The 143811-nt window shown below is 48.8% G+C and overlaps 1 protein-coding gene across 1 annotated transcript; it reads right to left on the minus strand.

Annotated features, from left to right (window-relative positions):
• Nucleotides 1-24934: 24934 nt before the first annotated feature.
• LOC132320847 (hydrocephalus-inducing protein homolog) lies at nt 24935-82076 on the minus strand. Its single transcript, XM_059834471.1, has 27 exons — nt 81957-82076; nt 80671-80796; nt 78649-78768; nt 75558-75692; nt 68447-68646; nt 65685-65809; nt 62016-62217; nt 60038-60221; nt 58523-58622; nt 57223-57341; nt 54967-55190; nt 51000-51067; nt 48768-49003; nt 47825-47925; nt 46423-46558; nt 45780-45944; nt 44125-44277; nt 38614-38852; nt 34947-35202; nt 32826-32969; nt 31267-31410; nt 30098-30411; nt 29621-29813; nt 27545-27673; nt 26800-27009; nt 25789-25926; nt 24935-25000 (listed from the first exon to the last, which is right to left on the minus strand). The coding sequence occupies exons 1-27, from the start codon at nt 82074-82076 to the stop codon at nt 24935-24937; spliced, it is 4347 nt and encodes a 1448-aa protein (XP_059690454.1).
• Between the last annotated feature and the right edge of the window lie 61735 nt (nt 82077-143811).

Genomic DNA, 143811 nt, shown 5'->3' on the forward strand with positions numbered 1-143811 from the left:
ACTCTCTAAAAATTACACTTCTCTCTAAATGTATACTCTCTCTGTGTGCTTTCTCCGTTAGGTTCCCATCTTGTTCGCAGTCAAATTTGTGCCTTTCAGGCAATTTGTCAGTATTTAGGGAGAGGCAAAACTGCCGAATGCCTCTCAGCATCCCCTAACAGCACAAAACAGTCTGCTCAAACTTTCAGAAGATGTAATGTGGGGCCCTTTCCTGCTCTCTGCAGATGATACTCTCCTGACCTGTTGCAGAAGGTCATCCTGTGGGGAGTACACGAGGGGTGTATTCCTTGCACTTTTAAGGTGCCTTTTCCTATCCCTTTTGTGTTTTGGTTAGGCAGCAGCAGTCTTGGGATCAGTTGCTGTAGCCCAGCATGCCTGCCCATGCTGTTCCCTAAGAAACAAAGCACTGAAATGGCTTTTAAAACAGTCCAGGTGTATACTTAGCATACCAAAAACCAGCATCTGGGCAAGACTCTAAGGACAGGACAGGAGGACATACCTGAAAAAACACCTGGTTGCTAGCTCTCTACAAATAACCCCCCTTATCAGAATCGAAAGGGGAGGCTCCGTCGTTCTTCCTTCCCTTCCCTTTAATATAAAGAATCCAATTCTGTAGGTGTTACTCAAATATGTGACTCAAAAAGCTCCAACACAGATTTAGTTGACCTTCTTCTGAAGGTTAGTTAAAGCTTCCGCAATGCATTTGTCCCTTCTGACACTAAAAATCAAGCCTGACTGCCGAGATGCCTATGTGAATGCCCTTTTAGACTTTTGGTACAGGATACAAATAGGATTCTAAGTTAAACCTGCAGAACATACGCAGTGGTATGAGCAATACGCAGACCTCAAGTCATGTTATGGTGGATCTATGTAACGATTGGCATCTGTTCTAAGCTTCAAAAACTAGGCATGTATCTTAGATATTGTTTGCAGACCGTAGAAGGTGATAAAAATGAGAAAATGACACAAGTCTATTGGTAGACATAATATTTGAGTTACTCACCAAACGGAGATACTTGCCAAACAACAGAATGTTACAGCATTCTCAAGTTAATGAAAATTCACTAGAAGGCAAAGATTGCCTAATTCAGTGCATCCACTGATGCCGAGAAGCACTCATGTGGTACAAGGGAAGAGTGAGCTTCAGAATATGCTGAGAAACTGCACCACACTGAGTAAATGCTAAGCAGGCAGATAGAGCTCTTAGATGAGTGATGATAGCGGCTTTTGGGAAACCTGTCAATGGGAGAAAAGCAAATAATTATAAATGTACTGCTTGCATTAATAATTTTGCTGCAAACCGAATTATGTTTGGAAGGTAGAGGGAGAATTGTCTTTTCTTCTGAGTCTTTGTCTGTCCCGTCCTTTAGTCTTTACCTCATGAGTACATCTCCTTAGTCTCTCAGCTTCTTTAGTCTTTCTGCCTGTAAGGCTATTAAATCCTCTCATCTGCTGTGTCTGTGGGAGAAAGTCCATACCCTTCACAGGCGAGTGCAGACCGACCGCGCACACAGTGTTCCCTCGCCACAAAGCGAGAATGGGAAAGCTTCTGAAGAGTCGCTGTGCTGCTCGGCTGCTATTTGCAATAGGAAAAACTTTTACAAAGTTGATTGGCTTGACAAGAGGAAGGATTCCCCTTTGCTTCCCAGGGAAGTAAGGTGAAGCTTCATTATTCAGGTCAGTCTCAGAGGAACACTTTTCTCCCAAGGCCCAAGCACTTGTACTGCCCATATTTCTTTTTAGTATAGACCTGTGAAATTCTGTCACTATGGAATCTGAGCAGCTGTTAGAGACTGACTTTATTGGCCTTATGTTTAAGAAATAAAGTTCAGCCATGGAATAGCTATGTGAAAGGTCACTAACTGGAATTACGCCCTTGTTATGCCAAGACAAAAATGGTTTAAAGTGTACTATGCTTTTAACTAAATGAATTTCTCCCTATCTTGGCTTAAAAATTCAAGTTCTGTCTTTTTGTGCGCCTGTTTTGTTGCTAAATTTATACCAGCTAAATTTTCAGAGAGCTGCAGTTGTACTTTGTTAGTACACATCCTCACCTGTACTTCCCGATGTGAAGATACATGAAGCAGTGTTTCTTGTGTTACTGAAAACTTTACGGTGAGATGGAACGGGGTGATCTGGCACCTTGTCTAATTTGTCTGGCGTAGTGTGAAGATGCTGGAAAGGAGAGCTAGTGCTCATCAGCCAGACAGCAACATTATTTTCCAAGAGATGAAAAAGAAAGTCTTTCTCTGTTGATCCCAAACAATCTGCCAAGTTAAAGAATTTATATGCTTATTATTAAAATAAGAACAACTACAGACCCGATAAGCTGCATTGGAATGATAGACACTACTGCTGCGTACAGTGAACCTGCGTACAGCAGAACTAACCCATCTATTCGACAGCGGAAAAAAAAAATCATGGCTTAATCTCCCTCTATTTATCTTGTGGATTTAATTGTAGTAAGTAAAACTCCCTGTTCTAAAACAGACAAAAGACTAAAGCAGGCTACATGAAAGAGTTTTGGTCTTCAGAGTTGTTTCAGGATTAATTTAGGTTCGCCCTTTTCACACTTGAATGTGCACAGGAAGGCCCACCAATTCCTTGTTTCAGAATTGTTTGAGCGAGGTACTGTCTATGGGGCAGAAACATTAAATACAAGCTAAAGAGAGGAGATGAAAGGAAAAACGTAGGATATATAGATGGAGAAGAAAAGGAGGGAATATTAGGAAAGAGTGACTCCTAAGAAAGAGTATGCGTCTCTCTGAGTGAGACTACAGGCATACAGTCAGCTGCAGTCCAGAAGCCATACTGCCATGACCTCCCCTATGCCTGGAATGACAAGCTTGATACCTGCTTTTGGCTGCAGTATCCTGGCGGTACCACCTCGCTTGCTTCTGATTACTGGACTTCAGGATTCTCCAAAACATTCACAAAGGCTACGTGCCCAGGAATTTATAACACACTCCATAAGAAGGAGCTGCTCAGGACAGCGAAGCATTTTCTTAAATCTAGACAAACTCAAGGCACGCTGGAGAAAATAATTATTCATACACTGATGAATAACTTGGGATTTAGCTGTAAATGCATACAACTCAGTTGTTCCCCATCTTACCCAGTGCATGCTTAATTGGCAGTCTCAGCAAAGCCTTTGTATTCTTCTTACAGTATCGACTAACGGTGAAGTTTTGGCATGGTTTGGTTTGGGGTTTTTTTGCCAAGGCCCTCTGTCAAAGTAAGAGGTAACTGCTTGCAATGTGACTGTGTTACTTCTCCTTTGCGTTCTTTTCACCAGGTTTCACAAAGGGGCATTTTGCTGCACGTGTATCCAGATTTGTATCTCTGCGTGGTCAGAAATAAACTTACTTGTTCCAATGAGTCGGTAGACTCTGGTGTACTTTCCCTGAAGGCAGGGAGGCAGGGGAAGTCCTGGAGAGAGAAAGAACACATGAAGCATTCAGTCAGTTAAAGAGCAGGTAAGACTCTCCAGAAATGTTCTGCAGTCCCAGGGAAATGTAAACAGCCCTGTGTGTGTTGGCCCCGACGTCAAGTTCATGTCCTACTTCTCTGAGGTACCTGAGATGTCCCTGAGATACCTGAGGTACATAGCCTTTAGGTAATTGCCCATGTAGTTAGTATTACAACGAGCCTAGAAGTGCGTACAAGAATAAGGATCTCTCATGCAGACTTTGAATAGTGATCCATCAGGCTGCCCAAATGTCCACTGTGGGAAAAAAAAAATTTCAGGATAGAGCTAGCCTTTTAATAGCCTTTTAATAGCCTTCGTGTTTTGAACAGGTGCTACATAACCTCTGCTCTGAAATTTGGAAAATTTGCAAATTGCAAGTTGCAAAATTTGCAAAATTGCAATTGAATTCAAGAAAATTGGTCACCAAACTCCCTGGCTTTGGTTTGTCGGGGTTTTTTGGTGCTATAGGGTCAGAAAGTGGGGAAACCCGGAGTTTTGTTTACTTACTCTCTCTGCTTTGCTCCTCTTTGTTTCTTTTCAGCTTTTCCTCTGCAGTCACAAGGATCAAAAACATTTCCTCGTAATGAAAACTGAGATTCTTAAGCATCTCTGGGTGTTCAGAGCCTGAGCTTGAAGTAAAACACAAAAGACTAAGACAGTAGTCAACAGCATCGAAATGCACAATTAACTGTCTTCCAGTATTTAGGCAACCACAGGACTAATGACAAACAGGAAGGCTTTCCAAACACAGTGAGCCCAAACATTCACTAAGAATTCAAGTGAAGATTCTGTTTTCCAAGTCATCTGCCAGCTTTTTCAGTTACACAACATACTACCCTTGCTAAAAGCAATCTAACCAGCAGGCATCAAAAGTTCCGTTTTGAAGCTCACCCTACTGTCTCGTTAATAGGAATAGGTTAAGAAGTTTATCTGATTGAGGCAGAGAGGCACAGAAGACAGCTTCAGAGAAGTGTAAGGCAAGCAAAGAAAGGAATGAATCTAATCTGACTTCAGCTACATACAGTGGACGTTGTTCTGTGTAAGTACTGAGAAATTACCTATAAAAGACATGAGGACATTATAATTTAGCTAAGTGTATAACCAGTGCTTTTTCCAGCATCTGAATGATAAGTAAACAGATATTTTCTTACCAACTTTTTGATTTTGTATTTTGATTAGTGTCCTGTGTTCGGTTAGATCCTTTTTGCCCCTGTGCATCACTCATAGGAAGGTTGCGTGGGTAATCTGAACATACTCAGTTTATCCAAGCAGATGCTCTCCTGAAGCTCCACACCCGTAGTGTTTCACTGGTGACTGCATGCCCACACATACAGCTGAAGCCTCCTTTCTGTCTCCTGGATGTCCCAGGTCTCCTGTTCTGTAGTTCCTCAGCTTTGCAGCTGTCTTCAAGCATCTGACTGAAAGGGAATCGGACGTGGCACCTTAGAACGCAGTGTGTTTGCTGACTGTATGGAGAGTGAATTGCCAACCTGTATGAAAGATGGGAAAAGAGGAGTAGAAAGGTTGAATAAATTGCCCAGTATTACCTAATACGCCAGTAAGAGGGCCAAAATTGCAGCTCAACATGCTGTACTCTTTGCTCCAAGCAGCGCTACCTTGGGACCACCACTTTAAAGGAGTTCTGAAGTAACCATAAATTTGTATGTGAAAATATTGAGCTGAAGGAAATCACCACTAACAAAGGGAATCTGAGTCTCCCTGTAGTCAGTGGAGTTGTAGCTACCTAAGCCAATAAATAGAAACGGCAATGAGATGATGCTGAAGCATCTGCCCAGGCTGTTCTCTTGCTGATGCATGATTGTTTCTGCTGGTACATTGGAGAGTTTTGGATCTGAGTCCTTTATTACACTAATTAATTCCACATATTTTTGGTGCTTATGCATTTGAAATTTAAACAAGACTATCGCTTTCCATCTTTTTTATCCGACATATGTGTATGTCTCTAGGAAGTGCTTGCAGCTTGGCATGGCTCTGATTTCCTGTTTTTGAGCAAAAGCATGAAGCAGTAGAAAGTCAGTAGTAAGTCAAACACAGTACAGAACTTACCTTCTCCTATCACCGCTGCTTTTGCTGCACGTGTATTAACGCAGTGCAGGAGAGATCTAGGGTGGATGCTGAAGCTGAGAAAAGCCACCACAAAGCCCAGCTTGGCCAGCCCGAAGCAGACGTAGCTGAGGTCAGGTCCATTACCCATCAGCAGGGCCACTGTGTCGCCTTTTTTCAGATTCCCAGAGTGTAGGAAGACCTGCGCTACCCTGCTGATCCTCCTGTCCACATCCTGGTAGGTGTTCACCTTCCCTTCGGAGATGAGGAACAGCTTGTGGGGAATCTTTCCCACTCTCTGCATGAACAGGTCAATTATGGAGAGAATTCCACTGCTTGCCCACTTCTTTGCTCTTGCTTTTAAGCTCTTGCGCCTCAAGAAGTAGATCAGATCTTCCCAGAAAGATGGGAAAAAGGTCTTCAGAGACACAAGCAGCAACACCAGTCCTCCAGCAACTGTCAAAAGCCACGTGCATAGCCCATATTATTTCCTGGGGGGGTGGGTGGTGGGGGGGTGGGTGGAGGGAAATAATAGATTAGCTATTTCAGAGGTATAAAAGACATTACTATAATTACTAATGAGTTTTAAGACAGAGACTGGGAGTTAATAAGCTAATTACAATTCCACCATTTAATTTGAGAACTTTTAAAAATACCATATTGGAGTTCACCAGAATACAAAGGCCCAGAACAATATAAAAAAGAAAAAGGCAGTAAAGAGTGAAAAAGATTGTGCAGTTTGTCAGGGCAGAGGAGTTCATCCAGAGTAAAGAATGTGGCCAGGGTGACAGTAGAATGAAAAAGACACTGGCAATTAAAAACAAGTTGGAAGTTTAGAAATGTAAAAAGGATCCAAAACCCAAATGAAACAAAACAAATTCAGGAAGCAATTTGACACTTTTTTTTTTTAAAACTTGGAGTCATAATTTTGTCTAGATTGTTTTTTGTACCCTGGCAAATCCCCAAAAAGTTGGAAACAAACAGTTAATTCGTATGGTATCGTATGTGTATTATGGATGTATGCTAAGTATTGTGCATCTGTAAGATGCGCCCAACATGCTCTTCTTCGCTGCCTGCATTGTTTTTGTGGTCCCATGGAATTTGAGACCATCATCTAATCCTCCACAGGTTTGAGCAGTCTGATGAACATGCACACGTTTCAGGCAATACACTGTGTACCTTCTCAGGTAGCCAGGTTTCACCTCAGGATTTTCTGGCATTTGCAATACATGGTGATTCATAACTTTGCATTATTTATCATCTTTTCAGTATTTAGAACAGCACCCTGAAGTCTCAAACAACATCATGCACAAGCACGTACTAAGATTTGGAAAAAAACCTTTCTAGCGTGGGTGTTATTAACTTTGTTAGCCTATTTCAGGCAACCAGTAATTGCCATCTTTTGAAACGGTCATCGAGGAGGACTTGTGAAGATCACACAAGATCCCTACAATCTGACGTGCATAACATCGACCGGTCTCCTTTTTGAAGTTTCAGCCGTGATTACTACAAATACTTGAAACACCTTGTGTGACAATCTAGGATTCAGGAACACTTGAGCAGTCTGGGAGCCTTTTCTAAATGATGTGGCCTCCACTCTGCAGTTTAGAAATATTTTACTGACAAGCTGGACTTTTGGTATGTTCATCAAGCTTGCTTACATTTTTAACAACATTCCGTGACTATACTAACTTGTGGATTTTTTTGCCGCAGGCAGGGTCTTGTATGTACCATAAAGCATAGGTAAAGTTGTGTGGGTAAAAGAGCAGGTAAGACTCTCCAGAAATGTTCTGCAGTCCCAGGGAAATGTAAACAGCCCTGTGTGTGTTGGCCCCGACGTCAAGTTCGTGTCCTACTTCTCTGAGGTACCTGAGATGTCCCTGAGATACCTGAGGTACATAGCCTTTAGGTAATTGCCCATGTAGTTAGTATTACAACGAGCCTAGAAGTGCGTACAAGACCAAGGATCTCTCATGCAGACTTTGAATAGTGATCCATCAGGCTGCCCAAATGTCCACTGTGGGAAAAAAAAATTTTCAGGATAGAGCTAGCCTTTTAATAGCCTTTTAATAGCCTTAGTGTTTTGAACAGGTGCTACATAACCTCTGCTCTGAAATTTGGAAAATTTGCAAATTGCAAGTTGCAAAATTTGCAAAATTGCAATTGAATTCAAGAAAATTGGTCACCAAACTCCCTGGCTTTGGTTTGTCGGGGTTTTTTGGTGCTATAGGGTCAGAAAGTGGGGAAACCCGGAGTTTTGTTTACTTACTCTCTCTGCTTTGCTCCTCTTTGTTTCTTTTCAGCTTTTCCTCTGCAGTCACAAGGATCAAAAACATTTCCTCGTAATGAAAACTGAGATTCTTAAGCATCTCTGGGTGTTCAGAGCTTGAGCTTGAAGTAAATCTTTTTACTTCCAAAAAAGTAGGTGCCCCCCAGGACCTCCAGGGCTGTTTCTGCTTTCCAGCCAGGCAGCCTGCCGCAGTGCTGGTGCCGGGGGTTGTCCCTCCCCAGGTGCAGGGCTTTGCGCTTCCCCGTGCTGCAGTTCTTGGGGCTGATGCCTTGGCAGGGTACGACCCCAGGTTGATGCAGAGAGCAGCACCATTGGTGACTCGGCGCAGGAGGAGGGTTTGGGTGCCGCCGTAGGGAGGCTGCACCGGGCAGCGCAGGCTGGTAGGAGAGCGGAGCCCCGCGACGTGGGGGCAGAGGGTGCGGTGAGGAGGAGGACGGGCCTGGGGTGATGAGCGATGGGGCACGGGCTGGCCCTGGAGACCCCCCGGCTGGAAACATCTGTCCGGGGACCAGCTGCAGAGATGCAGGCCTGGAGCTGGGCCGCACTTGCCTGCGGGCAGTTTATTGGGATTGATAGATCTGGGGCCTTCTGATGGACTTGCAGGCCGGCTGGCGCCCCAGCTGCTGGCCCGGCCCTGGTTTCGGCAGCTCCTGGGGCCTGGTCCTAGTTGGGCCGGTGGGGTGGCCTCTTGGGTGGCTGGCAAGAGTCCGGGGAGCTGCCGGCCCTCCTCTTCGGGGCTCGCCGAGGCCCTCCAGGGGAGCGGTCCCTGCCCCGGCTGGGAGTGGAGGGACCTGCCCCAGCCTCCCCCGCATCCTCCTGCGGCTCTTCCTGCTCCCCGTGGGTGGGAACGGGGGCGTCGGGGGGGCTGCTGGGACCCCCACGAAGAGCAGCGCTTGAGGTGCCGGGGCGCTCCTCTTCGCCGGCTCCCGCAGGGCTGCCGGAGGGGCCTGGGCCAGGGGCAGGAGACCCCCTTCGGGAGGCAGCAGGCCGAGGGGCAGCCGCAGGGCTGCCCTCCCGCTCCTCGACGGCATGGCCGTCCTCGAGGCCCAGCAGGCGGTGGGCCTCCCTGCTGCAGCGCTGCACGGCGACGTTGATCAGCTGGTGTACAAACGTCGCCGCGCGATCCTGGAGGCTGGCCTGCAGCAGCCGGACCAGGACCCCTTCGTCCAGCCCAAAGAAGCCCACAACGGAGAGGGTGAGGTCCTCCAGCACAGCTGCCGTTGAGGGCTCCTCCGCAAAGATCAGCCCCAGCTGCTGTTGCAGCCAGGGCAGAAAGCGCTGGAGGAGAGCTGGGTGCTCGTCGAAGAGGGAGGCCCAGGTGTCGGGCTGGAGGCCGCCCACTGGAGGCCTGGGCCCCGACTCCACCGCCCGCGGCTGGGGTGTGACAGGGCGCGGGGGGCTCTGGGTGGCTGGCTGCCTGGGCGCTCCTCCTGCCTGGCGGGTGCTAACCGATGGTGATGCCGACCCAGATGGTGTGATGATGACCTCTTTGAAGTCATCATCTGCCCGCACCGAGTGCACGATGGACTGCACTCTCCTCTTGCAGAGGGGGCACTCGGGCTTGCTCTGAGCCCACCGCAGGATGCACCCGTAACAGAACTGGTGGAGGCACGGCATCACGTAGGCAGCATCATCCCAGCTGTCCAGGCATACTGGACAGCGGTCGCCTACCTCCATGGCCATGCTCTCCACTCACTGCGGTGGGCGGGGGGAGCCGGGTGTTGTGCTGGAAAAGGAAGAGAGGCCACGGTCATTGGGTGGCCCGGCGAGGGGTGGAAGAAATGCCCAGGTCCCTCAAGAAGGAAACCCTCCCAGCTCCCCAGGGTGAGGTTTCCCCACCCAGCTCACCGCTGCTGCTTCGAGCGCGTCTCCTGGGTGCCCCGGCTGCCTAAAGCTGGCAGGGCCGGGGATAATCTGCTGACGGCTCTGGGGTCAGGCACAGAGAGCTGCAAGCAACAGCTCCCCAGTCAGGACACCAGCTCCAAGGCCTCGCTCAGCACTCCAGCCTCACAAGCTGCTCAGCTGGAGTGTGGGCATGAGCCAGCTCAGTGGGACTCAGTGCTCGCATAGGAGCAGCGAGGGTCGCCTGGTCACCATCGCTAGGTGACACAGCCCATCCGTCGCTGACAACAGAACCCATCGCTTGGGGACTCGGTGACATCAGGGTTTTCTGCTCTCTTTCTGCCCTAGCTGGAGGGCACAAGGGTGATCCCCTTTGCTCAGCACCCACCAGGCCTCATGCGGGCACTACGTCCCACGTGGGGTCCCGGAGACACGTTGACAGAGCAGAGGGGCTCAGGGGAGGCAAGGAGGGTCTGTGGGGCTGGGGCTGGTTCAGCATGGAGCAGAGGAGGCATCGGGGCACCTCACAGCACACCCCGGTGCCTATGGGGAAGGTATCAAGGGGATGGGGACAGGCTCTTCCCAGCACTGCCTGGTGGGAGGGTGAGAGATGGTGGCACCTCCTGAAACTAGAGAGGTTCAGGCTGGAGGTCAGGGATCAAAACCAAAATCCCTGTGAGGATCATGAAGCACTGGAGTGGGTTGCCCAGAGACGAGGTTGGATCCCTGAGCCTGCAAATCAGCCTTCAAGACCTGAGTGGCCACAACCCAGAGCATCCAGATCTATATTCGTTGTCGACCCTGCCCTGAGCCAGTGCAATTCTGTTCTCAGCATGGCGTCCGATGAAATGCCGAGAGACCAAGTACTGGTTTTTAATACTGTTCCTCCCTGGTTTCAGGGGAGCTGCCACAGGGCACTATACGTGCCAGCAACTCATCTGGGCCCCATGAAACTCTGGTGAGGGTGAATTTTGGCCTCTGAGTTTCCTATGATATCCGATAGTGGTCAGAACTTCAAAAGTGCAGATGTTCCCAAATGAAAAATCGCAAAGCTGACGTCCTTAAAGAATAAGACAGCCACTTAAATTGCATGGCATGTATTTCAGGAATGGCCTTGGGAAACACGGACACTTTCTTCTTCCCATCTCCCCTAGCAGCTAGTGCTGGAATATTTTGTGGAACATTTTAGGCAGCCACATGTCATCTACATATACGTTCCATAATGTAACGTCTCAATATTCCAGTGTAGTCTATAAGCATAGCAGCTCACGCCACGGTACAAAAGCAAACCAAACTGCTTGATGTTTTGGTTTAGCCTGACAACATCTGGCCACAAAACATCTTGTTCATGCTTTTGGAACTAGTCATTCTAACATGCCATAGAAGACCTTCTTAAGTGCCCACTTCATGAAGAAATGTAGCTAAGTGCAAGGTAGTATTTCTTTCTTGTAGGTCATATTAATAAATGATCACTGTAAGTGATCCAAACCATGCCACTGAAGTTGGCTCCTTTGCAAGTAAGCTTTTATACCAAGTCTACTCTAAAAATTCTGGGATGTAGATTCTGCTTTCACTTGCAACAGGGTACCTACCTAAGGACAGAATGCAGCATGTAACTCGCAATGTTACTTGCCAAAAAATCTTCCTTTATTTTTTTTTTTCCTTCTAGTGTGAAGAGTTTTGCATACACTTAAATTTATAGCATACAATTAAGAACTGTGTACATTAATACTAGATCATCTTGTTTTATGCATTCTGCACAAAAACGCACTGCAATTGACAGGTATTAAAATGTGACACAATTTGTACATTTTTAAATTTTGTTACGTACAAGTATTTTTACAATTCAACATTAATTAAAGAAATACAAATAAAATATTTCAGTACAAAAAGATTTGTGTTGTTCATACACTGAACGTATTTAAAAATGTTCTATACCAGAAGTATTTTACAATGCATTTGAAGGAATTACAGCATTTTAAAGAACTCTTTCACTTGTAAAACTGTGTCAAAATGGAAGTGGCATCCACGTCAGTCCACCATGGTGGAGAGAAAGCAACAGTTTCCTTAGATGGTGATTTCCATTTTGTTTGAGACGTGTGAAAGCTGAATGGAGTTGTGGGTTTTACCAGGATGGGAGCATAAGGATGACTTCCTCAGTTCTCTCCACGGGAGTCTCAAAGGGTCAAAAAAAGGAAGGGATGAACAAGAGCACTTTTCATCTCTGCAGCAGAAGTTGCAGGACGTGCGAGAAGGATTAGGCCTCATCTTGTGAAAGGGTAAAGCGATGTCCTGGACCCTCAGCTGTGCAGATGCTCAATGAAGGTTCAGATCCTGCTGTGCCCATCTTTCTCGTTAAAGGTCTGAAAAGCAATCAGATTTTCAGAGTGTGTGGTGACTTACAGCTGGAACAATGTTGTGTGCAACTCTGCGTGAGGAAGTTATCATAAAAACAGTCAAACTAATCAGACAAATGGTTCAGCGTGTACAAATTTCTGTATGAGCGCATCTTACTCATCTTATTTTTGAACCCTTTTCTGCATGTAGGTCTGCAAAATGCCTTACCTAGTGGCGAGTGTGCAAGTCAGTTTTGCCATTAAGGGAGGAATACTTCACTAAGGTGAGCACTGAAGGTACTAGAAGTGAGTCAGTGAGAGCTGCCAGGGGAGAATACCTAGGAAAGGGCATAAGACAGAGGCAAGCAAATGGTGGTAGTTTTGCAGCACGCTCACCCAGCAGTTTGCAGCTCAGAGACTTCCTGAATGTGTCTTTGTGTGTGAAAGCTCTCCAATGTGCTTTTCTTTTGGGGGCTTGGATTCCTTGGTTTTGAAGGTTTCAAAAGCTTAGTATCCACAAAACTGAGCAGCAAGAAGTTCCATTGCTTAATTACACCAAGAACCACCGCCTGCTTACTTTCAGGCATCCATCTGCTGCTTGCATTTCATGGCACCTTTCTTTTCATTACGCTATTATCCTAAAATACACCGGTACATTGCGTGTTGCTCTTATTCAGGCTACCCATATCTCTCGCTTTGATGGGGGTCACTGTATTTGCCACTCAGAAATTATGAAGGTTCCCCAATGAACAACCGCTGTAGAAGGTTCACCCAGTTGCCAAGCCGCATCTTTTGTCCCTTTATTCTTTCTTCAGATCTCTTTTCTTTCCTTGCAAGTGCAGCTACCTCTAGACCAAATTTAATACGAAGAGGGCAGTATTTCATCGATTTTGACAAATAGTTTCCCAACTTCTAGTACTCTGAAAAGTGCATGGTACAGCTTGTGGGGCCCTCAGAACATTCTCTGATGAGGGTTTACTTTTCAGCTCTGCATACTGCCTAGCTTCCAGAGCATGTTTTACAAGTAATGAACACATTCCTGCTTAAGCTAATTAAAAATAAGAACTTCAACCACAACACCTCACATTCAAAAAGATAGTATCCTGGAGGATTTTTACTAGATCCTGGGGGAACTTTACAATGTGTGCTGGTTTTGGCTGGGGTAGAGTTAACTTTCTTCATAGCAGCTAGTATGGGGCTGTGTTTTGGATTTGTGCTGGAAACAGTGTTGATAAAGCAGGGATGTTTTAGTTATTGCTGAGCAGTGCTTACACAGAGTCAAGGCTTTTTCTGCTTCTCACCACCAGCGAGTAGGCTGGGGGTGCACAAGAAGTTGGGAGGGGACACAGCTGGGACAGCTGACCCCAACTGACCAAAGGGATATTCCATACCATATGACATCATGCTCAGCATATAAAGCTGGGGGAAGAAGAAGGAAGGGGGGGGACATTTGGAGTAATGGCGTTTGTCTTCCCAAGTAACCGTTACGCGTGATGGAGCCCTGCTTTCCTGGAGATGGCTGAACACCTGCCTGCCGATGGGAAGTGGTGAATGAATTCCTTGTTTTGCTTTGCTTGCGTGTGCGGCTTTTGCTCTACCTATTAAACTGTCTTTATCTCAACCCACGAGCTTTCTCACTTTTACTCTTCCGATTCTCTTCCCCATCCCACCTGGGGGGAGTGAGCGAGCGGCTGTGTGGTGCTTAGTTGCCAGCTGGGCTTAAACCACGACACAATGTTACAGGGCATCGTGAGAAACAAGGGTTAAAAGTAAGAAAGAAAAATGTAGAGAAAATACTTTGTAACAATTGCACCCGGTACTTAGACATATTAGAGATAAAGATTGTCTTCACTGACTCTCTGCTAACTAGCAGTAATGATTAGCACAAGGATGAATAGTAGAAAAATAGAAAAGACTGCCAAAATAGTTCCCTACAGTTAACTTGTCTCATTATAATCTCATTTTAATACTAAAAAACACACCTCCCAGCTAGAGAAGCCCCAACCCAATTTAGCCCCCTACTCTCTGAGCATGCGTGGTGAATTAAAAGAGAACTGTAACTTTAAGATGAACTAAGAAAAGTATTAACCAAGAGTTAATTAAGGGGTAGCACCAGGAGGCATAACTAACTTTGTTAACTGCTTTAAATACCTGTCATGATTTTAACCCGGTGTGCATATTAGGAGGAGAAATCCCCTTGCACCCGGCGCCGCAATAAACATGCCTGCTTTATAACTCTGTGTGAGTTGTGAAGTTCGTTTCTGCATGTCACTTCTTTATTGCAATCTGTGATTATTGTAGTTACTGTAGTCACTGTTTTCTGTACGATATTGGCTTGTGTCAGATCTATGTTCACCCGGGTGTTAACTCATCAGGTGCCCATGATCTCTGGCTGTACAGAATTGAAGGTGAGCCCTGGAGTGAGGAAAAGTCGTCTAATGTGAGGGATATCCCCAAAAGCGATTTTATGCAAGTGTGATTTGGATTTTGATCTGAGTGACTATAGTCACGGGGTGGATAATGTGGAATTTGGATAATCCTCTGGGTGAAAGTTATCCCCAGGTTCTTGTATTACTATCAAGTTTGCTAGCAATATTAACCTTAATTAGTAGCACTACTGTAGTCAGTGAATCTATCAACAGCCATCTCGATTCTGGTTCTGTTGCTTTCAATAAAATAACTGATTTCGATTTCTGTGCATCTGCTCACTGCAAGTCCTTTTGCTGGGGCTCTGATAAACGAATCAGTGAAAGTCCTGGGGCTCCGACAGACAAATTTTGAAACTGCATTCCTTTTAACGCGCCACTGTATGTATTGAACACGATTGGACTTGTAATACAGGAAATTGGGCATCACTCAGAATGTAAGCCCAGCCGCCCCCAGCCCCTCTGATATCTGAGGACAAGCTGGAACGCAAGGGGGTTTATTTTCTGCCAAATTGCTCAGTCCTTTAACGCAACACAGAGACATCAATTTGTTTTGGAAAATGTGGCTTGGCAGTTGCATGTGTTGAGTCATTGGACCGGGTGTGCTTTTGGAGAACTGAATTTACAAGAAGTCCAACAAGTGTCTAAAATGACGGTACAAAATAGATTAGCATTGGATATGTTATTGTTAAAAGAACAGGGTGTTTGTGGAATGTTAAACCTGACCGATTGCAAATGTTGTATCACCATTCACAGTGCTACTACCTCTACTGAAGAAGCCCGTGCCAAAATGAAGGCAATCGCCAACCAGACTGCCGACCTATTCCAATCACAACAACCTAAAGATTGGTTTAATGGACTCACCCCTGGGTCATGGGTTATATCTGTGCTAAAACCTCTGGGACTCACAGGGTGGGGAAGACGGCTAGTACAAATTGGGCTAACATTGGTAGTCAGATTTACATTTTTACTGATAGGGGTAGCTATAGTGTGATGTCTCGTGTACTTGTATGATGTCTTCCATCTCTTCTCTCTTTTCTCCATCTGTCCCATACTGAGGATCACCACCCTAGAGGAAGAAATTGAGGCTCGAGATTTGACAAAACGTCTGTTAAAGTCACGGGGTGGTGTAACAAACAGGATGTGTGGCCTATTAGATATGCCTTAAACAAACCGGTTTTGCAAGTCAGTGGGAAAAAGGGAAGTGGCGAGCTTTGCGGAGGCAGGGCTGTGTCGTCTCGAGAATGTTCGAGAATGTTCCAAGTACTCCAAGTACATAGTGCGCCTGTGTGTCAAGACTCCGCCTGAAGGGAGGATCCCAGGAAGAAAGAGACTACAAAAGACACCAGGACAGACTGGGTGATGGCACTCCACCATCCAGGAACCACGAACCAGACACTAGGCAGGAGAAGACATCGCTGGAACCAAGGGTGGTGATATCTCTTTCTTTTCTATTTCTCGCTTTTTCTTGTCTATTCTTACTCTTCCTTCTTTTTCCTTTTACCCCTCCTTTGGGAATTTTATAACTATAAAGGTAGTAAGGGGTATTTTATCACTTTTGGCTGCAATCAATAAAGGATTTCTGTGGAATCTCCTGGTCGCTTGATGTTAAGCTCGCCTTTATTCCTCCGCAGGGGATCACAAAACCAAAACAGAACTTGTCCTTTAACCCAGGGCTTTAGGACTCAGCTTGCAATAGAAGGTGCAGGTTTTCCTCTTGCCGTTCATCATGGCACTGAAGTTGATGAGCGAGGCAGGGTAAGTGCTGGACTTGCTGAACAGGGCTTTCGCTGACACCCTTACTGGGATGATGGCAATGGTCTCGCCTTCTTCACAGACACTGGGCTCAATCACCTGCAACCGGAGGAGGGGTTGGTAAATACAGCAGAGGACAGCCTCTGTCTCTGTCCCCTGATGCCACCCCAAGTCCCCATCAGCTCACCCTCCCTGCTTAAACGCCTCCTCCAGAGCCAGAGCTTCAGCTCTGTTTAGGAAGCATCACAAGTGGTTTCTGAAAGACTTGATTGCATATGGATGAGAGAGGATTCCCCAACTAAAGCCTTCCTTCCCGAAGACACAGGTCCTGCTTACACTCCCAAGACACGGTGTGCTAACACCGCCTGGCAGGGCAGCTCACCTGGCACTGCAGGATGGGTTTGTCCTCAATGTTCATTTCCATCTTGGGGTGGAAGAGCAGCCGGACCTGCACGAGGCAGTCAGCACGCCCTTCTGCGGCTGGAGAGTGAAGCGGGATGCCAAGTCGCATATGTTGGTATCTGTGGTTTCCAGCTTGAAACTGAGGTGAAAAGGAAGGAACAGACCTCTGCAGTTAAAAATACCGGTGCCACCAGCACAGCTGGGACTTTGCATAGGACCATAAAAAATAATACAAGGGAAAGAGTACAGCTCTGCTTGGGGAATCCCAGATCTTGACACAGAGAGCAGACAATCAGCAGTGCTGTAAGCTAACTGACACCAAAGTTTTTCCTTCCCTCCTTTAAAGAGTCTCATAAAGAGAAATGAGCTGACCCTCAAAACAGGCAATAAATCTCTGCAGTGAGGGGCTTACATTTCAGGGTCTCTCCTTCTGGTTCCTGCTGAGCTGTGAACAACTGCTGGTGCGTGGCTGGATTCTCTATTAAAATATTTGAGATTAGAGAGCCCCAGTTTTCTATTTACTTGAACCATGAGGTAGCCAGCATGGGAACAGGTTCTAACCATGGACAGAAGGAGACTGCAGGCCTGGGCAGGTGGTGGCACCATGCATTCGTGGACCAGGCAGCTGGACCCGCCTGCACGCAATCTCCTACTTCCCTTTGTTCTTCAGAGCCAGCACTTGCTTTGCATCATCCAGGACCTTAAGCATCCCAAAATCCACGCTGCCGCCTGCACCTGCAGAAAACCCGCAGAGAGAGGTAAGAAATGGTGAGTATTTGAGAGCTGCTGCAGACTACACCAAGTGACAAGATACAGATTTGGAGTTCTCAGGTGGCACATAACCATTCTCAGCAAGTTTCCCTTCTGGGAAGTTTTCTCTAGCTACTTTGCTGCCCTCTCCCTTACTCGGAGAATATCTGAAGGTTTAACAGCTAAGGAGCTCGCTTTCCATCTCCTTGCTTCCAAGCACAGATCCAACCGACGGTCGTGCTAGCCTTGCAACTGAATGCAACTTGGAACAGCCCTAGCCAGGCGTATGAAACCGTACTTTAATGTTTTCTCTATGTCACAAGTCTGAGAGGTGAGGTCCTTGGGGGGCAGCTTGGTGTTACAAGTGTATCCAACAGAAGGGAGATAAGGAGGAGCAACTGGACTGCTCTGCAACCAGCAGACAAGATACAAGTGCATCGAGATGCCCATGGCACAGCATTGCTGGGGGGCTATGGAGCTCGTGGCTGTTATAGGATAGCGAAGCCAGCGAGGAATGGTGAGCAAGAGACTGGGAACTGCTGGGAGAAAAAGGGATGCTAGCCCAGCCAGCTGGGTAAAACCTCCCTGGCCTCTCCCTTGTCCCTGTCCCAAACTCTTCTCAGGATCCTACAGACTTCATATGCAAGAGTGCATTCAGGGCCCACAGGAGCGAAGATGGCACCAGGCTGCAGTGAAGTGATGGAGGTGACACTGAAGTCCTCCACTGAGGCCCTGTTGCCACAACAGACATAAAATAGGTGAAGGGCTTCGTGTTATTACCTGTCCCGTGTCTTTTCTCAGCGCCTTCCTCCTCCTCCCCTCCACATTCAACTTTAGAGTCCACCTTGCTGGACTGGCTTTCATCAAAAATGGAGGAGGGAACGACTGAGCTATGGGATGAGATGGTGTGAACAATCCCAGCAGAGTGCTTTCCTCCTTGATCTGACAGAGACTGGACATCTTCAAAGTCTGCTGAGGAGGAAGGACATGGGGAGGGAAGAAGAGGGTGAACATGGCCAGGCAATCTGCTCTTCGCCATTCGCCACTTTGCACGGCCACATGCAAAAGACAGAAAACTTCCCAGGAAGGGAAACTCCCAAGGCAGAGTTTCCCTGCCCAGGCTGTCTCTGCCCTCAGGAGAAATTTGAGCTTGTGCTTTTGTTGCTGGGAAGGAGCAAATGCAAAACAGCTAGTGATATTAGACCTGGGTCTACTGGCTGAAGAACTCATCCAGTCCTACTCTTTGTGGATGAGGGACACAAGGGGATAACCTGATTTTTTCCCCAGTCCATAGTAGGCAGATATGAGCTTGCTTAGACTGCACTCAGGGCTGGTAGAGGATGCGCATTCCAAACCACAGACTTTCACCTGGGAATTCCTCCACCAAGCTGGGGAACCGGTGGCTGCTAAAAGCATGGGCTTTCCATGGAGAATGAGGTCACGGAGAGCTCAGGGGAGGTGGGCTGGACTCCCCTGCTGTGTCCACACTCAGGACAGCCAATGCCAAACCCTCACTGTTGTCCTGGCCTGCTGGTTCCCCAGTCTTGCGCTTTGCCTGCTCATCCTGCAGTCTTTTCTGGTCCTGATAGTACTCCAGCACCTCTGGGGGTAGCTTCTCACCTGGGGTGTGCGGAGGCAGCCGGTGTTGTGGTAAACGTAGTCCTTGAGCATCCGCAGGATCTGTGTGTATAGGGAAAAGAAACCATGTATGGGATGTGTTTCTTGACCTCCATCCCATGAACAGACTCCCCAGCCAACCCATCTTCTCCCTCATTCCTTCCTCCCAACAACACGGACTATCCAAGCCCCTCCACAGCCTGACAGCCGAGCTGGCTAACCCTGAAATGCCACCAGGCTTTGCCCTGGGGACTGCCTCCGTCTCTCCAGCACAAGCCTGGGAACGCTGGAGCACTGTGGAGCTACAGGAGCATGCACATGGGGACCAGACCTGCCCTCTCACCTGCTCCTCAGCAAGTACTGCTGGTCGAACTCCAGCGAGTAAAACTCGATGGTGAACTCACATGGGTTCTTCACCACTACCGTCCCCTCCGCCCCACGGCTGTACGGCAGCACCGCTCCCAGCTCGAGCGCTGCCAGGCTCAACTCCAGCGGTGGCTCCAGCCCCTGCCCCAAGACCTGCAGCTGGAGGGGCTGGCTGCTCTGGCAAACGTTAATCTTCAGCTCACTTCTGTAGGACTTCTGGAAAGAGAGAAGTGCAGAGAGCTGCTGCATGAAGTCCCAGGTGACAGGGCCTCAAATTCAACCCTTGCCCCAAGGTCAGGGATGTTACCAGTACCTCTAAGGTGAATGGAAAACAGATAGTAACTTACAGCAGGGGCTACGGCACCTGCATGCTGGCTCTGAGTAATTGGGATGAATCCTACTGTGAAGTGGAACTGCATATTTGGGGATCAGATGGATCTAAAATGGACTACGACATGTTTCCACCTAGTCATGAGGGAGCGCAATGCTCCTAGGAAAGGGCCTCATGGGTGGACTCAGCTCCCACAGGACTCAGGGGCTGCTTCACCTCCTTCTTCAGGGTTGTGTTGCCCAGACACAGTCCTGGCACTGCTGCATCAGGGAAACGTCAGCTACATGAAGGAGGCAGATGAGCTCTCAGTGGTTAACGATAAGGGTCTTCCTCTCTGCTCAGTGCTTGGGTCTGGTTAAAGCCAGAGACAAGATGGTTACAGCCTGCAAACACGCCCATGCAAGGGGGAAGACGAGGGGAAACAGGCAGATTTCCCCACATGCGCCGAGAGGGAGCCACACCGCAGTGCCCTGATGCTCTCTGTGCCAGCTCCCCCCATTGGCATTTCAAAGGCCCTCTCAGAAGAGTGTGCTGCAGGGGAAACTGAGGCACCGTGGGTACAGGGCTTGCTGAAAGCTCCATGTGCAGGCAGACTTCATCTCCTCCCTGTGCTGGGTTCTAGTTACCACACTGCCCTGCCACACCTCCTGGGGGTGACACCTGCCGATCTCACCTCTTCTGGGGGTGAAAGCCTGACTCGCACGTTGCAGCACTGTCCTGGAGCCAGGGCTCCAGCCGAGGGCAGCACCTTGAAAACACAGAGCTTGGCCTTCAACTCCTGCAGCAGCTTCTGATGCACCCTCGCTGGCAAAGGTTTGTCCACCTGAGCACAAAAAACAATTGTGGGAGGTCTCCTTGGTCTGCGAGGACAGACCGTCGGGTCCTGCAGTGCTCTCAGATACTGTCACGGTGCTGAGAGCATCCACATCCAAACTGGCCATGGCCACCAGTGGTCTAGAACTGGAGGGAAGACACATAGGCAGGGCAGGCAGATGGGGAGGCACTGTCCTTGGAGGAGGAATAGGGGAAGATGGCAGAGAAGTGAAGCATCAGCTAGTGAACAGGTCCAGGCGAACCAGATTTGCTCTGTACTCTCTAAAGCTTCCTCACACGAGCTGTAGCCCAAGTGCTCAGGCAGCCACAGGGGCAGAAAAGGCAAGAGAGGTAAAGAAAACCCAACCAAGAAGTTAGGCGCAACACATTGTCTGTGCTTTACCTTCTTAACAGGCTCATTCATGGTGATGAGCCATTTACAGGGGACCTGGAGCTGGTTGTGGAGCTGGACGGTTTCTTCCTGGCACTGCCCACACTGTACAGCGGAGAACTCCAGTTCTGTCCCTGGAGAGGCAGAAGGATGGCACAGTCACGTTGGCAGGGAGGCAGACATGAAACTCTTGCTGCCTAGTGAAGGACAGAGCATGCAGCTGAGAGCCCAAGTGACATCTACTGCTGTCCCCAACCTGCTGCCTGCCCCAAAAGGTGGTGCGGGCACAGGGAGGTGAGGGACCATGAGGTACCTTGATGGGCAGGACCACATCCACTGCTCCCAGTGGCAGGTTGGCACTTGGTGGGTCGAAGTGCACTTCGAATGTCTTGGTCTTGCAGCAGGGCAGGTGCTTCACACGGTCCAGGTCCACGCTGAAACCTTGAACAGATGAAAATAAAGCAGCTGAGACACTCAAGCGACAGGAAATGTGTCGCAAGCACGTTAAGGCCATACGGGTGTCCTGGCTGGCAGCTCTGTGAAGAAGGCGGCAGCTCTTTGCCTCTCCAGAGAAGCCTGCCACTCTTTCTCCCTTGTCACCGCTCAAGGAGAAAGGCTTTTCACAGCCAGAATCCAAGGTCCGCACAGTCAAAAGGAAACATACTAGCTGAGAAGCACCGGTAATTCCTTATCAGGCATCCCAGGGAAGGATGCGCAGACCTCTCCAAAGGAGAACTTCCAACTACGATTCCCATGGGCTGTGGTGCTCCCTGGAAAACAACTTAGAGGAGACACCTGACCATCCCTCAGACACAGCCAGTCACCGTTTGATGGCACTGCAGCCTTACCTCAAGGCCTGTTTTGGAAGCCTATTTTGATACACCACAGGACCTCACAGGCTGGTTTCTCAATAAAGGCTGAACAGAAGTGCTGTGACATTATGAACTCCAAACCAAAGCACTTCCAAACTACCACGCGGCCATCTGTTTGCAACGCAAACCCACTGCGTGCACAAAAACTCAGATGATGCTCACGGTAGCCAAGAGCAGAAGATGCCGAGAGGTGACCACGGTGATCAGCACATCCAGCCCCTGCAATCACGTGTTAGGGCAGCCACAGGCAGGCCAGGTCTCTGGGCACTGCTGGCCAGGAGAACTCAGGCTCCAGGGCACCAAGCAGGGGGTACTAAGGAGGACAAAGCTATACAAACAAGCACTCAGAAAAACTCCCCATGTCCAGTGGCTTAAGTTAATCTGTCAGAGACAGCTCCTTCAAGCCCACGTGAAGTCTCCCCAGCACTGGTTACCTGTGTCACACAGCACACACCCATCGGTGTGAAAGGACACAGGGAACTGCCCGGTGTTGGTGATCTTCACGATGTGTGTGTGGATGTTCCCGAGAATGATGTAGCCAAAGTCCAGGACATACTCGGGCAGGTCAGCTCTGAAAGGGAGAATAAGGAGAGCCCTTAAACCACAGTCTGGCTACGTTTCCAAGTGGATGGAAGATGCAAATAAAACGGATATTTCTGTATTCACTGCTGTAAAAACTCAACTCTAGCCAGTAAAACCCAAGCCTCACCACCTGGTAATAAGTCTTTGGTAAGTCTCGGGGAGTCTAGGCCCTAGGTTTTATCAGCTACCAATGGGACCTTAAAAAAAATCAGTTTATACTGCTCTGCAACCAGATCTGTCCCCAGAGGAGCACCGGTAAATGCAGTAATCAACACCTACGAGATTCATGGGAAGGTCCTTTGCCAGAGCAACCCCACTCACGAAAACGCCTAAACAATCTGTTTTGCAGAGCCTCTTCCTCCTGAACTGGAGCCTACGGTGCCCATCCCTCCTCATGAAGGAGAAAAGGAAGGACAAGTTACCTAGGTAAGCCCTGCAGTCCCACCAGCACCCAAGCCACCTGATGTAGGGCTTGTCAAGGGTTTGTCAACCTGTGCCGTTCCCTGCTCTTTTTGCTTAGTGGGATCTGTTAGTTGGAACAAAGACGCCAGCTTTGAGTTGCCTCTTTCAGAGCTGGTCAGCAGGGATGCTGTCTGTGCTGTCTGGATGGGCTTGACGGTCGGCACTGGACCCCCTCAGCTCCAAGAACAGAACCCATCATCGGTGGGGAGCTGAGTCCCCAGCTATTCCCAGCTCTGCAGGCACAACGAGCTCTCAGGAGCAGGGGTGTGCTGCCGGGTGTTACCCTTGGGGTGCCTGGACATAGGGTATGGGAGTCCCCACTAACCTGAGAAGCCTCCGACGAGCACGCCAGTCAAAGGCAGTGTCCTCAGAGGGACCGGAGGCGAGAGCTTTCTGCTGCTGCTCCAGGGCATGTTCCTCTATCAGCACCTGCTCCATTTACATCTGCAGCTGGGTGTCGAACTGAGGAAAGCAAAGACGGTGGCTGGTTAGCAAAGGTCCTTCCCAAGGGAGAGGCTTGTCTATGAAAGAGGATCCCACCCTGCTTTGTTGAGAGGGGTGATGGGGTCCTCCTGTCTCTCTGCTCAGTCTCTGTGACACCTCCTGCTCTCTTAGCCAGGACCTTATCTGGAGGGAAATGAACTCCAGCATCTTTGCCTGTCCGGTCACTGTTATAAAAGCTGATCTGGCCAGACCAGACAGACAAGCTGGGAACCTTTCAGCGCTCCAAGTATTTGCCTACCCCCAGCCACTGCCAAAGCAGCTTGGACAAAAGCTCTCTCCAAAAGGGAACCACGACAAAGGTGGTGCCTCTTGGAGACGAACACTGACAGCACAGTCCCAGGGCGCAGTCAGGCTGCTGCTATGAAGCTCTGTAAACCTGGCAGGGCTTGGCGTGTGAGCCACAAACACCCCAGCAGTGACCTGCATCTCCATTCACAGAGTACCATAAATTCAATCACATGAGCATGGTCTTCAGGATCTCTCCCTGGGGTAGTCCAGAAGCTGGTGCATCTACAGGAGGGACAACTACCAGAGGTGGGCAGCCCCCGGGACAACGCTGAGCTGATGCATGATCATGGCCAGATGCGGGCAGGGAGGTCCCAAGTGCCAGCAGGGCACCGGGAAGCCTGCTGCAGGGCGCAAAGGGCCCAAGTGACACGGCGGGAGGGTGGCATGTGACAAACGGGGCAGCAGCCGTTCTCACCACGGTGCCCGAGTCGTCCATGGGTGGCTCCATGGCCGCAGCCTCCTCCAGAACCACTGCTTCGTCCCTCTGGCTGTCTTGTTCCATCTTTGCTTTTGCCTCTGAGGATCCTCTCATACTGTTTGTTTCCTGAAGGAAGAAAACATCCACAAAGAGAAGTGTGGGTGCAGCACCATGCCCACTTAAGCTGGAAAGTCCCACTCCCCCGATGCTGGCCTCTCCCAGAAACAAACTCCTCGAGCAATCTAGGCAAAATGGATGCTGCTACTCCTCTCTGAATCCTGATGTTCACTCCCACCCATCTTCCTCCCCACAGAGGAGCATCTCATCCCCTGCAATGCGATGCAAAGCCAACCCTGCCAAAATCCCTGCCAGCCCACATTACAGCTTTCCCAAGCTTTTCTGTCTAGGCATCATCTTTGCAGGCCACCAACAGATACGCTGGCAAGATCTGCAGGATGGTTCCCGGGGCAAAGCCCACATGGGCTCGTCTGCTAGACACTCAGGAAGCAACCAGAGGGTTGAGTGTTGGTCTGACAGCCCTGAAACCTCCAGGCTTGGTGGAGATGGGTGGGAGCTGCCCTATGGGCATATGACATGGGGGAAAAAGCCGGGGACCTTCCTGGGGAGCAGAAAGGCAGTGCTTACCTTTGGTGTTCTTGGGCAGGTCCAAGTAGGTCCTGGGAAAGATCCCCTCTCCTTTGAGGGAGATTTCTTTTGGCTCCAGGTGACCCACTTGGACCTGGAAAGTCCTGAAGAAGACTCCCGGCACTCCTGGCAGGTAGTAGACCTTCAGCACTTGCTCCTTGCCAGGTCCAATGTAACCCTGCAGGGCACAGGAGAAGAGGGAGGGAATGTAAACCAAAGAGGGTTTGGTGGAGGGATGGCTCAGACGATAGACAAGCTGAGAAGGGAAGGCAGGTTCTCAAAGATAAGAAAGCAGCAGACAACATCGCCTTCTAGCTCTCTTCTATCCAAAAGCTCAAGTCTCCTACACCAGGATGCACTATGTCCTTCAGAGGGACCTGTAGGGATGCATTCCCACAGCACAGACTGCCCTGCGCTCAGCATGAGCACAGCTCTTCTGCTAACGGTGTTTACCCTCCACTAGCAAGAGCCAGACCGAATAAATAAAACCTCTTTTACCAGTCGCTGTGGAAGATGAGTGAAGTGCCTGCGCTCTCAGCAGACCCAGCAGCTCCTTTCACAGCACATCAGTAGTTCCCAGACCTCACCCCTTATTAACGACCCCAGCCAAACATCTCCTGCCTCTGCGGTTACACCGGGGGTGCACGAGCCTATCTGGACTCACAATGACCTGCAAACACACATCTCTGGAAACGCAGGAGCTTAGACTAGGATGAGATCTCAGGAAAAGGTGGTGCCAGGAAGGTCACCTCCTCTCTGGGCTTCCAGAAGGACTGTCCGATCCCTGGGCTGGGCTCACACCAGCCAGGTCGAGAGCAAACTCAAGCAGATGGCAACACGGCTCGGGGTGACAGGACACAGCAGCAGCTTTCCTCGGCTCGCCCTCTGCACGCGGGGCTGGACCCTCAGCTCCCCGCTCCCCTCCACGCTGCAGGGACAAGCTACTGAGCGGGACAGATCCTGCCACTTGGTCCCCCGAGCCCTTATCCAGCGCACAACACAGCTGCAGCAAAAGCGAGCCCTGTCAAGCTGCCAGGGCCGACAACGCTGCTTACGGCAACAACTGCGCAGGTCTGAGCAGAACAGGAAAAGGGCATCTACAAACCTCTCCTAGGCAGCCTGACAAAGGGCCAGGGTTAATCACTTGTGCTACCTCTGTACTCACCGTGCTGGGCACGACCAGGGGCACGCCGGGCAGAGGGCTGTTGGCAGTGGCCGCACTGGGGCTGAGCACCGCATAGGTGAAGCCCACCTTGCCGCTGTTCTGCAGGGTGACCTCTGCTTTGGTGACTTTGTTAAACAGCTGAAGAGAGGACAGAGGAGCAGGAAGTTACAGACACAGGCCTGATGCTAGGAATCTCCTTCCTCTTTCATTGGCTTGAAAGGAAATGAACACAACACAGCAGCAGGGACCGCAGAGGACATATGGGCACTTGACTCTCCCGGGTTAACCCGGGGAACCCACAGCCACAGGGTACCTCTTAGCCCGACACAGGAACAGATATTTACGGCAGCACGCGGAGATGCAGTAACAACCATATAAAGAGTAGTAACAAAGAAACGAGGGGATACAAGCCCTCTGCACTTTAACATGTCATGAAACAGCTACCTGAAAAAGAAGGAGGCATCGAGGCATTTCAGAGGATAAGGCACCTGCATACAAGTACTTGCAAACAAAATACCAGTAAAAAGGGAGACAGACGGTGCAACACATGCAGGGCCAACAGCTGGAAATATCTGTGGGCTTTTTAACCAAAAAGAAGTAAAGTGGGGATTATTCTGGGACATTCTCTCCAGCTTCAGTGACAGGAAGCCCAAGTTAACTTCCTCCCTGGTTTATTCTGTTGATTAATCAAGAACACTGAAAAAGAGCATCGCCTTGCACCTCAGGCTTTAGGAGCGGATCAGTGGATGGATGTCTCAAGGCATGTCCCTCTGGAGATCACTGCTGGGATCCTGCCTGCCCCAGGAGGCAGCGTTAGGAACCCTGAAGAGGAGCAATTCCCAGCTTTGGGGGGGGGTGGAGATGGCCATTAAAAGGTGGATGCAGGATGTATCACTCAAAGGTTGTACAGCTGACAAAGTAGCTGGGAAGGGGAGAGACCCCTAGACCAAGGTCAGCAGCAACCCGCCGGTGATGGTTTCAAAGACCTTTGCCAAGAGAATTGCGCGGTACCTTCAGCCCGCAGTCGATCTCCGTGGTGTCTAGGAGGTAGTCGATGAGCGAAGCCTCCCCACTCAGCGCGATCTCATAGGTCGGGCCTCCCTCCACCTTGCACAGCGCCGTGACGCTGGCGACGATGTTTGCGTGGCCAAAGAAGGTGAATGTGACTCGCTGGCTCTCGCCCGGCTGCAGCACACCGTACAGCGGCAGGATGTCAAAAACCTGGAGGGAGGGGAGGAGAGATCAAGATGTTGAGCATCCAAATTGATGCAGAAGAGCAGCCATGGCTTGAAGCAAAGGACAGACATGACTGGAGGGGCCTGTTCCTCAAACACAGGCAAAATCATCCTAATCTCATCCTGCATCCATGACACTTTCCAGTGGAGAAACCATGGGAAAAATCTCCCATACTCACTAATACATTCATTAATACAGTACATCAAAGCAACTTGGGAGGTCTCCTCTCTCTCTCTGATTTGCACGCTGCTCTCTCAAGGTGCTACAGCAAAATCTACTGCAAAAATTTCCTATCGACCACTTGATTAGAAACAGCAGGATGAATAATCCCCTCCACAGGTGCCACACAGGTAACGTCCTTGGCCAACCCTACGACATGTCCCGCACGGCCTTTCCAATGACCGGTTGCTTCAGCAGTGCTGTCCGATGTGCTGGGAGGGGTGTGATGCTACTCTGTGAGCAGCGCCGAGGGCCACCAGTGGGAGCGGGGGCTACATAAGCAAGTCAGATTCCCACTTACCTCCTCCACTCCCAGGGTGAGGGGCTCTGCCTCCGTGAACGGCATCAACTCCTCGATCTTCACCCGGCTCCGAGTCTCCGCAGCACCCTCCATCTCTGCAGCACCTGCCAGCTCCACAGCAGTGGGCAACTGGAAAACAACCACCATGAGCTGCAGAAAGCAGCTGCCTGGTGTGGGTGAGACCACTCTGCTGCAGGCTCCACCACCTCACCAAGCCAGGAACAGCTGAGATGGGACCTGGGCACAAATCAAGCAGGGGTATGCCCATGCCATCAGTTGAGCGTGGGTCCAAGCCCACCCACAGATGAGACACGGGCTCCATCTGCACTTCCTACACGCAAGCTTGCACGAGGAAGCTGCGTGCGCCCAGCACTGAGTGCTGGCAGAGACCTCAAGGATACTTTGCGCCCTCGTGCCAGCCCGGCTTTGCTCACTCCTGCCCGAGGAACACACCGAGAACCCCATGCCTTGACAGGTTAGGTTTTCTGTGACAAAAAGACGAACACAGCTGCAAGCGAGATGTATTAAAAAAAGGAAAATAAGGACTTGGAAAGTGCTCAGCACAACTATCCCGTTTCAGATGGTGCTTAGGTTTCATCTCATGCACTCATCAGTGCTGGAGAGCTAAGGATCTCTGCTCGGTCATTCTTCTCCAACAGTGCCTTCCTGAAGAAGGCAGCTGAGATGCTTTTCTGTCTTGCAGCAGCCCAGAGCTGGTATTTAACCTCAAAGGCACCATGTCTCAAGAGGAACCTCATCCCTGGACTTCTGACCCCTATTTATAAAAGAGGGCTTTGCGACTGCTCTTGAAGTTTAAGAACACCCCCTTGCTCACTCATGTCAAGAAGTGCTTTGTGCTGTGGCCGTCACTTCAGCAGAATCTGCAAGAATATTTACAGGACATCCTTAGACCTAAGCAGAGGCTACATCTCCCCAGTAGATAAAGCACTGGGGAGGGAAGAGTTTTCTCTCATCTCGATGCTCTTTCTGTTGTCTCCACGTTTTCAAACTTAGCAAAGCTTTGCCAAGCGTATATTCCCAAAGATGCTAACCCACATCTTTCCTAGGCCTGTGGGCTCCCACCTCCCCAGGGAGGTTATACGGCGATTGCCTTGACAGAGTGACACAAGCAAAAGACGAAACTGCAATCTAGAAGCATCCTTTGAATCCAGAAGAATCCTTTGAAGCGATTTTGGATCCTACTTAGCCACGTCCACTTGTATTTCCCTGGTTTACTTCCCATGCATACATGTCAACAAAGCAGGAAATAAAGATGATTTCATGCTTCTATCCAAAAACATTCAGCCACGCTATTCTTTACGTCTACAGGGTATCATTTCTCCTGATTCAGAAAAAATGTGCAGAGTTACAACATAAAAACTGCTGATATTTGGATGTAAGCACGTGCAGGTCCCCTCCTTGAACTTAATGTCAACACTGGCACTTTCAGAGCCTCTCGGTCTCTCTTACATCCTTTTTTATTGCCCTTGGAGCAGCCTCTGTCCCACACGATGCACAACAACGTGCCAGCTCCCACTAGTACCAAGGTCAAGCTCCAAAGGAGTGAGGTTCACCAGGAAGATCAGCACATCAAAGGCGACTTTGTCTGCAAAGCCTTCTTTTATAAAAAGTAATCTCTGTGGCTGCCACTGCAACACCAGCTCTTGGGGAAAGCCAGAAGCGTGAAAGCGGGTGGCTCCAGCTGGGCTTGAGAAGGTGCTACATGCAGATCAGTACTTGGCACAGCTTGAGACAGGAAGGAAACTGGAAGCCTTTACACCATGATGCAGATAAAAGCCTCCTTTGACGTTGTAAACAAAAAACCCCCAAAGCAAACAAAAACAAAAAAATCCCATACCCAACATAAGTCAGGAGAATCTGAGTGGCCTTCTCCAAGCAAAACTGTCCTATTTCTCCCTCCCCAGAAGCCCCGTGTCCAGCCGCTGGCCCTGCTGCCCAGCCCGCGCTCAGGGCATGTGGCAGCAGGGCAGCAAAAAGGGAGGCTGGCACGAGCACGGCTTTTCAGTGGCAAGCTGGGGGAGTCAACGCAAGTCGTAGGCGTAGAAGAAAATCTACCTTTGCTTCCAGGGAGTCATCTGCAACTGCTGGCTCTTGGGCAGGATCCCCCGCTGCTACCAGGGCTTCGGCTGGCTCTGCCGCACCCCCGTCCCTGGAGCTGCTCTCTGCAGATGCTGAGCGCTCCGACCGGCCTCCCTCCTTCTTTGGTGGTTGGGCTTTGATGAAAAATTTAGGTGCTGGAGGGCTGAACCTGCAAAAGAACATAACTTTGGTCACAGACCTGCAGTGGGAGGGAGGGGAGCCTGCACGAGCAGTCCCAGCTTGGCTAGAGAATGTGGCCTCTTTCCCAGCATCAAACTGCTGGAGATCACCTATTCCCTGCGCATCTAGCCTGACCACGCCTGGTAGGTGTTCTTTCCACAAGGGAAAGTTGAAAGCAATTTGTCAGATGCCAGGCAAACAGCTTGGTCTTTGCAAAGTACAAACAGGACACCGGGAAGAAGAGCTTCAAGGAGAGGGTAGAGGCACACATACCTCATCTGGTTCACGTGGCTGTCCATCAGGAATGACCAGTGGTACCGGACAGGAAGTGGGCTGCAGTTAGTCATCTTGACATAGCGGACAGCTTCAGTGTCATTCAAGATACAGCCGAAGTCCAAGGCCCTGGTCTGGATATGGAGATTTGGGAAGTAGACCTCTCCCCGAACGGTGACCTGCTCCTCCTGAGGGTGCTCGAGAAAGCGTATCTTCAGAGCCTTCTCTGCTACCCAGATATTCAAACCCTCTTCATAAGCAGGGTTAAATCTGATGGAGAGATGAAGTTCCTCTCCTGTCTCCAGCTTCATGGGCTGCAAGGAGATGAAGAGTATTAACCACCAGTGTGATGAAGTCCCAAGTTCTGATGGCACGAAAATGTAAATATTCAACATGTGACCCCAACGTGGCCTTCTCAGTTCATCCTTCCTTTTCTTTACAGTGTGCACCTGCCCGCAACCACCGCAACACTCTGCTCTGAGACTATCTCAGGCTCATGCCTCTAGGCTCTGCATCAGTACAAGACGGAAAGAAAGATTGTCCTCCTGAATTCTGGACCCACAGAAGCTATATGCTAAATACATAACCAAACCAGCACTACGGCAAGCCAGGGCCTTTTGCCCCGACTCTAGAGGAACTCCTTTATCCTCATAGCACAAGCGCAACAGCATTGCAGCCTCACCCTTGCAGGTGCTAGTCACTGGCACGGCACAGAAACGGTGGCCATGCCTACCACAACACGTTTAGCAGAGTCCATACCCAACACCTTCCACCAACAACGGGGCAGGTGCCAGGGAGCGGCTGGAGGAGCATCCTCAGCCTTCCTGAAAGCAGGGCTGCCCTTGAAGGGAGCAAGCTGCTCTTGAGGTTATCCAAGGATGGCTGCTGGAGAGCTAGGATGGATTCCAGGAGACACCTTTACTACATGGCGTGCCCAGACCTATTTGCACGCTCCCCTCTCCTCATGGCTTAGAGTCAGGACATATTTCCCCAATTCAGATGATATTTCATTTCCTTCAGCAACTCGTTTCAAATCTAATTTAGTTCAGGCCAGTCTACTGCTGATTCTAAAGAATAAACCTCTCTACCAGAGGACCTCCCAACAGAAACGCACCACCACACTCCTCCCTCTTCAAACCCCACCAGCACGAAGGTCCACGGCTGCTCACCTGAACATCTGCAGGCAGGGGCTGCCGGTCTGCATCGCAGATCAAGAAGGGTTGCTCCAAGGCCAGGACAACGCTGAGTGGCAAGGAGGAGTTGTTTTTTAATGAAAGAGGCTTGTGCTGAAGAGTAAGGACATCACTGGGTTGCTACAGAAACAGGAAACAAGGAAAAAAAAACAACCTGAAGCGGCCACGGACCTCCTTCCCTTTTCTGATGCATTTCAAGGTTTTCAACCCCAAAAGAGCATACATCTCTATTTACTATTTTTATTCACTTCTACCCTTCTAGAAAGGTTTCCTTGAAGTACATCAGATGCTTTTCATCTTTAGAAACTACAGCATCCCCCAGGGGACAGGGAAACAGTCTCACGTACAGATGGGGGGATAGGACTCCGAGAGGAGGCAGCTGCTTGAACAAGATCAAAAGAGAAAGTGAACCCACAGCTTTTGTCTCTGCGTGGTTTATACAAACTAGACAGGGTTTGGGAAACTACTTCTGGGTTTATTGACATCAAACAGCTGCAGCTTCGTAGTACTCGATAAATCAGAGCGTGTGGCATCAAGCAGACCACAGGCAGACATCAGGCAGAGCTGAAAAGCTTCTAATTAAATCTGAGCTGCCTGCTCACAGGATTTTGTGCTTCTCCGGAAGCCTGGGAACCGGAGGAGAGGCCTGAAAACACAGAAACTAAATAATGAAGTATCTTCTCTTTTTCAGACACCTCGCGGGAGAGGGAAAGATGATGCAGGAGTCAGGATCCAGAGACTAGAGGGCTCCTGCTTTGTGTTGGTATTACCATCACTGCAGCTGAAGGACATCTGCGGGTCCTTTGAAGAAAGTGAGGCTTGGGGAAATGCAAAGAGCATACCAAGAGCAGAGAAGACAAAGAGAGACAAGAGATGACAGTTTTCCCTCATCAGCCTGAGGAGCTGACAGCTCTCTCAGTTTTTCTCAGCTCCCCTACAGGATCAGTGTTCAGACTTCACCGTGCCTTGAAGGAGGATCCTCAAAAACCTCCCTTTATACTGAGTACAGAAACTGGTGTCTCTCTAGAAGTGGCCACGATCCCCCTCGGCAGAGCCGCTGTAATCTCAGTTTTACTTCGGTGAAGTTAAAAACCAGTCCCATCCCTAAAAACCTCCTCACTTACTTACTTTACAAAGCACCTCAGGAGGGGTGTGTGGGGGGGGTTAGCATCACTCAGCTGCAGCTCTCTGCTCTCCCACCTGCAGCCCCAGCACACGAGGGGGCTGAGCAGAGCCCATGCTGTTCTTGTGGGTCCCACACGTCTCACCCTGTGCCCTTGGCTCAGCAGCTCAATTCTGTCTCCACATCAAGAAAGGCCTAATACGGCTGGTGAGACTGTCCCCAAGCCCAGAGGAGCAAAATAATGATCTCGGTGTTAATGGCAAAAGCTTGGTCCTGCTCAAATCAATAGCCAAAGCCCTGAGGACTCGGAGAAGATATTTAACTTCCCCCTTTGAACACAAGCACACACATCCCACGGGCTCTCAGTCATCAGCCAAGCTATTCAATGCCAGCATGCAATCCAAAGACTTACCTTCTCCACCTGGAAAGCGATTTCTCTGGAGGATATTTGCAGAATGGGAGCAACGAACTCACAGGTGACGTCCACTTGCATGATCTGTGCCTTCCCTGCCTTGCTCCCCACCATGGCGTGACACAGCAGCCGCTCCTTCACTACCTGCATGCAAGAGTCACACGTCACCCAGCGGGTGCTAGCAGGGCGTCCAGAAAACACTCCACATTTGCTAGCCACCCGACTGGACATACAGGATTTTGATAGCCCGGATAAAAACTGTGCCATGGGGTCTTGGCCATCAACAGCTATTATTGCCATAAAGTTACAGTCACTCGTCTCCTCAACAGCCCCCTCTCTTTCTATGCTGCACCCTATTTATTCTGCACTCAAATGTCCATACCGCTACACCCCCACATCCACAAAAGGCACTTGAGTCACGTGCTGTCTACAATCGTAATAATCCCTGCCCCAAATGATGCTTGTTTAGATGTGCCCCATTGCTAAGCATAATGCTTACAGAAAGCTGTAGGAACTGATTAAAAATATATATCACTATATTAAGGGAAACAAGTGGTAGAAGGGCCAATGCCAGCAAACCCTCCCTTGGAAGCTTAGTGGAAAGGATCCATGGGAAAAACCCAACTAGCCAGCCTGCTTTCAGGTAAAGAGGGGATCACTCATTCCTAGGATGTACTGTGCCCTCCTAGAGCTCCTTTGAAAAGAAATCTCCCCAGGAAAGAGATGTCTTGCACATCAAACAAAAACCCTCTGCTGAAGCTGGATGCTTCAAAAGTTCAAGACTTTTTCCTGATTTCTCATGGTTTCACTTTCCCAAACTCCTCCCGTCGTTTCTCATTCTTCCCTCTGGTACAACACCACAACCCAACTCCTCGTTGGAGCCTACAGCCTCCAAAATCATCTGTGTTGCATGTGCAGTGCAGGCAGTTGGGCTTCTGACCAACCTGAAGAGAATTAAGTTCCCAAGACCCAAGTAAGGTGGAAAGCCCACTCCCAGGGTCTGGCTTTGACTGCACGAGCCAGGCAGCCACAGCTGAGCTCACAGATCCCCTTTGGCCTTTCCAGGCAAGACACCCTCACCAGTGCCCTGATCACTGTCTTTTCTTTCTGGTACCTTTGTCCCTCTTCAGCAAAACCTTTGGGCTCAGAACTGCACAGGGACAATCCCAGCACAGTCAGTTGAGTGAGTAATCAAGTCTTCCTCAAGCTGCCACTGAGGCAACCCTTTAAAACACCTTTCAAAGCACTGCTGTCAGCAGGAGCTTAATGCAGATTTAGTCCACATTTGCTTAAACTTCTGTGCCCACTGGTCCTGGAGCCAGGGAATGCACACCAGGGTTAGCTGGCAGTTTCTCTGCAGAGTTGGATTTCCCCTGGAAAGAAGGGTCCAGGAGGAACACCCAGTGACCCTGCTGAAATCCCCCCCCACCTCAGCTGCCGTCCAAGGCTGCTGCAAGACCTGGCTGCCCTTGGGACACCGGGGATGGCTGAGAGACTGGGGTGAGCTGTTATGGAAATATTGACAAAAGTCAAGCTGTCTGTTATAATGATCCCTGGGAACAGGCTCCCACATGGGGAATGATCATTAGAGCTGACACACCGTGTTTGGTTTTCTCCTCCAGGACTCACGGCTAGACGAGCCCTTTGCTTACGTTTGTCTACAGAGGAAAAATGATGCTGCTCCCAGACACTCCCTCCCTTCACAGGTGGTTTGTTTTACTTGCTGCTTCCCCCAGATAGATCACCTTGCATTTTTGAATCTACTTTCTGCCTGTGCTCCTAGTCTAACTGTAACTTATTTTCCCTGCCCTTCCTTTCTGCCTCGGCACACAACACCTTGTAACCGGCCCTTGGCCCCTGAAGTAGCAACACTTGCTTCAGCCCCCATTTCGATGTCAGCAAGTTGGGTTTATGGTAGCTATAGAAACACGAAAAAAAAGCCTTAGCAACTGATGGTGGCCAGCAAGAAAAGCAACTGGTGCTGCCATGGTAACTTGTGGCGTTAAAACAGTTTCTGGAAAGCTCTTGCTCATTTTCACAGGCAAATGTCAAGGGGATGCAAAAGAAGTCCCAGGGGACGTGATCTGATGGGAAAGGCTCAGCCCTCATGGGGAACCTCACCTGGGGAGTGCTGGAGAAGCCTTCCAGCATCATCTCCATAGTCTTGCCCGGCATCAGCTCCATCCTCAGTGGTCGAAGTTTAAACACGGGGCAGGCAGGTTTGGGGCTCTGGGAGGAATCTTTGCCCTTCGTGTTACTGATGGCTGGGAGACGACGATGCTGGTGAAACGGGCTGAAACCTTCTGTTGTCCAATACAGGTATTGGGTGCGTCGTCCTTTATTGGTCATCTTGAAGTGGTAACAGCAGGGATCCAGGCTAGAAGAGAAACAGGGATGGAAAATGTCACGGGAGCTGCTATTTCCCAGCGATCACCCAGCTTCAGCACCCTGAAGGCATTATCCGACTGCACACTCAGCAATAAAGCCACCTCCAAAAAGGCTGACCTAGCTCAAAGCTACAGCAAGAGCCAGACTTTGGTTGCCCCAAAGTTTATCACCATCCAGCAGCTGGTCTGGTTGTGCACAGTAAGGAAATGCTTCAGGAAGAACATTGTGGTGGGTTGACCCCGGCTGGATGCCAGGTGCCCACCAAGCCGCTCGATCACTCCCCTCCTCAGCAGGACAGGGGGAAGAAAATAAGATGGAAAAAACCTCGTGGGTCACGAGAAAGGCAGTTTAATATGGCAAAAGCAAAGGGCGTGCACAGAAGCAAAGGAAAAGAAAAGATCTATTCTCTGCTCCCCATCAGCAGGCGACGTCCAGCCACTTCCCAAGAAGCAGGGCTTCAGTACGCTTAGCGGTTGCTCCGGAACAGAAACGTCGTGATAACGAATGCCCCCCCTTCCTCCTTCTTCTCTTAGCTTTTATTGCTGAGCAGACGTCATATGGTATGGAATACCCCTTTGGGCAGTTTGGGTCAGCTGTCCTGGCTATGTCCCCTCCCACAATCTCGCCCACCCCCAGCCCAGCGGTGAGGGGGGAATGTTGCAGAGACAGCCCTGGTGCTGTGCGAGCACTGCTCAGCAGTACCCAAAACACTGGTGCCCTATCAGCACCCTTCCAGCTACCAATACAAAGCACAGCACTATCAGGACTGCTGTGGGGAAAACTAACTCCATCTCAGCCAGACCCAATACAAACATCATCTTAGTTGCTGCAGACAGAGCATCAACAGCCTTTGAGGCTTGATAATCTGAGTATTTTTCCAACATGCTTCCTGCAGGTCTCACTGCAGCAGACACTGAGCTGGCCTGGCCTGGCTGCAAGTGGAGGGAGGAACAGCTTCACTGCCAGTTCACCCTCACCTTGGGAGCTGCTGCCTCAGGTGGCTTCCTCCAAAGATGCTACTGGGGAGGCTGCAGGGTATACAGACTCATGTGGTGACCTGGGCACCACTTGCCTCACTGGTGGGATCCCCCTCATCCCCCCATCCCTTACGGAGCAGCCAACCCCATTCGCCCCCAACATATCGCCCTTTGCCTCAACAGTGCAGCTGGTTTCGTGTTTTAGGGAGATAAATGCACTCTGAGAACATAGGATCAACAGAAGTTTTCCCAATACGAACACGGCAGCAAGACCAGCTCTAGCTGCTGAGGGAATGGAGCGACAACCACAGATGAAGAACTAGAGCTAGACAGAAAGCCAAATGTATATTCAATGGGAATTGATTCCTTCAGGTAAAGAAACACTAACCGCAGGCTAGCCTGGAGTAATTATTTTACCCTCTATAAATCTGAGCATGACCAGGAAATGAAGAGTTCCTGGAACAGTTAGTGTCTTTTTGAAAGGTACAGAACATGTGGCTCACAAAATGCATGTCTGCCATAAGCAGCTAAATACAAACACGCAAGCATATACTATAGAACAAACAAGTCTGTGAAACAGACTGTTAAAGAAAAAAACCGAGGTCTACAAGTTTAGTATGAAATGGTGTGTGTTGTGGAGAGCAACGGATGAAAGCTTGGAGCAGCTCTGGGGAGATGCAGAATTTGTGGCTCTGGGAAAGCCCAACTCATCGGAGATGTTACCTCAGCTCACTCAGTGGCAGTTCTGCAGCCGACACCAACGGCAACAACTCCAACCAGAGCCTGCGGGTGAAGGGGGGCAGAGCACGATGACATGAACCACCCCAACATTGTCCCCTGTGTTGTGTAGCCAATCCGTGGCTGCACAGAGCACAGGACACGCTGGGCAAGCACCAACCTCCCTGCAACGTCCCTGCTGATGTGGATGGCTTGGGGATGCATATTTAAGTCCCTAAAAATCTATCCTAAATGCTTAAGGTAGGATTAACCTGCTCTTTCTAACCAAAAATGTAGGTACCGGAGCACTGTGGACCCTCTTTGCAGCCAGAGAAAGGAACAGGCACCTCAAGAAGATGATGCCTCTTGCCCCAAAAGGTCTCCAACACAAGGCAAGCAGCACTTTGCAAAGGCTTATTTTCCTCCCCTGTTTAGAAGGACGTGCCTGGTTTCAGACCCACACGGTAGCATCAACAAATCCCCTCTTCCAAGCCAAGCTCTTTCAATGAATACTCTCAATTTATCCCGCCCAACCTCAGCAGACCTCTCCTCCTCTCCCTTTCAGAGCTCGGCCTGCAGCCACCCTCACTTGCCCATGCCCCGGGCTGCTGCTGTGGTGTTGATGGAGGAGACAGGGAGGAAAGCAGGCAGGAGAAACCAGGAAAGAGCAACTATGTCTAACAAAGAGCAGCCTGGCAGGGGAGCCGGGGAAACGAGTGAACTGAGGCATGATACAGGGCAAAGACAAATTCTGCTGCTCCTCCAGGACTCCCGGGCAGAGGGGAAATAAAGCAGCACCATTACTTTACTCGAGGAGTTGCTAACAAGCTACCTCCATGGTTTTCCGCTGTTGCAAGATGATCACAGAATCACAGAATCACTAAGGTTGGAAAAGACCTGTAAGATCATCAAGTCCAACCATTACCAAAATAAAAAAAAAAAAACCCAACCAAAAAACACCCACACCCAAAAAAACCCCAAAACCACCAAAAACAACCCACCCACACCACACAGCACCATGCCCATCAAGCCACGTCCCACAATGCCACATTCACACACTCCTTGAATAATTTTCATCTGTTGCCAATCTGAACTTGTACTGCCTGTTCTGCATAGGTATTGTAGTAAGCAGCCAAAGAACAGGGCTTGGGCAGATGTTGATTCTCAGCCCTCCTCCCCATCATGCTGTGTTTGCCCTGACACTGCGTTGTGGGAGTTCACAGATGAATATGAGAGAAGCGATACCACACTGAAGGAGCACTTAGAAAAGCAAAAGCTAATATTTGCTGGCTGGCTCACTTGTTTATGCTTGGAGCGGAAGCTATGATACTCCATAGTGAGTGAAAAAGCAAGCCATGTTATTGCAAAGGGAAGTATGTTTATACTCGTAATGTAGTGTTTTCCAGCCGGAGGCTTTGGGGACCTACTGTTCTTCCTCCATATCTTTATTTGATGAAGTGAGGAAATAAAGGTATTATAAGTAAGGGCAATTCAGTGACAATTTAGCAACTGGTGTCCATTTTGATGGCTTTTGAGGGTATCTAACATCTTTCAAATGGCCATAAAATGCTTCTAAAGGAATTCCTGTGGCTTCAGTGAAACGGAGCCAGGACCTTGAGCACGGAAGGAGAACTAGCCTGAAGGACTACAGCAAAACTCCTCCTTGCTGAGCCCACGGCAGAAGCGGGAGCCAAGAGATAGCCTACCTGAAGTGGCGTCCCAAGTTGAGCTCCGGACCAAAGGGTTTGTCGGTGACAATGGTGGTGCCGATGCCGACAGCCCGGACGGGAATGACATAGGAACGGCTGTTCTCTATGACCAGGTTCACCTCATCCTTGAATTCCTCTGCGTCATCCAAGTTTGCGATGATGGTCACAGACACCTCGGTCTCAGGGGGGATCACTCCTTTACTGGGTTCAATCCTCCAGCGCGAGCGTTTGCCAGCCTGTAAGACAAGCCAAACACTACCTTAGCATGGAAACCATGGACACTGGTCTCTTGTGGGGTGCAGGAAAAGGAAGGACTAAAGATATGAGGGTAAAAAACAGAAAGGCTTCATTTCCCTAAATCTAAGCTACGGTGTCTGCAAACAGCAACTATGCAGGAGCTTATACAACCTGTAGTTTACCCTCCTTTAACAGACTCACTTCATTAACCCCATTTTGCCCAACCCAAGAGATGCTCATCCTCAGGAGAAGGTTATTCCCCCTCCTCTTTTGGTCTCTCTTTTGGAGTGCGCACCAAGGGAAGCTACTTTATCTCTCCTGCCTTCCCAACAACGGTGGCCGGGTTTGCATGAAGGCTCAAGGCCAGAGGAAGCCAGGACTGCTCAAATCCCACCGTGGCAGCCACGTGCCTGGGGGATACTGCTGAGAGCCTGAAGAATAACTCTGCAAAACTGGTTGATCAAAATCCCAACACCAAAGTCTTCTTTCCCAAGAGTTAGGCAGTGCTTCTCAACAGCCCCTGAAGGACTGAAGCACTCGGTCCCCACTGATCATCCGCTGCAGCGAGGTGTCCCACTGTCCTTGGCTTTGAAACATTCAGCTACAAGTGTTCACAGCAGGGCAGTAAAGAAATAAGCAGAAAGAAAGGGCAAGACATGCCCTGTGGGCATGGCTAGGGCTTCCCAAGCATTCTCTTCCTCTGGTTTCTCATGCACCTTGCGCTACAGATGGGGCAATAAGGGGGCTGGACCCCCGGTCCATTTAAAAGCAGAGTCGCAGGGAGCAAGCTTGCAGCGGACAAAGAGAAACGCATGCAGTGTTCCCCGGCCAGCATGAAATGCACTGGGATGTAGATGTACGGCTTCAAAGCATCCATCACAGTGTTAGTGGCACCCGCACCCCACAGTTCAGTGCTGTGTTTGGGACAACAGGCACTACTCACCCAAAACACCGCAGTATTGTAAGAGAAAAGGTTTTTTTCTTCTTTTTTTTAATGAAAAGCAAGGATGAGCTTGGAGGCCTGACATGATCCCAGTGCCTGATCCAGGTGAAGTCAGCTTGAGTTTCCATCTGTCAGGCTGGTGGCACTGAGCTCTAACAGGACACCAGACAGCCCAAGGGAGAAGAGCACCAGCAAACCAAGCAGCACTTCAAAGTCACGGAAAGCATTTTAAATAACCCCCCCAAAACGACCTCTGCTAACGAAGGTAAGACTAGCGGGAGGCCAGGGAAGCAATAACTTGCTGAGCATTCAGGGTCCCGGCAGCGTGGGTAGGTGCCCCAGCTATGAAAACTCCTTAGGCTGACTGCAGGTCAAGTCTGCATGCCTGCATCCCAGGATGGAGCATGCCAAAGGCATCAAAATTATTCCAGGCACTGGCAAAACTAAGAAACTCAGTTCCCGGCTCTTCAAAGCCTTCCCTCCCCGCAGCCTGCACAATTCGCTCAGATAACAACCAAATCGCCCATCAGCCAGAACAAGAAACAGAATCACTAAAGAAGCATCCCTTTATAGGTACTGGTTTTAAGTTTATCTCCTTGGTTTGCTGTCTCTCCGTATGACCATTTCTTTAATAAAGGGAATGTCATCAAAAAGCTTGAGATAATATGCAATGAAATCAGGAAATGAAACAAAACCTGCACTAAATGAGGAGAGAAGCAAATATGGGAATGGGAACTGCATGTTCTCTCCTTGCTTACACCAACTTTGACCAAAACTCTTTATATGCTGCCTGAAAATCACTTGATTTTCTCCAGGGAATCCCAGTGAGAAGATAAACAGGTGCAGCTTCTTTTTTTTTTTTTTTTTAAATAAACAAAACTTGGTTTCTTCTGCAGCGTCTGCTCCAGTTGAATCTGACGGCAACTCACCCCTGGGAAGGTGGAAGGGGATCTGCTCCCCAGGCACTCTCCTGAAGACGATAACACATCTGGCTGGATGACCGCTGCTGGAGACCAGGCAGCAGTGAGCTCCATCAGGAGCACAGGGCTCTGGATTAGGGAGGTCAAGGATCCCGTCAAAGGAGACAGGAGCCCAAAATTAGGAAACAGAGCACCGTCACTAGAAGGGGAAGTCCCAAGAAAGGTTCTCTCTCTCCTCCCTCATTACAAGGCACCAGGAAAACACCGTTTGCCTCCCTGCGGTAGCACATAGCAGACCCAGCACGGTGGTTATGCAGGCAGAAGAAAGCTGCCGTTGATGAACAAAAATTGCACCCTATGCCTTCTCTTTTCCTTCCTGATCACACAGGTGTGATACGCAGCTGCCTTCTGTGATGCTGAGACATGTCATTCTTGGTAGACAAATAAAAGATGCCTGAGGAGACAGAGTGACAACAAACAAGTAGGAAATGATCAAAGAAAGCTGCTTTTTTTCTCTCTGCCTTTCTGCAGGGAAAGCAAACACTTCCATTAATCAATACAACTCTTTTGCACTTGTCAATACAGCAAAAATCAGACACTTAGGGAAACAGGAAAAGAAGATGACAGCGGCAGCAAGGAGGAGAAACAGCTGCTTTTTTCAGCAGGTTGCATCAGCCGCCAGCTAAGCTGCAGCAGCTCCTTCATGTTGACCTATTCCTCCAGTCTTTTTTACCATGAAAAAGGCAAATCCTCCCCTTGCGGGATCCACAGGATGCTCTAACAGGGCTGCCTGGCAGCTGGGAAAGCAATCTGACAAGGAAAGGTACGTCAGAAAGACACAGGATTCAGTGGGTGAGCACGGGATGACACGCTGGCCCCAGGGGTCACAGCCCTGCAGCTACCCTGGCAAGCAGGGATAAGCCAACAGAGGACGAGGGTATGAAGTCCCTACACTCCACTACAAACCCAAAAAGCCTCATCTCAATGCACAGCTTTGGAGGGTTTTTTTTATTTCCTTCCTTCTGGTGGCAGAGATGCTCAGTGCTGCTCCCCGCAACTCATCCGACAGACACAAGAGGGGCACGGGGAAGCCTGTGCACGATGAGGAGTACTCCACGTAATTCCTGAAGTTGCTATCCCGAAGTGAAGTTTTCCACAAAAAACATCTCTGCTTGCTCAGATAATGCTCTTTTCTCCCATAAAGCAAGAAGAAAGCTCGACTTGACAGGAACAGCAATTTGCATGTGGTGGTTAAGGATACCACCATGGCCATCTGCATTACAGCATTTTCCTTTTCTGTTTTGAACAAGACACCAGCCTTTTATTTGCCCTGTTGCTGCCCCTTAATCTAATCTCATTCCGTTTGTTGAGCTGTCAGTCAGCGTGCTGTAATGTTGCTGATCCAATGCTGCTCTGAAAATATCAATCAAGAGCTCTTTCTTTCAAGTGAGGACCATGATCCAGAAACCTAACTGCAAAGAGCCAGGGTTTTGAGATTAGCCATCAAACGGGAAACAGGGAAATCCCAGCTCACTGTCCTGCGGCAATCTCCAAGCAGGAAATCAAAGCAGCAGCTTTGGCATCTTTGAGAACACAAGACTTGGGTTCAGGGGCGCAAGTGAATGAAGGATGCCCAGGTCACCCACCAGCTAGGCTAAGGGACGGCCGGAGCCAGTTCTGCTCTCAGATCTACATGTGCAGGTCACCCTGACACCCGACTGCATCTCAAATTTTATCTCCAAAATTATTCAGCCCCCTCTTCTTCCCACCAATAAACTGCCAGGTAGCCTAAGGCAGCAGCAAAGGGCAAAACTTCAACCGAGGCAACAAAACAGCACCAAAGCAGGCAGCTGCTGAGGGCAAGGGAGTAGCTCGAGCACATCTCGCCTGCCGCAGGGCTGCTCCCATCAAGCAGGCTCAGCGTCACCGTCTTGAAGAGTCTGAAGACCTCTTGCTGAAACGGCTGATCCAGCAGGTTCCCAGCACCTGCCTCCTTGAACACCTCCAGGATAGCAGCAGCTATCCTGAGAAGCTGAGATGCTCACCATGGGGTAACTCCATGCTGGGGAGTCAGCAGAGGGGCTATGGAACAGCAGAGGCCATCTTTACTGCAGGGAAAGAAACCATCCCTGAACCACCTCATATTACTGTTCGAGTTATTGATTAGCACAATATTTGCAGAGATCGCAGGGAAGCAGGATGGGATTTCTTGCCCAGTCCCATAAGTTAGGGCACTGAGGCAATGGAGAGGCAGATAGACCCCTGCAAGCCCCCTGGGTGCACTGCAAGCTGCCCAGGGGAGGGAGGGAAGGCATCACACCCCAATGGCAGTACCTAAACAGAGCTCTGCAGGTCAGTCGTGGGTACAAGCATGCAAAACCCATCATTTATACACCAGCACCACCCATCCGAGGTGGCTTGCTCTCTGCAGACACGGAAAGCAGATTTTCTTTGTGGAGCCAAAGAAAGCTGCCCTGGGAATCCCCCACTTTGAGGTTACGTTTATGCTCCTGGGCACAGAAACTGGAGCGAACAAGCTGCAAAAGCAGCAAGAGGGAAATTCAGCCTGGGTTAACCAGCCCCAGAACTTCAACCCACCTAGCACAGAGAAGCACAAAACCCTTCCAAACCCTGTTTTCCTGCCTCAATCCCCCCTCCAGTGGGGAGCACATCCCACCCAGCCTCAGCACCCGAGCCCTTCCCGGCTGCATCAGCCCTGCTCCCCCTGCCAGGGAAGCAGCCAAGCTCTCCTCCTGCTATGCAGCTTCTCACACTACACAGCCTCCATGAATTAAATAACCTTCTTCTGCATCTGCATCTCTGCATAGTCTCCAGAGATGCTCTGCAACGCTACGGACTCCACAGACTCCGTCACTACACCACCCTTACAAGCATATTTTTGTGCAACAACCCAGCTGGGGTGACCCCCCGTAAGTGTGAAACTCGCCTCACCACAAGCAGTTGGAGGACAGACCTCACACCCTAGTCTCTACCGTTAGCAGGAGGTTGAGGAAAAGCAGATGCAGAGGGAACAGGGAAACCACAGGGCAACCCATGCCCTTTCAGCAGCAAAGGGCCACAGGGTTCCCTTCATCGCCTAGAGCTCCAAAAGCATGACTCTCCGAGCTAAATAACTTCCACAAAACAAAGGGACAACTTCTAAAAGTGATCCAGACTCATTTCTGCTCAAACATCTATGCAAACTCTCTATTTTACTGAGGGGTTCCCCAGAGAAAACCGCCCCCAGAGCCAGGCTCCTCTTGCCACGTTGTGATGGAATATCTCCCTTTCTCCCTCGGGAAGCGATATGGAAATGTTGCATAGAAAGGTCAAGTCACAGGCTGCTATGGACCACAGGCTGCTATGGACCAGTCAATTTTGCTGGAAAAGAGCCCCACAGATACTTACCATGTCTGCCCAGAAGGATGCAGGGATGACAGTCTGATTGCAGAGGCGGAGAGTTTGGGAAGCATCTTGTAAAACTTGGATACTGCCAAAATTTATTTTACTCGGGTGCACGGAGACAACTGGTCCTTCTCCGACGCTCACTAAATGGATTTTCTGCTCCAGGAAGCAGGTAGGAAAGATCAAAAAGAACAGGGAAAGTTCAAAAAGATTAGACAGCTCTAAGGGTACTCCTAGACTGAGGGATAATTAGGGTGGTTTGAAGTTTTCAGTGTGGTAAGACTGAAACAGAAGGCCTGGAGCACGTGTGGGATCTGGAGCAATCCCATCTGAAAGCCACAAGCTCCCGGTATCAGGGGGTAAAGAAATGCGGTTTCCCACACTTGCTTTTTCACACCTCCTCCACACTGTTAGCTCTCTTTCCTGTACCCTGTGCCTGCTCCCACCCCTTTTCCTGCTCAGTCTTGCCCCAAACCACCCTCCCTGACTTCTGCTGCTGCACAGCCCCACTTGGAGACTCACTTCGTTAACACTCCCAAAGCGACACCTGTGACAACCAGCACAAGTCAGAAGCAAAGCAGGCTCTTCAGAATACAGATCACGCGAGTTAGTTGCCTCTGATTTGTGCTTGTGTTGTAATCCTGGTATTATATGAATAACAGACACAAATTCTAGTGGGGGGAAACCCTTCTTTTGAAGGGAAGCATGCCTTATATTTATGAGCAACTGTTTTGTCAAACTTCACATTTCCCTGCAAAGCCTGCGTTGCCTGGCCTTCCAGTTGGCTGCTTTACATTGCACACCCACAAGGGCCTGGGTTGAGAGGTTCAGTGGCATCCAGGGGATTTAGCAGCATCATTTCCATTCCTTTTAATGGAAGTTTAAATCCCTCAACTACTTTCAAAATGTCAGCCTTCCTTTCTGTTACAGAAAGCTTAAGGTTCCCAGCAATCCTCTGACATCCTCCTTCATGCTCAGACAGATGACAAGACATTTTAAAACAGCTGCTTCAAAAGTTAGTACCATTTTAATTTAAAGTGTAACTAAATTTCATCTAGATTTCAGCTAGATGAAGCCAGGACACTACATACAATGTTCTCTTGACTACATTTTGTTGTCGCTGCTGCTGTTGTGTATGCAAATGGTGTGGAGACTCACGTGTCTTTGGCTGGGACTTTTGGCAAAGAGATTTGATGGATATTTCTCAAACATGATGGGCCTGACTTCAGAAAAGCTGAAATCCAGCTTTGCACGAAACATCACTTCAGCATGTTTTCTTACGTGCTTGCTTTAGCAGGATTCAGGGAGGTCCCTGTGCGCTCCTGAGCAAAAGTCCTAATGAAGCAGCGGTTGCTGCTCATCTAATAATACAGCAGAGTAGGAGAGGCAGGGATCGTGCTGCATTTTAGAATGGACTTGTTATCCCATCTCACATATCCATAACGAAATGCTGTGTCAGACACTTAGATTACCGCCTAAGAGAATACCATCTTTCCTCTTCTCTGGGCATGAGCCATTGCTCATGCCACGGATCCCTTCTTTCCTTGTCCACGCCAGCCATATATTACAAGTTCATGTTTTCCCAGGAAGAATACCTGCACACTTTATGCCCCGCCAAGATGAGTCGCACAAAGGCACACATCTCCCCTAGCACTCACCAGCAGGGATCCTTCGCTCCCAAACACCGCGACACGAGCCACTGTGTCCTGCTCTCCTGTCACCTGGGCTTCCAGTGTAACCGGGACCTCCACCAAGCTGCGAGGCTGGATAATCCCGCATGGCGTGGGGCTGGAGTACCACACAGGAGCATCCTTCTTGTGTTCCTATAAGGCACAGAATCAAAACCAACTTTAAAGCTTCCTCAAAGGTCACTCTGAACTCCTTGACATCTACCACAATGACAATTCACACACATTTTTAAAAATCCCTTGGAGAAAGCAGAAAGGCACAAAAACAGATGCAAGACTAGGATGGGCTTAGCATGCTGAGGGGGTCCGAGAGCTGCTGCATGCACAAACACCTGCTCCTGTGCTGGCAGCCTCCTTGCAGCAGCCTTTCATGACCTTCTAAGTTCTCCTACATGAAAGCACCCCAAAGACTACACTATGAACTGCTTCCTAAAGTTTAGATTCAGGCAGGTTCCTATTTAACTGCTTTCTAAAGTTTCTATTCAGGTAGGTTCCTGTTCTCAGCAAACCTTTAGGTTTGACTATAAACCAGCAAGGTTTTCTCCAAAACTCCTTTTTTCCTAATATACCCCTTGACAACATTTGAGGAAAGGAGGTGGATGCGATGCCAAACCTGAGGAAGAACTGCATAGCAGCCTGGGAGATTGCTGTCGTTCTCAAGGGTCAGCATCTGCCGATACGGGTACTTTAGAAAGCACCGTCCAAATGTCACGACCGGGTTGAGCACTCGCAGCCGAGGAACGACGCATCTAGGCAAAGAGATGACCAAAAGGGAATTGGAGATACTGAGAGAATGTAGAATTTGTTTACTCCCCAAATAGCATGAAATGGAGCATAACACGTGTCACTGCCAAATGGATGTTTAATACCCCTACAGCAATAAATTGCCTTTAATTTCTTTTTATACAACAACCTCTTGTAAAGGAGGAGCAAACCCTGAGTCTCAGCATTGTAGAGGCCGCCAAGTGCCCAGGCAGAGCACTGTGCCCTGTCCCAGAGCTGTCTGATGGGCACCTTTGCCCCAGGAGGCTTCCAAAGACACCTTGCACCCTCCTGACGCTCCCAGCAAGGCATGAGCTCCAGGGGAGCCTTCCCACCCATGACCAGGGCTCACCAAGCCTCAGGGAACACAAGACCCCAGAATCTCAGTAAAAATTACTCCCTCCTCTCCCATACCTCTCTTGCCCTGCCTGAAAACTCAGCCGTTTACCCCAGCAACAGAGGGCACAAGCCACCACCTGCCTCACGCAGTGGCTGGTCACCCCTTCCCCACTTCTGTAGCCACCTTGCTCCTTGACCCTCACGGGTCCATACACTGTCTGCTCCCATTTGCACTTCTTTTATGGAATTGCAGCCCAGGCACTGACTGGACGACTCTGCCTCTTGCAATTAAACTGACACCCACTGCAGCACGACAGCATCGCATCTGGCTGCAGCAAGAACAGCTTTTGGCTTACATCTGAGAACATTACGTCTCAGAAGAACCAGAGGAAAGCAGAGAAACCTGAGCTCACCTTCCACATCAAGGACTATTTTCCCCGTCCTAAGATCTTGCCTCTACTTTCCCTCACCAGTCCTGATACAAGCCCCTTCCCCATTTGCACATGCCTTCGTTAACTGAACCAGACACCAGCTTTCAGCAGGCTGATCGCTGTGTCCCAAACAAATGTTGCATTTTGGTCACAACCCAGCACAAGTGCACCAGTTGCAGGAAGAAGGAGAGGCAGCCCTTTGGAAATTTCTTACACCTCAAGCACCAAAAGCCAGGCCAAACATGAATATAATTACTGTTCCCTTTAGAAAAAGGCTCAGCCCCAGGCCTGTCCGGTGAGCACAGGTGCTTCTCAATGTGGGCTGCTTTCAAAGCACTGCTCTTCTCCTAGCTAGCTGGGTAGAACTAGCTCATTAAGCAATGCTTCTCATTTGGAGATGGAGCCAGAAAACCGCGTGCAAGGCAGTGTGCTGGTGGGGGGTGCATGAGGAGAGACGATGAGCTGCAAGGGAAGTGGTGATACCTGGCTGTGAGAGGCAATGCCAACACCTCCTTGCCAACACCGTCCACATCCACCACCAGTGCCAGCTCGTATCTCTTCACGGTGTTGGAACACAGGGTGACCTGGTGGAAGAGAAGACCATCAAATACTTCATTGCTCCCAAAAGCCATCACCCATGTGTGGTGTCCTCCGGTTCTCCTTCCACAGTAAGGAAAGGGAGGATTTTGCCCTAATTCTTCTGTTGGTCCATGTACAGAGCACAGGCTCTGTGAGTAATAAAAGTCTTCTGACAAGATCTGCTTTACTAAATACACCGTGCAGTTATCAGGGTATATGCAAGCTAAATTAAAGCACAACTAGACTAATGCTCTACTCACCACTGCATTAAAATTAAGGGACCAGTTTGTAATCTTGACTAGAATAGCATAAATCCAGAGGAAATCTGTTGACTTGAACGGAATGAGTTCAGCTTTACAGGGAGGGGCAAGCTGAGAGCAAAACATGGCCCAGCAGATGCTGTGCAGTTCACAGCTGCCAGAGCTTTTTCAGTCCCCCTTGGAGATCGCTGCAGTGAATACAGCTCCTCCTGCTCAACAGGACAGGAGAAATTAGACTGGGAAGAAAGGCAAACTGCTTTATACAATGACATCTCTCTTTTTAACAGCCACCTTCCGTCCTCATCCTTCCTCTGCCCACTTTAAATCCAAGAGTTTGCTCTAAACAGCTCTGAACAACACAGGAGTGGCTTCTGTACCTGACTATACAGTACAAGACCTTCCGCTTAGGATTTTAGAAACAAAATGGTGCTCCTTCTGAAACGTCCCAGAGTAACCCAGCCAACAAAAGCCTAACAGTAATGCATATATCTTACTCGCGTTATGCTGGCAGCGCTAAAGCCCTCTCATACATCAGTGAAGCTTCAGCTCCACCTGCTGAAGCACGTATGGCCGGACTCTTCCCATACCTGGATATCCACGACCCCCTGGGAGCGGATGGTCCCTCTGCACGGCGTGATGGTAAATTCAGTTGGCTTCACAAGACCTTGGGCTACCCTTCTCCAGGATGAGTGAGTGTTGTCCGACATAGCAACAAAACTGGTAACACTGGGCTCTCCCGAGCCGTCCCCAGGAATGCGAAGGGTGAAGGTCATGGGCACCAAGGAGGTGTTAGTGAGGCAACACGACAAGGTGCGAGGAAAGCCTAGGAAATGACACAAATATGAATTTACGCCCCAATTATCCCCCCGATTCCTGGTGTGAATATCCTGTTATGATAAAACTGTGCCTGGAGTTTAGCTCTTTTCAATCTGAATCACAGCTAGTTGAGAAGCTAAGCAAGGAATTCATCGTCACTTAAGCTCTCTTTTATGCTGATCACAGAGATTGCTTCCTTGGCAATGCCCACTCTTAGCGATGCCGAACACCAGAATTTTGTCTCTCTTTACCTGAGGAGCGCTCTCACATGCCCCAAAACCAGCATCAACTATTTCTCACTTATGAGCGTACATTCAGACAGACCATTTTTTCTGAAAATTCAGTCCGTAACATTCCCTGTTAACTCCACGAACACTCCCACAGTTTTCAATATATAAAAGCAGTGTATTGTCATCGAGGAGAAGCTCCAGTAAAAGAAAGGATGGAGGCAATTGGCTACTACAGCACGACACAAAGCACTCTAATGCAGTTTCTCTAGGCAGCATCCTCAAGGCATCTCCTGTTTTGGGGCAATCAGACTCAGCTCGTGACAACCTGCAGCCCACTTCACAGGAGGCAAGCCTGATGCTTGCTTAGAAATCAGCAGGAACCGTGTCTCACCTTACCTAACAAATGGGGACATCACATCCATGCTGCACACTGGCTTTGGTTACTGCCGCAAGGGTTTACATCACTTTACCTTTGATACTTGCTTTCCATAATGGAAAAGCAGCGATACAGCCACATCTGGTGGGGTTGTGCTGCAGAGACAGGACATCAGCCCACAACCTGCTCTGGAGTGGACATCTGCCTTGGATGGCCAGCTCTGTGCGAAGGAGACATCTCCCATGGCCTGCTTACCAAGCATTACTTGAATACAGATGGGAAGGAAAACCAGCTGCAGACACAGCAGGTAGTTCATCCATGCCCATTGACAGTGACCACTGCCCACCTCCAGCAACTACTCCAGCAGGGAGGCAGGAGGCGCACAGAAAGGACAAACACAGACTTCACAATCCCAAAGGAGACCGAAGTCTCCAGATGCAGACAACAGTCAGCAGCAGAGCTACAAGAAGCAAAAATACAGTAGCTGCCTTCAGCTCAAAAGGCCTTATTAATGAAATCAGATTAAGTAGGATGAAGCTCCTATTACATAACCATGTTTCTGCCTGGTGCGTTTCTGGTTTTATTTATTCAAAAGGAAATAAAGAAGTGGCAGGGTGGTGATGTAGGGAGGGAAGGAAGCAGCTCAGGAAAGGTAATGAGTTTTCTTAGAAAGTCCACGAACAGCATGAAAGCACAGAGGCATCCTGGGTGCAGAATGATAATGGCCCTTCAATCACAATTGATTTCACAATTCAACTTTAGAACATCTCAGTAAAAAGCCTTTTGTGAGACGGAGGTGGAGAATGAGAATCTGCACTTTAATGGAGATACTCTGGATGCTCAGCCACCGGCCCCATCAGCAGACCTGGGCTTTTGGCAGGGAAGGAGAAGGAGCCCAGGTCTCGGAGGACATCAGTGCCCAATGCCGAGCTATTGCTTGGGCATATTACCTGGGAGGTGAGAATGAGGTGCCCTTACAGCACTAATTAACATCTCACACTGAAGGTCAGGTGGGAAAATGGTGTCCTTGCCTTGCAACACGCACACTGACCCAGAGCATCTACAGGCTAGCATGTGGCTTCAACTCCCTTCTCCTGCAGTCCCATCTCCTGGGCCCTTCTGGGACAAGGACTTTCACAGCCATTCTGCTGCCAAGCATTGGGAGGTTGGGGCTGAACAGACTATGAGGGACACCAGAAAATACTGACTTTCTGTTCCTTTGGTCCTATCTGACCTCATGATGGCACAACACTGCCTAAGCAACCAGCAGCCCTGGTTTTAACACCTCGAAGGCTGCTACGGAGGAACACAAGTGACAGGTGCTCTTCCGTTCAGGTGCTCTGTTTTGGTAATGCACAGACCTCTCAACCTATGCTCCAAGCCCAGGGAACACTCACCAAAGGAGACGTCACCGAAGCGGAGGGAAGGTACGTTGAAATGAAAAGTCGGTCCGATGACACAGCCCCTGTGAGGACAAAGACAGGCAGAGGAGGCATTGGTTTGATTAAAGAGAAATGCAAAGTATTGGGCTTTCGTTACTGCTCGGAGGGATAAAAGCTGGTCTCAGAACCACAGCGGGCTTCAAATCAACCTGTCGCCTTTCTGCTCAGCACGGCATCCATGTGGACAGGAGACAGCCAAAGCAAAGTGGTCAGCAGCTGATAGCTGCTGATGTGCCTTAGGGCACCATGTCAGCCAGGGTATGCCCCCAAGTTGCTGCTGGCCTGATGAAGGACCCTGAACAAATGATGGCTCCGTGCCTCAGTTTCCCCATATGTAACATGATGACACAGAGGTCTCCACACAAAAGTGGACCCATTGTACTAGCTTTGCCAGCTGCAGCTTCTCTGCTTTGGTATTTCTTTGCTGGAACTGGTGTTGCCATGGAGTATATGAACATCTTGTCCTCAGATCATCTTGATCCATGCAATCATTAGGCATGCAGGATTTGGAGGCATGAAGCCAGGGGAGCTCCCAGATACCCACTGGCCACAACAAAAGCAGCAACAGTTCTACACAGCGGACAGCTGAATCTTGGGGAAAAGGATCAGCTTGTCACCAGTGCACCAGCTGACACATCCAAGAGCAACACACGTCTCCAACCACCGAACACGGGTGTCCTGAACCCACCACACCTCCTCACCTGTCCTTAAATTCAGCAGCCAGGCTCCAAACTCCAAAACTCACCAAAATCCCCTGAAATCAGCACTTGGAGCTGCACAACAGCCATTAATTTATTTCACGGTTGATGACAATCAATGCCAGCTCTGCCTCTTAGTTAAAAATCAAGGACCACAGTGAATGCTGCCTTCTAGTTTTAGTCACAGGACTGCCACTGGCTCTGTTCGGCACATGAACAGACCCCAGCATCCCGCAGGAGGGACCTGCGTTCATCCGTGGTGTCCCATTTCCAGCATCCCTTTCTAAACACCAAAGAAACAAGCATTCAGGACCTTGTAAGGTTGGGTTCCTTCCCAAGAAAAATCACCTATGGTTTGGGCATCTTCTGATTGCATAGTTAAAAAGCACTCAAAAACTGACTTTCAGGAGTTTCAGTCCAATACTAATTCTCGATTCTTGGAGCTGAAGCAGTTCCTGAGACTACTTCAGGGAGCAAATCCCTGATGATGATGATGATGAAGTTCCCTCTCCAAGGACCTCACATAATCAGACCTAACCGCCCAAGCCCTAACACCTTGCTTTGGATGGAGCAAAGGGAGCAGGTATGCTTTCCGTCACAGCACTTGCCACAAGACAATGGAAAACTACCTCCAAACCAACCATGACTGGGGATCACACTGGGAAACTGCCAAGGATGAGCCTTGCCAGGCAAGCGGAGAAATGACTGCCATTTCTGCTGAGTGCGCCATATTTGTGCTCAGGTAAGTTAAACCTGAATGACTGCCCAGAAGGCTCGAGCAAGGAGCCAACCCAGAGCTCCATGCACCACAGCTGATAACAGCACAGCTCGCGAAAAAACGGGGGAAAAGGCAGTGGTTTTGGCAACTACTGCATTTTACAGTAGCATTAGATAATGCACTTGTGAAGGGAGATCAGGGTCCTTGCAGAGCACGAAAGATAACACAAGGTGGGAGAGGAACCACTTCAACACTCATCCCCATTCCTTCCTTCCTTCCTTTGCAGCCCAGCCTCCCACCAGCCAGCTCGCCTCCATTCAAAAGAGCTGGGAGTTTTTCTCCATGGAGGACTAAATCCAGTGCTTAAAACTTCCTGACGAGGGAGGCTCAGCTTGACCTGGTGGGTGGACATCTCAAAGGCCTTTGAAAACAAACAGCTTGAGCTGTGGGGCTGGAGAATGAGAGATAAGGACTGGATAGGGATCCTTGAAACTAAGGCGAGGCAGAAATCAAGGAGGCAGATGACATCTCAGAGCAGAGTGGACTGCAATGGGAATTACTGCTGAGGGACAGCTGTACCGGAGCAGGTGGGCATGCTGGGGTACCCTCAGATGGGCTGCATAGGAGCCACCACCTAGAAAGGAGGAATACAAGGATGGGGAAGAAATAAATGAAAAAGGACCAGCAATCCTCTTTCACTGAGACATAAGGTCTGCACCGAGCTCAGGGCTGTGCTGGCAGAACAGGGCAGAGTGGCCACAGAGAAGGGGAGGACATGCTGGGCACTGGCAGCCAGGGCACCAGTGGGGAAAAAAGGACCACTTCAGCCAGCCCCAAAGCTCCAGAGCACCCAGCACCAGCTTCCCTGCCTACACCATATGATCCCAGCAGCTCATGGTTAAGACTTGCTGGGACAAGTTCACATGCTGCTGTGGTCCTGAGAAATGAGCTTTGCCTCTACTTTCATCAGCTTTTTTTTTTCCCCCTTCTCCCCTCTTGCTCGGCGAGGATTATCTTTTGCAATGGCACCAGCCCAGGGGATGATGCCCAAGTCCTTGTGACAGTACTTGCTGCAGAGCTTCCCGTCTCCCGCATCAGCACGTTTCTGGCTGCAGAAAGGAGGTACCATAGCACTCACTGCACAAGAGCCGGGAGGACAGCTTGTCCCAACGCATTAGCCTGAGAGAAGATGTTGAGGCTGCTGTTACCCAATTTGTATGGAATGTTAACAGAGGATTTTAAAAACGCTGCTTCTGGCTGCAGAATCACCCAGGCTGGCCCCTCTCCAAAGCCCTCTTGGCCTTGCTGGGTGTTCAGTGGGACATCCCAGACCATCTACTGCCCAAAGCTGATACCATCACACTGTCTGCCATGGCCCAAGGGGGAATGAGCTACCTGTAGGAAGGAGTCACTTCAGCTCCTGGGTACCGGGACAGGGCAGCAGGCATCTCCACACCTTTCCCATACGGCCTCCAGTCAAACTTTTTTCCAGCATGGGTAGTCACTTAAAGCCCCACGGTCCTCACACAGAGATGTCAAAGGGTCACAAAAGGAACCTGCTGCTGCCAAATTCTGGGAAAACAGTGTCTAGAAAGTCACAGAGCCACCCTGGCTCAACCATGAAGGCAAAGCTGCTTCCCAGAGGAACCCAAGACTTTGAATGTTAAATTGCGTATTGAGAGCAGAGGAGGCATGGTCATAGGTGGCCAGCAACTCAAGGGAGGTGATTCTGCCCCTCTACTCCGCTCTGGTGAGACCCCACCTGCAGTACTGCGTCCAGCTCTGGAGTCCTCAGCACAGGAAAGACACGGACCTGTTAAGGCAGGTCCAGAGGAGGGACACGAAAACTATCAGAGCGATGGAACACCTCTCCCATGAAGAAAGGCCGAGAGAGTTGGGGTTGTTCAGGCTGGAGAAGAGAAGGCTCCAGGGAGACCTCCTTGCGGCCTTTCAATACTTAAAGGGGGCTTATAAGAAAGATGGGGACAGACTTTTTAGCAGGGCCTGTAGCGATAGGACAAGGGATAATGGCTTTAAACTGAAAGAGGGCGGATTTAGACGAGGTAGAAGGAAGAAATATTTTACAATGAGGGTGGTGAGGCACTGGCACAGGTTGACCCAGAGAGGTGGTAGATGCCCCATCCCTGGAAACAGTCAAGGTCAGGCTGGATGGGGCTCTGAACAACCTGGTCTACTTGAAGATGTCCCTGCTCACTGCAGGGGCGTTGGACTAGATGACCTCTAAAGGTCCCTTCCAACCCAAACCATTCTATGAGTTCCTCTCGCGGACACTTACACTTTCTTGGCTGCTGCAATTGCAAGGTTCAAACTGGAGTCAAGATGAAAAAGCCTTGGCTCTTAGTGGGGGGATGCTAGGATCTGAGCCAAGACAAAGACCTTAGACAACCCCTTTTTTCTCTGCTCCATCATAAAATGAGGTAGGGGGGAGCTGATTACCCAGAGAGAGCTACAGATGTGCCCACCAAGCTCCTATAACCCTCCTCACCTGATAGTCAAGGTCACAGGCTCAGGGGATCCATTCACACTGAACTTGAATTCTTCTGTGAACTGCCCCAGGATGGTGGAACTGAAGGAGATCCGGATGACCTGGAGCCCGTCCGGCAAAATGGTGCCCTCCTGGGGGAGAAAGGTGAAGCAGGAGCCCAGAGCTGTAGCTGGAGGGACCAACTGGAAGAAAGCATCGATGGCTCCTTTGTTAAACAGGACCGCCTGCAGCAGCAAGAAAGCGAAATGGAAATACATAAGGAATCTTCCTTTCTTACAGAAGGCTGACTTGTTTTCCCATTAAACAAGTAACATCTGTAAAAAGACAGAAGATGCCGTGTGCTGCTGCTTGGCAGAAGCCAAAGAATATGCAACAGGACAAGTTCTGCCTTTGGGTTTTTACATGCAAAGCAGTGATAACTTCATCTAAACGGAGTCACGCTGGGCTTATTCTACTGATACAGAGCAGTCCACTCTGACTTGCAGTGCAGAGGACCTGCTCAGCATCAGCGAGTTGATTCAGACCCGTCCCTAAGAGCAACGAAGGGCAGTTGCTAGTGGATCATCACACAACTGCTTCTGCTCCTGATGAGCCTGGTCCTGCCAAGGGCAGAACATGGTCAGCTTCCATTGCATTTCATTGCATGTAGAAGACCCCTCAGGCCAGCACTATAACCAACTTCAGAAGCACTCCCCAACTCTGCTACAGTATAGAAGTTAGGTTTCTCTTCTTTTTTCTTTAAGGTGATACTTTCTTAGTCTTTGCTCCAACAGACATGTCAGGAAAGAATGAGCGTGAGGTGCATAGCAGCTCCATCTATTCCGAAGAATTTCTCTTTCCTAAATATTCACAGCCACCATCTAAGATTTTACCATTATTGGAATAAACTGCAAATTTAGAACCAAGCCATATTTTGTTGAATGCTCGAGAGATCTACTGCCTCAAACAAGTGACACAATCCTGCAGCGTTTGTTGAGATTCAGCTCTTTTCATGTTGGGCGAGAAATGCCCACATCTGCCTGTGAGTACCGGCACGCTGTCAGTCACCAACAAACCTACCCAAAGCAAAGCTCTAAAGTTTCTGATTGCTGCAGGGTGAAATCCTGCCATTTCCGTGGACTGAGCTATCTGCTTTGAATTTCTTTTCCCTAATTTTTGTCCTTGCAAAACCTGTCAGAAAAACTGAGACAGAAGCACAGAAGCATCCTTTGTTTTTCAACTTTGCAGCTGCTGCTGAAAATATGCATGTATTCAAACTCCACAATGGTAACTTGAACACTACTCTCGCCTCTTGTGTGTTTTACACCTTAGTTACAAATTGCATTTAGGGATCCTACGCTGAGCTGAGGTTTACGTCCAGTCTAGCTGCTTAGGAAAGCATTAACAGCTTCATCTACTTAATCACATACTCTCGAGTAATGAAAATCATGAATTGATAGAGAGAGAATCAATAAAGTATCAGCATTAAAAATGCACACAGCGCACAATCTTTCCCTAAGAAAACACCTTAATGTGTCCTTCCCTGCCACAGTCAAGGTTTTGAAAGCGTCTGGCATGATGTATTGCCTCATCTTCTACCTCTTTCACTTGCTCTATCTTTTTTTTTGCAGAAGACTTGACACCATTGGGGGGAGGCAAATATATAGAAAGTTCCTTTGCTTCATTTCCAGAAATGCTTTGCTCTTCATAGAGCCAGAGGTGCACCAAGCCCAAAGCGTGGTGAGGGGCTCATCAGCGAGGGGAAGCACTCCCAATTTCTTTCCTAGGGACAGCTCTGAGCCAGGAGGCTGGATGGCTTTCCTCCGACTCCCAGGAATCGGTAGGATGCGCTTAACTGAAAACTCTTTGCAAAGGACTTGAGTTCAAACACAGTAAATTTGTTCCAGCTGCTTTTTAAGAGCCAGAGTACAAAGGTGCTTTGCATCTAGGGCTGAAACAAAAGCCTCTGAATACTTATCTTTTTGACCCAGTGCTGCTTTCATGTGTCAAGGGGGTTTTTTTTGCGTGAAGCCTCCCAGCTGATCTCAAATGGAGATTGCCAAAAAGCAGGGACTAAGGCTTCACGAAAATATACAACTTTCAGACCCCATCAAAAGTATCCAGATTCTGTGAAACCCCCCAAACTTGACTAGTATGTCAAATATTCCCTGCTCACAACTGCCTGAGTTGCCAGGAATCCCGCAGGTCCACGAGGCTCAGTGTTGCCCCGGGAGCCATGAGGATCCAGCCCAAACCCTGCGAACCCCTCCTGCTCACCTCATAGCTGTGGGCTGATCCAATGAAAACCTTCCCGATGTCCAGCTGGTCAAAGCTGAAGCGGAGCCGGGGCCCTATGCCTTCACCTTTGATGCGCAGGGGCAGCCTGGTCTCTCGGCCTGGGGAGAGATTTCCGTTTCAGTACAGTAATTCCCTCTGTTGCCCTGGATTTTCCAGCCTGCCTCAATGCTAGTCCCTGACTCCACGATGGATGGGACCAGCTCTAGATGCTCCAGGAGAAGATATGGGACCCTTCTCCTCCCTCAGGACATACACCCTTGGGCTGGTTTCTAATTTAGTCATCAGTTTGCACCCTGAAAACGGGATGCTGAGTTTAAAACACAATACGGGATGCTGAGTTTAAAACACAATCTCTGAATTTCTTCCCACACACTTAGATGAGCTTTGAAATCCATTCAGTGAAGGCACAAAGCTCACAAAACAGAACTGAAGATAAAAATCTGCCATCTATACTGATGCAATCAGAGACAACAGCACAGGAGCCGAGAATTACGAGCCCAAGCAAGGCGAAGCTCCCTGCTAACGGCCATACGCACATCAACAGTAACCGCTCCCAGAAGAAGACTTGACAGCACTTCCGTAAGACAGGATGGGCATAAAGCTTGTCCAGCGGACTGCTCGGATTCCGATTCCCAGGGAGGACGTTCACCCTGCTGAGTACAGCAAGGCCTGTGCAACGCTACCCGTATGCACCATAGACTCCGAGCCATGAGGTGACAATTCCCACGCAGGGAGAGAAGCATGGGCTGGCCAGAAGTGGTCTTTTCGCAGACACCCCACGCTCAGCAGGGCTCAGTCACCTGAGGTCTGGCAGCATCTGGGGAGCGGGAGGTGATCCAGGGTCTGGGAGCACATTTGTAACTCAGCTCCTGCTGCCTCAGGTGTCTGGTGATGCATCCGTGTAATAAAGATTCATCTTGGAAGTATACGGTCTATAGGGGCTTAGTGCTCTCTGCGAAAGCTGTTCTGCTGTGTCATTCTTTAGCCTTTCCAGGCACCTCGCAGCAGAGCAAATGCTGGCAAATCCATGGCATGAAAGCTTATCCCTTCACTGCCTTGGTTGTTCTGGGATCAGTGATCCAAGCTTGTAGCCAGACATCCCGAGGGCTGGCCTTGGACAGGAGATCACCTGGAAACCGCAGGGACAGCGGGCATGTGCCAGCCCTGACCTGCTGACCACTCACCCTTCCCAGCAACTACACGAGAACCGAGGGGGCTGGAAGACTATTTGTGCCTCGCCTTCACCATGGGTAACAGAAGCAGGAGAAAGGAGCTGTACCTGAGATTTCACAGTAGACCACTTGTTGATACACTCTGGCTTCTCGGGGTTTAAAGATCACCTTGATTTCAGCCGAAGAATTTGGCCAGACATCTCCCTCCTAAAACAGAAGCAGACAGCAAACCATTTATCTTTAAACGTTACATGACTTGTTTTCAACCACAGCCCTGTAGCCTATATTTAGAGCATCAGTGAAGAGCAAGGAGCAAGTAACACTTGCCAACAAAATTTATAAAAGAGTCTGGAAGCAGCTGCAAAAAACTGTCCAAGTCCCTTACCTTTACTGGCACCCGGGAGAGGCATTTTGTTAAATTAGGGCTACAACGAAGAAACCCAACTGGCAACCAAATTCCAGCGAATCCAGCAGGATTTCTTCAGAGGTACCAGCCAGTCTAAGGAAAAGGGACCTGGCTACACTTCATGTCTGTACATCATTACATGGAGTACCAGCACGCAGTACTGTGGGCAGCCAGACTTCGGGACCTCACCTTAATGCACTTCAGGAGCTCAAGGCGGGGCTGAGCTAGTTCTGGAGTCATACTCCAACTGTAACGAAGCAGGAGCCCTGGGACACACTCCAAAATCAACTCTAATGCATCGCACGGTGCCCTTCATGCTCAGCTCATCAGCTCCCACTCTACAATACTCCTACTGCTCTGACACAGTCTCTTGGTCACACCATGCTGCTGTCAGCTACAGTGGTGTGAAACTGCAGTTATGCTGACATTGCTGGCTCTCAGCCTTCGATGGGCTAAAGGAGTAACCAAGAAGAGAACACGATCCCCTTCCTTGGTTAAAAAAAAAAAATTCATTTCACCTATTTTAAAAAAAGAAGAGGTTGGGCTTATTCTAGGGTTCACTTCAAGATGAGAAGGGATTTTGCACTGCTCAGACAGCAGGCATTCTTCGTCTCAGACCATGCAAATACTCAGAATCAGAGCTCTGGTTGATTGAAAGACATGGGATTTTGCTTGCAGAAACAGAAAAGCAAAGATTTTTCTGTACCTATGTGCCATACAACTCAAAAAAAACCTGCCAGTCTTGTGTCCAGGCTCACAGATGCCATTGGAAGGGAGATTCAGACATGGTGTAAGTCCAGGTTATACAAAGGGATTCGTGTTTGCATGACTAAACTTGGGCTGAATTTGGCCTCCTTTCCACAGAGGACCATTTCATTCTTCAGGTCAATATGTGAACTGACAGTGCTCTAATACCCTTTGTTACTCCCCATACAGTATGCGTCAGGTGTGCCCTTACATATAATAATCAATACCTCTGAGCACTCTAAGAACACTTATTTATAGCCCTTGCAGTAGCTCAGCTTTAGGCAGGCTCTCGCTGCCTGTCAGGAGCCCGCAGTTCAGAAGTGGTTTTTGTAACAAGCTCTCCCAGCCTCGCTAGAAACCTGACGTTTTCTCTTGGCACATCAAGGCAGCTGATGCAGGGATCTGCCAAGTGACCTCATTCAGGGAGGAGCAGGAGGAGGAGGAGCGGAGGTTCTCAGCTACAGCTTACCATCGGCTCAATGGTGAAGATATCATCGGAGAAAAGCATGGAGTCTCCTTGCACCTTTGCCCTCTGGTTCCGGAAGGTGCGGGAGAGAAGGGAAAGGCGTTCTCGGAGAATGGGGTCTACCGTGCACTCCTTGAGGAAGCAATCTGTCTTGTCCTCTTCCTGCCTCTGCAGCCTGCGACACAGCCTGCGGCCACGGGGAGAGACAAACCAAACAGATAATTCAATAAGCAACATATTTGCAGAGACTGCCGGGTAAGTGCAGGGGCAGCAACGCACTCGGGGAGGAACAGCAGCAGCAGCTCAGCAAGGGGCTGACCCCGAGCCATGGGGTCCCAAATGGAACAGATGATCACTTGTTGCTCCCTGGTGTGGCAGGTAGCTTTACTCCACACTCACAAGTTAAGAAGAGGTTTTGGAAAGCTAGCAGCCCTCAAGAGAGCCTCCCGGCTCAAAGCTACTGCCACAACTGATGGAGAATCCACCAACCTCAACTGCCTTTTCCCACCATAGAGCTGCTCGGGGGAGGCAGATAAAGATCAAGGAGCACCCACTGCAGGGCTTCACTGGCAAGGGGAGAAGCACCTGGGGTTCAGCTGCAGGTTACGAGCACCACTCTTTCTCCTTCCTTTTTGGACCTGCGGGGATAAGCAAACACTGCCTGCTCCCAGTTCCCTATACTGCCTTCCACCAGGGGATCCCTGCTTCTCTGACAGCAGGACAGTGGCCTTAGAGCTATGACCATCCCTAAGACTTCCAAGTAAGGAAGAACAAAACCTCCTGCTCAGACTCTAAGACACAAACTGGCATGAGATCAAATGTAATTGGAAAAAAAGAAAAAAAAATATCAGTCTACTGGGGGAAAACCTGGTTGCTTCTGAGGGGAAAGAGGATCACTCAGGGTCCAGGCTGAGACAGGCAGCTGGGAAGAGACGGTAAAGGAATGGGCCAGGGAAGTACTAAGAGAAGGTCAGGAGGTTTCCTTTCAACACACTGAGCTTGCATAGAAGGCACACACTGTGTCATTAGAAAGAGAGAACAGTGGAAAACTAGTTTTGGCCTTCAAGGCATTTCTGACCTAATTACGTTGCACTTTATTTGCTCAGAGGCCCTTAGAAAGTGATCCACTTTAAGGCAGTTTCCTGATCAGCTACGGGTTCAGACTAACTCCTATATACCTACATCCATCCAAGTCTGAAAAGTCACACAAGGATTCCCTAAATCACCCAAGCTTTGAAGTGTCATTTCCAATTCACCCCCCCCGGGCTGCAAGTGTTTCTCTGCTGCCTGAAATGGGAATTTCAAAGCTTGAGCAAAGACACCCTTTCAAGAACCTGCCCCATCTCTCGCCACCATGAAGACACGGGTGGCTGAAGCCCAAATGCACTTCCAGGTCCTGTGCTGCCCTACCTTCCCTGCAGAACCCTCCATCTCCAAACTCTCCCCAGCCTCGAAGGAAGGGCACAAATACCTCCTGGTGCTGGAAACCAGGGCAGCGTGAGGCAATTAACACCCTACAGCAGGGTGGCCTCAACTTTCACCCTACCCTGCACATTGCTGGAAAAGGAGCCTGCCATCTTATCAAAGCTGGAGGGGAAGAAACTGCAGTGACTATCGTTAAAGTTGTTACCTGCAGCTACATTACGTCCCAGGTAACGAGTGCTGACGCTTTCCTCATGGACCCTCTGTAGCGCAGGGATCTCTGGACCTCAGTGGTTTGTGCTCCCACAAACCACCAATTTGCTATCCAGTCATTGCAACCAACCTTTCCTCCCCAAAACATCATCCTCAGCTGGAATATGGGTGGAACTGGAATGGGAAGTGCTGAGCTCCAGTACCCTGAAGCTCAGTAACACGCACCCTGATGCTGGGGATGGTTTACTTGTCCTAAACCATTCAAAACACCAACACCCCCCTGAGGCCACACGTCAGTTTTACCCTTGGGCAGCGTATCTTATGGAAATGAATCTTTCAAACGAACCTCAGCTTCCGCTGATCCTCCTCTTCCTGTGTAGCAAAAGACTTCCACTGGAAGTGGGCTATGATTTCACTCCGATTGTGGATGACCACGGACCTCTGGTTTGACAGCGAGAGGTAAGTCTTCTCAACTGCCAAGGAGTTCCTGTCTAGCCTGATGTTGACATCTCCAGCTGCTCCATAAAGGCTCGTGTGAACATCTTCACCTGCAACAAAGCAAAGGGCAGTCTTTGCTCACCTCACTTGCTGATGGAAGTACCAGGAACAGAGCAAACCACAGGTAACAGAAGAAAGCGTTACAGCTTTTAGCTGTATTAGCAGTTCCACGGAGCAGCATATTTATCTCATCCTGATAGCTGCAGCACAAGGATGTCCCGGACACCATCTTAAGCACCTTATTTCGGGGTGTGTTTGTAGAGGTTTATCCCCAAGGTGACAGCATTTACAGTGAGATTTTTCAGATGTGCCCAGGTGCCCTTTGGGTTGCCATCCCACTCAGGTCACAGGGAATTCTGCATCAAAGTCATTCAGGTGACTCTGAGGAGTCCCACCACAGTCATAGCTTGACCAGGGTCTCCTGCAGGCACACCACCAGTGGTGGGTCTCTCCTGAGGATCCCTTGTTGCTGGCAAGCAAAGATGCCTGGGGGCACGTGGGCAGAAAAGGGAGGTTCAGAGGAACAAGTGAAGTGACAGGCCACCGCAGGATGGCACGCAGAAGAGAACTTCACTGTGTTGTAGAAGCAGTGCCATCACTTGCTGTGGGTTTGTGAAGATATGTCAAAATGAGACTGGTGGGGCACGGCCCACACCAGCCCACCCATTACAGTCCTGCAAGACCATTTCTTCAGCCTGGATCCTGTTGCTTATGCCTGAGGGTGCAAGTCTATGCTGCATATTCCCAAGCTATTCAACGACCAGAGTGAGGGCATCTTTGCTTTCCACCTCAGACCAAGCTGAAGAGCAGAGAGCCTTGCCTGTGCACATCAACTGATTAATGGCTAGAGTCTTGCTGGGGTACCTGCCAGCATTTCACCCTCCAGAACAGACTCCCACCAAAGGCTCCCTCATTCCCAGAGCTTTCAAACCTTCATTCTTCCCAACCAAGGAACTCCTGGGAGTCAACCAAGCTCAAACATCACTACCAAGCCCACTCTTCCTGTTGTGGGTGAGTGTTTCCCAGGTGAGATGCAAACAGCAAACGTCAGACATGCTCTCCAGAAATGGCATTTCTAGGGAGTGGTGCTTAAAGCCTCAGAGCCAGCCCCAAATGACAAGTGCAGCAGCCCAGCCATGGCCTGGAAAGCATCCCTCTGCAAAGGCAGAGCCTTCTCCTCACTGCAGGGCTTACAGCAAGGCAGCCAGTGGACGGACCTGCCTTTAAAAGGCTGCCATGCAACAACACAAGGGGAGAGCTGGACGGACTCCTCAAATCCTAAGCCAGGCAATGCAGCAGAATCACATTCGTTCTGGGAGCCGGGTTGGGGAATGAGGCAAGACTCGCCCTTAAAACAGTAGATCTCTATGGTCAGTCATTCATGTCTGCACATGGAGAATTCAGCCTTCATGACTGTACAATCCTCAATTTCTTGGCTCTTAAGGGAGTCTGGAGTGGCAGGGATTTGTGGCCAGAGCTGAGTTACGTTGGGAGAACACCAGCAATGTTTCCAAGGACTGGACAATCTGCCTCCCATAATGGACAATTTAGCATATAAAAATAACTGAACTTCAGAAGAGTTACAGAGATGGCCATGCTTTATAAGCATTACATTTCCCCTGCGCTGAATCCTCAGCATACATTGGCAAGCAGATGACCCAGGATCCAAGAAATGGGAGACAGGCACAGTGCTTCGAGCATGCACAACTCAGGTTTATGGAAACACAAGCTAATCCTCCACAACCATCAAGACAAACTACTACAAAATAAACACCATAAAAACTGTCACCTCACTGTCTAAACCCATGGCCACGTGGGTCTTGAAGTATTGGGTATAGTTCTGATCTCAAAGAACTAGCTGAAGCATTTGAAATTAATAGAGAAGGGCAGAAAGTACAATTAAAAGTATGGAGCAGCTTCTATATGAAGACTGAACAGATTTTTCGGTTGAGGAATCCATATGGGAGATAGATGGGAGAGGTTTGTAAAAGCACGAATGGCCCGGGAAATGTGAATAAGGAAAGACTTGTCATGATTTGTCACAGAACAGGAACCTGAGGGCCTGAAATAATCTTATTAGTCAGAAATTACACAAAAGTACTAGTACTTTTCCAGGGAAACAGTAGTACTTTTCCAGTACTCTTTTGCAGTAAGAACAAGAGTCAAAGCAAGATCTAGCCCTTGGAATTTTACCCTATAGATTCTCTAGATGCATACAAATGAGGCACTTTTTTGTGCTTCTCTACCCAAAATTTCAGTAGTTCTTTCAAGAAAGTGTTACCCATCCCATGAGCTTCTCAGAGTGAGCATAAACCATTCTCTGGGAATATGTCATTAACTGACAAATATTGAACAAAGCTTTGACAACTCATAAAGCCACAAAGAGCATTTGGAAGATACGGGAGCATTTTTATAACTCCTACAAACTCGAGACAACTAAAATGTTCACTGCTGGGCTAAAGCATCACACTATCACCTGGATTAGGACATCATGCTTCCCAGGACCAACAGTCAGGAATAGGGACAAAACAAACCTCTCTTTCAAGCAAGAGAAAACACACACCAAATGCATACATGCAACAGAGAAAGTGTCTCGTTCAGCATCACGAGATAACCTCTGCTGAACCAAGGCCGACAGAAGCATTTTAACATGTCACACCTTCTTCTTGAGTTTTCCCCACTTACTCTTAAAGTGACTTACAAAGCTGACGGTATTTCTGTGACCTGATCTTGGCTTCTCGTTCCCTAGCATACATTTTACACCTATCTCGGGAAGCACTGAGCACTTCCTGCCAAATCCCAAGAGCCCTCAAGTCCTGGCTACTTTAGTCCTGATGTTGTGAAGCATGGGCTGTAGATGGGTAGAGGGCAACATGGAAAAAAAGGTCTGTGGCAAGACGATGGAGAAGCAGTACATGGGACAGAGGTGTGTAAGAGACAGCAGGCACTGGAGAGAGTCTGACAGAGACATGTGTTCCCCACGTTACGCTTCAAACATAGCGTTGTCATGGACTAAAACTTCATGCGTGCATACGCACGCTGCAACGGAGAGTCAAGGTTTCTCCTTCCTCCACTCAGCAACTCCCAGAAAAACAGCATTCCAAAATCTCATTCCCATTTGAGGGGATCTACTTTAACAACCCCCTCAACACCAACTATTCTTCACTTTTATCCGAGGTAAAGCTGGGGCAGGGCAGGTACACCTGGAGAGGGAATTGAGGTGGCTGGGACCACGGGGAATGATGGCAGAAGACTGTCACGAGAAGGTGCTGGGTGCAGAACACCATGCTGACACCAGGGTCCCCCAGGGAGGAACCAGCGCACAGGACATGCAGAACAAGGACAGGCTCAGCCTCTGCCCCTTATCTGCTTACTTCTAAGCACTGAAACATGCAGAGCTTTTGGAAGAAAATGTTTTAGAAGTTGCCCACAAAGCAAACTTAACATTATTCTGCTTAGAAAGGGCTCTGCTTTGAAGGACGCAGAGAGCGTGCACCACACAGCGCCCAGCACTTACCTGTGTCGTAGTGAACTACCAAGGACCTGGAATGGTGCCCGGTCTTCAGCGGGTGAAAATCCACTGTCACTTGCATGGCGTCACCAATCCCAAGAGTCCCGACGGACGGATCGACAGAGAAAGGGCTGCAAGGCAAAGACAGCTATCAGGACTATTGCAGGAGATTTGGGGACTGTATTCCTTTGGCAGTCTAGTTCCCTTCAGCTCACTTGCGCAAGCAAGGAGCAAACAAACCACAGCCAGCAGAAGACAAACACAACATACAGGATCAGAAACAGAGCGACTGACTCCCGCTTCTGCAGAGATCCAGCCCTCAGAAGATCCCATGGCATAAAATGACCTCATCTCCCCCATGCTCTGCATCCGATTCTCTCCAGCCTCAGGAGTCCAACTGCTAGCAATACGATCAGAGAACGGCTTGGGAAGAGCACAGAAATGGTAACAGCTACTCGCATGCACAACCTGATGCTGATTTCCTCAGGAATCTGTCTTTTCCTGCCACCTAGAAACCTCACCTCAAGAGATGCAAATGTCAAGGCAATACCTGTTTCAATGAGATCACAGCCTAGAAATCAGACAGAGAATAAAAGTCTTTTTGAAGACCTGGGACTAGTTATGGTTCAATTTGCAGAATCCTTTTTTTTTACCTTGAAAGCATCCTGGTTTAGCCTAAGAAAGGGCAAGTTTTATCGGCATTTCAATGAAAGCTGCTCTAAGAAGTAAAGAACAACAGGAAAAATCTGAATGCAAATGCAGACTGGAGTGATACCACAGCATGGAAACAAGACACAAAAGGAGTATCCCATTTACAGCCTGAATGATTAAATCCCTAGCTAAATGAAGCGCCATTAACAGGAGCATATCAAGGCGAGTTTAACAGGAGGTTTTCTCTCTGTTCACAAGCAATGCAATCTGGGACTCCGGGTTGTACTCCAAGCTCGGTAACTGTTTGCCTGGCCCACCAGACAAAGTCTGTGCAATGTCTTGGAAATAATTACGAAAATGTGTTGGCGTACTTTGGATTTAATGTGAGCAGTTATGATTTGTCACCAGGTAAACAGCTCTTGGCTGATAGAAACAAAACTCGATGCTTTAATGCTTAGGGCTAAGTCAGGTAAAACATGCTTCTGCACAACGGCAGCTGCGCTTCATGGCTCTTGTACAGCCCCACTTAGAAAATAAAAGTTACTGGGTTTAGTGCTTTGCTGGTGGTCAATTTGTCACCTTAAAACCACGTTCTGGAGAGTTTTACCATGATTAGAGAACGCAATGCGCACACCAAAATAATGAGAACAACTGGAGCCATGCGCCAGCTGAACTTTGCTCACCTAAGTAGTGACAGCTGATGAAATTGCACTCAATAGAGCAGTTGGCAAGGACACTGCAAAAACATGCCTGACTTTACTGGGTGTTTAGTTTGGTGGTGACAACTAGATCTGGACATCCCCAAGGAAAACTGTACACCGATTTGCAAGTTCCTGCCTATGTATTCTCCACAGCGATAAGCAGCAGCCTGCTGAAATAGCATCCTGGAAGCCTGCTTAAATAGCTTTGCCAGGCTTTGGTGGAAGCTCCTCTTGGACCCTCACGTTTCACAGGACAAAAGTAAGAAGTCTTCTTTCGAGCCCTGCTTTCGTGGGGAAGAAATTGAGGCTACTCAGGTGCACCAAGTCAGACAGGGGGTCTTTGCTGCATTCTTGACCTCAGCTCCTACACCAAGACCTCTGGGAGCAAACAACTCTCAGCTCATTATCAACCAACTGAACTGGTTTCCTTGCAGATGCAGTGTCAAAAACGCATTACCCTCTCCAATTCAGCAAACCGCAAAACGGGTGACTGCCTTCTGAGACCAAAAGGAACAGCACAGGCTGACTGCAACACCATTCACATCAGGCATTTGATAGGGGACCACCGGAATACCCTGTGCTTGTGGCCTCCCAGAGAACGGGTGTATCTGGCTGACAGTGGTATGCAACCGTTTCAGAAGGTACTTACCATCAGCAGGTTGCAAGCTAGCTACTAACATTCTAGCACTCTCCAGGAAACCTAGGAGATAAAGCTCTAGGAGAAAATGCCCCCAACCCCTGCACCACATAGTTGCTGTATCTTTTGCCTGTGCCCTCAGTAGCATTCTGCTTGGGGGCTGTAGTGCGGTCTTGAAGCTCGTGTCTGCTCGTCTCCACTTAAGAGCTCATTCTACATAAGATTATTTGCTCCCAGGGACCAGACCAAACCTACCGGAAAACAAAGTTCCTGGGTCACACGGTGTTACTGTCAGGGCCTCAGTACCCTCAGCTTTCATCTACTCATCTCCAATTGCTCAGAATTACTTGCCAATAGAGACACAGCTGCTGATAAACTCTTAAATGTCTCTTCCACCAGCTCATTTCCTAACACTGCATTTGGTCTACACAAACTGAGCTCCTAGAACTGTCATCTGCCATGCACTATCCCATACAGCCCAAGGGCGGTCAGGTTGCCTTCCTTTACTTGTTCTTTCAAGCTAACAGAACTGGTCTTGTGAGATGCTGTGCTGGAGACACCACTGCAGTATGAAACTTCCCCGCAGCTTGCCGAGTTTTATCGAAGGTTGTATCATGCTTAAAACTCTGTAAGCAACTGCCAGACCCACAAGTTCTGCCCGTTTCCAGCTGTGGCTGCAATACAGCAGCTCAGATGCTCTGGTTCTTTTTTGTTACTGCTTACCCAATCTATTATCACGCAACAGTGTTTTGCACAAGCAAGATGTTGAGTTCCTTTACCTCTGAGTGCTCATGCAGTAGCGGGCCTCCCGGTTCCCAATGTTGCGAACCAGCAGTGTTTTCTGGGTGCTGTACTTGACTGGACAGACACCGAAGTTCAGCTGGTCAGGGAAGTCCAGGATGGCTCGGGCACCTATAGCTCGGATCGGCACAATGAACTTTTCCCTTTCCGTGATGCAGGTGAGCTGGTGGAAATAATCCTGCAGGGAAAGAAACAATCTCAGCACAGTGCGTTTAGTACCATCCCCACGGCAGAAGGAAAGCTGCTGTTTTCTAGGACTCTAACAGGAGCATTCAATAATGTAATAGTCCTTTTTGCCTTAATGACCTTTCAGTCCAGGAGCAGGACTTGAACAGGGCTGCTAACTCGCAAAGAAGGAACAACCCCCTTGAGTCACCTGCTTTCCCAGCAAGCTGGCAGAACCAGACAAAATCATCTGACACTTGGATTCTGAGGCACCAAAATAGAGTCATTTCACATAAGGGATTACAGCGGTAACAAGAACCTGCCTTGATCGCCACTGCGGACTATTAAAGGCACCACTAAGAACCCACTTGTGCCACAGGGCCAACTCCAATCCCAGCAATGCAGTAACCTGCTTGAAGCTTGGCAGGAGATGCTCAGGTACATTTTCAGAAGGACTTTGCCACATGCACGATCAAGAGTCAGTCTGGTGAAATACTTAACAAGCTGGACACGAGAATTGGTTTATATCAGCTGAGCGTAGGGTACAGGTGTATTTCCCACCCCTTCCCTTAGCATTATGGAGACAAAGCTGGGGACACACACCCTTAAAAGGTTATCTGATCCATCTCCCCACCCCAGAACTGGCTCAGCTCTGTACCCAAACTACTCAAGAGATGTTTGACAAGTACTTGAAAGCACTAACAACTCCACCCCTGCCCTCAGCAGCCTGTTCCAGCTCTGCCCTAAGCTTAAAGAGAGCTCTTCCTGTGCCTAATCTCAATTTCCCTTTACATCTCCTCCTAGCCTCAGTGGAGGCAGCAAACAGCTTTGCTTCCTCTCCGCTGCATGGCTGATGTCTTCATCACCTCTCTTTTGTACAGTCTCCAGAGTAAGCGACTTGCTGCCTTGCTAGCATGCCTACCTGAGGAAGGTCAGACATCCCCACCAGAGCAAACTCAGCTCTGCTATTCCCAGCCATTGGCTTGCTCAGAAAAGACCCAGACAGCGCCTCCCCCCCGCCCTCCAAGCTGTCCGGCATTTAGCAGTAGGGAGGTGAATCCAATCACCAAAATCATTCTGCTGTAGGGTTGAGCAGATCGATCTCCAGATCTACAGTGTGGCATAGCTGGGCTGGAAGTATCACCTTGCCCCCCGCTGAAAGCAGTGGTAAAACTGTTTCGTAGGGCCAGGAGCCATTACCTCCAGCAGCTCTTAGTGACCAGTTGATAAAAGCTCTGCCTCTTATCACTCACTTGCTGTCCTGATCTTTTTTCCCCTCAGTGCTTTTATCTCGTTTGGTATTTTTATAATTGTTGAAGCAGCAAGCAGACAATTTAAAATTTGCACGCAGCAGCAAACCCTCTCAACCAGACAAGATTCGGATTCCTCTGCACTTGGGATTTCCTGCTCCCATACCCATCTTCTCCAAGCCTGCAAGGGACCTACAGCAGCCAGATGAGGCACAGACACAGAGCTACAGCTTCAGCACAACAGCTAACACCCAGCACCTACCAACCGCCTGCTCGGCTGGGGTTTAAGGTTGCAGCAACAGACGCGGTCACATCCAAGGTGGAAAAAGAATAAAGAAGGATCTTTTATTCTGGGTATCTCAAATATTCACACTGGATATTGCAGAAGGGCTTTTGCTTCTCATATTTGGAAGGTAAAATATCAGGAAAGGAACTGCAGCAAACGACCTACAGACTGGAAGATCACATTTCAGGAATGCGTTTCATCCTCAGCAAGTCCTTCTGAATTAGCAATTTTGTACTCAACCTTGCAGCCTAAGCCCTCTAAAATAAAAGCTATGGGCAGCCCATGTGAATTTAAAGCACCTATTAGCTGGGTACTTCACATCCTGGACTGCTTAGATCCTCAGAAACTGCATTAGCAAATAAAGAATCCTATTTACTTTTTTTTTGTTATTTTGGCCACACTACTGTAACAAAGGCATTGTAAATCCAATTGAAATCTGCGTGCCTTATTAAGTCTTGGCATGCCATATTGACTTATCTCTCCCTTCCAGATGCCAGGTAGACAGAGGAGGACCCAAGGAGTTCAGATCAGCAGGGGGATAAAGAAAAAAGAAAACTTCAACAATTGGAGGCATTTGAGGGAAGTAAAAGGAAATAATTTTCAAGTCATTGTCATTGCTAAGGAGCAGGTCAGCAGCAATGTAAATAAGAGCCCAAGGAATCAATCCCCCACAAAAGCAAGCACAGGCAGCCTTCCCAGCTCCACTGCCAGTGAGGGGCACTGGGACTGCCTGCACAGCAGTGCCTGGGGAAGGGACTTCTCCAGGTCTGCAAAGACAAGGCTAAAGCAACAAGGATTTGGCCTCGCAGAGACAACCGCGACCTTTGAAAGAGAAAGCTGCCTCTTGCCATTCACGTACACGCATGTTGTGTGCTGAGCCCCTTCTCCAGGGACGCCCTGGGACGGTGCATTCTGTACAAAGCTTGACTCAAAGCACTTCAGCACGTGCTGACCCTTCAACCGCACTCTAGGACCCCAAAGTGGGACCTCGCAGCAAAGTTGAATGCAGCGTCAGGCCAAACGGGGCTGGGGGGAACCAAGGAAAGAGGGGTGCTAGGCAGAAGCTGGCTGCTCACACTGCTGTGAATCCATGGTTCCGTAAGCTTTTGAAAGCTGAATCGCCCTCCCCTGGAAGATCAAGGCTGCAATTCTCCACTGCAGCACTGCCCTGTCTTACCAACTCTGCTATGCACTTACTCACAGTCTAGGGGTACAGTCAAAGCCAGTTTAAAATCTTGTTTGACTTTGCAACTGCAAACCCTTAGCAGGCTGTTTAAAACCAGGTCTCTAAGTAAACATGCCTGCGTGAGGGAGGGGTTGCATCACTTCTATGCTTTAAAGACCGTTGTGTTTAGAGGCAGCTTCAGGCTATAGATTTTCATGAAAATACGACTTCATGCTTCATACAGCTCCGCTCTCAATTTCAGGGAAAATACAGTTCATTGTACGATGGTTCCTCTTCTCTTACTCCCCTTTGATAGGCAGTAAGTTACAAGCTCTGGCCTGCAAAGCATCACCGATGGCATTTGAATTAGCAGCCGCTGAAATTAAAGCAACTGCTTGTATCAAAGGTGTCACTTCAAGCTCTTTGCAAACTCAGGCTAACATTCATTACTGTCACAGGGATATCAGCCTTAACTGCCCAGTATGCCAGCAAACTCGGATGTCAGTTTTACTGCAGAACCGATCCTAAACACTTCACTGGGTTCCTTGCAGCAGGCAACTGCAAAGAAGAGATCCTTGTAGCACGAGGTAGCATAATAAGTCAAATAGGGCAAGCTCCCTGCTGAAACCATGATACCATCAAGACTGGAAAATAAGGGCTGTTAAAAGAGAGGAGGGAGGCTGGAGGATGAAGATGGCTTCAGACGAGAAGGGGTACCCCTCCTCCTGCCTCCCTCAGCTACCAAGTCACAGGATGCTTTGAAATCAGTCCCTTCGCTCCAGGTTCATTTTGCGCAGGGCCATTTGCCTTGATCTTCTGCCCCTTTCCTCCTCCCCGGAGTCTTCTTAAAAGTATACTTGGAATAGCTTCCCTGTGCTACAAAACATCTAACAGGGCTGGACTGAGTTTTAAAGGAGTTCATTTCAGTAATGCAATAACTCATCGTCCTGTCCTATTTCATATTAATCAAGGAGCATTAATTCAGCCTCCACTGAGCATCGGTAATGAATTTTGCAAACCTCACAGACTGAACTTGGATTGCCTGAAAATATTGTATTGCTACAGTGAAAAGAGCAGGAGGGCAAAACAGAATAGGCTGTGCTGTGGTTTTATAGTCTTCTTCCTTCCTTCTTCCTTTAAGATACTCTATTGATGAGCCTAAAGGACACACAAATGTCAGTATTTCTGGCTGTTGTTTATTTGCCAGTCAGTTCCACGATGGTTCCCAGTTAGGCAGAGACTGTCAGACCATCGCACAAGGAGACCCGGGAACACAGGTGGCACGAGAACACCCCCGCTGTACAACCGGAGCCATAAAACAGAAATGCGTCAATCAGAAGCAGCAAGAACAACTAATTGCATATGTTGCCCAACAGAAGAATTAGCATTTCATATTTGTAACACAAGTGCCAATAAACAAAGAGACATGTCAGCTATTTCTTCACTTTCTGACAGTCCAATCATGTGGCACATTCCCAAATGACTGCGAGACAATAGGAAACTGCTCATTTTTCAAGAAAGGCCTGCATGGCACATGGCATTTAAGCCACTAACAACTCCCATGGTCCTTTTAGTTAGGGCTTAGCCGCAATTTTACTCCCTTGAAGCATGACTGACTTCACTGAAGTCAGACGTACCCTGGGGAAGAACAGATTCCAAGGAAGAGAATTATAGAAACCAACTCCACACCAGGAAGACTCGCCAACCTTGACAGAGGGGTTTGTACCTGCATCCCGATTCACTGGGTTGTCCACAATCCCAGTGGATCATGGAGCAGCAGAGAGGCAGAGGTTGTGCCAAGGCAGCACTCATAAGCCTTCCACAGCTAAACCACAGATATTCTGCATGCAAGCAACTGCAAGCCCAATGCAGGTGACTTTACAGAACCATTTCCCAGAGCCTGCCTCTTAGCTAAGGGGTTTTCAAGGTGCTGTGCACCTCCTGACCGCGCTACTCATGCATTTCTAGCTGAGCTACAGCACTCGGGTACTTCGCTGACTCACGCTCCACCAAGGACGAGACAAAATGTTTGATTTGTACAAAATTCTGATTCGGCTGTATGAACCCCCACGTGCTCCTCACCAAGCAGCACGCACCCCTCTCCCAATGCCCTGCACAACCCCTGCAAGGGGCACAAAACCCAGTTCAGAACCCTGCCATAGTGTCGCCGAAGCTGTGAGGAGGACCTCTCGCTGGCAGAGCTCCCTACTCCAGACACTCGCCAGTTCAAGGGCAAGACAAGGGACAAAGTATTGGACATCAGTGCTCTTGGGGGTTATCTCACCCTACTTCTACTTGTGGTGATGTTCACGTGTTGCTCTGCTGCCTCTTGAAACTTGAAGAGCAGCACTTTGCCGCCCTTCGTGGGCGCCCGTTTACCTCTTCCACCCCAAAAATGAACACTAATTTATACTAATAAATCACATTTTAAGGCACCAGTGTACTTTGCAAAGCCTACCTCAGTGACATTAAGCTCTCGTGTCACTTGGGTAGCATGGAGAACTGCCCGAGGCCAACATAACTTTTACCCTAAATATTAATGATGTTAAATAATTTCTCAGTCCCTCCAAAGGAACAGATTATTTCACAAGCATAGGGAGCCAGGCACCACAGGGCACTTCCTCTTTAGTTTTCTATATCCATACTCTTTGAGGACAGGACAAAGTGTTAAACTAAATCTAAGCTGCAAATGGAAGATGAGAAAACAGCTATGCCCAAAGAGATCTTGCACCTCTGGCCCGGTGCAGAAACACCAGCTGGCTCAGAGCTATCCCCTAACCTGGCCTCTCCAACAAAGTCACGCGAAAAACAGTGCTAAGGGCTGGCAGGGTGCTGGCGGAAGGAGTCAGCCTGCCTGTCTTTATTTGCCTGCAATGCTTCCTCCCTTCCATGCCATGGACTAAATCCTCTGTATTAACAAGCCTCCCGGTAACAGCACTGACCCTTCGCATCACTGCACTGAGAATCAGACTTGACAGGGCCATGGCACTGATGTTCAAATCTCCAAGCAAATGCATGTGTGGCACGGAATAGGTGCCAGTGGACAGAGCAACCACAATAACACGCATGAAGACACAGCCACACCAGTATTACTGCCCACAGGCTCTGGGGTAAGGTGGCTGCCTGCAGACTGTATCTGCCCCTTTATTCCTAGATGTGCTCTGCCAGGCAGATGTCTCACTGTCATCTGCAGCACATCAACCACCCGCTGAGTTAAGGACATCTAGAGCTCAGTGGCTCTGCACCAGCCTGGCTCTGCCACGGGCACAGCACTCCCTCTCCCCTAGACTCGCAGCTGGATCACAGGCAGGCAAGTATCCTCAGGGACAGCACGGCTGCAAGGCTTGGAAACACAGGGGATGAAAAAGCATCATCTTTGCTCCAGTCCAGAGCCAGGCAGGGAAGTGGCTGCCAGGTGGGAAAGAGGAAAGCTCTCTGCATCTACTCATGCCTCTAGGATTTTCCATAAGAATTAAACCCCTGCGATTGAGATGGCTAAATATCTTATCAACACCCCTCCCTGCCACCTTCCTACTGTTCCACGTGCACCTTCCCCCACGAACGCTCAAGAAAGGCCAGGGAGGGAAAGCACAGCCTGCGAGTCCCTGTGCAGCGCCTAGCAGCACCATGCAATGCCAAGATGTGACCAACTGCAGCCTGGAGCAGACCTCACAGCAGGGGGTGGACTACAACCGGCATGCAAAAAACCCAATTACTTTAGACACAATGTTCAGCTGTGTCACTACTGTGTCCAACATGATACACACTAAGGTGACTGCAGTTTTCAAAGGTGGTGGTCCTCACTCTGATCAGGCTCACTTCGGGTCCTCCAAATAACAGGTCACTTTTAAACAGACCTTTGTATCTGTAATTAGTGGAGCAAACCCATAATTATGCAGCAACAGACAGATACTAGAAACCGACACCTTGAGAGGCTGCCCCAGCACAGACAGTAGACTCTGTTAGCCCTGAAGCCAATAGACATTACATTAAATGTGCCAGCGCTGAAGGATAAAAACAGCCTGAAACACACAAGAGCCTCCAGCCTATGAGAGCATAATCTTCACCATGGGAAAAGAGTTTCCCCCAGTTCCAGATCCAGTGCAACCCCACCAAAACCAGGACAGTTCCACAATACCCACACCAGATGCCCTCTTATCAATCCAGCCCTGCAGGTGCAGCTTCCCCTCAAGGCACCAACCTCTTGGCTCCTCCAGTCTCACCTTGTTCTCCTCAGGGGTGAAAAGGATGCGGAAAGTGGAACACAGGCCAGGTGCTACCTTACGGTACACAACCTTGGGGCCGATCAACTTGAAATAAGGTGAGCTCTCCAAGACGACCTTCACCAGCCGAGGAACCTGCAGGAAAGACGTGAAACTATGACTGCCAGTTGTGGAAACACGAGGAGAAGAGACCTAGCCATGCCCTGGTGACATCCTTCCTCAACCACCTTTCCAAAGCACTTTTAGCTCTCCAGGTACATGCACATAATACACAAGGGTGGACCTGAATCCCTTCTGCTGGGGCAAAATAGCTCCAGGCCAGAGGCAGTAGGGAATGCCCTGCTGTGAAGGAAGTGCCAAGCACATAAGACACCAGCAGCATGGCAATACGATACCAGAATCAAGTCATCCACATAGTCAACAAACCCAGAGAACCTGCTTGCTTCTGCCTGCGCACATCCATGCCATCACACCTCTAAAGGGGGAATGTATTATCTGAAGGCAAAACAGGATGTGTTATACTGGGGCAAGGAAGAAATTCACTTCTAACATACCGGGTTTGAGCGGGGCAGTTAAGCTGCGATGCTACAGAGTCAGGCAGGCAGACCAACAAGAGAAGGAGACCACAGACATTGTGGCCTTACTGGGAATAAAAGCAAGCTGAAGAACAAAAGGAGGAACATAGGAAAACAAAGGGACAACCCCAGAAACAAGGAGATGGCTAAGAGAATTTAAAGGGGGCTGTAGAGAAGCAAGGAAGAAGCATGATACTCTACAAGGAAAGGCTGATGCAGAAGATCAGAGCAGTCAACTTACCACAATAATGGCAAGACAGATGACCCCCCCAGGCTGTGCCTATCAATTATGGGCTTCAAAGGCATTTTCTGCCCTGAGATACATGACCAGCACTGACTCACACTGTGGTTTCATTACTAAAAGCCAATCTCAGCTCTAGGGAGGCTCTCACTGCCTGCTGATTGTAGCCAGGCAGCTGCCAGTGCAGGCAAGGCAGATTTCTGGGCATTCCTCCCCACACCCGGGAGTCCCTGCAGGCACCCTGCTGCAAGTTTCTGCCCTCTGGGATGCCACAAACACAGAGACAGCACATAGGCATTTTCTAGCACACGGATATCAACCCCTGAGCACCAAATCTCATCTCACAAAGTCTAAAACAGGTGATTTTGACTGACAGGCAGCTTCACTGAGAAACAACAAACCCACACGAGGCTTGGCAAAAGTGGAGATTCATTCTGCACCACCCACCCGAGCCTGATAACCCACGGCCGAGGCAGTCCTGAACTCTCCAAACGCCCTTTGCTCCCAGCAATCCCCTGGGGCAGGGAGTTCCCAGAGACGATTTCACACTGCAGACAACCATTTTGGTCACCAAGTCCCTTGGCAGATGAGTTAAGACCTTCAGCAAAAGCCACCCAGAAGATGTGAGGGTGGTGAGGAGCAGACTGAAGACAGAAAAGCAACTCTACAACACACAGGTACAAGCAGGAAGTATATAGCAAAGCGCTTCTGTATTTGAATGATTACAGAGCCTCTCTCTGGAATACACTTTGCTGTCAGCTGGATTTTTATGGAGCAGACAGCACCAGGCTACCATGCAGTATAAGTCAGCATGATTCAGAGGAATCTGGGAAACTGGTGGGAAAACTGAGACAGAGCACCATGTTGCTTTTCTCTAGGACATTATCAAAAGCCAACAAAATTAAAATAGAATAACCTCTCTTGGGACTATCATCTCTAACTTTGTGTACTTAAATATGCCAAGGATTTTCCTTAGAGCCGATCTTACTTTCACACCAGCGCTGTCCAATGGTTGAGGTCTTACTACCTTCAAAACTAATTCATTTGGGAAAAAAATCAACAGTTCACACATTGCATCCTCTTTACAGGGCATACAAATCCCAAGGTGCAGCTGTACAAGTTTATGTTTTTTTACTGGGAATGGCAGAAATGTTGATGCAGATCTTCTTTTCCACTTGAGGAAGCAGGAATAGAGCAAATTAACTGTTTGCCTGTTGGCTGCTACTTGGCAAAGACAAACATTTTGAAGTGCCACATGGATAACGGAGCAGCTGAAGCCAAAAGACTTAGTGGGAATGAAGCAGAGCCATAGGGAAAGAGAAACTGAGGCACACTTTAATCAGGAAAGGACACCTACAGCAAAGAGTGCCCAGAATCACTGTGGACCACACAAATGGTATCCCTGGGGCATGGGCATCTACACTGCATCTTTCCAATATCCCCGAGCTGAACGCCAGACCAGGAATGGCGCAGTACTCTCCAGGAATAACTGAGGGACCACGCCTCCATCCTTCCTTGCCAAAGGGGCTTCTTTTCAACCGTGGCCCTGTCAAAACCTGTCATCTCCGAATATACTTTCACTTCTCTTGCTGTTCCTCCACCTGCCATATGCCCCGACAGCGTTTTTTGGCCACCTGTTTGTTTCCCCCAACAGGTAGATTTGGAGAGGGGGTTAATTCACCCGCTCTTGTGCACACTTCCACCTTCCCATCCTGCTGCACTCCTCTCATGGATATGTCTTACTCTTCAGTACAGAAGACTGTCTTTACACCTTTCTTTTTCTGACCCTTCTCTGCTGCCAGCACACTTACTGTTAAGTGTCAAGAGAAACCCTTGCCTGTACAAAGTTCTCTCCCAGAGCACCTTCTAACTCAGCTCCTTTCCTCGCTCCTCTCTTTTCCCACCAGCTTACTCTTGGCACATGCCTCACTCAAGCAAATGTTTCCCCTGCTGAAATTCAGAAGGTCTCAATTCTCCTCTTTACAGTGGAACAAAATTGCTGACGTTTTTCAACTTTTCCCTTCTCAACTTCCTTGGGAAATCTCAAAACGACTAGAAAAGCTCCTTTGGGCTAGATACCACCAACGCATGGCCAAAATCAGGGGGAGAAGCCCCAGCATGGGAAGATTTCCACCATCTTGCAAAATAAAGGTGGTGAGGCTTTTTATTCTGACATGCTGTGCTGCGGCAGATACCTTGCTATGCTGTATACCACGTGAACTACACTGCTCTCCTCTTCCAGCACAGCGTTAAAACTCCACGTCCCAGCACTTACCTTGTCGGTGTTCCTCAGAATCAGTGGCGCTTCATAGACCTCGCAGGGGACGTAGCTCTGAAACACCACCTCTGACGGAAAAGGCTGAAACAAGCTCTGTTCCAGGTCAACTGAGGAGAACTGGAGATGCAAGAGAGAGCAGTGAGAGGTTCAGCTGCTGGGAAAAAGATTCATGAATGAGATTCCTATATTGATCTCCAGTGAAGTACAGTCTCTTGGTGAGTACATCTGCCCAGCTCACACTAGGGAAACAGGAGCTCACCCACCTGTGTTCTGAGCTCAGCAAAAGTTTCTGGACCACGCTGAGTGGGCTCAAGCTAAGAAGCTCTTTTGGGAGGCATTTCTCCAGGCTTCCTTCTCCAAAATGCAAGGCAGTGCCTACCTTCAGCAGAGCCCTGTGCTAATGGGGTCGCACAGCTCCCGAGCACTTACTGAAAGAGCCATGAGCGCTCATGGAGCAAGCGAAACCCAAGAATTTATGGGAGACTCCGTGGGAAACCATTTTGGGATGATCTTTACTCTGAGACAGAGAGACCAAGTCCCACACATCCCCAGATATCATTTTTTGATATAGAGCCTAGAAATCAGTAAGAAGAGAACAGTACCAGAGGAGGTAAGGCCAACAAGAAAGTAACAGTAGTTAGGAAAAGACATGTGAGGTGAACATTGGATGGTGATAAAGTTTAGCTCTTTTCTCAGCATTACTGGGCAACTTGAGTAAGACTGGACTTGATATCTCCTTTTGCCATGAGCTTTAAAAGGGATGCTTTATTGTATTCTATTATTGCTCTTAATTAATACCACTGCAGAAGCATGGCTGAAAACATACACAAACAGCAAATGCTTACAGAGCAGAGACATTACTTTGAGGAAATTCCTCCCTGCTTTGTCTCCTCTCTTCCAGATGCACTGTGCCCCCTCGAAAGTCATGGGCAGGCCTCCATGTGTGGCTGTGGCACACTGCCAGTTAGTTGTGCACTCGTCTGACGCATTCCCAACCTCCCGTGCTGTCTAGGGCAATCCTTAACCAATTCGTTACAGGTCTCTGGCTGGCAATTTCCCACTCAACAGCCTACCTGAGTAATCTATCCATTTGGACTGCGTGTTGTACTGAGCAGTCCGGTAAGAAAAGCAGCTTGAAAGTAAAAATTCATCCAGATAAAGCATCTCCACGTCCCCTCTGCCCAGCGTGATTCCCCTGTATATCTGGCAGCCTGCAAATTCTAACACCCTGCAAGGGTCCCACACATTGTTCCAACCCAAAGCATTAATGCAATTGGTTTTGTTAAATCTTGAATAATTACCATAGGCCCTCAGCTTTCAAAGGCCAATGCTGCCACCGTTGAGGGAGTCCTATGACCCCAAGCATTTGCCAGCAACTGTACCGAAGCGAGATGTGGCTATTTCAGCAGGAGGATGGAAAATGGCAAGCTCGCACCCTGGTGTCCTGCCCCAGCCTTCCCCCAGTATCGGGCTTTAGCACTGGTAGCTAAATTCCAGCAAAACCCACCAAGTTCAGCAGAGGTTATTCGTATTGGCTACTAAGCATATCAGGACTTCAATGTCTCACCAGGGAAAAATGTTTTACTTTTCCCCCAGCAGAAGGAACTCCACCACCACCAGCAGTTCACAGAATCACTAAGGTTGGAAAAGACCTGTAAGATTATCAAGTCCAACCACCAACCCAACCCCACCATGCCCACTAAACCATGTCCCGCAGTGCCACGACCACACGTTCCTTGAACACCTCCAGAGATGGTGACTCCACCACCTCCCTGGGCAGTCTGTTCCAATGCTTCACTGCTCTCTCCGGAAAGACATTTTTCCTAACATCCAGTCTAAACCTCCCCTGGCACAACTTGAGGCCATTTCTTCTTCTCCTATCGCTAGTCACTCGGGAGTTTGAAAGGACAACAGGACCTAGTCACTGAGGTATTCAGATAAGCTGGAGGCAGGCCTGTCACAAGCACGCACCCTCTTCAAATGTCACGAACAGCACGGAAAAGGGCAGGAAAAGGCTACCTTTTGATGGGAGGTTTCACTCATGTCTAGAAGCTGGACAATCTGGGGCCGCCTCATCTCCCGAGTGCTGGCCAGCCTCCGCTCCGTGGTGAGAGACATCTCCTTCAGGAAGGCCGAGGGAGTCAGCTGAAATGCAAAACACCAGCAAGAGTTACACAAATGCCTTTGTTCAGAAAGGCTTTTCTTGGTCAAGTGCCACTGATGAATAATTTGTGATCACAGCCACTAGGATAGTCCTGGAAGTCCCCTAAGTTACCTGCTGAAATATTTAACATCAGTAAATTAATGATATAGAGCGGAATACACACGCTCTAACCAAGTGGCTCTGCCCCACCATTAGCTTCTCCTTCATGATTTGATGTGACATGTTTGGGGATTTCTGCTCTTCGGGCATTTGTTTTCTCTTTAGTTTTGCTGGATTGAGCCAGATTGAGCCTTTGAAGAGAGTGGGGAGGAGTTATCAGAAATCCCCAAACTCCATCCTTGCACAATGCTCACAACCAACACGTGTGTGGAGATGTTACTGGCTGGGTGAGTCAGAGGAAAGCAGAAAAGCAGCGTTGTGCCAAGACTGATGTGGAGAGGAATGGGTCCAAGTTTTAGTTATTTCTTCTTAATTAGCACTTGTTTTCTCTCTGTTCTGGCCTCACAGACCCCTCTGCAGAAGTACATGGAGATATCTCCTCGACAGAGCCTGAGCACTAGGTCATCTCCAGTCAAGTGAGCTCCAGTCAGCAAAGGGGACTTTTGTGGATGGGAAGGAGGAATCGCCCTGACTTCACTGCTGTTTGCAGGGCTGGGTCTGTGCTCCACACCGGACATGAGATACAATAACTGTTTTGCAACCTGTTCTGTCTGGGACCAGCCACATCTCTTAAGTCTTCAGGCAGAGCTCGAGCAGCCCACCACATGCCCGGCTGCCTGGAGGGCAGGTACGGTCAGAGCAGCACTGGCAAGTATGCCTACATGACAGAAGATATTACTGTTCACACAAAGAGGATGGAACGAAGCACACACTCACGCTTCAGCTATGCCAGTGCAATGCCCAGGACATTCATTTAACTTGGCATCCAGGCAAGACTCTGGACCTTCCCCGAAGCAGCACACACTCCATTCCCCACTGCACCAGGACAGCCACCTCCGGCAGAAGCCGGGCAGCAAAGTGATGGGGAGGTGGTGTCCAGCTTCACAGTGCTGCTAGACAACAGGAGGGGAAGGCGAAGGAGGGACACAGGGCGAGTTTCCAGCCCTAACACAGGTCCTGCCCGGCCACAGCAGGTACTTACAGTTACAGACTCCTCTGTCTCTCTGACTAGCTTTGGAAAACGAGGTGCTACCACTTTGCTCTGGAATCCATCAGCCATTTTGGAGGACCCCATGGACAGGTGGATCTTGCCAGTGGCCATCTCTCAGCTCACCTGGAAGGAGCAACAATGGAACTTTGAAACTCTAGAATCCCTTTCATGGCAGACCCAGAGGACACACCCACGTCTCCAGGCTGCGGCATCCTTCCGAAGTGGAAAACATAAGGCCTCCCCACCCTGTTCCCTGATTAGACCGTATTTAAGTGGCACAGTCAAGATTCATAGCAGTAAAACCCCAGAACAAACATTCCCTGAGCCAAAACAGCCTTTTGCTGTGGGTGCAGTCCCACGAGCCACAAACACACACCAGGGCCTGCTGGCACTTCTCACCTTCCCCCGCTTCCATTACTTTTGGAATCCCATTTACTGGAATTATTAACCCAATCTCTAGTAGTATCCAAACTCTCCTTTATTCCTCTTCACAAGTTTTCCGGTGGGAACAGAAGGAAGGTAAATGTCACTTAGCTGCTTCATGTTGCCAGGGCAGCTGACATGATGTGACTGTGTGCCTGACCCTACTAAGTGCTCAGAGTACTATGAACAACCTTAAACCCAGGGATCGCTGCTGCCCCCAGCATTAATAAAATCAGACCACTTGCCAACTTTGCAAACCCAATGTCCACCCTTTGTGCAAGGAGCCTGGTGATGCTTCCAACTAATGGAGCACAGAGTCAATACTCTGATTAAGAACTATAGTTTCTCAAGGCTAATTTGGTTGGTTTAAGTTACAAAAATTATCCAGCAAATACGACTCCTTCCAGGCATGAAATTACCACAGTGCCCAAGAGCATTTCTCCATGGAGAACGAGGGCCCTCATTTTCACTTATTAACACCCAAACTTAAGGCTCCCTACAGGCATTAGAGGCTGTAACAGCAGAAATAAAAGCATGAAACCATTAAAGGAACATGAGCAGTTAGCTCAAATATAAATGCAAATCTGTGACAGCTGGGCCACTGAAGACTTTATCCTAATGGCAGTTCTTCTCCAGCATCCTTATCCTACAAGTAGCATGGGTTAACAGGTGCCAGGACACAACAGCTAAGACCACCTAGAAAAGCAATGAAGAAATATGCCCAGGGCTGGGGTAGAAATTCCTGACATGTCTCAGGAAACCAAGATGTATCAGAGCAGGGCGCCAAGCTGAACATCCCCAAGGACATCCAAGCTTCAGCCTCCTCCCCAAGGCTCCCTTTACCCTAGTATCTACAGCTAAGCTACAAGTCTCTACCATCCCTGCAAGTTGCACAACAATTTTAGAACCCATTAAAAAACCTTCTACCTCCTCAGACTTGCTCGTAGACCAGGTATATAATTAAATCCTACTGAGTATCACACAGCTGCTGCATCCCTGCTGTTGGCCCTCCTGACAACAAAACTGCCTCCTTCCTGCCCGCTGGCCACACACTCCCTTAGGACAGGGAATTCACACTTCTCCTGGAGGATTCACTTTGCGCAGCGCCCACTCTTGCTTCCTGAATCACCATGGGCTACTTGGTGGCTGTGGACAGCCTGGAGGGACAGGAGCTGGCCAGGGAGCCATTGGTGTGACCGTGCTCCCACCGGCGCAGCAATAACTGATACAGTGCTGGCGGCTTCCGAGAACCCAGTGGAACCCCCAAGGCAACTGACAGGACTTGGGAATTGGGCTGCCCGCCGTCCCCTCTCCTCAACTGTTACAGCCTTGCCAGGCAGAGCAGGAGGAGTTTACCAGGACCTCAAGGAAGCAGAGAGTTCAGAGCTTGACATTAGCTAAAGTCTGCTCGTTTCTCTGCTGCTCAGCTCCCCCTGCTCTAACGTGGCGAGATACTGCACTGGGCAGTTTTCAGGGTGCTGTGCGAAGCTTCTCAAAACAGCAGCATCTCATCCTGCAAGCAGCATGATAGGAAAGGTCCACTAACCCACTAAAGACTGGAGGTTTACCACCTTAACCAGTTCCACACCAAGGGAACAGATGCATATTCAAGCACTTGCGGCTTTGGGATTTCTTCAGCTCTAGGCTGGAGTGGAAACTATGCTTTCTGCCTTGAACTTTCTCAGTGGCATAACTGGTCCACTTGGTCTCGTCTCTGGTGGTTTACAATGCCACTGAAATGCCTTGACAAACAGAAACTGCTGGCCACAAAGTACCTTCAGGGAGCTGCATGGTAGAAGTGACACGAAACCCGTACAAGGCTTGCAAGCACCTCAGCACCCCAATGCCAAACCCGATGCTGGTACCTCGACCTGCTCTCATCAGCCCCAACAACCCTGCTCCCACGCTTGGCTGTGCTCCCGCTATCAAACTCACTGTCTGTTTTTCCAGCCCAAACCTTCCTGCCCTCCCGGATAGACAGAGGGGGACAAAGCCATTCCTTGGTGCTGCTTGTCAGCGCAGACAAGGTCACTGCCACACTCCTAGCACTGCTGCCTGGAGAAATCAAGCAAGAAAAAGCCTGACCTGCAAGCTAGCCGCTAGGATGCTTGAGAGCTAAAGAAAAGCCTCGGCTGGGGGGCTCTGCCCCCTGGATCACAAAGTCCTTTAGCTAACGACTAGTTAACATGCAGTGCATAAGCAGTCTGCAGAGGAAAAAAATAGCAGAGACCAGGATCATCTTCAAAGTGAAGGAAAAAGACTAGTTTCATGATGTGAGCTCACACCTACCACAGACTCCCTGCTTCAGGCTAGGCAGAAAAGAAGGGTCTGCACAGGACCGCTCTGCTCCCAGCTATTTTTGGCCATGACCTACATTAGGGGTACAAAGAAGCACCTTCACCTCGTCTCTCTAGAGCAGCAATATTAATCTCTGAACACCACCTGGCTCATGATAGGGGCTAGGGTCATAAGGCCAAAGTATCGGTAGGCACAAGGTAGGGCTTCACACAAGCTCAGTCGTGCCAGGACCTGGAAAATTCAGAAGGCTCAGCAGCACAAATACAGGCACAGCGGGGCCCTTCAGGGCCCGTGAGCTTGGCAAAAGCTGCACTCAGGAAAAAGTTAAGGTGAGCACTTTGCTATGGCCCTTAAGCATCCAGATCCCTTTGTGCATGTGTCCAACAGCTTCCCTCATCACAATAAAACTAAACTGCTCTCTGATGACGCTGTGCTGAAAAAGACAGGAAATTAAGAATAAATAGCCAATTTCTTGATGGACGTTAAGAAAAAAAACGGGAAGTTTCACCTAAAGGCACAGCTTCATGTCTATGCAGATCCTGTGGCTGGCACTACGCCACGTGCCAGTGCTCTTACTTCAAGGGACCCCACATCACTTGTGCTGAAGCAGCTGTACCAACCTCTGAGCTGGTCCGATACCAACCCATCGCCCTCCAAACTTAAAGGCTGGGGATACTCTGCAGATACTCTGCACTACAACACGTCATACCCAGCTTTTCTTGTAGCAGCAGAGACTAGTGGCTCAGTCTTGCTTCCGTATACACAATAAATCCTCTTTCTTCTTCCTTCTGCAAAGATAAACCATCTCTCTCTGGACTAATTGGTTAATTTGCCTTCCTATTACACTTTGCTGGAAGAGTCAGACAGGAGATCTGTTCAGAGTGAGAATCAGGATGCTATGGAACAATTTTGTTCAGCTAAATCTTCTTGCCCTGTTCAGGCTTAAGTAGCAAGATCACATTTCGGGACTAGAAATCCCCTGCTTAGCTATCATTACCATAGAAACAGCATCTCAAGGAAGCCAGGAAAGGAGAAGCACAATTTCCAGGACTAAGGTCTTGTCCCTCCAGCCCACTGCTAAGTGGCTGAGTGCTTTCTAAATCAAGTCTTGCTACCCAGGAAGCCTCACCCGTCACCTCTGTAGTACACTCCCTCTGTATTTTATCACTGCGGTACTGTCATCCTGCAATTTATTACAAAAGCTCTACCACAGCCGAGATAGTTAATAGGAGCCTAGTGTTATACCTTCCTGTTCTTTCTTTTAATAAACTTCAACTCTCAGCTGACAGTGAGGTGGACCAAGCTCCCCTCCAAGGGTCTGCTGGAGATTCCACAGCTCCACATGCTATAACTTACAACTGTGGCTCCTGCCTTAAGTATTCACTTCCATGCAGCCAGCAACTTTGGAGTGGAAAAGCAGAAACCAAAGGACTACGAATGGGTCCTCAGGTCAGGAGCAAGCGGCCATAGGCAGGGTCAGAGCTGATGATGTTCACATCCTGACCAGCTGCCTTCACCAGCCAGGACCCTGAGAGGTCAGGCATCAGCCGAGTTCTCTGACAAGCTCCTGTGAACCTCAAGCCAAGCCAAGCTCTTTTAATCTCAATTTTCAAAACCTTCCGAGTGAAATATTTATGCGTATTCATGCCCAGATCTCAAAGGAGTTTCAAGCTCTGGAAAAACATCAACATTAATTGAATTCAAAGATGCTAAACTGCAGACAGGTAAGCGGAGGCAGGAGTACCACTTGGCAACCTCACCTTGGCTGGCTCCAGCCTCATACCCAATTATCCAGCACACGTTACTGGCTGCCAGAACAGCAAATATTCCCTATTGACTGGATTACTACTGTAACACTACAGCACTGGCTGTAACCCCGAGGTGCTACAGAGCAGACTTTGGCTTCACCGAGTTATTTCCCACCCTTCGGTCAGGGGGCAAGGCTGCACAACCTGTTAGGAGCAAGCTGCACCCTCCTGGAGTAGTCTAGCCTTTGGATTTTCCCTCGACGTAGGCAGGAATTGCTTCTCAGGAAATCACCTATGGATTTAGAAGGCAAGGAAAGGATGGTTAGGGTGAGTTGCCTGTGCAGTCGCTTCGAGCTAGGCCATTTGTTGCGTTTTGCATCACAAGCCTTCATGGTATCTTATAGACAGAGCGAGAATAAATCGTCTCGTCCCTCATTTACAGACTGGGCCACACAAAGATTTAAGGCCAAAACATCCGAAAGCCCACGTGCGAGACGAGGGGGGCAAGACCAGCAGCGGCGAGGCAGGCAGCCTCCATCCCCCTCCACATTTAACCCACAGTCCGGGTGCAGTCACATCGGCATCCCACGGGGAAAAAAGGAAGACGTTTGGGAATTTTCTCCTTCAGGGAGCAAAGCTCGCTCCCCGTCCAGCTCTGGGGGGAAGAAGGGGCCCCAACTCCCCGTCCCTACACAGAGGAAGTGCTGCAGCCTCCGGGGGCACCTCACCCAGCACCAGAGCCCCACTCTGCTCCACAGGCAACCTCACCCCTAAAGCCTCCCCAAAAAAGCACCCTGGGCGCGCCGGCACCGCCCTCCCGCTTTCCTCCGGGGAGGGGACACAGCCACCACCACCCCAGCACGGGGGGGTCACCAGCGTCCCCCACCTCTCCCCCCCGCGGGGCACACGGGGCACACTCACACCCCCGGTCCCCGCTGCCAGCCGGGCTGTTGCCCTCCTTCCCGAGGCAACCGGGACTCCGGGCGGGCCCAACACCACCATGGCAACGGCCAACGGCCGGACGCCGGCAGGGGAGGGAGGCGCCGCCTTCGGGACAGGAGGGCGGACACGGAGGCGGAGGGGCCCGGGGCGCTCAGCGCCGGTCGGTCCCGCTGAGAAGCCGTGGCCGCCTGCGGTCCCCCTGCGACTGCCGGCTGGCTGGAGGGGACAGCCAGAGAGCACGGAGAGAGCCCAGGCCTGCCAAAGGCTTCACGAGCTCACACGGCTTCGGCAGGGAGCCTCTGCCCCAGCACCACAGAGACCAGCTGCGCTTCCCTCATCTCTGGGGGCACGGGCACTGCAGAGGCCCGGCTAGCAGGGCCTTATCCCAGAGCAGGGACAGCCGCGCAGGGACAGCCTGCAATGGCCACGGCAAGCATGTGCGGGAATTGCCTCCAACACACCCTCCTCCCAGCTTCAGCACGGCCGCATCCCTGTGTGGGTCACCCTGAAACAGAGCAGCGATTGGAGACACTCATGGAAGAGTCCAAAGGGTTTCTCTGTGGAAATTCTAAATGACAGCCCTGAAGAGGTCACCACTTGGGAAGACCACACCAAGACACTCTGCAGGAGCTAATTTCAGCCACCCAGGCTACAGAAGCGCAGCACCCAGAGGGCCCCAGCTCTATCCCTGGGCTCAGCCAGGCTCTTCAGCCTCCGTGCAGCACCCATCACTACAGGGAGAGCCTGGGTAACCCTTGCAAAACCTGCTCCCAGCCCCGAGGGAGGTCAACTCCCTTTGCCAGGGCCTTAAACACCCAGACGAAATCCTGGCAGGCAGCACAGAATAGCTGATGCAGCCCCATGAAAGGGGAGCCACGGAGACCCTGGTGAGCAAGCTGAAGGGGACCGCTGCTCTCTGCAAAAAGCAGCTTTCTTGGATTCTCTCGGCTTTTGCACACAAAGCCCTCAGTGCACTCCGGCGTTTTGCAAAACACACACGTTCTGCCAAAGCTGCTTCATTTCTGATGGCACAGAAGGTGAACACTGCAGATTATTACTTTTTCGAGCTAACGGGGACTTTGAGGGGTAGGAATACACTGCATTCCCAGAGAGCACAGTGGGGAGGTGTCGCTGCAGGTGTACGCTACCAGCCACAGTGCTGGCAGCTGAGCAGGGGGAGGCCACAGCCAGCTTGTCCAGTAGCTTCTTCACCATAACCATGGCTCTTGATGGATACAGACACCAGGCAGCCCTGCCCAGCTGCCATTTTTGAACAGCAACGGACCTGAAATTAAAATCAACGTGGGTGTACGTACTTTGCAAACCTACACACACGGTTCAGGATGCCCTGCAGGATGTAGAAGACTGCAGCCACCGCTTTCTGACCCAGTCCTGGGCTTCACCATGCTTGCAGGTGGAAAGTCGTAAGACAGACCATCCCTCTCACAGAGCTTGCTGCCAGATGCACAGGTGTAGCTGAGACAGGGAAGACCACGTCTCTTCCAGGCTTCTTCCTCAGGACAGGGCTTATCAGTTCCAAGAACACTTGCAAGCTAGCCACAAAATGAAGCATCAGCCATCTTCCCCAGGGGAGACCCACGCTTTCAAAAAGAGAGCCCAGAAGCTGAAATTCACACCACCACGGTAGCTCAGGACCATGAACTCAGAGGAGCTACAGGGTTTACATCGCTGCTCCTTCTCCATTCCTGGGGCTGTCCATACAAACCCACAGGGACCAACAAGCCCCTCTTCCCTTGCCAACACCCTCTCTTCCCCAGGAGTTCGCCTCTGTTTTCCTTCACAATATCCAACTCTCACCATTAGGTTCAGCTTGGAGCCACCATTCCCGATTCACACGTGGCTCTCAGTTGGCTGCCTGTGTTTCTGGCTCAAAGGACACGTTTCAAGCAGCACAGACTGCAGCTAGTCCCAAGGAAACAGAGAGGGGAGGATCACACTTGCACACAGCCCAGCGCAGAAGCAAGCCACCCACCTCAGCACTTCAGACAAGCCACCCTTCTCCACCCTAGCAGGGTCTGACCAAAGCAGGCTCTTGGCCCTGGTCTCCTTAGAGGCACAGGTAACAGTTAAGCCATGCAGGGAGCTGCTCTACAGGGCTCCAAATCCTTCCCCCCATCCCCTGAGAAGCGTTGTTTACATAGCTCTTACCCTCCTGCAGAAACAAATGAGCATACAGCCAAGGGCAACAGGCAGCCATGTTGCATTAGTAACCTCTCCTTTGCTGCAGTGCTAGAGGGACACAGAGCACTATCAGCCAGCATCCCCAAAAGCCCTGCTGCAGGCTCTGAGATGAGACCTGACAGCACAGGCACTGTCTAGCTTCTGAACACCAACACCAGAGCCCCTGGGTGGGGGTTGAAACAGGCACATCAGAAACATAGCTTTCCTGTCACCAGTGCTGCACTCACCAGGCCAAACCCACAGAATAACTGGACACATCTGGTGTCTTGCAGAGGACAGAGCCACAGCAAAGGCAACGACCAGAGCTGCAATGAGGATCCAGGGAGAGCAGGGAAGTGCTGGCGCAGACAGCTTACACCATCACAGGGATGCAGATGGGAGCATCCACTACCCCCACTTCAACCCATAAAGGAAAAACTCCAGCACTCGGTTAAAGAAAGGAATACGACTACAACACTCATTCATTTTAGATGCTATCAAAACTTTTCCTCCTGAATAACTGCAGTGAGATCACTTACCTAACCGCAACCTCATGAAGTGCCAATCATGAAGTCCCAAACAGGCAGCCCATAATCCTCTTTGTCCAAGCAGCGTTCATACTTGTTTTCTTCTGAAAAAAGAAGGACAATAAAGTTGGCCCCTTTCAGCCATGTTTCCCCCTGACTTCCTCTGAGCAATGCAATCCCACATTGCAGGGAAGAACATTGATCCTTCTGCTAGCACAGACCTCAAGGCACAGCCCTGGGTTTCCTTTCTCCCTTTTTATTCCCATGCTGGGAATCTGTTTTGTTTCCTCACTTTTTGCTTAGTTTACATCTCACTTCCAAACCCTGAACTGTTTCTCTACTCCTGCTCTGAATCAAGACAAGATTTCAAATGCCTACATTTTGGAGACCCTGACATTAGCAGTACAGCCATGAAACCCAAAAAGAGTAAATGGTTTTTTCCCCACTGCTTTTTAAAACAAAGTCCTTGGCCCCAACAAGTGTAATGCTTCCTAGGTTTTCCTTTTCCTTAATACTATGAAACCATTTAATCCAGGCAGCTCTCTTTCTGTAAATGCAGAAGAAAATTTACAAGCCTCAAGAAGGTAATCCCATTTCAAGGGGAATGTCTGACATAGAGGTTAGCAGGGCAGTAACTGAGGCTGGGATTGCCTGGAGACAATGCACAAGAAGATGGGCAGGCTCTGGATGAAGTTCAGGCAGCAAGGTACTGGCCACAGTGTTACAGAACATCTCAAAACACAAGGTCACAAACAAGTGGAAAAGAAGGGAAAGAATGGAAAGAAGATACTTCATAACAAATGCACCTGGCACTTAGACATATTAAAGATAAAAACTGTCTCCACTAACTCTCCACTAACTAGCAATAATGATTAATGCAAGGACGAATCTTAGAAAAATAGAATGGACTGCCAAAATAGTGCCCTAAAGTTAACCTGCCTCATTATAATCTCATTGTAATGTGAAAACCACACCTCCTAGCTAGAAAACACCCCCAACCCAAATAAGCCCCCTACTCTCAGCATGCGTATTGAATTAAAAGAGAACTGTATCTTTAAGATGAAGTAAGAAAGGTACTAACCAATAGTTAATTTAGGGGTAGCACCAGTAGGCGTAACTAACTTTGTTAACTGTTTTAAATACCTGTCATGATTTTAACCCGGTGTGCATGTTAGGCACTGCAATAAACCAATGTCGGCTTTCTAAACTATCATTTGGTTTGGAGAGTTTTCTTCGCTACGATTTTCCAGCACGCACCGGAGTATTTTCGGGGAGGCCCTCCGATTCCCTGGTCGGGTGAGTTTCTGCGACAGCTCTCTGGGAGACTAACGACATCATTGGTATTGGCATTAGTATTGGGATTGGTATTGATATTGGATTGGTATTGATATTGGTTGCCTGCAAGGAAGTCATATCTGAATTAAGTACGCGTTGTTGAGCTATTGGTATTGGCAGTGCGTGACTGTGTAATCCGTACACTACTACGGGGACGCCCGGAGTCTGGATTTTGGTTTGGCTTGGGCACACGTACGTGGTAATTTTATACAGTGGGAGATGGACAGTCTACTGAAGGGGGAATTCTTAAGCGCTCTCCTCTAGGGTGTATACTAAACCACTGGAGCAAGTTGGGGGGTGATCCCTTGCTCGGAAAAAGCTGGCAGAATATTGCACTCATTGGTGGCCCTTGTATACTCTGGATGATCAGGAGAAATGGCCTAAGAATGGAAGTATAAGCTACAATACTGTGTTGCAATTAATGCTGTTCTGTAGATGCGAAGGAAAATGGCATGAGATACCATATGTGAATTTGTTCTTTGCGTTGCGGGATAATTATGATATACGTAGGGAGCGTGGCTTGATGGAAGGTGAAAGTGCTGTATTGGCGCTAGAGGCAGAAAATAAGAAAACACCTAAGCGTTGTTGTTCAGCATGTAGCATCGGCAGGCGATGCAAGAAATATAAAGAGAAATGGGAAGAAGAGCAACAGGAGGAGGAATTTGAGATAAGGATAGCAATTGGGAGAGGTAATGGGCAAAGCATGGACTGGACAATGTTAGAGAGTGGGATGAATGTGGATTTCTGTTGTTGTAATTGTGGGTTTGATTTTGGCGTGGGGAATTCTTTTTGTTGCTGCGAGTGAAGTTTGTAAAGATTGCGTGATGAATGTGGATTTCAATGATAATTCTTAAATACGTGATAACAGATTTAAGAAGGGGAGAAGATTTCCCTGTAAAGCACAAAGGGCCGGAATATCCTTGGAGAAAGATCCGTGTGCTTTCTGTAAGCAGAAAGGACACTGGAAAAGGGAGCGTCCACAGTTAAGAGGACAAGGCCTGAAGGAAATGCCAAGTCAGGCTGTTAACATGATGACATTAGAGTCAGACTGAGGGAGACCGGGGGAAGATTCAGAAACCCTCCCCAACAGAACCCCTGGTTATAGTAAAGTTGAGGAATGAAAAAGTAAAATTTTTAGTAGGTATGGGGGCCACTTACTCAGTATTGAATACAGGCAAGGCTAATTTGAGTAACCAAAGCACATCAATTATTGGTGCCACAGGGCGGAAAGAAAATAGGCCATTTTTCCGGCCTTTGAAGTTTGGAATTGGCAAAAGGGTGTTAACCCATCAATTTCTTTATATTCCTAATTGCCCTGTGCCGCTATTAGGACGAGACATATTAACTAAATTGAATGCACAAATTACTTTTTCAAAAGGAAAAATCCAAATCCATATTCCTGAAAATAAAGCTTTGGACCCTCAACTTTTTATGTTACAGAAGGAAGCCGAGTTACAGGAAATACCAGAAGAAGTTGAAAATGCTGTAACCCCTCTAGTATGGCCTTCAGGAACACCAGGACGATCCCGAGCGGCAGAACCAGTAATCGTTCAGTTGAAACCAGGCGCCAGACCGGTAAGACAAAAACAGTATCCAATTAAATTAGAAGCAAGAAAAGGCTTAGAACCATTAATAGAACAATTTGTAAATTTTGGATTACTAACAGAATGTCAGTCAGAATACAACACCCCTTCCGTTAGCATCTGAGAGTCAGGAACCGTTCGCTTTTGAGTAGGAAAGCCCTAAGACTGGTAGAAAAACTCACTTGTGCTGGACAGTATTACCACAAGGATTTAAGAATAGTCCTACGATCCTTGGAAATCAATTAGCCAAAGAATTAGAAGACTGGCAAAAGATGCATAAAAAGATCACCTTACTGCAATATGGAGATGACACACTGCTAGCAGCAAGCAACAAGGAAGATTCCATACAAATTACCATAGATCTCCTAAACTTTTTAGGGTTGGCAGGGTACAAAGTATCCCGGAAAAAGGCACAGAACGCCCAACAGGAGGTAATATATTTGGGGTACACAATTTCCCAGGGCCAGCGTAGTCTTGGAATTGAAAGAAAAGAGGCCGTTTGCCAGATTCCCGAACCCAGATCGAAACAAGAGCTCAGAGCATTTCCCGGAATGGACGCATGGTGTCGCCTGTGGATAATAAATTTTGGACTCACTGCCAAACCCCTATAGGAAGCTGTACTAGGGGAGGAAATCTCCTTGTCTGGACTCAGGAGTGCAGAGAAGCATTCACAAAATTGAAACAGGCCTTAATGAATGCTCCAGCCCTAGGCCTTCCGAATTTGGAAAAACCATTTGAATTATCTGTGCATGAAAGACTGCATATTGCCTCAGGGGTATCGGCCCAGAAGCTGGGATCATGGAGAAGATCCGTGGGAGATTTTTCAAAACAACTAGACAATGTTAGCAAAGGATGGCCAGCATGTCTCCGAGCAGTGGCGGCTACAGTATTACTGATCCAAGAGGCCTGAAAATTGACGCTCGGGCAAAAATTAACTGTATTGGTACCCCATGCAGTTACAGCAGTGCTGGAACAAAAAGGAGGACACTGGTTGTCACCAAGCCGGATGCTGGAATATCAAGCCGTTCTTCTGGAACAAGACGATGTGGAGCTGAAAGTAACCACGATCCTGAATCCAGCGACCTTCCTAACTACTGATGCTGGTGGAGAAGAATTAGCACACGACTATCTGCAAACGGTAGAACAGACGTACTCCAGCAGACCAGACCTGAAAGACCTACCAATAGAAAATGCGGACTGGGACCCGTTCGTAGATGGTAGCAGCTTTATGCAGAATGGAACACGAAAATCAGGTTATGCAGTAATAAGTGGTAAGGAAGTCATTGAGGCCAAAGCTCTGCCATCTAACACTTCAGCCCAGAAAGCAGAACTCATAGCCTTACTGAGAGCATTAGAACTGTCAAAAGGTAAAACTGTTAATATATGGACAGATTCAAAATTTGCCTTCGGAGCGGTCCACGCTCACGGAGCCATTTGGAAAGAAAGGGGACTCCTAACATCGCAGGGATCCCCAGTCAAATACAGGCCAAGGATCCAACAACAATGAATGCTCCAGCCCTAGGCCTTCCGAATTTGGAAAAACCATTTGAATTATCTGTGCGTGAAAGACTGCATATTGCCTCAGGGGTATTGGCCCAGAAGCTGGGATCATGGAGAAGATCCGTGGGAGATTTTTCAAAACAACTAGACAATGTTAGCAAAGGATGGCCAGCATGTCTCCGAGCAGCGGCGGCTACAGTATTACTGATCCAAGAGGCCTGAAAATTGACACTCGGGCAAAAATTAACTGTATTGGTACCCCTTGCAGTTACAGCAATGCATTATTACAAGCAATTCATCTACCCCGATTAGTGGCAATTATGCATTGCAAGGCACATCAAACTGGAAATAGCCCAACGCATGTAGGGGACCGCAAGGCAGACAGAGCTGCGAGAGAAGCAGCTGAAGGTCAAATATTGCTAGTTTGGCCAGAAAAGGTTCAGAGGTTGGGACCTAAGAGTCCGCAATATACACCAGAAGACAATCAATTGGCTAACCTACTGAAAGCAAACAAAAATCAAGAAGGATGGTGGGTGAACCCTTCGCACCAAGTAATAGTTACACAAGAAATCGTGCGTGAAATAGCCAATAGACAACACCAAGAAACTCACTGGGGAATTGAAACCATGGTGGAAGCACTAAAAACACAAGTGCTAAGTGTTCGAATGACTGCAATAATTAAGAGCATAGTGAAGAAATGTGAGTTATGCCTGAAGAATAATCCTCACCTACCCTGAAGACCTTTACCAGGGGTGACAAAGCGAGGAAACAGTCCAGGAGACTATTGGCAAATAGATTTTTCCAAATTAGCGTGGCAAAATGAGTACCGGTATCTTTTAGTAATGTTAGACACTTTCTCAGGTTGGCCAGAAGCTTTCCCTTGTTGCACCAACAAGGCAAAAGAAGTAGCAAAAGTGCTACTGAAGGAAATAATACCAAGATTTCGGGTACCCATAGGACTATCTTCAGATAGGGGCCCACACTTCATAGCAGAAGCTGTTCAAAGTTTGACTAAAGCATTAGGGGTAAAATGGGCTCTCCATACGCCATGGAGACCTCAATCAAGCGGAAAAGTAGAAAGAACGAATCAAAACCTAAAAAGACAGAGAAGTAATATTTGCCAGGAGGCTCAGATGAAATGGCTGGATGCTTTCCCCTTAGCTTTGCTACGGATACGCATCCAGCCTAGAACCAAAGAAAAGGTTAGTCCTTTTGAGATCACATATGGTAAACCTTATCAGATGACTGAAACAGGAGTTAATCCTGAAATTGCAGGACGACATTACCTAAAAGAATATGTTATCTCTCTGGGAAAGGTTCTGTCCTCTCTCCACAGGTGCATCACTGTGAGCGCGCCACTATCTTTGGACGTGCCTGTGCATCACTACCAACCAGGGGACGGGGTGTATCTGAGGACATGGTCAGACGAGCCGTTGAAAGAGAAGTGGAAAGGACCTCTTCAAGTTTTACTCACCACCCATACTGCTGTCAAGCTTGAGGGAGTCGCTCCGTGGACACAGCACAGCAGGATCAAGTCAGTCGCGTCACCACAGTAGTCTGTCAAACAAGAGAGACCTTTACGTTTACAATTAACGCAGGAATCATGAAGTTCTGGATTATATCTCTTGCAGCCATGTCAGGAAGTGCGGAAGTCAATACAGATGGAGAGGTCAATACAGATTTGGATGAAAACCTAATGCTAACTTTGATACAAGGGTTTGGTAAAATGCATAATCTTACCAGTGTTACAGCATGCATCCCAATCCCTCACTTGGCCAGTCAGCCCATCCCATGGGGCACTATACCGGTAAATTTATCTTTACTAGAGGAATATGACAACATCACAGGAGCCTTTAAGCAGGCCAGTGTCTCTTATTATTTAGACAAAGACAAGAAATGTAGACAGAGAGGAAGCGATGTATTACAAGATGCTACTTTTTGGAGATGAGGGGACAACAGAACAGTATTTGGGAGAGGCTCAGAAAAACAACGTCCCAAGGGATCACACCCCTTAGATGGCCATTTTCTGCAAATAGCATTGGCAGCCTCTGGCGGACAGGCCGCAGGATTACTGAAACTCTGTGTCACTAATAATACAGTACCTAACGTAACCTCCGCTCCAGAATGTACTAACCTTAGAACAGAACTCAAAATTTAGACTAGACCTTTGGAAGGACATTGGAAATATAAAGGGAATGTGGACTGGTGCTTTAATTGGGGAACGAAGGCTACTTGTGTTAGCCGAACCAATTGGATGTGCCCCGATGTTCTAAATTATAGTGAAATATCAATCCTAAATTCTACCTTGACAAAGATAGAACGTTGTAAAAAACAAAATTTTTCAACTAATGATTGTAAACAAGACGTTCCAACCCCAGGCTCTGGGGTCACATCAGATGGCTATTGGACTACCTGACTACGACTTAGTACAATAACTAGACAAGTAATTTTAGGATTACTGACCTTATGTCCTATATGGAAAAAGAATCCAATCAAAGCTCAATATTGGGGACGAATTAAAAGAGATACCGAGACAGAAAAGGACCCCGATACTTGGACGGAGCCTTCTGCAGCAGTACAATTTGAGTGGGCACTCCAAAGTTTCCCATTACCAGGGCTTTAGAAAATCGAATGTTAATAGAAAATCTGACTTGGCAGGTGGAAGCCCTAGCAAGAACCACTCAGAAAGGATTCCAAATTATCAACAAACAAATCCAAGCTAACACTAAAATGACATTACAAAATAGGCTGGCCTTAGACTTGCTATTAGTCAAAGAACAAGGAGTGTGTGGATATCGTACGTTAGACAAAGAGCACTGCTGTATCCACATCCCAAATATCACTGAAAACCTGCAAGAACAATTAGACAAAACGAGAAAAGTAGGAAAAGACAATAGAGCGATAAAAGAGGCAGCGGAAAATAATTGGTTTATCAAAATTCTCCAAGAATTAGGTGGGTGGTCTCTAAAAGGATGGTGAGCTACATTGTTGGAGGGAGTAATTCATGTGGTTGTGATTGTGATTATTCTAGGAATCTGCATAGGCTGTACTAAAAGAACCACTGAAAGAAACATATGGAAGTAGTAAAAATCTAACTACTTCAAAAGGGGGGACTGATACCAAAGAATTAAGAAAAAAACCAAAGTTGCCAAGCCTAAACCGTGATCACATACAAGCAATTAATGACCCTAACTGCATCGCTGAACTGATATAATGATAATACCAGAACTTCAGACTGAACTACTATCTAAACCACTGAGAAGACTTGGTATCGACTATGCATAAGATAACTGATTTTTCCACACAATTGCTTCAGTAAGGCTCTTAGAAATTATTATTAATAATATTGATAGTATTATGGTATTAATAGTATTATTGCGTGCATAATCAGGTTAGAGTTGAAATATTTTATATTCTATTTCTTTTTCCAGGTTGTAAGAGGACGGGATAGATTTGAGAATGTGTGACAAGGTTAATCACCTTCTGTTTAGTTGCTGAAATCCAAGTAAGAAGGATTCAGACTTCTGGACATTATAAAATATATCCGTACGTTTCAAAGGGGGGAAATGTTACAGAACATCTTGAAAAACAAGGTCAAAAACAAGTGTTAAGAACAAGTAAGAAGAGTTAGAAGAACGTAAAGAAGATACTTGATAACAAATGCACCTGGCTCTTAGACATATTAGAGATAAAGAATGTCTTCACTAACTCTCTACTAACTAGCAATAATGATTAACGCAAGGACGAATCTTAGAAAAATAGAATGGAATGCCAAAATAGTGCCCTAGAGTTAACCTGTCTCACTATAACCTCATGATAATGCTAAAGAACACACCTCCTGGCTAGAAAAGCCCCCAACCCAGTTAAGACCCCTACTCTCTGAGCATGCGTGGTGAATTAAAAGAGAACTATAAGATGAAGTAAGAAAGGTATTAACCAAGAGTTAATTAAGGGGTAGAGCCAGTAAGCATAACTAACTTTGTCAACTGTTTTAAACACCTGTCATGATTTTAACCCGGTGTGGGAGAAATCCCCCATGCACCCGGCGCTGCAATAAACCAGTGTCGGCTTTCTAAACTATCATTTGGTTTGGAGAGTTTTCTTGGTTACGAATTTCAGTAACAGCCGGGGTGCAATTTCTCCTTAAAAATGTCATAATCCCGATTGTTTGCAGTAAAACAAATTATCATTAAATTGCCATAAGGGCTCTGCTCCGCTCTCAATTGTTTATTGCATTGGGATTTCAAGCAGAAAAAGTCTCCAACTCCAATCATCAAGAAAAAGCACCAAAAAAGGCAAAGTGTCCATTGGAAATGCTGAGAAACACTTCAGTAACTCCTGAATATATTCCCTGTTTTCACTGTGAGACTCCAGCTCTGAAGGGGGGAAGCAGAATACAGAGATCCGGTAATACCACACTATACCATCTTTAATTCGCGAGAGCGCAGCGTAATACGCAGCAAGCTGCAAATACAGTGCTCTTCACTTACAGTAGCTGAAAGCATTTCATTCCCTTTTTTTCGATCCATTGCTGGGTTGGGGTTGGCTTCCCCCCCCCCCCCCCACCTTTGAGCTGTATGAAACAACTTGGCTTACCTGGAGGTGCACGGCGCTTGTGTTCTAGCTTGTGCTGCGGGTTCTTCCTGCAAAGAAGAAACCTCTGGTGAAGCTCCGGCGGAGCTGGGTACGGGGAAGGGAGCTAAAGCTGTGCATTAAAGACAGGGGAGGAGGGGTGACCCAGCGCGCACCTTCCCGCCCCACTCCCCTCCCGGCCAAGGGACCGGATTCGCCCCTCGCCAAGCTCTGCCGCCGCGGCAGGGCTGGGTCTGGCCCCAGGGACGGTGCTTTCCCTCCCGCTGTACGGGCGGCTGCTCCTTCGCCTCTCGAGCCGCCGGTCGTCCCCGGGGAAACCCCGGCAGGGCCCCGCGGGAGGCGGCAGCGCGGGCGCCCGCTCGCCCCGTCTGCGCTCCGCGCTCGGCCCCCGGCGCTGCAGACCCGGGGGGGCGGCGGGGGGGAGCTGCCGGCTGCCGGCTGCCCTCCCGGCGCTTCCCCCCGGGCCGCGGAACCCCTCGCGGGGGGGTCCGCAGACTGCCCTCCCGCAGGCCGGGCGCTCCCGAGCGACTCCCGCCGGCCCCGACGAGGCGGCGGCGGGGGCCGGCGCCCTGCCCCGCCGGCCCGCTCCCGGGGCGGGCTCGCCGCGGGAGAGCCGCCCCCGAGGAGGGGCCCCGCCGCGGAGGGCCGGTCCCGCCGGGCCCCCCGGCCCGCGCTGAGGGCGGCGGGGCGCTGCCGGAGCCCTCCCTGGCGCGGGCGGGGCGGGCGCGGCTCGGCGCCGCGGAGGTGAGGGGGGGGCCGGCGCCTTCCCGCCGGGGTTCGGCTCCACTTCTTCCCCGGGTGGACGGCGCCTGGGAAAGGTCTTCTCCGGCCCGGCCCGGCCCGGCCCGGAGCGGCGGGGAACGCGGCCTCGTTCGCTTCGCTCCCCGGCGCGGCCGCGGCGTGGGCTGTGCCGCCGCCCGCGCGGGGCCCCACCGGCCTGGCCCGGGCCCGGGCCTGGGTCGGAAGGGACCCCTCAGGGCCGTCCGGGCCGCCCCTGCCGCGGGCAGGGACATCTGCCGCTCGGGCGGGCCGCGTCCCCTCGCCCCCCGCGCTGAGCCGAGGGCTGCGCTGCCCTCCGCCCTGCCCGGGGCGAGCGGGCCTGAGGGGCTGCGGGGCTGCGGGCAGCGCTCGCCCGGAACGCCTTCCCGCGGGGGTTCGGCTCCGCTTCTTCCCCGGGTGGACGGCGTCGGGGAAAGGTCTTCTCCGGCACGGAGCGGGGCGGGCGGGCGGGCGGAGCAGACGCGGGGCTGGGGAGCGGCTGCGGAAGAAGCCCCGGCTGGAGGTGCTGGAGAGAAGGGGGGCCCTGCCTCCTTCCCTCGGGCCACCCCTCGGGTTTGCTCGCGGGGTGGGTGCGCGGGGGCCAGAAGCCCCAGTTCAAGTCCAGGTATGAAATTCATGTCGGATTTACTTCATTTAGTTGCTGACAGCTGCGGTTCTAGTTGGCAGTCATCAGTTCTGAAGGATCCTTCCCCCACGTGTGTTTTCGATGCTTGTTTAGTGCTGAAAACGGCTTCAAAAACGTTTGAAACAGAGATCTCGACAGCTTGTGTTCTGCTGGCACTGGCACTGGACAGGTACGTCTTTGTGTAACACCACCACCCCCAAAAAAAACCCCACTCCCCCCTGAAACTGAAGTCCAGTTCTGGACCTCCTGTGTGCCTTTTAGCGGCGAGTCATTTTCTATCAGGCGAGGTGGATCCAGACGTATATCCTGTGTCACTTCACTGTTGAGTGCACAGACTTCTTGTAAACCTCAGCTGCTCAGGTCACATCCTCTGTCGGTGTTGGAATAAGAATTTCAGGTAAGACAGACTGACATCTGTGTGCTGCTGGGATTGTATTTGGGAGATCACAGACGGCCTTCAGCTTTGAGGATCAAATTTAACCATGATTCTAAATGAGAAGTAGAAATACCTTGCCCCTCCTCTCCCTCCTTGACCAGCTTCAAAGTTTTTAAGTGAATTGGCCTGTGTATTCCTCGTCCCTGTCATGCTGTCGCTGGGTCAAGAGGACTACCCACGGGTGTAAGTTCAGGCGTGTGTCGGAGACTTTGCAGGATTGAGGGCAGGTTGATGACCAGCAAGGAGATGTTTCCTTTGTAACCTTGTGGCTTTTATTCTGAGCTGAATCAAAGTGGTTCATGTTCATGTCTGTCTTTCAAGCCTGGAAAGTGTCCCACAGCTCCAATCCTGGACCAAGTGCTTTCTGGGGAGGATGGCATGGTGGGCTGGTCCTCCGTCCCTGGGAATGACTCTCGGGGGTGGTCCGGTTTTCTAGAGCTGCTGCATTCTTGTGCAGAATTCAGCCCCTGCACGATTCAATCTTGGTTCTGCAGAGCTGGTAATCAGAGGGGTGCCTGGGTCTCTGCTGGTGGGGTGGGTGGGTGCGTGGGTGCTAAGAGCTCTGCTGTGCCTGTGATGTCTCCTTTGCTCTGCCCCTTGCTCACTCGCTGTGCCCTGTTGTACCTCTTCTAGTCTTTGTACGAGTGGTTCTCCTCGGGATAAAGAGAGACTCTTTCTCTCCCCAGGTATTTATAAGGACTGTGCAGTCAAGGCTGTGATCTGTAGTTTTGTTAATTCTGCTCTTTTTACTGCCTGTGACTGTTCTTCCCCCGTGCAGGCGATGGGCAGAGCCGTTGGCATAGCACTCATGAAGCGGTTTGGGTGGCGGGCTGATCTGCGGGACCCCGATGCAGAGGTCGCGGTGTTTGTCTGCCAGACGGCCTGTCGCTGCTTCCAGGATTGCCCCCGATAGCTTTTGGGTTGTTCTCTGCTCCCTTTGCACTCAGGACCGGGGCCTCTCCCCTGTTTGTCTTTCTGCTGCTGAGTTTAACTAGAAACCGTCTGGTAGCGCTGAGTAAAGCTTTTCGGTAGCTACCATGTGCGTAGTGCCTTCCAGAGCACTGAAATAAATACCAGAAGGGCCAGCATGGAAAAGCTGTAGTGGTCATATTGGCCGTTGAAAACATGTGACAATGCCTAGTGAATCATTTTCTGCAGGTATTCCTAATTATGTGTCAGTTATGTTTGTTAATTTTTGCCACCTGAGGATGTGAAGGTACTTTGTTAAATTAAATGAGGTCTTCTGCCATGACAGCGAGGCAGACTTTACGAACAAGGAGTGCTCTGTGTGGAGGTGACAATGAGTCTGCAGGTCTTGTGCCTTCAGGATACAAGAAAGCTGACATTTTGTGACTTCTTTTTGGTTAGAATTCTTCTCTTCAAGGTCAGTTGATCACTTTCTGGGGCAGTGTGTGAATTTGGATATTATTTGGGTTTTACTGTAGCTGAATAATTACCCCTTAGGCTCTTTGGTTGTGGAGTGGTAGTTTGTTGTGTGCCTGCAGAACAGCCTGAGGCAGATTGGTTTCATCCACTTCCTGCTAAATAGCTGTTTTGGAAACTGCCTGTTAGTTACTAGAAGGTGATTAAGGAGAACTTCATGTATACATTACGTAACTTTTTACACACGTGCGCGCGCACACGTGCACGCGCACACGTGCACGCATGTGTATATATCCACCTGTGTAAGTGTATATGCTGTGAGCGTACAGGTTGAGAGGTTTAGGAAAAAGAGTAGTAAACTGCTGCGTACAGAAGAATGTTTGATTTGTGGCGAGAATTTTATCTACAAATGTCTTTTACCCTTTACGATGGCGCCAGAAGTTGCTGCAGTAGGAAGAAAAGGTGTCTATAACCACCTCTGTGATCTGTGGGCAGCTGGAATAACTGCTATAGAGCTTGCTGAGCTTCAGTCTCCATCCAATGTTTGACCTACATCCAGTGAGGATAGCAAGAGGTTAAAGCGCAGTGTGTAAGTACAGCTCCCCAAATCATCCATCTGGAGTAGTGGCTACATGGGTGCTTGTGGTGTTTGGGGGTACTGCAAGGGTATTGGGTTGTAAGTGTTCTGGATGAACGTGATAGAAATTGTGACAACTCCTTTTGGTGCATAAATGCACCATGTTGTCCTGGTAAGCATCTCTTAAACGGATGGACTTCTTCCTGCCAACTAAACAATGTATTCAACATTCATGTCAGGTATGTACTGCCATGTAAACCACAGAAATACTGTTGGTTTTTTTAGAGCGCTTTTGCTAATGATGGAAAAGAACTTCCAGCCTCCTGAATTAAAGGACAAAATGAAATGGCGAGTACTTTTCTGTTTCAGTAGATAATGATCATGTAGTTCACTGGGCAATTGATTCTCATGTTTACCACTTCCTTTTACAGGTCCAATAGTTTCCATCATTCTGTGAAAATGGTACTTAGGAAAAAATCCTAAAAAAAGACCGACAGCTGAAAAGTTACTACAGGTATAAATTTATGTATGGGATTTTTTTAAAGTTCTAAAATTAAAATATGCTTAATATGAGTGGTTGGAATTTTAATCTGTGTTTTTCCTTCTGTCTTTCAGCATCCTTTTTGTTACCCAGCCATTAAATCCAAGTCTTGCTATTGAACTTTTGGATAAAATGAATAATCCTGAGCATTCCACTTACCGTGATTTTGATGACGATGATCCTGAGGTAGGAATACGTTTTAATCACAGAATCAGATAAGTTTTCATTTGCCGACAAAACTAAATGCTTATGATTTCTTGAGCCACAGAATGTTTTGTGATCTGGGAACAGGCTCAAGGGTTGCTTTTACTTTTGGTTGTGCTGCTCTGTCACATGTACAGGCCCTTAGCAAAACTCATTATATTTGGGGGAGAAACGCTCAAAGAGAAAGAGATGAAAACACTTTAAAATTTTGTTTGCAGTTGTCCTTCAACAATTTTGCAGCAGTATGTGTGGACTTATTCTCCAGTCCCGAGTTCTGTCGTGCATTCTGCTTTCTGTTTCTTTGTGGAATTATGTTTCCATTCATCTGCAAAACAAGCATTCGTAAAAATCATGTTCTACCTCTGTAGAACTTGTTCTTTTGTTCCTCATTTGCTTTCTTATGAGAAGGAGAGAACGATCCTGTAGTTGTTTTTGTCAAGCGGTTTGGTATGTGTTTCTTGCAGATTCTATTTTCTATCTTGGAATACTCTGAAACTCCATTTCACCTACGGTTTTGTCAAAGACAAAGTTTCTGACTTTCTGCTTTAACAGCTGGGAAGAAACAGCACGCTTATGTAAGATGATAAGCGGTGCAGGACTGAAGTGTTTCATAAACAAGAGAAAACAGATATTCTGTTACTGCATCCTGTCTTCATACTTAACTGTATGTTAGTGAAGACTTTCCAACTATCAATACCGTTAAACTGAGAGGCCAAAAAGGAAATGTTACCTGAGCAAAGACAAATGCTGGCCAGCATTGTCTTTACTTGCTCAAATCCAGTGTTTTAAAAACCCTTGTCTTGAAGTTAAAGACACTCTACAGATAAAATGTCTCCAAATGATTCTAACTTTCATGTACAATCACATACATGCAATCTTTATTTTTAGCTTCCGCTTGATTTCTGTCTGTCTTTGTTGCTATTATGCTAAAGAAACCTGCTAAAAACCAGGTACACAATACTGGGTTTCAAGTGAATATATTTTGGTATTGAAGTATTTTATTGTTCACTTCTAGCCTCTGGTAGTGCCTCATAGGATTCATTTGAGAAGTAGAAATGGGAGAGAAGAAAAGACATGCTCTGAAATAAACTGTAAGCATATGACAACATTAACTATTCTTAAAATAATCATTGATATTCACTTATTTCAACTCGTATTCTGCATAGCTGACGTATATAGAAACAGTTTTAGTGATATTCAGGAAAAGAAAAACTTATGCTGTTTCACTTACGGATATAGTTTCTAGATGACTATGCAAAAGAAACATTAGTGTAAAGCATTTGAATGCCCCTTTTGTCAGCACTTCAGCAAATGCCACTATTGCTTCATCTTAACTGAACAGGACGCAACCTGAGCTCTTCTGAGAGCTGGTTGGTATCGCTTCATACGCCACTGCAGCAGGGATATTCGGAGTGATGCCAGATTGTGCTAGGTAGCAGAATGGCAGAGGAAGATTTTCCTGCCTTAAATTAGTCTCTTGTTGTGGTTTTTGCTTTTGAACTGAAACAGTCCTTTAGAAATCAGGAAAGGAGGTGGTTGATCGCTGGCCATTAAAAGCAGACTCCATCCCCCAAACTGTGGTCATTCTTTTGCTTGAATTAAATCAGAGCAATCCTTGGAGCTTTAGTTGTGCAAACTTTGTGCAGATGAGTTAAGATGATACTGCATCACACAAACTGAAATATGCATTAGTTTCCTGGAAACAGGCTGGGTGTGGCGATTAGCTCCATTGGGTTATGTTAATGTTGTCTACCTGGAGACAAAAGTAGATCTAGCACCTGATATAGCCTCTGGGTCTCCTGATAATGGCCGATATGCAAACTTGAGACTTGGCCAAACAGCCAAGTCAGTGAAATGCCCCAAATGGGTGCCCTAAGGCTGACCTACCTCATTATAATGTTAAAAAACACACCTCCTAGCTAGAAAAGCCCCCAACCCAAATAAGCCCCCTACTCTCTGGGCATGCGTAGTGAATTAAAAGAGAACTGTATCTTTAAGATGAAGTAAGAAAGATCCTAACCAATAGTTAGCTAAAGGGTGGGACCAGTAGGTGTAACTAACTTTGTTAACTGTTTAAATACCTGTCATGATTTCAACTGGGTGTGCATGCTAGGAGGAAAGATCCCCCATGCACCCAGCGCTGCAATAAACCAATGTTGGCTTTCTAAACTATCATTTGGTTTGGAGAGTTTTCTTGGTTACGATTTTCGGTAACATAATTACAGTCCAACTTAGATTCTTGTTTTCATTTCTCCTCTGTAGTTGGTCAAGTAAAATTTGGTCCACCGTTGAGGGAGGAGACAGAGCCACATCGTGAGTTTGTGAGTTACAAGCATGGGCTATGCTCTGCACATTATTCCCTGCAAATGTCTGTGGAGGAGGAGAAATCCAAGATGTGTAGCATACCTCCTTAGTGCTACTGAAGTTGGTAGTGAATTTTTCTGACAAGTAGCATATTGGTCCTGGATCTTTTGGTGCCATTGCACTATATGCAGCAAGACCCCTTATTCGTGGGCTCTGCCAGGTGTGATGTATGTGCTAAGCAACAGCCCTTGGTCTTGTGGGTTTCCCCTATGCTTTATACCTCATTGCCAAGTATATCATTCCCTTTATTTATAGAGTTATTTTTTTAATTGTAGAATGCCTGTGCATATTCAAATGTTTCTCTCCCTTGTGCTTGTATTGACACTTGAGCCACGCCGAGTCTGGCAGTTGATGTATTCTGTGAAGGTGTGTTGCCAATGTTTTCATCCTACGGACCTGTCAGTACAAGGGGTGTGAGAACTCAAGCAGTGAGGGAAAAGGTGTCTGTGCTGCCTCACGCACGCGATTGCAGCAGCTTCCTCTCTTCTATGGAGACTGTTGCTTTCCACACTTGTGCACTTGGGCAGTTTCTTCACATTCCTGGATAAAAAAGACACTCCTTTGCTTCCTTACTGCAGACTTCTGTGTTCTCTGTTTTTCTAAGGCAGGTGTTGAGGTGAAAAAGTTGGCTTAGTGCATAGGTGGGAGGGACATTGGCTTTGCTGAGTTGGTTTTGGGAAGGGTGTGTAGCTGGGAATGTAATTCCTCTTCTGAAGGCTACAAACTACACGTGAGTGGGATTTCTGGCGTAGGTTTCCTTGTACTGCTCTGTCGTTGTACTAAAATCTCCTTCCCGGTGCCTTGTCCTTTGGTAGTGGGTCAGCTGGCTCTGGGTGTATGAGTTTGTACGTGATCGGCTGGACAGGTAGTGTGCAGGTTCTAGTGCCCGTTGGAGACAGGGGAGAATAGCTTACCACATCTCACGTAGGACTTAGGCAGTTGTTTCAGATATGTTATTTAGACCTTGACATGACTGCATAACAACATCATTTCGGAGCCCTGGTTATACAAGTGTTTGTTAAACATGGTAATGAAGTCAGTGTTTCACTGTAAACTCATCACCGTAAACTCCAAAAGATTTTTGAACTGATTCCAAGTTATCCCGGCTTTGCTCCCCTGTTGCATTGTCTGCATTATAAAGAAAATACAATTGGTAGCATCGTATAGTTCAAATTATAATGCTTGGCTCCTTAAGAATTTCATTTATTTCTACAGACACAGACTCATAATTGCAAAGAGATGTTAAGGGAGAAGCTGAAGTTTTAAAAATACTTTTTCTGTTTCTTTCTTGCTTTATCAGTTACTGACCAAACCAAACCAGTTAGCGGACAACTTCATGGGGCAGAGATGTGTTTTCCTTGCACCTTAGGAACCTGAGTTGCTAAACCGGGGAGAGGGATTTTCTGCAGGGACTAAAGCACAACTTTGGAGAGCACTTCTTTGTCCGGTGTTGTTGGGAGGGAGGAAGAGCCTTTTCCTACCGTGTGGGTTAGCAATCAGGACCTTTGCACTTTGGAATGGCAGAAGCCCTTGCTGCTCCAAGAAGGGACTTGAACGATGCAGATTAATTCTGCTGATAAGGAAATCTCTTAGTATTGTCTGCTCCTGTTGGAGTTTGGGTATTTGAAACCTGTCCAAAGAACTTGCCTCATCTCCCTGCCTGTAGGGAAGATCCCTGATTGCTTGTTTGGATCTTTCCGAAGAGGGCAATTAACTGGTCCACTGCTCGTATCAGAATGAAGCATGCAGTCCTGATCTGTCCTTTCCAGATAAAACAGAGCTATGATTTTGAAAATGATGATGTTGGGTCTGGAGACCAAAGAAAAACTGTATTTTGTCATTAGATATAGAACCGATGGACAATTTAAATTGGCATGTCAAATGCGAACTAGAGCTCTGTTCACAGAATGGCTGCTCCAGCAAAGAGCCTTAGCACAAAGCAGGCTGAGGGAGAAGTTTGTAACAACCTACACGCTCTTTTAAATGCAAGCGGGAGCAAGAGGTGCCTGTCTGTTCCTCCAGCACTAACAGTGTGGATCCCTTTTCCTTACAGCAGTTCTTCTGACCCTTTTGCTTCTGTCTCACTAAAGCATGCTTAAATTTGATGTTTATAAGGCAAAGGACTGGACCGCTGCAGCATGAGGAGTTATTGGTGGCGGTGCACGGAGATGTGGAACTGGCACATACTTGCCTCTAACTGAGGCAGTTTGTCGCTCATTGCCACAGCTCAGGTGGTGAACAATAATCCATTCTTTTGGTGTGACTCGGTAGTGTCTGGTAATGTGACCGTACCCTTTGCTGTGTTTTACCTCCATCCCCAGAACTGGCTTAACATGGTTTGAGTTTCAACTAACAACTTTTGTTTTAGCAAGAAACTTTCCCTTTGTGTCTACGTGGCTTTCAGTCACAATGTAAATAATTTGAGTGTCTTGATCTCTGTCTAACAAACAGCCTGGCAGTAGTGATTTTTGGACGATTCAGAAGAAAAATACTACACTGCAAGATCTAACCTGGTATTTTTCATCTTATACCTTTCTTTGTCAGTGTTAGTTTTGTCTTTGTTTTCCTTTTTCAAAGCTCATGTTGTGCCCTGTTGTTGTACTGGTGTTTTCATCTGTGTAAAAGCCATTCAGTCAGTATAAGGATGAGTCTAGATGTGGGTTTCTGTAATGTAGGAAGGAATTCTTAGTATGTGCAGTATTGAAAGAATTTAACCCGTATTCATGTTTAGTTGAATCATTTGTATAGAAGGGGCTCAGTATTAGGCACTCATTCTAATTTCTTTATTTAACTGCCTTGCAAAGCATAACTTGTTAGTTTTTTGGAGGGTGGTTAAAAATAGAAGAGACAGTCTCTTTGTATTTTTGTCTGGTAGTTCCTTTAAATAGTCCCATGAAAGACTATAAAATTACATAAATGTAAGTGTCTGAATTCTCCAGATGGTAATTGTGTGACAGAATGAATATACACTGAATAGCAGTAACAGAAAGTGGGGTCATAAGTGTTTTCAATGGCATTTGGCATCGCTTACAGACTGATACGTTTTTGACATTTTCTTTTACTGCACTGCTAAAAAATTTGGTTCCTAGCATTGCAGTGTAGAAATTACTCTAGAAAGAGAGTTTTCTTATTTCTGTGCTCTTTAGGCACTGTGTAGTTCGAAAAGTAATGCTTTGAAATCTTGGACATCTTCATATACTGTTAAAAAAGTTAAAGAAACGTTCTGTACTAGATGAAGAGCATTATTCTGCTAACTTTCTTTGATTCGTGAGATGTTTCATAGAAGTGCAGTGAGGGGAACATGGAAGACTGGGGTGCTTGGGAATGTCTTGGTTTGTTTTTCATGTGGTGTTTTTTGTTTTGGATTTGTTACAAATCTGTAATATAAAAACTCATCTACACGATGTACATAGGTGAGCAGGCACTTCCTTACTGCAGCGCTGGACGCCCAGGGGATCACTCCACCTAGTGTGCGTGCCTAGTTTCTCTGCTACAAAAGTTATATTCAACTAAAGTATACATATTCATCATATTTCCAAGAAACAATTAACATACTCATACAATTTCCGAGAACTCATTAATATATGTAAATGCTCGTGAGGCATGCGCCTTCAGGTACAGAGGTGGTCGTCTGACGTCCTCTGGTGGTCGTCCATAGTCTTCCTCATGGTGTCCTTTAGTTGAACCCCATCTTTGCGCATGCTCAGGTTGGTTGCAAAATCCCATTCTTGGAATCTTCTTAAGTTTTCCTCGGTTTACTGACCAGGCCTATAAATTACCATTCTCTTCACAAGCAAACCCTATCGATTCACAATGCTACATTGTTCAACAGTTAGTTTATGATTAAATCACAGATAAATCATGCCTAGTTACCTTCATACAGAATATATATAATTTATTTTTTATTAATCGCTCTCTGGATTATACTGTTCTATCAATATCCATCCTTAAAATAATCAATGGTTATTTCTATTAATATCTATTGATTGGCATTCTTGATATTCAAATCAAGATGGGAAAGGTAAGGAATTTTCCAAGCAGCATCACTGGTGCCTATCAGGTCACATTGTCACAGGACTCAAATGAAACTTTTCTATTCAATTCTTCATCGTTCCATCTCGTTACTGTTAGTTCCTTAGTATGGAACGGCAACTCCCTGGTGAGGTTCTATGGTTAATGTTTCTAACTGAAAAATCCTAACATATGCATTTGTATTTTATTATTTTATTTATTAATCATATTTAACCTTTCTGTATGATTATATTTGATTATTTTAAAAAATCAGAGTATTTACAACAGATTTGTTTGTTTGTTTTGGCATGAGTTGGCTTGGTGTGACGTGAATCTGCCAATACCATAGTTACTGAGAGCTTAGACTGTCTTCCCCGTTCGTGGAAGGATTTTCCTGTATTGCCTGATTATGAAAATGTTTCATAAATTGTGTTGAGATCAGTAGCTTAGATTTCTCTGTACGCGGTTGGAGCACCTCCATCGTGTGCAATTGCTCTGGTTTGGGGAGTGTGGTTTTGGTTTTTCGTTTTGGTTTTCTTTTGTTTTCATCTTTTCAGTTTAACGCTTTTTAAAATCTGCCTTTTTCAGCTGAGAACATGTCTCCTAACTGGACTGTCCTTTCCCATCCTTCTTTTGCCCCATGCTGTTCAGTACCCTCTTCAAAAATTATTACTATGATAAAGCTTGTAAAGTACTGTTGTTGTCCCATTCGTGGGAGGGTTTTTAAAGTCAATCGACAGCACTTTCTGTGTTTCACTGCTTTCTTCACAACCTCCTGTGCTCATTGTGAATCAAAGAGGAGAATTCTGGTTTGGTGGCAATGCTTCACCCATTTGTGAGGTTTTTTCCAGTAAGACCTAATCCTTCTTGAAACTAGGAGAAATATTTAGTAGTTGGTTCCTTCTTCTGTTGTGGACCAGCACACACTGATCAGACTTTCTCTCTCTGTCTCTGTCCTTCCCCCACTCCCCGCTCCTGCTCTTGACAGTATTGGCTTCGGCTATGTTCAGTGAGGGAAGTGTTATGTGGATTTTTCAAACGTCATCAAGAGGAAAAGACTACTTTTTCAGAAGCATAATATATCACTTACTACTGTTGGGGTCTTTCCCATGCTATTCTACTGGGTTTATAAAATACCTTATGAGCAGCAACTCTTTTGCATAGCAATGTGCCTCTAAGATCCTACCCCAAAAAATCATCAGAAATTGAGACATATTTGGGGCATCATGAGTCATAAAAGGTATACAGTCAAGGCTGGGAGCAAATCTGGGGAGTGAGTGAGACTATTTTTATTTATTACCTCACATTTGGCACAGCTGGATGGATCATATGGCAGCTTATGCAGTCACCATGCACATTACCTTTTAAAAACTTGACAGCTACGATGTGGTTACCCTTAAAAAGCATTCTTCTCCTTTTCCTCTTCCCCCTCCCTCTGCAGCTGTGTTCCTGAAACAGCTACCTGGATCTGCCAGAAGGATGGAGAAATTCAGTAAAGGTCTTGTTTGCAGGGAAAATTCCCTGTCCAAACCCCAGTATCCCTTCATGCAAATGGCAAACAGACAAAGACAAGATAGTACTCCTCTTTGATCTTCTACAAATGTACCCCTTTGATTCGTATCTAAATACATAACAGAATATTGTGCTCTAGGTACAGGGCTCTTCTCTTTTTCAGGATAGGTCTTTTTTACTTTTTCTGCACCTAGACCACAAGTTCTTCAGGAACTTACTTGGGCACCTTCCACTGTTTGAGATTTTCTTGCACATTTTGCTTCCTGTCATTTTGAGTTCCTCCTGTTCTTATTCCGGTCATTGCACAGTGTTTTGGCAGCTGTTTTCTGACAATCTCCTTTGCCTCGGGAGCAGCAGAGGTATGCTGGTCTTTAAAAAAAAAAAAAAAAGAAAAAGTCTTCCCTGCACATTAGACTTCACGTAGGGTAGACCTCAAACAAATGCTTCTCCCATATTTTTCCCTGTCTTTCTGTGTACTTTAAAAGCATTTGTTTGGATACAGACTCAAATAAGTGGGAGAGCTGAGCATTGCATTTGCAGTGAGCTCAGTAAATGGTTTAAATCAAAGTAATCTTCTCCAAAAATATGTGCACCTTTGCTCTGGAACAATTTTTGAGTTTTATGCTATTGATCCTGGGAGAAGCACCTGAAAATCCAATGGCTAACGACATGTATGAGTATTCATCTTGTATTGCGGCAGCCACCACGATGACAGTCTCGGGAATCTACCTGAGCTGGTGTAGTAGGACCCAATTTCTGTCAGTTGAAAGGTTTTTGCTATAATTAAGCCTATGTTCAGAAGCAGTCTCAAGTACGTGACATGCTGAGGAATAATGTGCAGCTTCTTTCAGGTTCTTGTTTCCACCAGGTCGGTTCCCCGTTCGGGTTCCCTGTGTGGCGTTGCAATGGCTGTGTCAGTGTGGTGGAGGGAGGTGCGTGGGGTAGAGAGAAGGCGGGAGTAAGGGCTCTTAAACCCAGCTTCTGCAGAGCTGTTGCTGTATGTGTAAGTGCATCCACCTCCCAGAGGTGACGTGTTGTACTCAGCAGTGGTGGGGTCAGCCCAGGGGAATCTGTACGAGAATTTGGCTTCTAGCCCCAGAAGCCCCATTTCTGAGCAACAGAGCTTATTGTTGTTCTGATTCAAAACAAAAGGTCATGTTGAGCAAATAATAATATTTTCATTCAGGTTACCCTGATCTGTAAGGAAGTATTGTGGCAAAAAATCTTTCTTCCCTTTCATAATGAGCTGAAAAATAATTCCAGTTCATATGCGCTAGACTGAGCTGCATACCTTGTTAAGTTATAAATACCATCAGAGAATCCCCCAAAAAAGATGAGGTAGGAAGGAACCCCCGGAGATCTCTAGCCTACTCCTGCTTAAAACAAGGGCAGCTTCCAAGCTAGATCTGAGGTTTAGTTAAAGGCATGGGCACAGTATGGATGGATGGTAAATTGACCATCGCAGGCTGCCCTGGCTGTAATGCTTTCGGATATTCTCTTTTCCCAGTAAATGGAGCGCTAAGTTCAGTTTTTACAAAGAATGCTTGGCTTCCAGGGCTTCCAGTAAGCCTGTATCCATTATTTAATTGATGGAGCACTTTGGGGAGTCTCAGTGAGCCTCACGTATCCCATTGAGCCTCCTGTGGTTTGAGGTTCCTTTTCAGTAAGCCATTAGCTCTTTCTACCATCCCATTTGATGGAGGGTAATATGGAATACCCATTTAATTTCCTCTTGTCTTACCCAATCTTGCACTTCCTTACACGAAAAATGTGAGCCATTATCACTTTGGAAAACATCAGGAGTAGGTAGATTTGAGAACCAAACCGAGAGCCCTGGCACTGTATTTTGCCCATCGGCTTTCTGACAGTTGCCATAAGCAAGTTGCCGGAGACTGCTTCTACTCCTGTGAGGATGTATCGATATCCTGCGGAGGATTTGAATGGCCCAATGTAGTCAATTTGCCGTGTAGGCCATACGAGTTTTCCCTTCACTGATACGTAGAGGTGGTGCTTTAGCAGGACAATCTGCTGGTAATTTCAGTCTACACTGGGGATGTTCTGTAAGAACAGCTTCACAAGTTTTTCTGTTCGTAGGCCAGCCTTTGTGCAGCAAAGTGAAGTGCTTCTTTTCCTGTGTGGCCTAGGTTTCGGTGCAACCATTCTCCCCGTCGATCCCACTCGGGATTGAAGGTGATTTTCCTAATGTTAGTTAGCTCATCTACCTTTTGATTCCACTTTGTGGCTGGTTGATTATCCTTGGCATGAGCTTTTACCCATCCTATCTTGAAAGGTGTTTTCCTGGCTATCTCTAGTAATAATTGACAGTCTTTGTTTCTCCAGGCTGGGGATCTATTTACTTCCCAAATCAAGGTTGCCCATTGACAGAGCCACTGTGTGGCACCGGCCCACACAGCACTAAGAGTCTACATAGATGAGTTTTGCTTAATTCTGTGCTGCTAAAACAACTGCTTTTATTTCTCCTACTTGTGTGCTGCCTGCACCTTCTTCTATTAGTTGTTTGCTGGTGGTAATAATTAATGCAAGGGCCTTATATTGCCGTTTATCATTTACCCTTTTTGCCGAAGCATCCGTAAACCAAATGTTTTCTGTTGGTGTACCCTCAGCGAGGGGCGGTGCATCCGGGATGGGTGAAGGTTTAAAAGGTGGTTGTAGCACTAAAGGTTCTGTGTTTGTGGGCATCTGCAATTTGGGAACCTGAGTGTGTCCTTCAGTTAATTGCATATTCTCTGCAACTCCTGTTAGGTAGTCATAGCATTTTCTGGGAAATGACAGAAAATCCAGGTACCTGCTTCCTCCAGTATCCTACAGTTCCCATTAGTTGTTGTAAGTCCTTCCTTGACTGGGGCTTTTGCAGCTCTTTGATTTTTCTTAAGGTATCTGGAGGAATCACTGCACTGCCTGCTATCCACCAAGTACCTAGAAGTTTTACTTCTTTACATTTTCCGGGTGGAATCTCAATTTCTGCTTTATTTAGTGCTTGCCATACTGCCGCTGCCGCTTCCCCCACCTTCTTAGGGGAAGTTCCTCTAGTCAGGATATCATCTATATAATTGGTACAGTTTAACTTCTTGGGGGAGTGCAACTGTCTGTAAAAGTTCAGCAAGTGCTGCAGGAGCAATTGTGGGTGAATGTTTATACCCCTGTGGGAGTCTGTTGAAGGTATATTGTATTCCCTCCCAAGTGAAAGCAAACTTCTCTTTATCCTCCTCCTTCAAGGGAACCGTAAAGACCATCTCTTTTGCATCTAGCACAGCCATCCATAGATGTGCAGCTGCTTGCAAAGTAGCTGTTAAGTTTGCAATGTTTGGTACAGCAGCTGTTAGCAGGGCTGTCTTAGCATTCAGGTGCGGATAATCAATTGTTAAATGCCAGCTCCAGTCTGGCTTCCCAACTGGCCAGACAGGTGAGTTCTATGGGGAGTAGGTTCTGGAGATAATTTGTCATTTCTCCAAATCAGCTATGACTTAAGAAATTCCATTTTGTGTCGCAGCAGAAATCGGATCTTGTGGTACGTTAGTGATTTTTGACTCAGGGAGCGCAGGGGCTGCGCAAAGTACACGCACTGTAGCCTCCCTCTTTCTACTGGGGTTGGGATCGATGTTGGAGCCCAAGGACCACACTCTGCCATTTGGCAGGCGCCAGGTTTGTCTGTTGAAAACATCGAAACCTAGAATATTTTCATGGTGATCTGTAATTGCAAAGTGAGTAGTCGATGTGCGCTTCTCGCCCAGGAGCCATAAATTGACCTTGGCAGTTTGACACTCAGCACTTGCTCCATTCACACCGGTGATCTTAACTCTTTCCCATCCGGATCGCATGCCCAGCTTCTCGGTATCTTGTTGTGTTAGTAGTGAAATTTGTGCTTCCGCATCTATTAAAAACTTCACCAATTGTCCTTGAGGGCCAACTGGAATTAAGATATATGGGCCATCATCACTTATCTGCTGATAAGCCTCCACTTTCTGGACAGGCAGACCCAATGGCCTTCTGGACATCACTCGTTTTTTGGCTTCATGCCCTACAGTTCCTCCCTAAAGGGGAGGAAGGGGTTGTCTCCCTTTCTGGGGACTGCTGCTGGAGGAGTTCCCTATTTCACTGTTATCTGGTTTCTGGAAGGCTTCAATCAGACTCAAGATAATATTAGTAGGCTCACCTTGCATCCTGACTCCGGGAATGCCTAGGGCTAATGCATTCCTCATTTGCACCTCTTCAAGGGCTTCCCAATTAGGTCAATTGTCACAAGATCATTCTTCTGAGAAGTTGGGACTCATCCATGCTTCAGTAAATAAACTTGCCATCCTGCCTGACTACATCAATTTGTCCGGATAGAGGGTGAGAGAGTTCACTTCACTCGTAAGAGAGAGGCAACAACGTGCTTCATTGACATAAAACATTGAGTTAACAAAGTTCAATGGTAAATGCAAGAGTGGTTTAACAAGACTGGATGGCAAGGAACACTGGATTATTTACTGCATAGAGGACAGGTCAGACAAAACTGTCAGGGAGACCCTTGCGTTGAGTCATGAGGTTCAGAGAGGACCCCCTTGCTTTCTAAACTTCTTCTGAGAGAGGAGGCTAGGTGCGGCTGGATCCAGACCTGGGCAACATCCTGCGGCTCTCCAGAGCTAAACAGAGGGTAGGAGCATGGGGCACACAGGGCAGGAATGCCTGGGTGTCCCAGCTTCATCCCCTTGGGGCTGGGGTGCACCGAGGTGGACGGTCTCTTTCTAAAGACCTCCCAAGGAAGGGTTTGTCCTCAACGTCCAGATTCAGCCCCCCATGGGTTTCCCCTGCCCGTGCTCCTCTTCCACCTCTCAGCCCTTCAAAGAGTTGAAGGGGTGCTTTTCTCTCTTTGGCCTCAGGGCATGCAGCTCAAGCTCGCCCTGGTGCAGAGCATCACCGAGGTCAGCTGTGCCATCCAGGCTGTGGGCGACTGTGGCAGCTTTGAGCTCTCCTTAAAGCGGAAGGCGATGTGGACCTTGCTGGTGAGTACCCGTAGGTGGGGCAGTCGCACGGGGGAGTTTTGGGCTGCGCCATCAGACTGGTTTCCCCAGAGGCACGATGGTCTGTGGGCTTCGTGCGAGCTCTGGAGCTGTGTCCGGAGCTGGTGGGGCCCTTGAGTGCTGGTGCTGGGTGGCTGTGGCTGGGGAGCAGGGTCCCTCCTGCGGTGCCTTTGGGGATGCGTGGGGGTGATGGGGCAGTGTCTGCCCAGGCCTGGCAGCAGAGCCTGTCCCCAGGGGAGGCGGGAGGGCTGTCCCATGCCCCGGCCAACTCTGTGCTTCTCTCTCTGGGACTTGCAGGACTGGATCAAGGGGGAGCCCTGGGACTCCCTGGTGTATGGAGTGTTCCAGGCCCTGGAGGAGTTGAGGTGAGGTCTGTTCCCCAGGCTCTGGGGACTTCTAGTGTGCCCCATCCCAGCTGTCTGGGGCAGCCCCAGTGGCCTTGAGCATGGAGCCGGGAGCTGCTGGGGCTGTGGAGTGGGAGGGTGTCCCCCATGTCGGGTGTCTCCCCCAGGAAGGGAGCCCCCAGGGTTCCTTAACCTGGGGGCGGGGGTTTGCCTGCTGCCTGGGAGGAGGCAGGAATTGCTGGTGCTGAAGGCAGTGCTCGCTGGCATGGGCTGGGGGTGTTGGATTTGGGGCCCTCGATTAGGAGGAACCCAGCTGTGGTCTAAGCCACTCTGGAGAGGGCTAGTAAATCCTCTTTCTGTTTTCTTTTTTCCTCTGGCCAGCAAGCTGAGGCCACTTCTGAGCAGGGAGGAAAATCGCAAGCTGCTGTCAGTGTGCTGCCAGACTGTCTTGTCCTGTCCTTCCGAGGACTGGATGAACAAGGTCAGGAAGACAGTGAGGGCAGCTGTGAACACGCAGGTACCCACCAGCCAGTGCCTGCCCACCCCTGGGTCAGGGTCCCACCTCAGTGTGCCCCGGCAGCCCCCCAGCTCTGCTTTCCTGCTTTCAGCTTCTGCACATGAGATGCATGGAAGATCTGGGCCATCTCCTAGAAACTCTTCTGGAGGCAGAGGAGACCTCTGCCTGCTTTGATGACGTGGTCCATGTGAGTGGCCATGGTGCAACAGGGAAAGTGTCGTGGGGACAGAGAGTGGAGGCATTAGAGGGTGTTAGGAGGTGGATACCTTTCCTACGGGAAAGTGGGGCTTTGGCTCCTCGCTCTGAGGCTGTGCGTCTGGCTGGAGCAAGGGGCTGAGCTGGGGGACGGGAGCGCAGGCCAGGCAGGGAAGTGGGCCCTGATTTAGGCAAAGCCAAGAGCCAGCCCTGAGCTGGGTGAGAGCAGCCTGGGGGAAGGCTGGAGTGGGGAGGTGCTGGCAGGGAAGCAACAGCGGGCTCAGGGCAGAGGCGGCTGGAGAGAGCGAGGTGGTGGAGGCTGCAGTGCCAGTGCTTAGTGGGGCTGGGGGCCGTGCTGGGAAGGGGCCAGAGAAGCAGGGAGTTGGAGAGGGACCTCAGGGAGAGAAAGATGCCTGTTGCGAGAGAGATGCACCCTGCCTCAGGTCCTGAAGGGCTGGCTCACCTCAGCCAAAGAATGGGAGCGGGAGAGAGCCCTGCAGGTTTGCCTCCATGTGCTGGGAGCTTGCAAGGAGCAACGTGAGCTTATGGTGAGTAAAGCCCCCCTGCATGCCCTGGTGCCCCCTTCCCACCATCTGTGTCCCCCAGAAGGGAGCCCTGCCCAACTGGGTGCTGGGTTTGGGGGCTCCTGGGGGATGGAGCTGCTAGGAGCAGAGGCTGCTGAAACCCTGAAGCCCCAGCAAATGGTTCCAGGAGGAGGAGGGCTCTTTCCAGCCCAGGATTTGTCAGCAGGGAATTCCTGCTGCACCGAGTTCAGGAGGGCCTTGGGTTTCCCTGTGGCCTTCACTGCCATCCCTTGGGTTCTCCTTTGCAGTATCTGGGGTCAGCGGTTGGGTTTCTGTAGACGTGACTTGTCTTTTTTCCTGGTGTTTGCTCCAGCCAGGACCATGGAGGTGGTGCCTCAGGCAGATGAGATCAGGTGCTTTGGTGAGGAGCTGAACAGCCCAGACACGGAGACTGTGGTGGAGACCTGTACCAAAATAGCAAAAGTAACTGGCCCCAAAAGACCGGGGTGGGGGCCCAGCTCCTGGGCTCCTGCACGTCTCCCTGCTCCCCTCCAGAGTCTCTCGCTGTCTCCAGAGCAAGCTGTCCAGGATGGCTGTTGTTAGCAAGTAGCAGGAGGCTTTGAGACAAGACTGTCCTTTAGACACACTGGAGCAGATACCGTGATGCGTGTATGTGCGTTCGCACATGTGTGAGTGCTCTTGTCAGAATACAAATTTGGTATATGAGCCAACGACGTGGGGGGAGACACTTCCAAATCGGTTAGCTGTGTCAGATGTAAACAGCACTGTATGCACAGCAGGAGGAAAAAGTGATTGCCCCCTCTACGATTGCCTGACTAACAGTCCCGTCAAGTTTCCTTTCCTTGCCGAATTGCTGGAGCAGAGCTGTGACGCGGTCTCTCCTGTTCCTGACTTCTCTCCAGGCTGTTTGCAAATGCATCCTTCCAGCACAGGCTACAGACTTTCTGAGTGCTGTCCTGGACAGCTTGCTGCATGTCAGACCTGCGTGTGTGAAGGCAGTATGGAAGTGGGTGTTCCATCTTCCTGGTGGAATGCAGGAAGGAAATAGTCCAGGAGGCAAAGGAGACCTTTTTCCCATTTGACTTTGTCTTTTCTCCTGTTGGCTGTTGCACGACACCCTGTGCAGTTGGCATGGGCTCAAGAAACACTGCCTGTGTGCCGAGCCGAGGGGCTGCCGATGCTCTGAGTCGTGCATTGGCAACTGCTGCTGGGGTCTGCTCCAGCTGGTGACAGGGATGTGGGCCCGTCTTGTCCAAAGTCTTCCGTTGTCCAGGTCCTTCCCACGAGTGACGCACTGGGAGGCACCGACCTTGCCGTTCCTCCCCTTCCTCCGGGGTCACTGTCAGTCCTCCCTGCCCTGGGACCTGCTTCTCTTTGCTCTTTCCTCACTTCTCCCCAATTCCCCCTACTCTGAGCTTTGCTGGGCACACCAGGTTTTCCATAGGTTTCATACTTGTTCATTGCTCTCATTGCTTTCCCCGACTGTGGTGTTTCCCAGCCTGCGAGGTGCCCTTCCTTTAGCCACCAGTTGCTGCCTGTTTGTAGCCTGGGAGCCTCTGGCCTCGTGCTGTGCCTGCCCTTTCAAGGCTCCTGTTCTCCTCCTCCGTTCCTGCTCTCCTGCGCTCCATTTGGGCTCCAGGGCCAGCAGCAGCTCGCTCAGCCCAGACTAACTCCGTGGCTGTCCACCGCTGACAAAGGTCGGTCGCAGTGACAGCAGCCACGGGTAGCAGCCCACAGGATCGCGCCCAGCTGAGCTAAAGCTCACCCAGCCGTTAAGCCACTGCCATTACAGCCAGGGCAGGGTGTCCCTGTGCCGTCCCTGCGCCGTCCCTGCAGAGCCCGCGGCCGCTCTGGGCAGCGGGAGTGCCGCATCCGTGGGCTGTGGGGTCACCCCTTGCTGCTTCCCCAGGCGCAGAGCAGGTTCTGTCTGCACCACGGGCCAGAGGTAGGCAGCTGTGGGAGAAGCTGGGATCTTCCACGGATGAGGGACCTGGCTGCCTATTTGTCCTTATCATGGCCACGGCTTCTAGCTGTGAAAGGCTCAAGCAAACACTCCTTCCTTCAGGGGAAGGTCCTCTGTGTGGGGAAGGGGTTGGCGCTTTGGGAAAGGAGGGTAGAGGCAAGGAGAAGTGTCCCCGGAGAACTGGGTTCCTCTGGAAGGAGTCACGAGCCCTTGCAGAGGCCCTGCAAGGCATCTTCAGGGTCTCAAAGAGCGTGTTTGGTTTTGCTCTTGCATCGCTACAGACACGTGGGGAGAGTTAGTCAAGCGTTGGGTGTGAAATGTGTCCGTGTCCTCTGTGTGCACAATGGCACGCAGCTGCTCATACGGTGCCCAGGGACATGCCATGACTGAGTCTGCGCGTGTGAGTGCATGCATGTCTGTGTGTGCGTGTGCGCGCACAATTGCTAAGAGCACGCTCGGCTCCAGACGTGAGCCAGGATCAGGCAGGGTGGAAGGGGTGAGGTTTCGAGCTAGGTCTGGACTCTGTGTCACGGGAGCAGGCACTGCTCATATGCTGAATGACTGTGTCTGGGCCCCGCAGGAGGGGGAAAAGGATGCACCGAGCCCTTCTTTCTCCTCTTCTTCCATTCAGGTGCCAAAAATCCTGAACACCCTTTACACCTGCATGCAGCAGAGCACCCACAGGCCCTTACCCAATAATGACCAAAAATGGCTCTTCACATCAGTTTTCTGTATGTTCAGGTTAGTTCTTTCAGTCAGACACAGAAATCACAAGTGATTTCTTCTTCTTTCCCTGAAGTAATCAGTCTTTTAAGTAGTTACTGCTAAACAATGCGGAAGCTACCAAAAGAAGTTGAAGCAGGTACTTTCCTCCTCACAAGCAGCATATCATTGAAGTGCTTCCCCTGTTAAATTCTCTTCTCTACTCTAAAGGGTCCCTGTTTTCTCTGCCCCCAAGGTAAACTCCAGAGCTATTCATGGGGTTTCAAAGAAAGGCACAGGTAGTTTACCTGCCTTTAAAAAAAAAAAAGGGCACTCAGAGCTGTGAATGGAGACTGTTTACTAAACACTGCACAGACAAATTCACCAAAGAGCAAACGTTAATGGGAAAAGCTGGGAGCAGAATGAGAAGCATCACACAACTAAAGCTATCCCAAGCACTTAGGCCTCCATCAAGGACCACAAGCCCTGAGGCTGATGATGGCTGTTGGATGAGCTTCCCTCCCCCAGGTGGAAACACCTCTCACTGCGCTGTGCTCAGACCAAAGAAGGAAAAAGCGATACACCCCCCCTACATCTAAAGGCATGCCACTCCTTTCAAAGGTAAATTTTGATTTATTTAGATAAACTGCCTGGCCAGTTTTAGCACCTGCCTCTAGAGTATATTGATTTCATCCACCCCTACCCACAAAAACTTCTGACTGAGTGCTGAGTAATGTGGAGTCAGGTGGACTTAGACAAGCACGCTGCTACCAGGGAACTGTATTTTTAACCTATTTACAAGTATTTGTTGCTTTGAAGCTGCCCAAGGGTCAGCACGCCCTCGCTACTGGAGGTTCTTGCTCTGTGCAGGCACTAAGGAAGACATTTCTGGCCACAGGTTATTTTAAAGCACAGCAGAACATACCGTTTATGACCTCCTGAGAATTATCTCCCAGAGAGATCCGGAACAAGGGCAAAACTTGTATATTTAACATGCATTTGGGTTACCTGACTGTTAAACATGTTACAAATCTGTAATATAAAAACTCACCTACACAATGTACGTAGGTGAGCAGGCACTTCTTTATTGCAGCGCTGGACGCACAGGGGATCGCTCCACCTAGTGCGCGTGCCTAGCTTCTCCACTACCAAAGTTATATACAATCAAAGTATACATATTCATCATATTTCCAAGAAACAATTAACATATGCATACAATTTCTGAGAACTCATTAATATTTGTAAATGCTCGTGACGCATGCGCCTTCAGGTACAGAGGTGGTCGTCTGACGTCCTCTGGTGGTCATCCATAGTCTTCCTCATGGTGTCCTTCAGTTGAACCCCATCTTTGCGCATGCTCAGGTTGGTTGCAAAATCCCATTCTTGGAATCTTCTTAAGTTTTCCTCGGTTTACTGACCAGGCCTATAACTTACCATTCTCTTGACAAGCAAACCCATTGTTCAACAGTTAGTTTATGATGAAATCACAGATAAATCATGCCTAGTTACCTTCATACAGAATATATATAATTTATTTTTTATTAATCGCTCTCTGGATTATACTATTCTATCAATATCCATCCTTAAAATAATCAATGGTTATTTCTATTAATATCTATTGATTGGCATTCTTGATATTCAAATCAAGATGGGAAAGGTAAGGAATTTTCCAAGCAGCATCACTGGTGCCTATCAGGTCACATTGTCACGGGACTCAAACGAAACTTTTCTATTCAATTCTTCATCGTTCCATCTCGTTACTGTTAGTTCCTTAGTATGGAACGGCAACTCCCTGGTGAGGTTCCTATGGTTATTGTTTCTAACTGAAAAATCCTAACATATGCATTTGTATTTTATTATTTTATTTATTAATCATATTTAACCTTTCTGTATGATTATATTTGATTATTTTAAAAAATCAGAGTATTTACAACAGATTTGTTTGTTTGTTTTGGCATGAGTTGGCTTGGTGTGACGTGAATCTGCCAATACCATAGTTACTGAGAGCTTAGACTGTCTTCCCCGTTCGTGGAAGGAATTTCCTTATTGCTTGATTATGAAAATTTTTCATAAATTGCGTTGAGATCAGTAGCTTAGATTTCTCTGTACGCGGTTGGAGCACCTCCATCGTGTGCAATTGCTCTGGTTTGGGGAGTGTGGTTTTGGTTTTTCGTTTTGGTTTTCTTTTGTTTTCATCTTTTCAGTTTAACGCTTTTTAAAATCTGCCTTTTTCAGGTTACTTTCAGTGTTTGTCGCATGTCTTGCTAGCCTCGTATCTGGGGGTCTGAGAGACGAAGGAGAACATGTCTCCTAACTGGACTGTCCTTTCCCATCCTTCTTTTGCCCCATGCTGTTCAGTACCCTCTTCAAAAATTATTACTATGATAAACCTTGTAAAGTACTATTGTTGTCCCATTCGTGGGAGGGTTTTTAAAGTCAATCGACAGCACTCTCTGTGTTTCACTGCTATCTTCACAACCTCCTGTGCTCATTGTGAATCAAAGAGGAGAATTCTGGTTTGGTGGCAATGTTTCACCCATTTGTGAGGTTTTTTCCAGTAAGACCTAATCCTTCTGGAAATTAGGAGATCTATTTAGTAGTTGGTTCCTTCTTCTGTTGTGGACCAGCACACACTGATCAGACTTTCTCTCTCTGTCTCTGTCCTTCCCCCACTCCCCGCTCCTGCTCTGACAGTATTGGCTTCAGCTATGTTCAGTGAGAAAAGTGATATGTGGATTTTTCAAACGTCATCAAGAGGAAAAGAAGCATAATGTATCACCTCCTGTTGTTGGGTTCTTTCCCATGCTGTTTTACTGGGTTTATAAAATGCCTTATGAGCAACAACTCTTTTGCAGAGCTCCATGTCTCTAAGATCCTGCCCCAAAAAAATCATCAGAAATTGAGACATATTTGGGGCATCATGGGTCATAAAAGGTATACAGTCAAGGTTGGGAGCAAATCTGGGGAGTGAGTGAGGGTATTTTTTCTTATCACCTCGCATTTGGCACAGCTTATGCAGTCACCATGCACATTACCTTTTAAAAACTTGACAGCTACGATGTGGTTACCCTTAAAAATCATTCCTCTCCTTTTCCTCTTCCCCCTCCCTCTGCCGCTGTGTTCCTGAAACAGCTACCTGGATCTGCCAGAAGGATGGAGAAATTCAGTAAAGGTCTTGTTTGCAGGGAAAATTCCGTGTCCAAACCCCAGTATCCCTTCATGCAAATGGCAAACAGACAAGAACAAGATAGTACTCCTCTTTGATCTTCTACAAATATACCCCTTTGATTCGTATCTAAAGACAGAATAACAGAATATTGTGCTGTACGTACAGGGCTCTTCTCTTTTTCAGGATAGATCTTTTTTACTTTTTCTGCACCTAGACAACAAGTTTCTGAGGAACTTACTAACTTGAGTACCTTCCGCCGTTTGAGATTGTCTTGCACATTCTGCTTCCTGTCATTTCGAGTTCCTCCTGTTCCTATTCCGGTCATTGCGCTGTGTTTTGGCAGCTGTTTTCTGACAATCTCCTTTGCCTCAGGAGCAGCAGAGGTATGCTGGTCTTTAAAAAAAAAAAAAAAAAGTCTTACTTTCTGTGCATGTAGGTAAGCAGGCACTTCTTTATTGCAGCGCTGGACGCACAGGGGATCACTCCACCTAGTGTGCGTGCCTAGTTTCTCTGCTACAAAAGTTATATACAATCAAAGTATACATATTCATCATATTTCCAAGAAACAATTAACATATTCATACGATTTCCGAGAAATCGTTAATCTAAGTAAATGCTCGTGAGGCATGGGCCTCCAGGTACAGAGGTGGTCGTCTGATGTCCTCTGGTGGTCGTCCATAGTCTTCCTCATGGTGTCCTTTAGTTGAACCCCATCTTTGCGCATGCTCAGGTTGGTTGCAAAATCCTATTCGTGGAATCTTCTTAAGTTTTCGCCTGTTTACTGACCAGGCCTACAACTTATCCTTCTCTTGACAAGCAAATCCTACCTATTCACAATGCTACATTGTTCATAGCTAGTTTATGATTAAATCGGGGTAGCTCATACCTAGTTACCCTTATACAGAATATATATATATATAAAACTTTAGATCTTTTAATAATCACTTTCTAGCTTATAATTTTCTGTCAATTTCCATGCCTATGAATAATCAGTGTTTATTTCTATTAATATCTATCGATTGGCATTCTTGATATTCATATAAAGATGGGAGGGTAAGGGGATTTTCAAGCAGCACCACTGGTGCCTATCAGGTCACACTGTCACAGGACTCAAACAAAACTTTTCTATTCAATTCTTCATCGTTCCATCTCGTTACTGTTAGTTCCTCAGTATGGAACGGCAACTCCCTGGTGAGGTTCCTATGGTTATTGTTTCTAACTTAACAATCCTAACTTATTTATTTATTAATTAAATTTAACCTTTTCTATATATCATATTTTGATTAAAAATCAGAATATTTACAACAACTCTGTCCTGGGAGGGGGCCAGGGAATCCAGTTTGGACTGCGAATGATCCCAGTCTGGCCTGGGAGGGGGCCAGGGGATCCAGTTTGGACTGGGAATGATTCCAGCGTGTCCAGGGAGGGGGCCAGGGGATCCAATTTGGACTGGGACAGGGCCTCTCTGTCCTGGGAGGGGGCCAGGGGGACCAGTTTGGACTGGGAATGATCCGAGTCTGTACTGAGAGGGGTCCAGGGAATGCAGTTTGGACTGAGACAGGGCACAGTCTGTACTGGGAGGGGGCCATGGGATACAGTTTGGAGTGGGACAGGTCCCAGCCTGTCCTGGGAGGGGGCCAGGGGATCCAGTTTGGACTGGGACAAGGCGCATTCTGTACTGGGAGCGGCCAGGGGCTCCAGTTGGAACTGGGAATGATTGCAGTCTGTCCTGAGACGGGGCCAGTGGATCCAGTTTGGACTGGGAATGATCCGAGCCTGTCCTGGGAGGGGGCCAGGGGATCCAGTTTGGACTGGGAATGATCCGTTTCTGTCCTCGGTGGGGGCCAGGGGATCCATTCTGTACTGGGCAAGGGCCCAATCTGTACTGGGAGGGGGCCAGGGGATTAAGTTTGGACTGGGAAAGGGCCCAGTCTGTCCTGTGAGGGGGCCAGCGGATCCAGTTTGGAGTGGGACAGGGCCCAGTCTGTCCTGTGAGGGGGCCAGGGGATCCATTTTGGACTGGGAATGATTCTAGTCCGTACTGGGAGGAAGCCATGGTATGCACTTTGGACTGGGAATGATCCAGGTCTGGACTGGGAGGGGGCTATTGGATCCAGTTTGGACTGGGAATGATCCCACTCTGTACTGGGAGGGTGCCACGGGATCCAGTTTGGACTGGGACAGGGCCCAGTCTGTCCTGGGAGGGGGCAATGGGATTCAGTTTGGACTGGGACTGGTCCTAGTCTGTCCTGGGAGGCGGCCATGGGATCCAGTTTGGAGTGGGATACAGCGCAGTGTGTCCTGGGAGGGGGCCAGGGGATCCAGTTTGAACTGGGAATGATCCCAGTCTGTACTGGGAGTGGGCCAGTGGATCCAGTTTGGACTGGGACAGGGCCAAGTCTGTACGGGGAGGGGCCAGGGGATCCAGTTTGGATTGGGACAGGGCCAAGATTGTACGGGGAGGCGGCAGGGGATCCAGTTTGGACTGGAAATGATCCCGTTCTGGACTGGGAGGGGGCCAGGGGATCCATTTTGGACTTGGAATGATCCCAGTCTGGAATGGGAGTGGGGCCAGGGGATCCAGTTTGGACTGGGAATGATCCCAGTCTGTCCTGGGAGGGGGCCAGGGGATCCAGTTTGGACTGGGAATGATCCCAGTCTGTCCTGGGATGGGGCCAGGGGATCCAGTTTGGACTGGGAATGATCCGTGTCTGTCCTCGGTGGGGGCCAGGGGATCCATTCTGTACTGGGCAAGGGCCCAATCTGTACTGGGAGGGGGCCAGGGGATTAAGTTTGGACTGGGAAAGGGCCCAGTCTGTCCTGTGAGGGGGCCAGCGGATCCAGTTTGGAGTGGGACAGGGCCCAGTCTGTCCTGTGAGGGGGCCAGGGGATCCATTTTGGACTGGGAATGATTCTAGTCCATACTGGGAGGAAGCCATGGTATGTACTTTGGACTGGGAATGATCCAGGTCTGGACTGGGAGGGGGCTATTGGATCCAGTTTGGACTGGGAATGATCCCACTCTGGACTGGGAGGGTGCAATGGGATCCAGTTTGGACTGGGACAGGGCCCAGTCTGTCCTGGGAGGGGGCAATGGGATTCAGTTTGGACTGGGACTGGTCCTAGTCTGTCCTGGGAGGCGGCCATGGGATCCAGTTTGGAGTGGGATACAGCGCAGTGTGTCCTGGGAGGGGGCCAGGGGATCCAGTTTGAACTGGGAATGATCCCAGTCTGTCCTGGGAGAGGGCCAGTGGATCCAGTTTGGACTGGGACAGGGCCAAGTCTGTACGGGGAGGGGCCAGGGGATCCAGTTTGGATTGGGACAGGGCCAAGATTGTACGGGGAGGCGGCAGGGGATCCAGTTTGGACTGGGAATGATCCCGTTCTGGACTGGGAGGGGGCCAGGGGATCCATTTTGGACTTGGAATGATCCCAGTCTGGAATGGGAGTGGGGCCAGGGGATCCAGTTTGGACTGGGAATGATCCCAGTCTGTCCTGGGAGGGGGCCAGGGGATCCAGTTTGGACTGGGACAGGGCCCATTCTGTACTGGGAGCGGCCAAGGGCTCCAGTTGGAACTGGGAATGATTGCAGTCTGTCCTGGGAAGGGGGCAGGGGCTCCAGTTTGGACTGGGAGAGGGCCCACTCTGTCCTGGGAGGGGGCCAGGGGATCCAGTCTGGACTGGGAATGATCCCAGTCTGTCCTGGGAGGGGGCCAGGGGATCCAGTTTGGACTGGGAATGATCCCAGTCTGTCCTGGGAGGGGGCCAGGGGGTCCAGTTTTGACTGGGAATGATTGCAGTCCATACTGGGAGGACGACACCGGATCCAGTTTGGTCTGGGAATGATCCCATTCTGGACTGGGAGGGGGCCACCGGATCCAGTTTGGACTGGGAATTATCCCAGTCAGGACTAGGAGGGGGACATTGGATCCAGTTTGGATTGGGAATGATCCCAGTCTGTCCTGGGAAGGGGCCAGGGGATCCAGTTTGGACTGGGACAGGGCCCATTCTGTCGTGGGATGGGGCAAGGGTCTCCAGTTGGAACTGGGAATGATTGCAGTCTGTACTGGGAGGGTGCCAGGGGCTCCAGTTTGCACTGGAAAAGGGCCCAGTCTGTCCTGGGAGGTGGCCAGGGCATCCATTTTGGACTGGGACAGGGCCCAGTCTGTCCAGGGAGCGGGCCAGGGGATCTAGTTAGGACTGGGAATGGTTGCAGTCTGTCCTGGGATGGGGGCCAGGGGATCTAGTTAGGACTGGGCATGATCCCAGTCTGGAATGGGAGAGGGGGCAGGGGCTCCAGTTTGCACTGGGAATGATCCCAGTCTGTCCTGGGAGTGGGCCAGGGGATCCAGTTTGGACTGGGACAGGGCCCAGTCTGTCCTGGGAGGGGGCCAGGGGATCCAGTTTGGACTGGGACAGGGCCAATTCTGTATGGGCTTGGGCAGGGGATCCAGTTTGGACTGGAATGATCCCGGTCTGGACTGGGAGGGGGCCATGGGATCCAGTTTTGACCTGGAGTGATCCCAATCTGTCCTGGGAGGGGGCCAGGGCATCCAGTTTGGACTGGGACAGGGCCCAGTCTGTCCTGGGAGTGGGCCAGGGGATACATTTTGGACTGGGAATAATCCCAATCTGTCCTGGTTGGGGGCCAGGGGATCCAGTTTGGACTGGGACAGGGCCCATTCTGTACTGGGAGCGGCCAGAGGCTCCAGTTGGAACTGGGAATGATTGCAGTCTGTACTGGGAGGGGGCCAAGGGCTTGGGTTTGGACTGGGACAGGGCCCAGTCTGTCCTGGAAGGGGGCCAGGGGATCCTGTTTGGACTGGGAATGATCCCAGTCTGTCCTGGGTGGGGGCCAGGGGATCCAGTTTGGACTGGGAACGATCCCAGTCTGCCCTGGGAGGGGGCCAGGGGTCCAGTTTGGACTGGGAATGATTCCAGTCCATACTGGGAGGAGGCCACAGGATCCAGTTTGGACTGGGAATGATCCCAGTCTGTAATGGGTAGTGGCCAGCGGATCCAGTTTGGACTGGGAATGATCCCTCTCGGTACTGAGAGGGTGCCAGGGTATCCAGTTTGGACTGGGAATGATCCCACTCTGTCCTGGGAGGGGGCCAGGGCATCCAGTTTGGACTGGGAAAGGCCCCATTCTATCCTGGGATGGGGCCAGGGGCTCCAGATGGAACTGGGAATGACTGCAGTCTGTATTGGGAGGGTGCCAGGGGATCCTGTTTGCACTGGGACAGGGCCCAGTCTGTCCTGGGAGGGGGCCAGGGATCCAGTTTGGACTGGGACAGGGCCAAGTCTGTCCTGGGTGGGGGCCAGGGTATCCAGTTTGGACTGGGAACAATCCCAGTCTGCCCTGGGAGGAGGCCACCGGATCCAGTTTGGAATGGGAATGATCCCAGTCTGGACTGGGAGGTGGACATTGGATCCAGTTTGGGCTGGGAATGATCCCACTCTGTACTGGGAGGGTGCCAGGGGATCCAGTTTGGACTGGGACAGGGCCCAGTCTGTCCTGGGAGAGGTCCTGTGGATCCAGTTTGGAGTGGGATAGGGCCCATTCTGTACTGGGAGGGGGCCAGGGGCTGCAGTTGGAACTGGGAATGATTGCAGTCTGTACTGGGAGGTTGCCAGGGGCTCCAGTTTGGACTGGGACAGGGCCCACTCTGTCCTGGGAGGGGGCCAGGTGATCCAGTTGGGACTGGGAATGATCCCAGTCTGTCCTGGGAGGGGGCCAGGGGATGCAGTTTGGTCTGGGAATGATCCGAGCCTGTCCTGGGTGGGGGCCAGGGGTTCCAATCTGTACTGGGGCAGGGCCCAGTCTGTACTGGGAGGGGGCCAGGGGATTAAGTTTGGACTGGGACAGGGCCTAGTCTGTTCTGGGAAGGGGCCAGGGGGTCCATTTTGGACTGGGAATGATTCTAGTCCATACTGGGAGGAAGCCAGTGTATGCACTTTGGACTGGGAATGATCCCGGTCTGGACAGGGAGGGGGCCAGGGGATCCAGTTTGGACTGGGAGAGGGCCCAGTCTGTCCTGGGAGCGGGCCAGGGGATCCAATTTGGACTGGGAATGATCCCAGTCTGTCCTGGGAGGGGGCCAGGGGATCCAGTTTGGACTGGGAACGATCCCAGTCTGTACTGGGATGGGGCTAGAGGATCCAGCTTGGACTGGGAATGATCCCAGTCTGTCCTGGGAGTGGGCATGGGATCTAGTTCAGACTGGGAATGATTGCAGTCTGTCCTGGGAGGGGGCCAGGGGATCCAGTTTGGACTGGGACAGGGCCCAGCCTGTCCTGGGAGGGGGCCAGGGGATCCTGTTTGGACTGGGAATGATCCCAGTCTGTACCAGGAGGGGGCCAGTGGATCCAGTTTGGAGTGGGAACGATCCCAGTCTGTCCTGGGAGGGGGCCAGGGGATCCATTTTGGACTGGGAATGATCCCAGTCTGGAATGGGAGAGGGGCCAGGGGATCCAGTTTGGACTGGGAATGATCCCAGTCTGTCCTGGGAGGGGGCCAGGGGATCCAGTTTGGACTGCGAATGATCCCAGTCTGTCCTGGGAGGGGGCCAGGGGATTAAGTTTGGACTGGGACAGGGCCCAGTCTGTCCTGGGAGGGGGCCATGGGATCCAGTTTGGACTGGGAATGATCCCAGTCTTTCCTTGGAGGGGGCCAGGGCATCCAGTTCGGACTGGGACAGGGCCCAGTCTGTCCTGGGAGGTGACACGCGGAAACAAACTTCACAACTCACACAGAGTTATAAAGCTGACATTGGTTTATTGCAGCGCCGGGTGCAAGGGGATTTCTCCTCCTAACATGCACACCGGGTTAAAATCATGACCGGTATTTAAAACAGTTAACAAAGTTAGTTACGCCTCCTGGTTCTACCCCTTAATTAACTCTTGGTTAATACTTTTCTTACTTCATCTTAAAGTTACAGTTCTCTTTTAATTCACCACGCATGCTCAGAGAGTAGGGGCCTTAACTGGGTTGGGGCTTTTCTATCTGGGAGGTGTGTTCCTTAGCATTAGAATGAGAATATAATGAGACGAGTTAACTCTAGGGCACTATTTTGGCAGTCTTTTCTATTTTTCTACTATTCGTCCTTGTGCTAATCATTATTGCTAGTTAGCAGAGAGTCAGTGAAGACAATCTTTATCAGCAGAGAGTCAGTGCAGACAGTCTTTATCTCTAATATGTCTAAGTACCGGGTGCAGTTGTTACAAAGTATTTTCTCTACATTTTTCTTTCTTACTTTTAACCCTTGTTTCTCACGATGCCCTGTAACATTGTAAAGTTCCCCCAGGATCTAGTAAAAATCCTCCAGGATACTCTCTTTTTGAATGTGAGGTATTGTGGTTGAAGTTCTTATTTTTAATTAGCTTAAGCAGGAATGTGTTCATTACTTGTAAAACATGCTCTGGAAGCTAGGCAGTATGCAGAGCTGAAAAGTAAACCCTCATCAGAGAATGTTCTGAGGGCCCCACAAGCTGTACCACGCACTTTTCAGAGTACTAGAAGTTGGGAAACTATTTGTCAAAATCGATGAAATACTGCCCTCTTCGGATTAAATTTGGTCTAGGGGTAGCTGCACTTGCAAGGAAAGAAAAGAGATCTGAAGAAAGAATAAAGGGACAAAAGATGCGGCTTGGCAACTGGGTGAACCTTCTACAGCGGTTGTTCATTGGGGAACCTTCATAATTTCTGAGTGGCAAATACAGTGACCCCCATCAAAGCGAGAGATATGGGTAGCCTGAATAAGAGCAACACGCAATGTACCGGTGTATTTTAGGATAATAGCGTAATGAAAAGAAAGGTGCCATGAAATGCAAGCAGCAGATGGATGCCTGAAAGTAAGCAGGCGGTGGTTCTTGGTGTAATTAAGCAATGGAACTTCTTGCTGCTCAGTTTTGTGCATACTAAGCTTTTGAAACGTTCAAAACCAAGGAATCCAAGCCCCCAAAAGAAAAGCCCATTGGAGAGCTTTCACACACAAAGACACATTCAGGAAGTCTCTGAGCTGCAAACTGCTGGGTGAGCGTGCTGCAAAAGTACCACCATTTGCTTGCCTCTGTCTTATGCCCTTTCCTAGGTATTCTCCCCTGGCAGCTCTCACTGACTCACTTCTAGTACCTTCAGTGCTCACCTTAGTGAAGTATTCCTCCCTTAATGGCAAAACTGACTTGCACACTCGCCACTAGGTAAGGCATTTTGCAGACCTACAAGCAGAAAAGGGTTCAAAAATAAGATGAGTAAGACGCGCTCATACAGAAATTTGTACACGCTGAACCATTTGTCTGATTAGTTTCACTGTTTTTATGATAACTTCCTCACACAGAGTTGCACACAACATTGTTCCAGCTGTAAGTCACCACACACTCTGAAAATCTGATTGCTTTTCAGACCTTTTACGAGAAAGATGGGCACAGCAGGATCTGAACCTTCATTGAGCATCTGCACAGCTGAGGGTCCAGGACATCGCTTTACCCTTTCACAAGATGAGGCCTAATCCTTCTCGCACGTCCTGCAACTTCTGCTGCAGAGATGAAAAGTGCTCTTGTTCATCCCTTCCTTTTTTTGACCCTTTGAGACTCCCGTGGAGAGAACTGAGGAAGTCATCCTTATGCTCCCATCCTGGTAAAACCCACAACTCCATTCAGCTTTCACACGTCTCAAACAAAATGGAAATCACCATCTAAGGAAACTGCTGCTTTCTCTCCACCATGGTGGACTGACGTGGATGCCACTTCCATTTTGACACAGTTTTACAAGTGAAAGAGTTCTTTAAAACGCTGTAATTCCTTCAAATGCATTGTAAAATCCTTCTGGTATAGAACATTTTTAAATACGTTCAGTGTATGAACAACACAAATCTTTTTGTACTGAAATATTTTATTTGTATTTCTTTAATTAATGTTGAATTGTAAAAATACTTGTACGTAACAAAATTTAAAAATGTACAAATTGTGTCACATTTTAATACCTGTCAATTGCAGTGCGTTTTTGTGCAGAATGCATATAACAAGATGATCTAGTATTAATGTACACAGTTCTTAATTGTATGCTATAAATTTAAGTGTATGCAAAACTCTTCACACTAGAAGGAAAAAAAAAAAAAGGATTTTTTGGCAAGTAACATTGCGAGTTACATGCTCCATTGTGTCCTTAGGTAGGTACCCTGTTGCGAGTGAGAGCAGAATCTACATCCCAGAATTTTTAGAGTAGATGTCGTGGTTTAAGCCCAGCCGGACTAATCACCACACAGCTGCTCACTCACTCCCCTTCCTCAGCTGGACAGGAGAGAGAAAATATGAAGAAAAGGCTCGTAGGTCGAGATAAGGACATAGGGAGATCACTCACCAATTACCATCATGGGCAAAACAGACTTGACTTGGGGAAATTAGTTTAATTTATTACCAATCAAAATCAGAGTAGGATAATGAGAAGTAAACCCAAATCTTAAAAAAACAACACCTTCCCCCCACCCCTCCCTTCTTCCCGGGCTCAACTTCACTCCCGATTTTCTACCTCTCCCCCCGAGCGGCGCAGGGGGACGGGGAATGGGGGTTGCGGTCAGTTCATCACACGTTGTTTCTGCCGCTCCTTCCTCCTCACACTCTTCCCCTGCTCCAGCGTGGGGTCCCTCCCACAGGAGACAGTTCTCCACGAACTTCTCCAACGTGGGTTCTTCCCACAGGCTGCAGTTCTTCACGAACTGCTCCAGCGTGGGTCTGTTCCACAGGGTGCAGTCCTTCAGGAACAGACTGCTCCAGCGTGGGTCCCCCGCGGGATCGCAAGTCCTGCCAGCAAACCTGCTCCAGTGTGGGCTCCTCTCTCTACGGCTCCACAGGTCCTGCCAGGAGCCTGCTCCAGCATGGGCTTCCCACAGGATCACAGCCTCCTTCAGGCATCCCCCTGCTCCAGCGTGGGGTCCTCCACGGGCTGCAGGTGGATATCTGCTCCACCGTGGACCTCCATGGGCTGCAGAGGGACAACCTGCTTCACCATGGTCTTCACCACAGGCTGCAGGGGAATCTCTGCTCCGGCGCCTGGAGCCTCTCCTCCCCCTCCTTCTTCACTGACCTTGGTGTCTGCAGAGTTGTTTCTCTCACATATTCTCACTCCTCTCTTCTCCGGCTGCCGCTTCCCAGTTTTTTCCCCCTTCTTAAATATGTTATCACAGAGGCGCTACCACTGCTGCTGATTAGCTCAGCCTTAGCCAGTGGCAGATCCGTCTTGGAGTCGGCTGGCATTGGCTCTATCAGACATAGGAGAAGCTTCTAGCAGCTTCTCACAGAAGCCACCCCTGTAGCCCCCCCCGCTACCAAAGCACTGCCACGCAAACCCAATACAGTAGACGTGGTATAAAAGCTTACTTGCAAAGGAGCCAACCTCAGTGGCATGGTTTGGATCACTTACAGTGACTGCTACACTCATTTATTAATATGACCTACAAGAAAGAAATACGACCTTGCACTTAGCTACATTTCTTCATGAAGTGGGCACTTAAGAAGGTCTTCTATGGCATGTTAGAATGACTAGTTCCAAAAGCATGAACAAGATGTTTTGTGGCCAAATGTTGTCAGGCTAAACCAAAACATCAAGCAGTTTGGTTTGCTTTTGTACTGTGGCGTGAGCTGCTATGCTTATAGACTACACTGGAATATTGAGACGTTACATTATGGAACGTATATGTAGATGACATGTGGCTGCCTAAAATGTTCCACAAAATATTCCAGCACTAGCTGCTAGGGGAGATGGGAAGAAGAAAGTGTCCGTGTTTCCCAAGGCCATTCCTGAAATATATGCCATGCAATTTAAGCGGCTGTCTTATTCTTTAAGGACGTCAGCTTTGCGATTTTTCATTTGGGAACATCTGCACTTTTGAAGTTCTGACCACTATCGGATATCATAGGAAACTCAGAGGCCAAAATTCACCCTCAGCAGAGTTTCATGGGGCCCAGATGAGTTGCTGGCACGTATGGTGCCTTGTGGCAGCTCCCCTGAAACCAGGGAGGAACAGTATTAAAAACCAGTCCTTGGTCTCTCGGCATTTCATCGGACGCCATGCTGAGAACAGAATTGCACTGGCTCAGGGCAGGGTCGACAACGAATATAGATCTGGATGCTCTGGGTTGTGGCCACTCAGGTCTTGAAGGCTGATTTGCAGGCTCAGGGATCCAACCTCGTCTCTGGGCAACCCACTCCAGTGCTTCATGATCCTCACAGGGATTTTGGTTTTGATCCCTTACCTCCAGCCTGAACCTCTCTTGTTTCAGGAGGTGCCGCCGTCTCTCACCCTCCCACCAGGCAGTGCTGGGAAGAGCCTGTCCCCATCCCCTTGATACCTTCCCCATAGGCACCGGGGTGTGCTGTGAGGTGCCCCGATGCCTCCTCTGCTCCATGCTGAACCAGCCCCAGCCCCACAGACCCTCCTTGCCTCCCCTGAGCCCCTCTGCTCTGTCAACGTGTCTCCGGGACCCCACGTGGGATGTAGTGCCCGCATGAGGCCTGGTGGGTGCTGAGCAAAGGGGATCACCCTTGTGCCCTCCAGCTAGGGCAGAAAGAGAGGAGAAAACCCTGATGTCACCGAGTCCCCGAGCGATGGGTTCTGTTGTCAGCGACGGATGGGCTGTGTCACCTAGCGATGGTGACCAGGCGACCCTCGCTGCTCCTATGCGGGCACTGAGTCCCACTGAGCTGGCTCATGCCCACACTCCAGCTGAGCAGCTTGTGAGGCTGGAGTGCTGAGCGAGGCCTTGGAGCTGGTGTCCTGACTGGGGAGCTGTTGCTTACAGCTCTCTGTGCCTGACCCCAGAGCCGTCAGCAGATTATCCCCGGCCCTGCCAGCTTTAGGCAGCCGGGGCACCCAGGAGACGCGCTCGAAGCAGCAGCAGTGAGCTGGGTGGGGAAACCTCACCCTGGGGAGCTGGGAGGGTTTCCTTCTTGAGGGACCTGGGCATTTCTTCCACCCCTCGCCGGGCCACCCAATGACCGTGGCCTCTCTTCCTTTTCCAGCACAACACCCGCTGCTGCAGCGCCAAAGGGAGGGAGCAGTTCGTCACCCCCGGCTCCCCCCGCCCACCGCAGTGAGTGGAGAGCATGGCCATGGAGGTAGGCGACCGCTGTCCAGTATGCCTGGACAGCTGGGATGATGCTGCCTACGTGATGCCGTGCCTCCACCAGTTCTGTTACGGGTGCATCCTGCGGTGGGCTCAGAGCAAGCCCGAGTGCCCCCTCTGCAAGAGGAGAGTGCAGTCCATCGTGCACTCAGTGCGGGCAGATGATGACTTCAAAGAGGTCGTCCTGAGACCATCTGGGTCGGCATCAGCGTCGACTGGGACCCGCCAGGCAGGAGGAGCGCCCAGGCAGCCAGCCACCCAGAGCCCCCCGCGCCCTGTCACACCCCAGCCGCGGGCGGTGGAGTCGGGGCCCAGGCCTCCAGTGGGCGGCCTCCAGCCCGACACCTGGGCCTCCCTCTTCGACGAGCACCCAGCTCTCCTCCAGCGCTTTCTGCCCTGGCTGCAACAGCAGCTGGGGCTGATCTTTGCGGAGGAGCCCTCAACGGCAGCTGTGCTGGAGGACCTCATCCTGTCTGTCCTGGGCTTCTTTGGGCTGGACGAAGGGGTCCTGGTCCGGCTGCTGCAGGCCAGCCTCCACGAGCGCGCGGCGACGTTCGTACACCAGCTGATCAACGTCGCCGTGCAACGCTGCAGCAGGGAGGCCCACCGCCTGCTGGGCCTCGAGGACGGCCATGCCGTCGAGGAGCGGGAGGGCAGCCCTGCGGCTGCCCCTCGGCCTGCTGCCTCCCGAAGGGGGTCTCCTGCCCCTGGCCCAGGCCCCTCCGGCAGCCCTGCAGGAGCCGGCGAAGAGGAGCGCCCCGGCACCTCAAGCGCTGCTCTTCGTGGGGGTCCCAGCAGCCCCCCCAACGCCCCCGTTCCCACCCACGGGGAGCAGGAAGAGCCGCAGGAGGATGCGGGGGAGGCTGGGGCAGGTCCCTCCACTCCCAGCCGGGGCAGGGACCGCTCCCCTGGAGGGCCTCGGCGAGCCCCGAAGAGGAGGGCCGGCAGCTCCCCGGACTCTTGCCAGCCACCCAAGAGGCCACCCCACCGGCCCAACTAGGACCAGGCCCCAGGAGCTGCCGAAACCAGGGCCGGGCCAGCAGCTGGGGCGCGAGCCGGCCTGCAAGTCCATCAGGCGGCCCCAGATCTATCAATCCAAATAAACTGCCCGCAGGCAAGTGCGGCCCAGCTCCAGGCCTGCATCTCTGCAGCTGGTCCCCAGACAGATGTTTCCAGCCGGGGGGTCTCCAGGGCCAGCCCGTGCCCCATCGCTCATCACCCCAGGCCCGTCCTCCTCCTCACCGCACCCTCTGCCCCACGTCGCGGGGCTCCGCTCTCCTACCAGCCTGCGCTGCCCGGGGCAGCCTCCCTACGGCGGCACCCAAATCCTCCTCCTGCGCCGAGTCACCAATGGTGCTGCTCTCTGCATCAACCTGGGGTCGTACCCTGCCAAGGCATCAGCCCCAAGAACTGCAGCAAGGGGAAGCGCAAAGCCCTGCACCTGGGGAGGGACAACCCCCGGCACCAGCACCTGCGGCAGGCTGCCTGGCTGGAAAGCAGAAACAGCCCTGGAGGTCCTGGGGGGCACCTACTTTTTTGGAAGTAAAAAGATTTACTTCAAGCTCAAGCTCTGAACACCCAGAGATGCTTAAGAATCTCAGTTTTCATTACGAGGAAATGTTTTTGATCCTTGTGACTGCAGAGGAAAAGCTGAAAAGAAACAAAGAGGAGCAAAGCAGAGAGAGTAAGTAAACAAAACTCCGGGTTTCCCCACTTTCTGACTGTATAGCACCAAAAAACCCCGACAAACCAAAGCCAGGGAGTTTGGTGACCAATTTTCTTGAATTCAATTGCAATTTTGCAAATTTTGCAACTTGCAATTTGCAAATTTTCCAAATTTCAGAGCAGAGGTTATGTAGCACCTGTTCAAAACACTAAGGCTATTAAAAGGTTATTAAAAGGCTAGCTCTATCCTGAAAATTTTTTTTTCCCACAGTGGACATTTGGGCAGCCTGATGGATCACTATTCAAAGTCTGCAGGAGAGATCCTTGGTCTTGTACGCACTTCTAGGCTCGTTGTAATACTAACTACATGGGCAATTACCTAAAGGCTATGTACCTCAGGTATCTCAGGGACATCTCAGGTACCTCAGAGAAGTAGGACATGAACGTGACGTCGGGGCCAACACACACAGGGCTGTTTACATTTCCCTGGGACTGCAGAACATTTCTGGAGAGTCTTACCTGCTCTTTTACCCACACAACTTTACCTATGCTTTATGGTACATACAAGACCCTGCCTGCGGCAAAAAAATCCACAAGTTAGTATAGTCACGGAATGTTGTTAAAAATGTAAGCAAGCTTGATGAACATACCAAAAGTCCAGCTTGTCAGTAAAATATTTCTAAACTGCAGAGTGGAGGCCACATCATTTAGAAAAGGCTCCCAGACTGCTCAAGTGTTCCTGAATCCTAGATTGTCACACAAGGTGTTTCAAGTATTTGTAGTAATCATGGCTGAAACTTCAAAAAGGAGACCGGTCGATGTTACGCACATCAGATTGTAGGGATCTTGTGTGATCTTCATAAGTCCTCCTTGATGACCATTTCAAGAGATGGCAATTACTGGTTGCCTGAAATACGCTAACAAAGTTAATAACACTGACGCTAGAAAGGTTTTTTTCCAAATCTTAGTACGTGCTTGTGCATGATGTTGTTTGAGACTTCAGGGTGCTGTTCTAAATACTGAAAAAATGATAAATAATGCAAAGTTATGAATCACCATGTATTGCAAATGCCAGAAAATCCTGAGGTGAAACCTGGCTACCTGAGAAGGTACACAGTGTATTGCCTGAAACGTGTGCATGTTCATCAGACTGCTCAAACCTGTGGAGGATTAGATGATGGTCTCAAATTCCATGGGACCACAAAAACAACGCAGGCAGCGAAGAAGAGCATGTTGGGCGCATCTTACAGATGCACAATACTTAGCATACATCCATAATACACATACGATACCATACGAATTAACTGTTTGTTTCCAACTTTTTGGGGATTTGCCAGGGTACAAAAAACAATCTAGACAAAATTATGACTCCAAGTTTTAAAAAAAAAAAAGGTGTCAAATTGCTTCCTGAATTCGTTTTCTTTCATGGTTTTTGGATCCTTTTTACATTTCTAAACTTCCAACTTGTTTTTAATTGCCAGTGTCTTTTTCATTCTACTGTCACCCTGGCCACATTCTTTACTCTGGATGAACTCCTCTGCCCTGACAAACTGCACAATCTTTTTCACTCTTTACTCCCTTTTTCTTTTTTATATTGTTCTGGGCCTTTGTATTCTGGTGAACTCCAATATGGTATTTTTAAAAGTTCTCAAATTAAATGGAGGAATTGTAATTAGCTTATTAACTCCCAGTCTCTGTCTTAAAACTCATTATTAATTATAGTAATGTCTTTTATACCTCTGAAATAGCTAATCTATTATTCCCCCCCCCCTCCCAGGAAATAATATGGGCTTGCACGGGGCTGTCACTTTGCACGTGGCTATGCACGTGGCTTTTGACAGTTGCTGGAGGACTGGTGTTGCTGCTTGTGTCTCTGAAGACCTTTTTCCCATCTTTCTGGGAAGATCTGATCTACTTCTTGAGGCGCAAGAGCTTAAAAGCAAGAGCAAAGAAGTGGGCAAGCAGTGGAATTCTCTCCATAATTGACCTGTTCATGCAGAGAGTGGGAAAGATTCCCCACAAGCTGTTCCTCATCTCCGAAGGGAAGGTGAACACCTACCAGGATGCGGACAGGAGGATCAGCAGTGTAGCGCAGGTCTTCCTACACTCTGGGAATCTGAAAAAAGGCGACACAGTGGCCCTGCTGATGGGTAATGGACCTGACCTCATCTACGTCTGCTTCGGGCTGGCCAAGCTGGGCTGTGTGGTGGCTTTTCTCAGCTTCAGCATCCACCCTAGATCTCTCCTGCACTGCGTTAATACACGTGCAGCAAAAGCAGCGGTGATAGGAGAAGGTAAGTTCTGTACTGTGTTTGACTTACTACTGACTTTCTACTGCTTCATGCTTTTGCTCAAAAACAGGAAATCAGAGCCATTCCAAGCTGCAAGCACTTCCTAGAGACATACACATATGCTGGATAAAAAAGAGGGGAAAGCGATAGTCTTGTTTAAATATCAAATGCATAAGCACCAAAAATATGTGGAATTAATTAGTGTAATAAAGGACTCAGATCTGAAACTCTCCAATGTACCAGCAGAAACAATCATCCATCAGCAAGAGAACAGCCTGGGCAGATGCTTTAGCATCATCTCATTGCTGTTTCTATTTATTGGCTTAGGTAGCTACAACTCCACTGACTACAGGGAGACTCAGATTCCCTTTGTTAGTGGTGATTTCCTTCAGCTCAGTATTTTCACATACAAATTTATGGTTACTTCAGAACTCTTTTAAAGTGGTGGTCCCAAGGTAGCGCTGCTTGGAGCAGAGTACAGCATGTTGAGCTGCAATTTTGGCCCTCTTACTGGCGTATTAGGTAATACTGGGCAATTTATTCAACCTTTCTACTCCTCTTTTCCCATCTTTCATACAGGTTGGCAATACTTCCATAACTCCATATGAACCCGTGAGGGCTCATTAGTTGGTATGTGTACCAAGACATAAAACAAATGTTCTAACATACCGACTAAATGAAATCCTGTATATTAGCATCACCAAGTAGGAACAGGGAGTTCCTCAGGACACATACCAGGATGTATGACACAGGTGCAGTTTCTGCTACTAAGTAAATGGACTGAAATCTAGGACTGCTAGGAAAGACCCGTAACCATATTACGCTCTAGGATAAATGTTTTCTCTCTCTTCTGCTGATCCTGTCGTTTTTATTTCAGCTGAGACTGTTCAGTCTTCTTGACCTCACTTTGTGCGTACTTCCCAGTGTTGTCCTTGCCTTCAAGGACAGAAAAACCCACCTTTAAAATACATTCTTCACAAGGGAACAGCAACAGCAAAATCACACATCTCTACTTCCATTATTAGAAATAAACCAAACCGTTCCTCTGCCTGACCCTCCCTCCTAGCCATTAGCTTCCTGTTTTTCTTGCTCTCTGACAGGCCATTCATGGTTTCAGACAACCTACTCCATAGTCATGTGGTCTCCTTTACAGCTTCTTTAATCTTTTCCTCCAGTCAGGGTGAGAGTCCAATCCTTCCATAATGTGCCAATGTACCATACGACCAGCCCAGAATTATGTCCTCCAAACACAGCAAATGAAATGAAATATTTAGTATGTGAACGGAACAAAGTCTCTAAGCTTAATTAATATATTCTAATCAGGTGACATAATGTAATCTCTTAATTATTCAGTAAAATGAATTGTAGGAAAAAAAGTAATGGCCTACAGCTTTTCTAAAATCCGAACACCATCATTATGCCTCAGAGAACATTCATACAGTGATAGAAGATCCTTCTTATGAAAAATTAAATAGTACACAAACAGGAATGCAGCACACCCATGTGTATTTAGCAACCTTTTTCAAAAGCTGTTCAGCTTGTGATTTTGACTTTTAGAAATGAAAGGCTTAGTCCGTGTGATTTAAGTTGTTAGCCAACAGTGTATATGCCTTCCTGTATTCATGTAGTATTGCCTACTTCTTCAACCCATTAGGCAGCCAGAGGCATATAGTATAGTGTCCTTTTTCAGCATTTACAGTCTGTAACAAGACTGTCCTCCGAGGTTTGTATGACTAAGCTTAAAAAATGTGTTTGTCAGAAAATACTCTTCAACCTAATGAGGCCTTTGTACCTACTGCAGAGAACATACGACAATGTGAGAGAAATGCTATGGAAACATTTGCTGTATACTGAATGTATTGGAGTTAGGAGTACACAGCAACATCACTACACTTCTTCCATTACACTGAAACAGTCGTTTCAACAGAGTAGTCCTTTCCTTTGGTACAACGCTCTGCCTTGCTGCTTATGGTCCTTTTAAGCACATAAACTAACAGAGCGTAATTGACTGCTTTTGCTTTTAACAATTCACTCTCCATACAGTCAGCAAACACACTGCGTTCTAAGGTGCAACGTCCGATTCCCTTTCAGTCAGATGCTTGAAGATAGCTGCAAAGCTGAGGAACTACAGAACAGGAGACCTGGGACATCCAGGAGACAGAAAGGAGGCTTCAGCTGTATGTGTGGGCATGCAGTCACCAGTGAAACACTACGGGTGTGGAGCTTCAGGAGAGCATCTGCTTGGATAAACTGAGTATGTTCAGATTACCCACGCAACCTTCCTATGAGTGATGCACAGGGGCAGAAAGGATCTAACCGAATACAGGACACTAATCAAAGTACAAAATCAAAAAGTTGGTAAGAAAATATCTGTTTACTTATCATTCAGATGCTGGAAAAAGCACTGGTTATACACTTAGCTAAATTATAATGTTCTCATGTCTTTTATAGGTAATTTCTCAGTACTTACACAGAACAACGTCCACTGTATGTAGCTGAAGTCAGATTAGATTATTTCCTTTCTTTGCTTGCCTTACACTTCTCTGAAGCTGTCTTCTGTGCCTCTCTGCCTCAATCAGATAAACTTCTTAACCTATTCCTATTAACGAGACAGTAGGGTGAGCTTCAAAACGGAACTTTTGCTGCCTGCTGATTAGATTGCTTTTAGCAAGGGTAGCATGTTGTGTAACTGAAAAAGCTGGCAGATGACTTGGAAAACAGAACCTTCACTTGAATTCTTAGTGAATGTTTGGGCTCACTGTGTTTGGAAAGCCTTCCTGTTTGTCATTAGTCCTGTGGTTGCCTAAATACTGGAAGACAGTTAATTGTGCATTTCAATGCCGTTGACTACTGTCTTAGCCTTTTCTGTTTTACTTCAAGCTCAGGCTCTGAACACCCAGAGATGCTTAAGAATCTCAGTTTTCATTACGAGGAAATGTTTTTGATCCTTGTGACTGCAGAGGAAAAGCTGAAAAGAAACAAAGAGGAGCAAAGCAGAGAGAGTAAGTAAACAAAATTCCGGGTTTCCCCACTTTCTGACTGTATAGCACCAAAAAACCCCGACAAACCAAAGCCAGGGAGTTTGGTGACCAATTTTCTTGAATTCAATTGCAATTTTGCAAATTTTGCAACTTGCAATTTGCAAATTTTCCAAATTTCAGAGCAGAGGTTATGTAGCACCTGTTCAAAACACTAAGGCTATTAAAAGGCTATTAAAAGGCTAGCTCTATCCTGAAAATTTTTTTTTCCCACAGTGGACATTTGGGCAGCCTGATGGATCACTATTCAAAGTCTGCAGGAGAGATCCTTGGTCTTGTACGCACTTCTAGGCTCGTTGTAATACTAACTACATGGGCAATTACCTAAAGGCTATGTACCTCAGGTATCTCAGGGACATCTCAGATACCTCAGAGAAGTAGGACATGAACTTGACGTCGGGGCCAACACACACAGGGCTGTTTACATTTCCCTAGGACTGCAGAACATTTCTGGAGAGTCTTACCTGCTCTTTAACTGACTGAATGCTTCATGTGTTCGTTCTCTCTCCAGGACTTCCCCTGCCTCCCTGCCTTCAGGGAAAGTACACCAGAGTCTACCGACTCATTGGAACAAGTAAGTTTATTTCTGACCACGCAGAGATACAAATCTGGATACACGTGCAGCAAAATGCCCCTTTGTGAAACCTGGTGAAAAGAACGCAAAGGAGAAGTAACACAGTCACATTGCAAGCAGTTACCTCTTACTT

The sequence above is a fragment of the Gavia stellata genome, unplaced genomic scaffold (genome assembly GCF_030936135.1).
Source record: "Gavia stellata isolate bGavSte3 unplaced genomic scaffold, bGavSte3.hap2 HAP2_SCAFFOLD_34, whole genome shotgun sequence".
Lineage (NCBI taxonomy): Eukaryota > Metazoa > Chordata > Aves > Gaviiformes > Gaviidae > Gavia > Gavia stellata.

What these genes read in the sequence shown, in the direction of transcription:
- LOC132320847 (XM_059834471.1), bottom strand. Translation starts at nt 82,076, where the DNA reads ATGGCCACTGGCAAGATCCACCTGTCCATGGGGTCCTCCAAAATGGCT. An exon ending in TTCTGAGGAACACCGACAAG is followed by an intron (nt 75,693 to 78,648) that starts GTAAGTGCTGGG and finishes TCTTTCCTGCAG; the next exon opens with GTTCCTCGGCTGGTGAAGGT. An exon ending in GGAGCGAAGGATCCCTGCTG is followed by an intron (nt 44,278 to 45,779) that starts GTGAGTGCTAGG and finishes TTCCTGGAGCAG; the next exon opens with AAAATCCATTTAGTGAGCGT.